At 38.3% G+C, this 122,026-nt stretch overlaps 3 protein-coding genes and 1 long non-coding RNA gene across 7 annotated transcripts; 2 read left to right on the plus strand and 2 right to left on the minus strand.

The window, feature by feature from the left end:
• Nucleotides 1-486: 486 nt before the first annotated feature.
• Nucleotides 487-28,574, minus strand: SECISBP2L (SECIS binding protein 2 like). 2 transcript variants are annotated; one of them, XM_053988800.1, is made up of 18 exons: nt 28,440-28,574; nt 19,092-19,270; nt 18,206-18,530; nt 17,953-18,091; nt 17,336-17,565; nt 17,223-17,247; nt 16,333-16,448; nt 14,409-14,540; nt 13,799-13,882; nt 12,805-12,972; nt 12,522-12,663; nt 10,774-10,943; nt 9,547-9,679; nt 8,396-8,558; nt 7,472-7,692; nt 6,683-6,837; nt 5,988-6,207; nt 487-5,023 (listed from the first exon to the last, which is right to left on the minus strand). In XM_053988800.1, the coding sequence occupies exons 1-18, from the start codon at nt 28,455-28,457 to the stop codon at nt 4,350-4,352; spliced, it is 3,294 nt and encodes a 1,097-aa protein (XP_053844775.1). In that variant the 5' UTR covers nt 28,458-28,574; the 3' UTR covers nt 487-4,349. The 2 variants fall into 2 exon arrangements, with proteins under 2 accessions (XP_053844775.1, XP_053844776.1); XM_053988801.1 differs by having other exon boundaries at nt 17,953-18,088; nt 28,440-28,572.
• Nucleotides 28,575-29,164: 590 nt separating this feature from the next.
• LOC128813574 (uncharacterized) lies at nt 29,165-30,822 on the plus strand. Its single transcript, XR_008439088.1, has 2 exons — nt 29,165-29,248; nt 30,078-30,822. It is a non-coding gene; the product is annotated as an uncharacterized LOC128813574 (long non-coding RNA).
• A 4,831-nt stretch (nt 30,823-35,653) lies between these two features.
• COPS2 (COP9 signalosome subunit 2) lies at nt 35,654-57,786 on the minus strand. 2 transcript variants are annotated; one of them, XM_053988806.1, is made up of 13 exons: nt 57,210-57,786; nt 48,100-48,213; nt 46,973-47,050; nt 46,252-46,377; nt 44,828-44,917; nt 44,634-44,711; nt 43,650-43,824; nt 42,463-42,641; nt 42,264-42,316; nt 40,108-40,205; nt 38,324-38,406; nt 37,185-37,243; nt 35,654-36,409 (listed from the first exon to the last, which is right to left on the minus strand). In XM_053988806.1, the coding sequence occupies exons 1-13, from the start codon at nt 57,261-57,263 to the stop codon at nt 36,265-36,267; spliced, it is 1,332 nt and encodes a 443-aa protein (XP_053844781.1). In that variant the 5' UTR covers nt 57,264-57,786; the 3' UTR covers nt 35,654-36,264. The 2 variants fall into 2 exon arrangements, with proteins under 2 accessions (XP_053844781.1, XP_053844780.1); XM_053988805.1 differs by having other exon boundaries at nt 44,828-44,938.
• Nucleotides 57,787-59,135: 1,349 nt separating this feature from the next.
• On the plus strand, nt 59,136-105,310 carry GALK2 (galactokinase 2). 2 transcript variants are annotated; one of them, XM_053988802.1, is made up of 10 exons: nt 59,136-59,252; nt 61,191-61,279; nt 62,419-62,542; nt 67,478-67,568; nt 70,445-70,591; nt 82,613-82,711; nt 85,444-85,596; nt 90,440-90,650; nt 97,890-98,091; nt 104,837-105,310. In XM_053988802.1, exons 1-10 carry the CDS (start codon nt 59,200-59,202, stop codon nt 105,039-105,041), a joined length of 1,374 nt encoding a protein of 457 aa, XP_053844777.1. In that variant the 5' UTR covers nt 59,136-59,199; the 3' UTR covers nt 105,042-105,310. The 2 variants fall into 2 exon arrangements, with proteins under 2 accessions (XP_053844777.1, XP_053844778.1); XM_053988803.1 differs by lacking the exon at nt 59,136-59,252 and adding an exon at nt 59,920-59,941.
• The last annotated feature ends 16,716 nt before the right edge of the window (nt 105,311-122,026 follow it).

Below are 122,026 nucleotides of genomic sequence, written 5' to 3' on the forward strand. Positions count from 1 at the left end.
GTGACTTCATGCATCACTCCAACAATAAGGGCAGGTCAACTGAAATTCTCATCCAGTAGAGTATGAGAGAAATCTCAGCTTTTGGAGGTACCTGTGCTTATCCTTGCTCATTTCCTCTTACATAAAACATTATTTCCAACTCAATATTGTGGAACTGCTTCAGCCCCAGGGACTGAAAGGGGTGGGTTCTTCTATCTATTATTTTTCTGGTCAGTGACTTAGTGGGTGACAACAGAGGGCTGGGACCCATGTGAAAAGCCCTCTGCTAATCCTGCTTTTTTCAGCCACTCCCCTGCTGTGGTTGAGGGGCTCAGGTCCCTGCACAGGCTGTCACCCCGAGTGCTGCAGGTGCCACCACACAGCTCCTCCACCCTGTGGCCACAGTGTGACACAGACCTGTCCCAGCACCTGCGGTGCCAGGGCAGCCCTTGCCAATCAACTCAGCATCAAAGAGTCATGAACAAACACAGCAGTGTAATAAAGCCATACATTTCTACAATCATTTTTATTAGTTATGGAAGAATCCCCACTAGTATTTACATAGTGCAAAAAAGCTGTTATTACTCCAAAAAGTATGGTAGACAGAACAGTTATCCTTCATACAGCAAAAAAGAAATGGAACAAACCCCTTCATATTGTATTTTATAATGGTTTTTCTACTACTTTAACCTAAATATTACTATAAATTTTAAGACATTAAAGATTAAACAGCTTTTCTTATTAGAATCTATTTAAAAAGTAAGTTATACAAACTATTGATGAATATTTAGAACGTGGGCTGTGCCAACTGGGTTTCTACTTTCAGCATTACCATTCATTGGTGAGAAGTTTTGGGTTAGACATTCTTGTGTTTCCTTGTGTGTGGCAGGGTGAACCCTCCATTCCTGGTTTCTATGGCTTGTTTCTGCTGGGTTTTGTTCTGTTAACAAATTGCCGTGTCTAATTTTTAAATGGCTGACACTGAAATCAACTGAACAGTTTCATTAGTTGGCACAACTTCACACGAAATACTAAATGACAGTTTCAGCAACAGCAGCTTTTCAAACAATAATACTTTTTTACATACATATTTAAAGTAACATTATTAAAATTTAAGCTTGTGTTAAAGAACTGGACAGAACCACATTGTGTAAGCTCCCACCCACCCATAAAGACACCTCTTAGCTTTACCAGAAGAACACCAACAAGTGCATTACTGAACATTTTCTATAATGAATTTTTAAAACACAGGTCAATACTCTCTGTCACTGTTTAGCTCCAATCCTACAACAGCCAGCACACAACTTAAGCAGATAAACAGGCCACCAATTTAAGCCGGTGGCACTAACACTCCAAAGTATGTGTGAGCAGGATCAGGGCCTTGGCCTTAATCAGACATTGCTACTTGGTCCAACTAAGGACAGAAATTCTTCAGAATTTTTCCCTTTTACAGATTTGTAATCCATGTTTTATTATTGACAGAGATACTTAAGAGTATTAATATAAATAGGTTGTATACATAGCCACCTCTATCAGTTTTAAAGATCCCTACCCCTACCACAGATACATTATTTTTGATTTTACCAGATAAAGTAAGTGGTGAAATCATTTCTATAAACAATGCCTTAAGAAAAGTAGATTTGTTTCCCGAATAATAATTATTTTCACAACAAAAATATCTATACACCTATAACTACAGAACCATCTTTTCATGGGGACAGTAACAACCTGTATAAACTGCACACTTTTACACTGAAATAGAAATTCAACTACTTTTTAAAAAAATCATGGTATTGTAGAACATTTGTATGCTTTCTTCTTAAATTCTGCCGATAATAGAACCAAAATTACCACAATGAGATACTCTCCTTAAGTGCTTCAAGTGGCAAGGAACTTCCCTAATTTCCGATGCAAATGGATCACTCCCAAAGCAATTGCAATTTCATTCTTACAGTTATTGCTTATTCCCAGCTTATCAAAAAGGAAGCACTAAACCCAGTTTTCTTTATTCAGTTTCAGTTTGCTCCCCTAAGGGTGATCTGCCACATTTTAAAAAGAAACTAGTTCCTTATTTGCTGGCAAACTGAGAGATAATTATAAGTGCTGTATCACTTTCAAGAACTCTATTAAACTTGTAGCAAAATTGCAGTTAAATAGCGGGCTGAATATTACAAGACTTCTTTGATATAAATGTCAGAAAACTTTAAAATGACAGTCCAAGTTCAGAAAGACATATAAAAAGATGCGCCTCTGATGTTAATACTTCAAGATCAAAAGTCATTTGAATCACTGGCACTGAAAAAGCTAAAGGAGAAACTACATACACCTTTGTTTTTTGATGTTCTGGCAAAGTTTTGCCCTCAGTGTATGCACTGATCTCACCTGTGCCAAGGTGTGCTTACACATCCAAGGGCAAGTTTTGCCTGTCAGCAGTTCAAACACCTGTCATGTCCTAAAGCAAAAACTCTTAAAACATACAGACAGTAGAAATCTGCCATAGAGACAGTAAAAGGTTTAACATTCAAGAGGCATCATTCCTTAGTCCTTGTTTTCCTATGAAACGCCTGTTCTAACACCTAGGAAGATTACACTAAGGAGCTAAGAACGTGACAGAACAGCCAGTTGTCATAGCAGCTCTCTACACTGCTTATCTACATAGATTTGCTATGCCTATAGCTATCAAAGCATTATTTACATAATACACAGTTTCTATTATTCTCATTAGCATCCAAAAACCCAGGGCTAGATGACTTCTAAACCTGGAGTCTTATTTTCCCAGTGCAACTTAAAACACCAGCATCACTACTGCTATAAACATTGGTCCCATGTTCCTAAGTGTGGACTGAACACCCAACTCAGCTAATTTCAGTTTCCTGTGGTTTTCAGCCTACCCAGAGGCTTTTCATGCATTTTGATACAAGTGATCAAGAAAAACGAAGTGAAATGAAAAGAAACATGTTTGCAATGAAAGTGTTATTCGCACGAGTTTCTCTTTGGCTACCCCTGTGGTGAAGCTCCTGCTGCTGGCAGTTTCAGTATATCCCTTGCCAATACCAAAGACAGAAAACAGACTCCTGACATGCAAGGTTTAGACACACACTCCATCCTCAGTCTGAAACAAATTCATCACCAGTTAATGCATTTGACTTCAGTATTCAGAAGAGAACACTGAACAATTCTCTAGCAACAGGTATGTTTCAGGGAGGACATATTTTTGTTTCTTTTACCTCTGCACCACTGAAATACTTCCCCAAACTACAGGGCACTTCCTCATTTCCCAGAATAACTACTTTCTTCTCTATCTAGAGGTCAACTCCTAAAGCTGGTACAACTGCAAGAAGAAATAAAGAGGTCACGTTTTCAGCAGTAGTTCTTAAGATACATCCTGGCCAGGATCACAGCATGCAGGTGAATGCAGAGATAGCCACCACATCATTCACACTTGCTATTAAAGGATTATCTTTGCTTTTTGCAGTGTTATGCAGAATACAAAATGCAAAACAGCATTCCTGAGGTAAGTGACAGAAGAGAGAGGAAGTCATCAGTTTACTAAAAGCCCTGAATAGGGATTATGGTTAATGAGTCACTTAGTGTGGTTTGGCAGACAGCAACTGCAGAGAGAATAGAGAATTTTTGTTTTCTTTCCTGTTTTTTTAATGCAGTATTTCTACCTTGTAAAGAAAACCTGCAAAACATTAATTACATCCCTCTGGTTTAAAGTTTTTCTGGAATCAAAGTTATTATAGCTTATTGTAACCATTTCAACTATCAGCAGCTTTTTAATGATGCATTCACCAAGATCAACTAAGAAGCTGCATCTATCTTAGCATAAGAATCACACACAATTTTCTACTAGTTCATTCTCATTAAGATTGCAAATGGCTTTTTCTAGCTTTTCATGAAAGAGAATCAAAATTTTCCTTTTATTTCTGGATATAATTAGAAGGTCTTGGCCAAATACACTGACAGGCCTAGTATAACACCATACCACCAATATGAATTGTTGGTAATTTGTCAGTGTTAGTGTAGGTTACCTGTTTGAAAATAAGCTTAAGATTCACAACTTGAAAGAATTTTTCTTAAAATTGGTCAGTTAGATGTTTCCTTTTACAAAATATCACATGAATGCTTACTGACAACTTTTCCACACAGTTTCTAATCTGGGAAATCAATACTGATTAAGAGCTAAGATAGTTTTTAAATCAAAAAAGTAACAGACAGCTACAAAAATATTGTTGTGAATTAAATACAAGTATTAAATGTTTAACAGTGCAAAATGTTGAGATGAAGCATATGGAATAATGGCTGCAACCTTTACAACAGTTAGTTTTAATACAGTTTCTAAAAAGTTCCTGAGTTCCTGCTTATTTTTACGGCATATAGATGGAATCTGTGTGTTCTTTATTCAAAGAACTGCAGATGGTGGGTTTATGTTGAGTGTTACTTGCTTGTTTATCATTTGTCCATTCCTCCCCATCAGTGATGGGATCAGCCTGCTCTGAAGTCTCCATTTCTTCTTCTTCACTTTGTTCAGCATTGTCTTCTTCAGCACCACTAAGGGTCTTCCCCAGCTGCAGCGTCTCCATAGTTCTCTGGGTCTCTGAAACCCAAGATTCAATTCTGCTATTAAGCTGAACTTCTACAGAAATTGGTTCATGGGCATAATCCTCATCATCATCATCTTCCTCTTCCTCCTCCTCTTCCAGCATTCCTGGCACAAGAGTACTGGTGGTACTGGTCATGGAGGAATTCAAAAGATCTCTGCAGCTGCCATCCAGGGACCCTGTTTCTGTACTCTGCTGCGAGGCCCATTCCAGATTGTCATCTGGTTTCACCTCATCTTTGTCACCTGTGGTGGATTTTCCGTGATTTGTTGCTGAGGTAGTGCCAGTTGTAGCTAGAGGTGGTTGTTTATTGAGAGTGGTTTTTTCCATTTGGCCATTACCAGCTTTTTCTGGTACTGCAGCCTTGCACACAGATTCTCTCTCATTTTCAGAGGTCTCTAATCCATCAGATGTTTCCACCATATTTCTCCAGTTTGTTTCTACAAATTTTGAAAGAAGTATGAAACATTAATTCCTTCTATATAAAAATATTTCTCCTGAGCATGCAATAACAGCCTAAATAGCAACATGAGCTAATAATATTAATATTATTCTGTGCTTTCTAGAAAAATTCCTACTTTAAAAAGAGGAAGAACGGAAGAGGAGAGACAACAAAGAGCTGTGAATAACTTTGGGTTTTTACAGTACCCTAAAGCAGACATCATAAAGCTGAAAGTGCCACTTAGTTTCTTGTGTAAACACCAAATGTAACACTATGAGTAGTCAAAGAGGTTACTCTCAAGTATAAATTTAAAGAAGAAAATTGCCACCATCCTAAGTCATTAATTTAAGGATTTCTTATAAAATATTTAACTCCTGAAATGAATTTAAGATACCACAAAAAAATTCACTAAAAAGACAGCATTCTCTTTAATTGACTCTCAGACCAAAAAAAAAAAAAAAAAAAAAAGGCTTTTGACTTCTAACAAGTAGTCTCCCTTTTATATTCCTTTTCATCTGGGCTTAAGCAACTGGGTAAGTAAACTCACCTTTGCTCACAGTAGAATCACTCTCTGCCATCTCAAGTTTAAAAATATAAGCTACATTAAAAATGTCCTATGCTCAGAGACCTCATATTTTAGTTCCTGCTGTCATCAGTTCTTCCTCAGTCATATGATCAATTCTGTGCTATCAGTTTTAAAACAGTTCAATAAAACTGGAAAAGCCACCTCCACTGATGTTAGATACCTATAACACTTCTGAGGATTAGAAATTATTATTTTCTATATAGTTCAGAGAAAAAAAATTACTTATGAAATTAACTGAAGACTAACTGATCTTTTCTTACTCCTGGATATTGTAGAATACTGTAAACTAGGAAGAAGGATTGCATCTTTAGCTACATTTCACAACATTTGGAAAACCCCAGCTTCTATTTACAAAGGTAAGCTTTAAGCTACTTACCATATTCTTTCTCATTGACCTCAGATATGGGTTCAGAAATAACACTACAGAATGAGATAGCACTTGCTGCAGAAGGGTTACGAGAATGACCCATGTGATGTGGGGTCTTCTTGACATTCTTCAAGGCTTCTTCTGCCTGTTCCTGTTCCATTGCAGCCACCATGTCCCTGTAGGCTTTCCTGGCCTCTTCAGTTAGAGATACCAGCTTATTAAACAGATCCTATGTACAAAGGTTGTTTTATCAGCAGTGATTCTTACTAATAGTTTTCACTTTACATTACTCCTTTCAGTCCAAGGTAAATCACATATGAGCCTCAAGATTAGCACCAAATACCTCAACTTCAACTAAGAATTAGTTCTTCTCTGTATTAAATAATAAAAACACCACTCCAGGTTTATGCACCTTTGAGGAGATGGACATACTTTAGGATACTATTTTTCTTACATTCTTAAGCCTTCCAGAGAATTTCAGATTGCTGTTTAAGTCTGTTTAAAATCTACAATGAGATGTTGCAACCAGAAGTGTTTTAGCACAGTCTCTCAGTACCATAAAACTGAATTTCAAAGAAAAGACACCATAATATAGATGAGATCAGGACTATTATCAAAGGTGCATTAGGTGTGCTCCAATGCCAAATCAATTCTTTACTACGTAATTGTTTACTCCAGCCACTTATGTGATTGGAATTACTCACCTCAGCACCTGAGTAGTTGAAGATACCCACAACACTAACAGGAACCAGCTTGTTCACGCAGCGGCCAAGAGCCTTGCGGCCAAGAGCAAAGACAAACGGAATTTCTTGTTCCCGTGCCATGGCTATTACATTATATAGAGCCTCATCTAGTCCACCTTGAAGAAAGCAATTTTAAATAGATATCTAGTCACTTGAAGTCATCATATGGCATGATACAACTCTCTAATCCACTTTAATTGCAATTAGCCAGTAAAACTTCAATACACACATCAGCAGCTCCTATGTCCCAGAGGATAACACACAATACATTTGAAGGGTAGTGAATGAGTACAGATGAAGGTGATATTCTGTGTTCTCTATTAGTCCTGCACACAAACCAGAGTTTCACAGGTCTTTTCTTAAGCTATTCTCCTATCTCAGGAAGCCTCTGTTTATACCTCTGGTTGTGGTAAAATGCTTTGGTTGGCTAACTAACAATTCACCTTCCTCTTAAGGAATCTTCCTAAGCTCAGGATTCTCTGCAAAGTGTATTGAACACAGAATTAAATAGCATCCAGAGTAAATTTCAATTCTACAATATCTATTTTTCTTTAAGCTTTTCACCCTCATGAACGAGTTTCTTCCAGAATGGAGCAAAAAGAATAAATGTAGGATAGCAATTACCTAGCTGGAGTCTGGGATGTTACATCATGCATTATAACAAATGCTTCTAACCTTGCTAATTAACACATTTAATCAGCACAAGAAAACTGCAAAGAGCCAAGCACCACTTGTTTTTATCACTTATACCTTTTGACTGAATTTTTTCACAGTTGGGGGATATGATTACACACTTGATCTTGTTTAGTTTCATGTGCTTCGTAACCTCACGTAACCCCATAACGAGTCTTCTCCTTGCTTTAGCTCTCGTGGGATCCTTTTGGTAAATCCGTTCCTGGAAGCTGACGAGCTCTTGCAATAGCAGAGTCACGCACTCATCTATTTCTTTACTTAGAACTTGGTTACAGTACCTGTCAATTCAAAACAACATTGACAAGTGTCAGCATTGCTACTTCACAAACATTAGCATAACCAATGTTTCACCCAGCCTTTTTTGCAAATGAAAATAATTTCACTTCCTCAGAACAGTTATTTAACTTTTACTACAGTCATTAAAAGGATTTAGAAATCAGACTGCAAACTGTAAGTTAAAAACACAGCCATAAAACATTTTTATTTGTAGTAATACCCTTAATTCAAGAAGCCAATCAACAATAATATTAAAAACACAAACAAATACTGCAATAAGTGCCTCAAGCAATTTTCTTCTACTTAATTTAGTACATTACAAAGATACATTAATAAAAAAGCCAAAACACATTAAGTGGAGCTATTACAGTATTTTAAGCATTCTTAAGTATTCCTTCCTTTCCCATCCAAAACATACATAGCCTTCTTTCAAAAAATATTTTTCAGAGAATACTCCCACCTTGCTTATTTGCTGTGGCAATGAAAGAAAGTCTCGAGTGTTTGTTCATATGTACACACATTTGTGTGCAAACACAAGCGATCCATTTAAGGGAAAAAAAAGAAAATACTTGCAGAACCTTCTATTTCTGAAAGGGAAGCTTATGTTCATTAAGCTCTTAAGTCTACTAAATCTACCCACACTTGAAACACAAGGGTGACTGAAGTGCAAAACTTGAATTTATATTAATAGAGCAAAACTCTTACTCTCTGAATCTCTTGCTGTGAATTTTGGTTATTGCAGAAGATGCCATTGGACTGCCTATTCCAGAACTAGCAGGTGAACCCTGTGACACTGGGGTCATGCAGTACGGAGAATTCTGACTTGCTGGAGAAAGTGAAGTATCACTAGGCATACTCAGACCAGTTTCTGAAAGGCAATTTTTAAACATTACAAAATACAAATACATTTTTTCTGTGAAAGAAACAGAACCACACTTCTTGTGTTATCACTCACTTAACTTTGTCCAAATTCCATTTTGAAAACACTAAGCATTATTCTTCCCTCCCCTTCTGGAGGGGGAGGGGAAAGGGGAGAAAACAAGCTGTACACACACCCACCACTCAGCATGGACTGGATAAATAAGCAATATTTGAATATTCATGAAAACATCTCTTGAGCATACTTTGGAAAATTAGTAAAACAGAAGAAAACATGTGTTTAAATGTTATTACTCCTTCCAGTAATTCCTTCCTATTTATATATATATAAAATACTCATCTAACTTATTCCTAGAATGTCTAGGATTTTCCCACTCTACAGACAGGTCAATCAGAAGAAAAAGTTATGAAGCAGTACACGCAGAATCCTGACAGACACCTCCTTCCCCCATTCCCACTGCCCCAAACATGTTGAAGACATTGAAAGTTCTCTGGAATTTCTCAGTTGCTCAGGGCTGCTGCTGCAAATTGACAATCCTGACATTGCTGACTGACACGTTCAACAAACTGGAAAACCCTATTTGCAGTTTGCAACTTCTATATCTGGAAAACTTTCAGTATGTTCATCATTAAAAAGTACTGTGATCAACATAGCATGGTTGACAAGAGTCACATTTTTCTTGCTTATCAAAAATACTATCAACTCTGACATGTGATGGGAACATCCACTTGAGATGATAATTAAAATGCTATATGGAGATCATGTACTGAGAACCCACAGTGTACTGAACCTTCCACAACTGAGGGACAGACTAGGCATTTTAGAAGAGGCTTTCAATTGCTAATATTTCATGAAGTCAAAAAAAGCTAAAAGATAACATCTATAAATTGTGTGGCATAAGAAGAGAAAAAATATGAAAATAAGCAGATTAGTATAGCTGAGGGGGAGTGATGGGCATCTAGAGACAGATACCAACCTTCCTGAGAGGCCAGCTCCTGAGACTGGTCAGCAGTTAAGTTTAAATGAGCCTCTTTCTGTTCATCAGAACCCAGAAGGCTGTGGTCAGCTGACAAACGGCCTTTCTTCTCTTCTCTCTCTTTCAAAATAATCTAGAAACAAAACCAACAGCTGTCAGCATCTGAAAATTAGATATACCTGTAAAGAAAAACATGCATTTCACTGAACATAACACAAAGTTAAGTGAGCTATTTTGAACCTTCCTACTCATGCCAGGATAGAAACCCTGGAAATAATTTGTTTCCTCTTTGATCACAAAGAGTATTTCACTGCAGCATTTTATAGATGGTATACTCAATACTCACACACTTCTACAAAAATACTACTTTCAACATTACAAACATTACAAACAAGTAATTTCACAGCTTCCTTTCTGATACATAACATTCACTTATTAACCATTCCTCATCCCCATGCCTGTAAAAGAATACCTTATGCAGGCATATTAGTCATCTTTATGAAGCACCTCAATAAAGACAACCCTTTCAATAAAAGAAAGTGCAAAGGTAAGTAGCCATGGATATATTGGTTTTACTATCATTTTTAATAGCAACAACATAAAAGCCTTGACAACAAAAGAGTTTAGGAAACTTTTCTGAACAAGTGAATTCCTCTAACTCAGATCACAGGCAAGTCAGAAAAAGGCCTGCATTTTTAGGGCTCACTTTTTTATATTTTACCTTCTGATCTCCATATATATATTCTATTCCTTCTGCACATACCTAATTTATGACTGCATGAATATAGATATATACAAGCAATTCTTTCTAAGCTTACTCAAAAATTGTGGGTTTGCTTCTTTAGCCATCTCTACAAAAAGGAGTAAGAAAAACTAAGCTTAGCATACTAAATTGCACTACAGACTAGGAATCAGCCACATGAAAAAACTATGGAAGCTTTTCCATGTGTCCTAGTGCCTGCAGTTAAAAAAAGAAAACACCCTTGCAATCTGTATTGAGATAGATTTTTATTAACTTCAACAGATTATGCAGATATAAAAGTTACGTTACGTGTCTAGATCCAAAGGATAAGGCATCAGTTTAGCAGAACTGGAGAGAGAAGCTCCTAATTCCCTTGCCCTTTGTTCATGGCAACCAGACCTCAACTGAGAAAGTAACAGGGTTTTTTAAATACTATTTTTCAAGTATGAGTGTGGGTCAAAACACTCCAAGGCTGGCACGTTTACCTTTTTAAGTGCTGTAGGGCGTTTCAGTTTTGCAATCTCTCTCTCTTTTCCTCTTTTCACTTTTGGGGCAGTCGAATCCAAAGGATTAAGGCAACCCATAGAGGGCTGTCCCTTTGTTATGGACTTTCTGCTGGCAGATTCTTTGGTATGAAAAGGAGCAGCACTGCCAACTAAATACAAGATAGATATTAGTTTCATCAAAAGACACGTCAGCTTTATTTCAGCACTGTTTTCAGAATTTCCACTGATGAATTCTCTAAGTAGATTTTCCTTCCTTGGAAAAAAAGCAGTTCATAATGACAGGAAAATTACATCATCAGACATTGTTGCTTCCAGATGGTTTTAAGCTTTCTTCAACTTAGCCTCGTGTTTTAGGAAACTGTGGATTCCAGGAATTATTTTAATAAATAGTATGGGGTCTCTCTCAAATGACTACATGTAGCTTTATTAGTTAGATGATTATAGTACGATAAATTGCAAATATTTATACAAACACTGATTTTCAGTTGTTAAAGACTTGAATAGTTGACAGGACAAAACAGATGAGAGAGTGCAACATGTAGTTAAGTGGATCTTTTGCCAGAAAGAATAAAACAAGTGCTGTCTCCAATGGAAATGCCAACAGTGCTTTGCTGAGCTTTGTTTGATATAACCTTGCCAACTTGAATTAATGTTTGAACACTGCTGAAACTCAAAGCAGGTAAAGGAACCAACACACCAGAAAGAAAATGGTAACTATGTGCATAATGTTGGACTCCAGGCTACATACAAGAGCTTAGGAATCAGGTTGGCAGGTTTATAATAAGTAATTACGAAAATGTCAATTCTGTATTTGGCAGCAAGTACTAAAAAAGCTAATTTAATGTTGTGTTGATACAGACATAGCAAAAAAGCATAATTAAGCCATTCCTATAATGGAACTATAACCTAATCTCTGTATGTCTGATCTTATTTTTAAAAGGATACAGTAGAACTAAATAAAGGTACAGAAAAAGAAATATGGATTCTCAGAAAAGATACTTCCAGAATGAAATAACTAAATAGACTAGGACTCTTCAGAGACCTGACAGACATCTAAGAATCAGAAGAGGAAAGAAGGGAATGACTGCTCAGTCTTTGTAATATGAAGGCTGTGAAAGCTAACAAAATTTTGAGTTAGAGCACAAAAAAACCCAATACTGACCTCCATCCAAAAAAAACCGTGTTTCTCCACACAGGATGTAGTAAGGTTATAATTATTGCCACTGGACATTATGGATGGTAAAAGCATAAGGTAGAAACAATGGACAGTTTAAGAAACAAATTGGAGTAAGCCTTGGGTCAGGAGACCATGAACAGCAGAAATGGGAAGAATATCCTAGTGACATATCCCTCCATATCACAGTCAAAGGTATCCCCTCTTTCAAAGAGAATTTTAGAACATCTTTAGTAGAGATGTTCCTTTCACATATTCATTTCATCACTGAATTACTCTCAGGACACAAACTGAGTTTTGAATAGTAAGTCTTTTTAAAAGACATTTGGCCTCAGTTCTAGATGGATTTTCACCATTGCGTCCTGCAGCTCAGAGGACGACAACACAGGTAGTTTATTGAGAAATACATTAAAAATAATCTTTCCAGATTTTTATCACACTTATATTCAAAAGCTAAAACCTGACAGAAAGAAAAACATTTAAGATGCTCAGATCAATCACATTCAGGTTGGCACAAAATGTATTTAGGTATTGTCAGGCACAGCAGAAATACCTGTATACGAGAGAGGCCTGGTGTTGGTGATCTGACGAGCTTTCATTGCTTGCTGCTGCTTTTCAAGAGCTGCTAACATGTCACCCAAATCTAACTGAACAGGGGTCTTGCTCTTCTTTCCAGCTGCTTTTGATAAAGCCTCCTACAACAGGAACATCACATACAATAAATACAAAGAAATGGTACCTGCAACATTCTTTACAAAGGATTACTGCTATTAGAGAGTAAGAGGAGCAACAGGTCCTCTTGACCAAGTGCTGGGGGTGGGCAGGGTGCTACACACTTGAAGCTTTTTCTGTTCCATGCTTATCTCTGAATACTCTTGAGCTGTTGCAAGTGCTGCAGCCAAGGCCTTCTTCTTCTGACTTTTTGCACGCTTTGGTACAGAGGTTGTAATGGGAATTGGAGTTTGGACTATATTGATTGGAGAATTCTCTGGTAAGTCATCCAACTAGAATTGTAAACAAAATGCAAAAAAAACCCCACAATTAAAAGACATTTCTCTACAGACCACCAAATATGGGGCATTTCAGAAATCAAATCACCCAAGGTTTTGATTACCAGTATGACATCCTAATTAATTACAGCTAAATGACAAAAGTTAATAAGCAAGTTAATAAAACTTCTTTATATTTAATTTTTGTATGGGAAAGCTATTCTATTTAGCTCCAATGATGTCTTCAGAAGGTTTTCCAATCTTATTACCAAAATAATTTCCCCCTCCCCAAGATTTCACATAGCACTTGACTTTCCTGGAAAGCAGCCAAATAGATAAAGCAGTCTACAGGCATAGATCTGCAACAATGTATTTAAGTAGATCACACACTAAAAGAAGTACCTTTCCAACAACTGCTCCCACAGCCTTAAAACAGATGCAGTTTGAAATTAAAGAAACTACACAAACTGTAATTATTTTGAAAAACTAACACCATTACTACATATTTGCAGATTTAACAATTTTAAGAGATGTGTGCATGAAAGCATCATGATGCAGCAGCCCCAACCTGGGGACAGTCTGTGATACTGAGTGTCTGCAACATGTATCTTTCAATCTCATTAAAAAGAAAAATCCTGAAGTTTTGGGGTTTTTTTAAGATGGGTTTCCTGCACCACTTCTTTTAATTGGCATTTCTTTAGCATCCAAGGCCAGTAACAGAAATATCCCAATATCATCACAATTACTGCAATGTAAGTCTTGTAGCAGAGATTCATTAAAAAATTACACAAACTGAATAGTCTCAAAAGACAATGCTTTGCAAAAGAAAATAATTACTTACTACTTTGGGTGAAATCTTCTGCTGGATGCTACTACTTTTGCTGCTGCCATTGTCACTATTTAGCTCTGGAAACTCATCTTCATCCTAAACAATACAGAAATTAAGAATAAAAGGATGGAACCAAAATCACCTGAGAAGCATTGACTGAAACTGCTTAAGGTAAAAAACCAGATTGAATCCCTAAGTCCCACATAAGATAGAAGGGCTCTTGTGACACTAACAGAAAATAATGAAAAATTAAGAAAGCATTTCTGTATCCAAATAGAATTTTTTTAAGAAAAAAAATTTTACACCAAAATAAAAAATCCTGTTACAATTAGAGGGGATAAGCCAGCGAACATACCAGTTTCTATTTGTAAGTGAACAGAAAAAGTTACTTGAAGGCTGCTTGTCTAATTTGTCAACCACAGTGTTCTAAATTGCTGCACTTTCCACAACACCCAAATACAAGTCTCTTTCTGTACATGATGCAAGGATCATCTAGTAAATTAGTGACCTTGATTTACACTTCTTGGAGCCAGATATTTTGTAACTTCCCATTGAGAACATCACTTATTCCACACACAACTGGCACTGCTACTATGTGGGAAGAGTTTTCATACAACAGTACCTCAAAATACAGAGGTTCAGGACTCTGCTCTGCCCTGCTCGCCTGGCTTGTAGCTAAAGGTTTTTCATGTCGTTTCTGCAAAGTCTGCATTCTTTCTGAAGATGTGCTGTGGTCTCTGCATCTGAAACCAGACTGAGAAACACAAATGTGATTGGCATTTTGTAATTTCAATTTTTCAAGCTATGTACGTGCATGCACATTAAGCTTTCTCATCCCTGCTGATTACCAACTAGGTACCATTTTTTAGAGGGTAAATTGTGCTTTGGTGTTGTGAATTTTTTTTGTGGGGGCTTTCTGGTGGATTTTTTGGGTTGCTTTTTCTTTAAAGCCTGTACAAAAATTCTGTAGACAGTACCAGATTATTCCTCCCCCTAAAGATAATTAATCCTTAAGTTTGTAACTTAAAAAGGTTTCTTTTGGCCAAATATGAAGAAACTCAGGAGCTGCTGTGACTAACAGCCATGAACCCTGAGGAACTGTCTGTAACCATGATCACTCCAAAGAACTTCCTCCCACTACATAATTATTCTGCATGCAGTTACTGCCTTTTCAACACATTTTTTATGACAATGCCCATGCACACAATGCTCTAAAGGCCAGAGACAGCAGCATAGTGGTATAAGCATTCTTCTGTTTATTATGTGACAGGTTGGTGGAAACCCATGTGTAAGTGTTTGGCAAAAACCAGGGTATGACTTGAATTTCACATTTACACTTAGCTATTTCTCAAGAAAATTTCCTACAGATCTCATACCAATTTAGTTTCAACAGAAAATAGTTTCTAGAACAATTCTTCCTTGAGGTACAGTGAATTTGGCTGAGGCAACCTAATTTAAAACTTTTTGTGCCAGCTTTGTTTTTAAGTATCTAAAAAAACTGCCAGATTTAGAGTCTAAACTGTGACTGGATGAAAGAAAGAAAGTCTAGTTCTTCCTGCTCTCCCAATGCCATAAACTAACAATAGTGGCTTCTAAAGACTCTGATTTGACAGCAAGTTATAAAAAGATTCAGAACTGCTACACTGCCAGATACAAGCATCCACAAGCTTCTTTCTATAATAAACCCACAGTTACCAAACAGGAAGATTCAAAACAATTTAACAATTCCATCTAAAAACCTAAACAGGCCAAGCTGGCTCACATATGTTTGTACAACAGGCACGTTTATCCAAGGCTCCCACATGGAGCTCAGATTTTTTGTCTGCAATAACAGAGTTCAAGCAAAACCTATGTTTAAACAAGGCAAATGTTTCAGCTTTCTTTGTATTGCTCTGCATCACCTGCCCCAAAAAAATCTCTCAAAATTAGGAAAGCCACCTTCTCCTTTCTCCTCACATAATAACAGAAATCCTGTCCCAACTGAAAGAAGTCTCACAGGATATTCAAGCTTTAGCATAAAAGAATTTTAAGATATTAAGACATAATAAAAATGTTTAAAAATGGTATGCCAACGTAAATTTTAAAAAGAAAGTTTTGGAGACAACGTGAGTGAGAACACAGGATTCTAGTTCACTACCACATCCAAATCTTTCTTTAGAAAGTTTGAGATTTTTTTTCTTCTGAAGTGTGAATGGGTCAAAAACTGAACTAACTTTTCTACACCCACACTATCGTCATTTCACAGGTTACTTTATATATGCAATGTTCTTCCTAGGTAGATACAGATAAAGCACAGGCTATAGGCAGAGAACTGTCAAGGACATTAAATTACATATATATATATATGATATAGAGCTAGCTCACAAAACATACCAGTTAGAAATGTGCAAATGAGCAAATGTGCAACTAGACTTTAAGGTTCACTTTCTATACTGTTTTCATTAAATAGTTTTTGCATGTTAATTTTATAATTCCCTCCAAATTCCTTATTTTCCCATATTATAAGAAGGCCCAAATACTTCAATTGAGAACCACTGGCAGCATACCTGTGGATTATTTCTTTGCTCAGCTTGTCTTCCACCTCTAGAAAAGGTTGGAGTTTTTTCAATCCAAGGCTTTTTTTGAGTTGCTTGGGAATTTACATTAGTCCAACCTATACCAGCTGAAAGAGAATTGCCATCTATGAAAAATGGAATTAGTATCCAGCACATATCATAATGACTCATATGCACCAGAGCCAGGAACACCATCGTGATACAAATAAAGCTCCTGGAGAAAGTCTAATTCTCCTGTGACCACACTTACTTCCGTAGCTATTCTCAGATGTTGGCAGTTACCTTTATGGAACATTCAAGCTGCCAGAAATTGATCACCACAAAGTAGTGAGAAAGTAGTGAGAAATCTCATGTTCACAACCAGACCAATTTCTGTTCAGTCATAAATAGCAGTCCCTGCCACTACCTACTATTACCAGACTAAACAAGCTATTTGTCCATGGTACATGTAAAGCTTCTAAAAAGTATCAGTGCTTCTGAAATAGAGAATGAGAACTCCCTGGCTCTGCTACTTCCCAGGTATGAACTGCATCCCTAAAGGGTAAGGAAGCCTGAGGGCAAACTAAACAGCACAGCTTTGTGCAAATGCTTCCACTGGAGTCTCTAGCTTTTTTTTTTTTAACCCATTAAACCCATTTTTTTTAACCCATTAAAGATAGGCAGCTGTTATTTATTAGTAGTGATAGCTATATACTTGCTCATTCAGCAAGTAACAGGCGTCTTAGTGGAGGTGGCTGGAAATCACAGTAAAGACAGATCCTCTGAAGTATCTGATCAGTTAGAGCAGCATGCTGAAGTAGATGAAGAGGTATGTAAAGCAAAAATACAAATGTGACCCAGCCAAATTATTTAAACAGCTCACCAGTCAAGGCAATGCTTACTTGTATTTATTGATGGTTCTACAACCTGAAAAGGAAAAAAAAAAAAAATTTAGTAATTTTCATTGGTCTGTAGGCTACAAATATAGTTAAGTTGCTCAGTTATGTTTACATACATTCATTGCACATGAATCTGTACTTCTTGAAGCCATAGCTGCAGCCTGGTTATTGCCATGCTTAGGACTGCAATAGCCACTGTCACTGTCAATGTCTGCCTCACTTGCGCCCTGTTCACTGGAGGACTCTGCAGCAGGGTGAGAGGTTCTCCTGCGCCTGCCTTTGGATTTCCAAAGCATCGTGGAGGTGCTCTCAGAAAGTGACTTATTGGCTATATCTGAAGGAAAGTCTTCAAGAAACAAAAATAAAATTACTTGTGCAGGAATTGATAAGAGACATGAAAAAGCTACACATCATCAAAACAAATATAAAAAGCCAGTCTTTGCATTAAACCAGCACTGAATTTAAATTATGTCTAGGTCCAACTGTTATTGATAACAAACTCTTTCAAGAGTTGGCAAAGTCTCTGCTGGAGTACCATGTCACTGCAACATTATAAGGTGACATACTGAGAAGGTATCTGCAACCATCAGCGCCTTTTCTTCATTATCCTTTTGAGCTGCAAAGACTTCTCTTAAAAGCTGCTCTAAATCAGGTCCACCCTCTTTTAGAAAAGATGACAACTGACATGTAGTTCTAGTTATTTCATACACCCAGAACTTAAAAAACAAATTACCTGTTTGCTGTGATGCATCAACCAACAAAACAATCTTTGATCTGTTCTCAGGACCTGATGAACTGGTCTCCTTCTGAGTGGCGACATTTTTCACTGGAGGACGTTTACTTTTTATGTGCATCTGTAGCTGCTGTTGCTGCTTTCAGAGATTGCCCCACACACAAAAAAAGTTGATAAAAATGAGATATGTGCTTCCTGTGTAAAGATATTTTCTTTATACAGTTCTACTTAACTTATTTAAAAGCAGACTTACTTTTTGAATGACTGGTCCCCTGTTACTGCTTCTGCTCCGCTGAGTGGACAATGGAAAGACCTGGCCTGATGGGCTGGGACGCTCAGTGCATTCTGTAGTAACTGTACTTACAGCATTTGCTGTTTGAAAGGGTGCAGGATAGGGTGTAGGGAAAGGATGATAGAAACCCATGACCTGAGCACATGGTGCTGGCATCAGCTGATAGTAAGTATATTCTGTAGAAACAGGTGGCTGTGCAGATATTATAGGATAAGCAAGGTATGGTCCTGCAGGATTTGGGCTGGGTTGTTGCCATCTGATGTCATTGTTATATAATGGAAACTGTCTATAAAAAAAAAACACAAAAGGAAAGAAAACTGCTCAGTAAGTCTTCCACCTCTCAAAGAAAACTCAGGTCTTGATCACCCCTTCAGAAATAACAGCTCTATTATAAGAAGAACTCAACATATTCTTCACTAGTTATGTGAAGAAAACCGGATACAGCTACATGCAATACTGAATCAGCTACACGGCACCATGCCGTGTTTCACCATGGCAGGACCCAAGCTGGACACCCAAAGCTTTGCTTCATTCAGAGATTCAGATTAAAATCCTCCTGACTGCCCTAAACGATCCAAGAGCACAGCAGGTGACTTTGGGAAGGATTTGTACCAGACCTTCATAGCCAGGGAAAAAAAAAAGGCAACACAGAATATGATAGAAGAAAAGCAAAGGGAACAAAATAAGTAAAAGACTGAAGACAGAGAAACTTCCTCCTCATACATGAAGGGTTAAATATGAACAAAAACCTTAATACACAGCCCACAATCATTGACTCCTCTCAAGACTACAAGTTTAAACCCATTTAAAAATAGATCATCTTCCATGAAAATGATATTATTATTACCTGTTGGATTGATTTTCCTGTACAAATGGATAGCAAGTGATCAGGTAGCTAGGGATTGGAGTTGGTTCCATGCCATTAATTCCTCCACTGTCATTAGGAAGCGCCATTGGGATCATTAGTGTTTCTGGACCCTTCTTCTGAGGAATAAATGGTTCTACTTCAGCTGACAGCTTGACATTCTTAAGAGAAAAGAAAGAATGTCTTCATTAATTACAATCATAAATTGCTTGGGAAAATTTAGATTCATAAAGTTGTACGCAAAGTACCATGAACAGCAGGCAAATGGATGACAAGGCTACAGGATTTCTGCAGTAAACCAAGAGAAGTGGAAAACAGTTGGCAAGTGCTTATTGCATCCTTCCAATCAATGCAGGGTGTAATACAGATCACCAACATTTAGCATTTGTGTTAACCTTTACAACTGCAATGCAAACACTAATTAATTTAAAAGGGACTGAAGCCCAGATCTTGCAGAGGATATATGAGTTGGAGCACAGAATGAAACCAAATTAGCACTGTATGTGGAGCACAGTTGTGTAGGCTTTCAGAAGTGAAACCAACATATGGAAGACGTAGTAATGCCTGGCCTGCTCTACAAAACTGACCATGTTTCTAGGCAATTATAAAAAAGACTTTTCTGCACTAAACCATAGTTTAACTGCTAAGAGATGATGCACCACGGAAGAACCCTCCCCCAACATATTCTATCTGCTCAACTTGAACATATTTTAAAGTGTTAAGATTATGATTAAATGTGGTTATGAAGAAGGCTTAGAAATAAGTTTTAAACTGTGCTTTCAAAGAAAAATATCTCCCTCAATCCTGAAGGTATCCTTAGTTTAAGATGGTTTTGCTCACATTTTTGGTTTTGCACAACATAGCTGCATCTTACACCAAACAACGAAAAATGCTGCATTAAATAAGACAACTGCAGAACCAAAGAACCCTTAAATTCTATATTCCACTATAACTTACATTCAGATGAAAATCTTCTTTTTGTACAAATATTTCAGCCTAATTGTATGTGTCTCAGATTACTACCTCATGGAGTATCAAATACTAAGCAGATTTATTCTAAAGTAGACAAGGACTCCAGACGTTTTTCCTTCCATAGGCCTACAAAATAATCTCAAAGGTAACACATAACCAGTATATGCTCTTATAGTAGAAAAATGAAATCCTAAATGTTTACTGAGGACAGTCTTCTATCCTCGTTACTACCTCCAGAATATCCACGTGAGCTGAAACAGTTAAATGGGAGCTCTGGAAGTACCACAGCAAGTAGCCCCACATCTACTACATACTTCTCACTCCATGGCTTTGCTCTGTGTCACATCCACAGTCCATCCTGAGACAGCCTTCCCACCCAATATCTGAATCTCAAGTCCCCAGAACTTCTACTTAAATAAGATCCCATGTTGGTTTAACAGCATGGGAGTGGAAGAGGTGGGAAGGGCAAGTTCAAAAGTTTTTTTGAAAATACAGTTGTCCCAATGAAAAAAGTATGTCTTTCAAACTGACAAGACACACCATTCTTGGCAGGATAGTGTTTTTTTAGGGACCATTATGAAAATGCTTATGGCTATAATATGGATATATATAGATAGATAGATAGATGGATGGAATATAATATATGAAAGGATGTCCCATCCCTAGAACTGTTCAAGACCAGCTTGGTTGGGGCTTTGAGCAATGGTGTCATGGAAGGTGTCCCTGCCCATTGCAGGGGTATGGAACCAAACAATTTTTAAGGTCTGTTCCAATGCAGGGCAGTCTGATGCTGTAAGCACAGACACAGAAGTATCACTCCTGCTGTACAACAAGGTCTGCATTACAGCAGAACAATTACCTTCATATCAATTAAATGCATTTCTTTATCATGAGGGTGAACATTCTTTGCTTCTACAGTAACTCTTCTAATTCCTGAAGTTCCATTCAGAGGAAAAGTTGTGGGGCAGCTGCAGCAGCAGCACCGAACTTGTGCAACACAAATCAAACCCAGCTCTACTCAGAACTTCCTCTCTGGCCTCGGGCACATCCCTCAGCTGCCTTGTGACTCACCTACCCCTCTGCAAAGCTCCAAGGCATTCTCCTCAACACAAGAGAAAAACTTCTCATAATTTTTTTTTAAAAACTGTTTATGTACAGTGAACACATAATAAGTACCAGAAACACCAATACTGAAATCCCTCCCTGAAAGCTAAGAGGGCTTTTTCTATGCTATTTCAAGACTGTGAGGCAAAAATACTTGCTTAAGAATAGATTCACTGATGGTCTGGCCTAGAGAACTAGATCAGAGATTATTCTGAATTGGAAGAGACCCACAAGGGTCACTGAGCCCAGCTCTTTAATGAGTGGTCCATATGGGGATTGAACCCACAAGTTCAGCATCAGCAGCACCCTGCTCTAACCCATTGAGCAGTCAGAACGTTAAAGGAACACACCAAGGGCGCTTCATCCACGGAACACGCAGGAGTAAAACTAGGATGAGTGTTTTATAAATGTGGTATTCCTAAGGAAACACTGAAAACTGTCAAACAACTATTCCTAACCTGCTGGTCACTATCCTACCAACATGCCAAGTGAACTTCAGCCAAGATACTAAAAATAAACTAGTACTGGCTCAGAAAATAGTCAAAGCATTCTATTTGTCATTCACATTGGGACCAGATTTCCCGTTTTACGGATCCCTCCTATGTGGCTGTCTGCTCTTGCCCTTATTTGGGAGATTTACATGAAAATAAAAAAAATATTCTTTATTGACAAGTCTCTTGCAGAATGGTCTCATGACAATGATTTTTGTGATATTGTGCTATATCATCACTCATTATTAGGATTATGAGAGAACAGTCTTTCACATCAGATATTAGAAACAGAGCCGTAACTGATCCAAGCAGGAAGCGAGTGATTCCCATCTGCAAGGCTGCCATAGCAAAATGTTTCTTGTCAATTCTCAAATATAATCCCTACCTTACTTTTACATCCAAGGTGGATTGGATAAAATTTGACTTATTTAAATCTGTCCAACAAAAAGGGTATGTTGGGGTTTTTGTTTGTTTGTTTTAAATTTATTAAAAACTTCCACAGGACTCAACACTCTCATGCGATTTCATGATTTTAGGAAAATAATTCACATTATTCTGCTTGGTTTTATCAGGTTCAAACAATTCAGAGATGCCCAGACTAGAAAGATGACTTTAATTCTTCCTTTCCTGTTGTCCAGTCCCTTATACAGGTTATGATTACTATTGCTATGACAGAGCAATTACCTGATATATTTAATTATCATTTTCTGTACAGCTCAAAACAAGTTTAGCTTACCTGTAATGGTAAAATAAAACACAGTAGATCTCGTAATCATGAACACATATGGGTGCATTTGAAAGTTAAATCCTTTTCTTGCTTACAGAACTTGGGGAGTGTCTGCTATTTAAAGGAATCAAAACTGTATTTCACATACCTCTTACATGCATTATACCTTAAACACTTCTCTTGCGCAGTTTAGTCTGCACCTACAGGTTTGGTTGGTTTATGGCAGTTGGGTTTTTTAATCCTTTCAAGAAACTTGTTTTGGCAAAGGATTTAGGGCAAACCTCTGTTTTCAGATTCTGCATTTATTTCTGTAATGCACACACACATATATATGCCAATTCATCGAAATAGCAATTGAAAACTTAGAAACCTCAGTACAGGTGTTTCAAAATCATTCTGCAAGCATAATACATCCAATTCTCACATAACTTAAACATTTCACTAGACAACATGGCCCCATTTTCGCTTTGGGGTAGAAAACAAAAGGCAGCTCAAGGGTATTACCAACTAAACTAAATTAACTTCAACATATTGCTTCCTTAGAACATTTTACCAGTCTTTCAAAAATATTTCAAGAGTTCTGTGTTACACAGGCTGTGTCTTCAGATGAGGGCAGTAAACTTACCAAACTTAAAGCAGAAAGGGGAAACAAATGTACTAAGTCAGGTCAGACTGCTAACCAAACCAAAACATCAATAGAATTAACTCTCCAGGGTGATTCTCCAGACATCTCAGCACATTTCACAGATGGCCAGTGGTTTCATTGGACAAGTGAGGGAAACAAAAAAGCAACGCTAAGTAATTTGTCCAAAGTTATCTTAGTAGATCTTTTTAGGACCATAGATTTCTCAGCTAGGAGGAAATGTTGGTGAAGACAGACAGCAAAGTACCTCCTCTTTTTGATAAATGGCCTTCTTCCTTCATAGTGTAAGGAGAAAAACTGAAACAAAAAAAAAACCTTATTGATCAATTTAGTATCAAGTAAAGGTGATGCTAATTTCTCACTGCACTGGACAAACAGAAGGTATCTCCTACTGAAACTTGTAATTTCTTCTAACAGGAAAGGCTCCTTTGGTGAGCTACAGAAACAACAATGCCAAAGAAGCAGTTTGGTGGCGGGTTTGGTTTTTTAAATACTGACATGCTTAAGACTCAGTGGATAATGCAACCAATAACAGATGAAGTAAACTCCAGAACACAAGACAAGCTCCTTTTTGTTTCAGAAGCAAACAGGAAAATGAATAAAAGAAAGTGCATGCAAATGTATGTGAACACAATTCCTCAGAGATTTCACCCACACAGTACAAGTGGAGTGCCAAGTGCACACGAACAGCACAGACAGGACTGATCATGCCACTGGTTTGTAACCACAGACAAGAAAGATTTGTCAAACACAAAAAGATATGGGAGAAGGCTGCTACACTTCCCCTAATCCTTACAGAGCACTTGTGATACAAGCTTATGCTTTAACTGCTCTCACAGTATTGAGATTTATTCTAGTCTGCATCCTCTAAAACAAATTAGTGCTTTGCCACTGCCATCAGTAAATGCAAGATCAGGCCTTAATACAAAATAGTATGTGGTTTGATCACGCCATCTAAAAGCAAACACTGAAACTACTGCACCACCAAACTTATTTTTGACTTAAACTTTTTCATGTTTGCTCAACCTTTCACATCACAAAACCAAACAAAGCTTTATTGAAATCAACCTTTGATAACCAAACTCAATTCTAAATATAAATTTAAGTCATGCTGAAACATCAGATTTTCAATCAGCTGCCTATTAATGGATACACACCCCTTCAAAAGAAACCAAGATTTAGACAGAAGCGTCTTTTGTAGATACCCCTAGTTTCAATTTACAAAACGTTTTGCAGTAGCTCATTACATATTTCAGTCCAACAATTACAAGTCTTTCAAGACAGCACATATACTGAAGAGCTCCTTTGTTTCCTATATAAAAGCTACTGTAGTCATCAACAGCTGCAAAGACAGAAGATGACACAAGCAGGAACAGACTGGTAAACTTTGTCCTATAGTTATAGCACTGTACATTTAATCTTAGAAAAGTTTTTGTTCATTGTAGCCTAATATCATTCAGCATTTTCCCTTAAATAGGATCTCTGTCATCCTGCTCTCAGAGGAGAGAGCTTAGATATCAATCTCACCATTTACAGGGTGAGAAAATAGACACAGATGCCACATCTCAGAGGGCTATAATAAAATCAGCTGTTTTACTGTCTCAAAGTCTGGAAACAAGAAGTTTCATCCCAAACTAAAATAAAAACATAGCTCAAACTTTTGAGGATTTTTTTTAAAGAAAAACAAACCTGTTTCTGAATTCTGGATTTCATCATTTAAATGCCATGTTAGTAGTAAGGCAAGTCACAGTTCATCTATTTTAAGATAAACTTTACAAATATGGAAGTCATTGTTTCTATAATTAGTTGCTTCTAAGTGGCAGATACCTCGGGAATGGTAAATATGCAGTCCAACTGGAAACACCAGCAGCAGGCCATTTAACGAAGCACAAAATGTAATCTTCCCTATTTACATTTAACATAGTCATTTCAACACAGCACTTAAAGCAAATACACTGTGAAGTGACTCTTTCCCTTTTCCCTCAGCTCATAGAAAGGGAATTGTGCATAATTCGCTTCCCTTTCACAGGATTAAGTATCATGTTCAGAACATAACAAAGCTAAACATTTTTACCTATATATACAGAACAAGCAAGTGGCACAACATGACAAGCTGGCATGTTTAAACTCAAAGCCAGAATATTCTAAGAAAAAAAAAAAAAAAAAAGGGGGGGAAACTAAAATTTAATACTCATACAAAGCTTGTCCAAAGACAAAAAAAAGCTACCAAAAGGATCCTCTTCACTTACCTACTTTACAGCATTTAACAGTACAAACTTCTAAACTCATGCTATCCAAATGAAGTAGTAATATTTGAGTGCTTTGTAGACAGTGTACTAAAAGGATTAATCCAACCTATTTATGCAAATCAGTTTCCTGATCTCCACAAACTAGTCAACGATAAATAATTTTGTGCTCAAACAGTTAAGATATTAATGGAATCACGTCAATAACATTTAAATTCACCAAAGAACATATTCTAAAGTAAGACAACACAAAACGCAAAAAATCCAAAACTGTTCTGCACTCTCAAGATTCAAAAGAAAGCAATGTACAGGAAACCAGATATTTTCCTCAGCTGAAAAATCTGCCATGGGTAAGAAACATTGAAGGAAACTGGGCAGGATAAAAGAGCACAAAACATTGATCTAGATCCACTTCTATGACAATCATGTTATCAAGCCACTTGTTGAGTGGTCACGAATAGCAGAGGTAAGCAGAACAGGCTGTCTTTAAGCAATACTAAAACAAAACACAGGTCACTGATTTTGCAACTTCACCTGATTTCTCAACTGTACTAAAGGAACCAACTGTCTTAATCACAGAGCAAAAGTGTAAGACTGAGAAAAATCAAAGCACAGCAGTACCTTTGAAAGGGGAAGTTGTTTCTCTTTAGTTTTCTGCCATATTCTGCTTAAACAGAAAGAACATCATCTGCTGAGTTTTCTCTCTTGTAGGAAAATAACTGCTGACACCCATACACTTTTTAATGGGAAAAATTTTATTCCTAGTGTAGACAGAAGTAAACTTACACACCCACTACAAAAATGACAACTATTCCTATCATAAAATAATTGTGTTTAAGCAGCTTTACTCCGTTTTCATCTATGTCAGCTGCCAAAATATCACTGAGCATATTATAACAAGTAATATCAGAAGTTAGGTAACAGAAACCTTTAAGGCAATCCAAAATCAACATCTTTTTTATCAATTAGGTGTCCAAATGATCTTGCAACAAGAAATCTCATACTGATTCACTAAACCAACGCCACAAAACTCTGTTTACCCAACAGAAGCATTTGTGATCTCCCTTTACTCTTGAAATAACCACGCTAACACAGCATAATAGTCCTAGCTGTCCATACTCCAATTTCACAGTAGTTACTCCTATAAGCACATACAGTTACTACACTGTGCCTGAGAGAGCATTCTGCAGGAAAGGAAGGAGAGAACGAGTACTGCTAACACACATTTGTAGGCTTTAATACTCATTTATCAGATGCCATGCAGTACAGGCACAGAAAGGAGCCCAAATAAAGAAAAAATTGCTCCCAAAACTGATGCAACCTTACCAAACACTTACACTGGTAACAAATGATTGCATTCAATTCTTACAGCACAAAAGCTTCAAATCCAAAGCATCTAGGAGTCTCCTAATCAAGATGCTACTGTATAATGAGTAGACAAAAGCAACAGGATTGTTGAATCATTTTAGAAACTCATCAGGTATTAATTATTTGTCTGCCTAGAAGACTTACTAGGGGATAAGGAACCAACAGGACCTGATACGCAGCAAACATAATAAACAAGATGATTCCTGCTTCAGAGCTTAACTACACCTTCAAGTTAAAATACTGCACTTAGTTAAGACAATCACCCAGAGTCAACACTTTATACTGTAAATAACATAACAGCTCTCTGTTTTCATTAAGTATTTGACAGATGAAAAGAAAGTGGTTTGATAAGGACACGTGTGTGAACCTCCAGTACTGAAGAGCTCAAGCAACGAGGAATAAATATTTCACAAGTGTACTGCAGTACTAATTGCAAATGCAACAAAGGGGGGGGGAAAAAAACCCCACCATACCAAAATCCAAGATTTTAAAGCAAAAAGTACCACAGATTGGACTAATGTAAATTTTACAGAATAAGATCAGGTTTTCTCCATGAAAGCAAATAAAAAGCATAAAAAAAAATTAAAATCATTATCACACCAGAAAGCCCAGGAAGAAAGCCATAGTGGGAGTCACACAGTAATAAGACACACTGTTCACAAACTTCCTTAGATATATGTACAGAATGAAAAGCAGTAACAGAGTACATTATTAGTCATTATCTACTTTGCTACAGGAACCTGTGTTATTTTATTCCTTAACCCTACTATTAGAATCCGTGGAGACACCAAAGCTGAAAAGTAGGAAACAAAGAGCTGCAAATCACCGATTTTCAACACATTCTGCTGAAACAGAAGCTTAGAAGTAGTATCAGGCTCTAACAGATGACATCATTCATGTCAGATGCATCTTTTAGAACTACCTCCTGATGATGAAATGTTTTATTGCACATATGTAACAAATCATATAAATTCTTAAGTCCTTGCTTCTGTTTCTTCATACCTACACAAATAATAGCTCATAAGAATAATGCAAACTGATTACCTCACAAAGCCAAGTTTAATATGGAAGAAAAAAATATAGCAACCTGTAGAATTGGTGAGCTACACCCACTCAGCTATGAGGAGACCATCAGCTGTGTCCTATCACTTAAAACTTCAACCCAACCGTGACATTTACAGGATTTCAACAAGAGTGACACCTCGATTGTGTTGCTAAGTCCTCAAAGAAACCTGTTTCTTTCTCAAGAAACCAAGTCTCTACTAAAGACCAGGCAGGCTTAAACTAAATGTCACTAACTGCAATACTTCCCTAAGCTCGAAACAAAGCCTGAAGGAACAGGGGAGCAAAGAATAGACCCGAGTTTTGAATTCCCTTGGAATTCCCAGGGGAGCCGCTCCCGGGTTCCCGGCTCCCCCGGACAGCCGGGCCGGGCGCGGCCTGACGCCTCCCGCCCGGGGAGGGGACGGCGGCGGCGGACACACACCGAGCTCCCGCTTCCAGCCCGGAGAACGCCCTTGCTGCACCTCCCGAGGGCCGCTCTCCGCCGGGGCGGGGCGGCGGCTCCTCACGGCCGGTCCCGGTGCCCCTCACGGCCGGTCCCGGCTCCCCCCGCCCCGCAGGCCGCGAGCCGCGCCCCGCCCAGCGCTGCGCTGCCCGCCGCTCGGCCGCTGCCGACGGCCCTGCCGGGGCTGACACGGCCGGGCCGGGCCCGCTCCGCTCCGCTCCCCGGCCTCACCGCCGCCCCTCCCGCCGCGGCTGCTCGAGCTCCCTTCGTACCTTGTCCGCTTTGTCCATGGCTCCAGCTGCGCCAAGCGGCGGCTCTAATGAGGGCGGCGGAGGGCCCGTGCCGCCTCCCCCATGGCGCTGCTTCCCCCGCCGCGCTCCGCACACGCCCGGAGCGGCGCCGGCCCCGCTCGCGGTTATCACGGGAACCGGGACCGGCTACGCCACGGCCGGGGCGGGACGGGCGGCGGGGAGGGACCAGCTGAGACGGAAGCCGGGCGGGCTCAGGCTGGGAACGCCTTCGCTCCCCGCCACGGCGGGCGTTCCCCTGCCGCGTTCCGTCCGCCCGAAAACAAGCGAGGCCGTGACACAAACGTTGCGGAAACCCGCGGGAATAAGCGCGGGGAGCGTTGTTCCCCCCGCCCGGGTCGTTTCGCCTGCGGCGAGCCAGAGCGGCAGGTGCGCTGCGGGCCCGTCTGCTCGCGGGCGGCGCCGGGGGAGGCTCAGGCCGACGGTGTCCTTGAAATTATCTGGAACACCGAGGGAAAAAAAAAAAAAAAAACTAAAACCCCTGTGATTTATTTAGAGGCAGAACTCTAAAAATGTCGCACCAGCGTCTGGAGTGCAGGGCTGGGCTGTGGGGCGGGTCCCGTGTGTGCAGGGACTGGGGCGGCAGCAAAGCGGGGAGATCCTGAGACGCGAGGTTGGGCACAGCTTGTGTGACGTTCCTTTATTTTGCTGCCCTGCTGTAAAGTGGTGAATTAGGAGTAACGCCAGCGAAACCCGTGAGATCACGTTCACCTCGAGCCAGGAGAATGGGAAATGCATGTAGGAGCCGGTGCTGCACAACAACACATGATCCCGTACGTGTGTTCTGCAGGGGATGTCCCCGCATTTCATTACGCTAATAGGTCTGCTGCCTTGGGTTTAATGGAAATAAGGCATGATTTATTTACAACTTGGTTGATTCATGGCAAGGGGGGAAAAAAAGCAGAACTAGACTAAGTACCTTTGTGAAAGAAAAATACAAAGGATATCCCAGATCAGACTCTTGAGCGCTTCCAGGTGAAATACATTATAAAAGTATTACATATTAATGCATGACTCAGGTTCCTGCTTGATAGAGGTTATTTTGAGGAATAAATGGCTTGCTTTTTAAAGAAACAAGTAAGAAAGCCTGAAAGTATCCAAATTTGACAGCAGTAGAAGCTATCAAGAATGTCTTGACAGACCAATCTTGCTATAGCTTCCTAGATTGAACCTTCGTTTTATAATTAATCTTTCCAGATTTATGATACCACATAACAAATTTTCCTATGTTATAAAAGTTTTATTTATTGGATAAACCAACATAATCTATTTGTACTTTCTTTGGAGTTGCTCTTCACCATTAAAACTTCATATGTAACACATGGGATTATGAAGAGGGCTATTGCATTGCACAGCAAGATCTCACCTTGTGAACAGACGAGACAAACAGAATTGTGCAGACTGTCACTGCCTTCTGTGCTATTCCATCCACATCAGCAGGATCACCGTCTAAGTGTAACTTTTGCCTAGATGTCTGCAACATTACATATGTTCTGTGATTTAAGTTTTCATGAGATTAAAGTACACAAAATCATAGGTCCCATTGAGCATATGGGAAAGGGAATGGGCCAGGTTGTAATCCCAATTAAACTGAACTTTCAGGTTTCTACTAACTTCAGTGAGGACAGTGTTTTACTACCAGTGAAGAGAACAGGAGAGCTGCTGCAGTGTCCTAACTGATACAGAAACCTCATCTGAACGGGAAAAGCTGCAGCAGTTGTATGCTTTATATGCACTTCTGTAACCCAGAACTTCTCTTGACAAGATTAAATGGTCAGCAGAACTCACATACGTGTTTATAATGCTGGGAAGCCATTTCAAGGTGGTAAGACAGACTAATTTGAGGTTATGAGGTTATGTTCCCAGGGGCTTTTACACAATGAGATTTGTTATTTCAACACAAGAAGTCACGAAAGTAAAACTGGGTCTTAAGCTGGTTGTACACAGAGCTTTCAGCTGATGCAATGGAACAGCATTTCATCAGTAATTGGTGAACTTAAATATGAGATGGAAATCTACAGATAAATAATTATGAAACATAAGCTACCTAAACTTCATCTCACTTAACAAATCTCTACTGAGAAAAATGTATTTCATTCCCAGTAGTTGAATGTGTTTTGCTTATTTGTGTGAAATTTGGTAGATTTACTTCAAACTTAATCACTTTTCATCTCCAAGTAATGTGGGAGAACTTGCCTGACTGGACAGAAAACAGTGAAAAAATCCCACTGAAACAACTGGAACAATCGTCTTCTTGTATTAGCACACCAGTGTTTCAGTGTGGAATGCAGCTTGATTTGTTCAAATTGATGCTGACCATGGAATATATATTATGACATTTGTTTAAGATAGTTACTGTGTTTTTAAAAAATAATGACTCATTATGGCAAGGCTGTCCGTTATGAAATTCTTCTTTTGTTCCCAAGATACATACCAACAGAAAGGTCACACTTGAAAGGGCTGTTATGCACACTCAAATAACAGGAATGTCTAAGATCTAAACTGGGCAGTGATTAAATAGACATCAGATCTACATGAATCTATACAATATACATAATACAGAAAGTCATGTTGGGTGACCTGAGTGGCCACTCACGTGAAAAAAACTCAAGTCTCCCATAAAATTTAACTGTGTTATCACCAAAAAGAAAAACAAACCAAAGCACTCAGAACCAGTTATGTTAGATCCTCTATCCACAGCTATCACAAATACGCCAGGGTATCTGGTTACAACATCATCTTGATCGAGTGTTGTGTAAGAGAATTCAGTGATGTCACAGTTCTTAAGGAAGCCATCAAAAAATTCTACAAACCCTGTTGAATTTTAAAACACTTGGTGGCTGCACATGGTTGAATTTTAACATCCTTCGTAGCTGATTTTTCATACTCAATCATAAGGGTCCAGTTCTCAAACCTGGCAGTTTGTAAACAATTATTGCTACTTCTTTGCTGCAAGACAGAGTAAGTGAATAGTTCCAAGCAAAAATGATGGTTGAACCCAGCAGGTGCCGACTGCAATTTTGCTAGTAAGTTTTTGACTTTATTGCTGCATCTACTGGGTAGTGGAGATATCCTTCCTGAACACAATGGAGGAAACAAATCAAATTAAGAAGAAAATCTAGGTCAACACAAAAATAAAAAATGGGAGACTAAACCAAAATATCTCAGCAATATGGAAAGGCACTTGGGAATGACTGTATTCAGAATTCAAATCATAGAATTACAAGCAAACCTAACAGCACATCTGTGGCTACTCACACCTTACTTATATGGGCTCTGTTTACATCTAGTGGGTACAAAGTCCTGTGGAACACAAGGATGTGATTACACCTGTCTCACTGAAGTCAAGGCAGCTTATATGGAAAGCTTGAACATTTGTATAGGCTTAATGGCACTGGCATGGAAGCATGAAATAAGGGTTGCTCAGTAACATCCTCCACCTGATGTCCAGGCAGGCTCAGACCGAGCTCCATGGCAGCAGCACCACCTGAGCAGGGACTGCAGCAGCACTAGTGGGGCTGGAGGCTGCCGTGGTGAGCAAGTGGAAAAGGCAGCAGGAAAAAAAGCAGACTCCAAAATGACAGTTTTACTGGCCTGGGAGTAAAATCTTCAGCATAATTACTGAAAAAGACAAGTACACAAAGCGAAGTGTATCTTGGCAAATAAAAGCGTATCTGGCGAGGGGACGTGTGGTGTCCTGCACAGGCAGCCACAGCAGGGAACAGAACTGGAACCAAAGTGGGAAGGTGAGCTGGGAACTACTCCAGGAACCTGAGAATCACGATTCCAATAGCGATTACTGCCTGGCAGCAGGCGAGTGAGCCCAGCACTCCCACCGAGAGCAGCTGCAGAGAGAGGCAGCAGAGCCAGCCAGGACAGAGCTGCCATGCAACTCTTCCTAACACGGCCAGGAAAGGATTAGCCCTTACTCTTGCTCACTCGTATTACATCTAAAATTTAGCACTACATATGCAATTATTCTATCACAGATAGTTTGCAATCTACCTTACCACACAGAGGTATTTAAGATGGTGATAATCCTTTCTTAATATCTTAATTAACATTTAGTTGACTAGCTTGTAATGTAGTTTACCTAGTTCACTAACCTGGTCCTAAAATACATTTTTAGCACTTTGAAGATAATAAAGTAACAGCTACACTTTTATATTTAAATTCCATATTACCATTTATATAAAGAAATTTAGTTCTGTACTTAGGCTGTATTTTTCAGAAAGCAAGCAAGGGGTACTGTCCCAAGTGATGTCATTTTACTCTACTCCATACATACACAGTTCCTACTCAATTCACTACTTCTCAAAGAAAAAAATATGAAAATACAATCTTCAATTACAGACATAATGTTTTACAGCTGACAACTCCTGAGTAATTATGAAATCAGTTTATTTACAGACTAAAATTCAAATAACTTCATTATATTATTCTGCTTGGTGCATTTCAGCTGCCTTGCCATTTTTCTGGGGTTTGTTGTTGTTCAATGTATTTTCAGGCCTATTTAAAAGGAAAATAAATTGGTTTCAGATCCAATCCGTTAGAATAGGACTTTGAGACGCACAAAGAATACATTCCTTTAAAGTATGTTTGACTAAAAATAATAGTAAAAATCTAAAATGCAGACATAGCACCCACATCCTCCCAGATTTGCCTGTTGTTCAGATTTAATGCATAAGCTGCCAGCAACTCAAAAGAAGGGTTTATATATACACAGCTTAATCACTAAAAGAACATTAAAAGAACATTAAAATGTTCTTTTGCAAACAGTGTTATGTTAACTAGCTAGAATGCCAGTTTATCTTGTACCAGCAGCAACAAGGGGTATATAAAATCACCCGAGAAGTTGTGACAAGTGTGGGTCTGACAATTAACAACAATTGCAGAAATTTAATGATTGGACTTGAGACTGAGAACGCAGCGAGGCTGCTTACGATGTCTCAAACAACCTGCGGTGCAATGGTGTTTCTTGGGAAAAAAAAATCATTCACCCTCTTCCTTCAAGTGCTTGCTCACTTTTCCTGAGGAGACAGAAATGACATCAGAACCAGATCTACCAGGGACTATAGGTGGGCTATAGCAACTGTTGGTGATTTCTGCTGCAGTTGGATGATAACAGAGCTCCTCAGTATTTCCCCAGAGAAAATCTTCATCTTCCAGGTTAAGAATTGTGAGAACTCAGAAAAGGGGTAGAATCCCTTAGGGATTATATAAGTCTTCCTTATGTGTCTAGAGCATAGATGCTAAGGCACTGTACACATGAGTAAGACCTGAACTATGCCAAAACACACAACCATTTCTTAGAGGTAGACTGACCCTTTTTCTGTCTAAAAAACATTGCTAGCTCTTACTGTTCAGACTGACAGTCCTTCACTACTTGGACTAGTCCTAAAACAATTAATCCTTCAGAACAAAAAGATAAAACAATGGAAGTAGATGGCCATGACAAGATTTACTGCAGTATTCCCATTTCCTTCTTGAAAAAAATCAAAAAATACCAAAATGCCTCCCCAGCAGACATAGCTGGGATGGAAAAGGTTACATCAGGTACAACAGACAAAGTCAAGAAGACTTTTATTTTCAGTGATTTTAAGTTTATGGACAGTTCTCTTTTCCCCCCTCCTTTAGAATAGAGGAGTTGTTCCTTCCCATAGCAAGGGTGGCAGGAAACAGCATAGAAAGGAAACCTACTCAAATGAATAGCTGTCACTGTCTCCTGTCCCCATGGGAAGGAGAACCTTGAAATAGCTGTGACAATCCCTTGTTCCCATGGGAGGAAGGACCCTGCAAGATTTGCTATCCAAGATGAAGTCTCTGGATCTGTAGGTAAGGGTCCCAATGTGCACTGTTGTTAAGTTCAACTTCACATCACCAGGTATTACTGGAATTTTCAAAGTAAAAACTACATTACACATCACAGCATTTTAAGGAAACAAAATACAAGGTGCTTTAGTCAAATGTTATATACAGATTTTACAAAAGAAAAAAAACTTTGCTTAAAAATTTAAATTTTACTATTATTAAGTGGATAAATTAAAAACACCTATTGGTAAAAAAATACATGAGTGAAGAAGAAATTCTCGCCCAAGATTCAACATCATGCTACTCATGGTATGCATTAAGTTTTATGGTGTAAACACTAGGAAAAAAAATCACTTGCTTTGACAACTGCCGAGCAAAATAATTTTCTAAGGGACATAACTATTCCTCAGATTGAAGTTAATTTTATCCTATTTAATTATACCCTGTTACCAATTTAAATCCTGCCCTAGAACATTGAGTATACCACACTGCCTTGCATGTATGTGATGAACATTAGTAATTTATTAGACTTTATTTTTGAGGTGGTGTTAATTACTCTACGTATACATTTTTCCTTCTACTGTTACAATGTCTGTGTGTGGCACTGCTTGTGTACCATCTCACATTACATTCTGCTTTAAATTGGAATACTTGCATTTATGGAAAATCTGACCCTTATTACTACATTTCTGAGACCTGCAAGAGAATTTTTCTGTCAGCTCCAATCTGCTACACGAATAAAATTTGAAGTGGTCAACACTGTATTTATTTTAAAATGATCTGATGATTCCAAAGTCTTAGGACACAAAAGGTATGTGGCTATACTGTGATAGGGAACAGCAGCTCTGAAGGGACTGCAATACATTCAAACATTTGGGACAGAACAGATTCCACTACCAGCGAGGTCACTGCACTTGGTCAGCACTCCATACACACAGTGTCATTTTGTATACTCTGAATCTGCTCAAAAATTAGGCAAAGAGAGAGAACAATCACTGTCTGCATCTCTATCCCCACAGAGCTGCGTGGAAAATCTCTATTCTTGAAGTAGCAAAATAAAGACCAAGCATATCCCTGAGAAATGCCAAATACTCACCAACATAACTACACAGGATTGATAATAGTTTGGCATCTTGAAGCTTAAAGTTAGTTAGCAAGACTGCTAAATGTCAGCTCTTTAGTATTTATGTTTCACTATTTCAAGGGGAAAAAAAATCAAAATCAACAGCACACATACCAAGGGGTTCAGACTTAGAATCTCCATATTGTCCTTCACAAATGTGATGAGATCAAGTAATACCTATTTTCTTTTAAAAATAACACAAGTAAAATTCAAGTATAATGAAAGCACATCAAGAAACAAACTGTACAATTTCTGAACTGCACTGTTTATTTTGCTGCTTGAAACCTAAGTGACAGTATGCCACTATAATTATGGGGTTTCTTCTAAACCTTTACTACACTGCAGGTACAGAAATATATGGACACATTTTTGGAGAATTGACATTTTGCAAAATGCAGCAAACATTTCAATTTATACATGAGAAAAGGAAGTGTTCAAAAGGGTATGCATTTCAAGTTATTGCAGGTTATTTCTGTGAGAGAATTTCTGCAGGTAAAACATGTTTAAATTTAACCAACAGTAATGTGTCAGTGTACTTAAAATCATGACAAAAATCTTCTCTCTGGTCATTAATTGCCCCTTGACAAATTACTAGGATGTTGTATGTTTAGGGCAAGATGTCAATACAGCATAAATCCCGTGGCATTTTGGTTTTCTTCTGGAGATTAAAGCTGTTTTTTTCTTGGGATAAATGCAGCAGCAAAACACAAACCAGCTGATCAAAAAAGCACTTCTGCCATAACTCCAATAATTTCAGGGCACACCAACCGACAGTAGTTTTGCCATTCCCAGTTCTTTTAAGGTTTACATCACTGCACTGTTGCCTTAAGTACGTTTGTAGAAGCTTGGTTTCTGTTAGGCCAGCTTGCTGACTACAGCCTGGTTGAGAGAATTTAGTTGGTTGGTCCATTTATCTAACGCAGTATAACGTGCACCACCTCTCTTCTGATGGTCCAGTTCTAGGAGCTGGTTGACTTGATCAATTCGGCCATGTATAGTGCTAGGAGTAAATAAATAAAAACTATAAATTGCTAATGGACATGGAAATAGGAGCTAACAATAAATCAGAGGTAAAATAAGGTAAATCAAGAGTGGCACAAAGTCCATTTCAGAATTCAGCATTTTTATAATTACTGTCCTGGGCAGTACTGCCTATTAAGCTGTCATCACGACTGGAAATCAAATGAACTAATTCATTGGGCAATGCATGTTTTATCTGCTTGGCTATGACCCCACACAAAGTCTGAAGCAATATGACATAAACAGTTCTTGAAAATCAAAGAATAATGAAAAATGGAGATTTATGTGAAGAGAAGTCAAACAATACAAGCCCATGTATGGATTATATTTTTGTAGCAGTTATAACAAGTTACTCTCCAGAAAAATAGGTTTTACAAATTGTAGTTAAATTTTTCTAGTTAAGAGAGCAGACTACCAATCTGTCATCTTGAGAATGCACTCAAAAATATAAATAGGTGTAAGCAGCAATTACTAAGAATAACAACTTTCATATAGTTCATAGGAATATATTATGTAATTAAGATTTAAAGTAAGAAGATGCTAGTCAATCTCCCTGTATAATTTTCTCGGGTCCTATCCTTCAAACATACTTTACTGCTCAGAAACCAAGCAAATCCAAAGTCAGCACCATTACCTTTCACTTCTGGAATCAACCAGTATTATCACAATACCCCAAAATACTGTTTTCTTGCTTCTTCTATAGTTCGATTATTTTAAAGTAATTAAAGACCTATAATCAAGAATCAGGTACATACTTATCCAATATGCACTGCACAAGCAAGCTTTCCACATCAGCTACATCTATGTTTAACTCCTGAAACAAAAAGAAAACTCGTTATGCTGCTACTATGTTCTGCAACATTAAAACCCTCCAATCTTTATTTTCATATACATAATTTGGTTTAACCTCTGTTTCTTACTGTTCATAAGTGTCAATTCAGTAATGATCTATTAAGCAAAAGACCTCCACCCAAAGGACACATGGCCAAGAATCAAGAGACCAGTAACCTCTCAGAAAAAGCTGAAGAGGCAAAAGCAAAATTTTAGAAGCTCCAGAAATTAGTTCCTTTAGTGACTTACTGAAAAAACAAACAGATAAAAAATATCCCAAACCAAATAACAACAAAATAAACCACAACCACAAAACCCCAGGAAATAAATTAAGACAATAATTATCAGAAAGGAATGGATATGCACTCAAAACCATTTAGAGACATAATTGCATCTCCTGGCTCAAGCAAGTTCCACAAGTGTTAAGTCTAGCTTAAAAAAAAGGCATACGGAGTTCTAATGAAAATTTAAGCGTAAAAACAAGATCCCTAATATTTCATGATGTATTTTGTAATGCTGTGAATTTTTGCTGGCAAAATTACAGACTCAAAGGAGATGGAAATAGTCATATATTACCACTGGGTTTTGATTTCATTCTTTGCAGATTAGGCAGTGAAATCAGGGATTCTATGGTAATACTTGGTTTGTTCTACTGCCCAGTTCTGTAACTTGTACAACACAAACACATGAAGATAGCTTATGAACAAAAGGGGTTAAAAATTTAATTTTTACATCCATAAAATTTATGTTCATAATTACATTTTTATTATACAAATATAAAATATTTTTATACTTTTCCTAAGAAATGTGATTTTTCTACACCAAGTAGAATATGGTAGTTGAGTATTTTAGAAGTGTATCATAGTACATATTATAATAAGCAGTTGGATGACACTTGAAATTTACATTTTTGCACTGCAGAGCTGCCAGCAGTGCATCATTAGTACTTTATGGTTTAGAGTGTATTTTAGATGTTCTATTTCTGGAAGCACTGTATTTATTTAAAAGCTTTTATTCACAGTTAATCATTTACTTAAGCAAATGCAAGGCTACTGACACATACCTTAGAAATAAAAGGAATATGTATTCTTGTGTAAGGCTTAATTAATTTTATAAGCACTTGTGTTCTGATGTTTCGCAAAAGCTCTGTAAGAGAAGAAAACAAACACTGTAAAAACAACAGCATTGAAATAAAGCTGCAATACCACTCCATACAGAAAGATACTACCTTCAAAGATCATGGTGTTTAGTGTAATTCAATGGGTGGGGAAGCCCAGCAAAATAACAAGGACCCTCCTTTTCCAGGGACCCAAGCAATATGTAACTCTGCAGAGCAACATGTTCTCTGGTAAAAATTTTATTTATTCAAGTTAACTGGATAAATCATAGAAATCATTGCCTTGTATGTCTGCCTTCTAATTTATGGCTAGAATGCTTGCCATGTACAAAAGTGAAAAGGGGTATTCTTAAAGCTATGCAATTTAAAATGTCTGTGCATTTAACTTCATGGGGAATATTCACATTTAAAGTTAAAAGTCAGGGCCTAATGGTGTAATTACAATGAGGAACTGAAGCTGTATAAAATGGTCTGCGTGGAGAGGCTCATTTTGCTTAGATAAAATAGTGCAGTCATTGTTTTATGGATTTTTATATTATTAAAGACAGTTGGGATAAAATGAAAGCATAAATTATAATCATAAATGAACAGAGGAAAAAAAGCCTGGGTCAATTTTTACCTGTCTAAAGAAGGACTGTTTATATAATAATATACCACTGAACACCAGGTTATGTGTCTCAATAAACTATGGAGATTAAAACGAGGCAAGGTATGTAAACATCATCACTACAGAGTGAACATGGTGAGACATCAGTAGCATATAAGGAGTGACACTCAATTCCCTTCAATGCCTTGATTCAGCTTCCTCCTCTTGCTCTTCAGCTCTGTCACACCTTCCTCCATGAGCTCTAATCCAACTCTAATCTTACTGAGTCTCCCTCCAAGACTTTGCAGCTCACCAGCAGTCCACATGGAACAGCAGCAGTGGGTTATATTTAGTTTCCCCTGCTGTTTGCCCTGTTCTCTTTTACAAACAAGTATAAGAAAACCAGGTCTCTGGATTTAACTCTTTTCTTTCATGTAACTACCCAGCTAAATGATCATGCACTGCCACAGTCAGACCCACTCTTGAAAACAATAGTTAGCTGAAGAACTGAGCACTGTATTCAAGTGAAGAGACTCTTCAATTCTCAGACACAAGAAAAATGGATGAGGTAACTTTATTTTGTCACATTAATGGAGCAGAAAGGCATGTGTTAATGTGCTCCCATTCTATTAAGTAGAGGTACTATAACTCCAACTATTGTTTACAAGATATAAATGAAAAGTATGGATCTTTTCACATATTATATCACTACATATTTATTAGTGCAACCTTCATTACACTGTCTATGTATTTTGTCTGTAATCTCAAGCAGTAAATTAACTTTATAAACTAGCAAACATCAAACTGGATGAGACTGATACAAACCATCTTTACAGGTGAGGGTTGCTTTCATTTCACTATTCCAAAAACAACATTCAAAATATTCAAGTGTCTAAAGACCACCATAGATATCTTACAATATCCACTCTTCTAGAACTTTCTCCATCAATTTTGTGTATCTTTGCAGTCATGCCACATGCCTGGATGCAAGTTAGCCCTGACCAACTTCTAAATAACTTGTAAAGGAAAAATCCACAACTAATTACAACAACTCTTAAAGAAAAATAAACCGGGGGGCGGGGGGGGAGGAAAGGAGCTTAGTAAGTAGTGAAAACAAAAATGATTATAATAGCCTTTAAAATACCTTCAATGTGCTCCCTTATGAAGGGATCGTCCATGATGTTGCTGTGATTTGTTTTCAGAATCTTCTCAAATTCAGTGATGTCATTATTCTGATAGGCACTTCAGAAAAAAACCAAGGGATTGAATTATTAATTTTAAAAGTAAAACAGACTCATAAGATTATGTTCCAAAATTTCTAAAAAAAAAAAAATGTATTAAGCACTGGTGGAAAATATTTATATTCAGAACCTTTATAAGCAGATACTCGATTTGAAGATGAAATGAAACAGAAATGACCTTTCTCCTGTTTCAATTTTAGCAGCATTTACTGAAGTTTAGTATGAACATTTAGTTGTTCCACAAGTGCACTCTAGTTTCAAAACTTTTGTACTTTAAGAAGCTATTCTTAAATACCCTGTTTTGAAAAGTATCATTACATGAACTTTGGCTTCATGAAGTCATATTTTATGGAACAAATAAGAGCTAAAAAGAGTCTACAAGGCTGTTGCTGTCTCTACAATGTCCAGTGTAAGCTGAATGCTAAAAATACTGAAAGATGAAAGAAATACAGACTTCCAGGATTATTAATCAGTAATTTTGGTATAATGTTACTTCTTAGATTTTTATTTATATCTTATTTGTGTATATATCCTTTCATAAGTCAAGCCTGTCATCTGAGAAAGCACTGCAAAAAGAAGGCGTCATCAGAGCATCATTTACAGGTCAAGAGCTGCAACCTCTGAAGAAAGGCCTATTTCTTGAACAACATTCTTTCCAAACAAAACTTTCAACTTCTGTTTAATACCAACATCAAACATTTTAATAACATCTATTTGTCCTTCATATTCTGTACATTTTAAGATTGTTTTGAAACTGGTCAAAAAAAATTCCTCTGTTATTAAAATGGCCAAGAAAAAGACCTGTTAAGTTTAAGGCAGAACTTGAGCAGCTTATAAATAGCTATGTGAGTGGCATGGACTGTATCACATGAAACCAGTAAATTTTACTTAATAACAAAAGGAATTTCAGTTCAGTATATTTTATTGTTTATTTCAGAAGTCTCTTTTTATCATATGTAAAGCACGCAAGTTCCCACTCTAGAGTATAGGAAGGATTAAAAACATAATTGTAATCTTTAAAATTCATTGTATCTTCACATATTTCTTATCAATACTGCTTTAACTGCATTATTAATTTTAAAGAAGGAGTTATAATCAAATGTCAAGATAAAAGATATAAATTAGAAATATGAGTAAAATCAGATTGGGTAAGGCCATCTGGAGTTCCTTCTGCTTCAAATTCACATGAAACTATGACAGTGAATTAGAAGAAAACACATCAAAAGTGGAATGAGTTACTAGAAATAGTCCCTTAATAAACTGCCAAATAATTTATTCAATCACCATGTCAATAATGGATGAACATCCTCACTTTCAGGAACAATTTGTATGTATACAATGGTAAAGCACAACAGCAGTATCACAGCAGTTTGTTCCAACATAGCATCAACTGTTTCAAGAAGTGAGTAGACATTACTTCTTTTGTAGGGAAAAGATGGGAAAGGAGCAGAGGCAGGCCAGAGAGGATACAGTAGGTGAGCTTCAAAACCCAGTGCACAAAACCTGCCTCAGTTCATTGACCTAATGACCTTCATACACTAGAAATTCTCACAGCTGCCTGTCAGGTAGAGCTAATGAGATGCCTAAGAGATAATGAGGCTTTATTTTGATTTTCACTTGCATGAAGGATACAGGAGATCATTGAGAGTTAAGTTTCATATTCCTAATTTAGGAAATCACGACATATCCATGCAGCTAATTATTCTACTGGCTTTGGTATGATATGTCACTCAACTCAGTTTCTCTTATTTTATCAGCCAGAGCCTAAAAAGACCAGTAGCAGTACAAGATGGGACAACTTTATTTAAGAGGAGAAATGAGGTTTTTATCATGCCATAAAGTGACAAAAGTACACAGCTTTGATACCCCTACATAGTGTGGCATCTGTACTATGGTCTCTCATAGTAAGTTTCTAAAGAAAAACAATCCTCAAATATTTGCCCAATATTTATGAATAACTGAGTTAACTGTGCAGAGAAAAGCCATTTCTAAAATTGTACCCTTTCAGGTTTTCTTTTTATCATTTTTGTTCTCTTCTCCAGAAAAATGAAAATCTTACCTTACTAAATTCGTCATTGCTAGAATCTCTGGATCATTTTTGTATGGTTTAGCCTACACAGAAGAGAAAGCATAATATGCAAATTCAGATTTTTTGTTCCCATTTCCATCCTTTGGGTAATTTCTCTATATATTCAGAAAAGGGTGAGGGGATGGGGGGGGGGGGTGGGTGTGTGTGTGAAGGAAAAAGAAAAAAATACCTCCTGAGAATCAAATGGATTTATTCCAGACTTCATGAGCATGTTTGCTAAGACCAAATATTTTAAGCAAGTGGTTCTTCTGGGGCTCCCTGATTCATCGTAATTCTTGAATGCTTCAAAAAAATCAGTATGTGCCTTTTCAAACTCTCCTTCTCTTAAGTGCATTTTGCCTCCACATTCTGAAAAGAAAACAAAGATGAAAAGGAACACTGTGTGCTTGTTGCTGACTACAATAATTGTACTCAAGTTCCATGCTATTTCTAAATAGATTACTGAAACATTTTCAGAAGTGATTTGGTTCTCTGAAATCACTAGGAAAAAAAAAGCATTAGGGCCTTAACATACAGCACTGCCATTTAAATAAACCCATTCCAAAGAAGAAAAAACAAAACCCAACCTACACCATAGAACTTAAAGAACAGTAATCCTCATAGCCAATAATTATGTCACCATTATGTTAAAATACTGCAAAAACTGAGATAAATTCTATCTCCATTTCAGTGGCAACAGACTTTGTATATTCATGGAACTTTCCCTATCTGTTGAGCAAACCCACACAGAAAAAATGAGAAATAATTTCTATATCCTTTTTTTTCTGAAGTACCGACTGCTGCCTGTCTGTGCAGGATCTACACCAGGGAAAGGAGGAAGGCATAACAGTGTTCTGAAGAAAGTTGGGTATTTTTCAAGACACATGGCTTGTTTCCACTACAATTCATTATTGCAAATAATAAATAGTATTTTCAAACACATCTTAAAGCCCTTTGGTTCCTGCTGAGTTTTGGTGAGCTGAGACACAAATTTATAAAAGGGGATTGCAGGAACAGCAGCTCCTTCTGCCAGCAGTCCTGTCAAGCCTTTGTTTTTATGCCCTGCAGATGCCTTTGCATTCATCTTTTGCTGCCTGCCATAGTGTCAAACAGCAAGTTTCTCTTATCTTCTCTTCTTTTTCTACTGCTTCTCTCCTAACAGTTATTTAGCCAACTGTCTTGCCCTTCTGACCAGTGCCTCTGGTACCTGGGCACCAGAACTCCAGAGCTGAAGTCCTGCAAGAAGAAAATGATGACACTGAATCTACAGAAGCCTCTGTCTTTATAGATGGAACTGGAAAAAAACACCCGTTATCAGATTTTCATGGAACAAATCTCCGCAACAGAAGACAAATAAAAAATTCAAGATGAACTTGCCTCTGATAACTCCCATGATCAGTGGATGAGGAATGGCTGACTTGATGTGCAATGACTGTTCATATAGTGCTTTAAGTTTTTTGTTATTTTTCTGTGCTGTATACATTTGAATTTCCAAAGCATAGATTTCCAATAGTTGAGTACCTTTTTTTAGATCATCTTCCCCATCATCAGTCTAGGACAGATTAAGTAATAAATACTGTGAAATTTTAAGAGAACAGTAATTTCAGTTTTATACTAGTAAAACACTGATAACCAAATACTCTCAGTAATTTCCTGTCAAAAATAAGAATATTCCTAAAACTCTGAAATTCTGATGTAACTACTAACAGAAAACATAGTACTCAAAACTTACCACAGGCTACATTTTGAAGCCCTTTATTTAAAACATCAGTATTTTCCATTAAATGTTTTTCTCAAAACTTTAACCTTAATTCTTTTCCACACTATTAGTATATAAATACAATGACTGACACAAGTGCATATATATATATATAGGTGGCACATATGACTCTTCTGCTGCCTCTAACAGAACCATTTCCCAGATATTTGTAACCTGTTTCCATACTGGAGGAGGAAAAGCGTCAGAAACAAGCACAGCAGACTGCATGGCTGATTTATTTTTTCCCCTTCCAGATGGGAAAGTAACACCTGCACTTTCAGTTTTGAATAAAGCTCACTATATTTTAAAATGAATGTCCATGCATTATAGATTATTGATATGTGCTTTTCATCCTTGCACCGGAAGAGCAACCCAATCAGCAGTTGTGAATAATTTTTTAAAGATCATCTTTAAGGAAGGAATAAAGCACTTAGCATTTTTTTGTTCATGTTATCAAGCAGCTAACAAATAAAATCATGCACAGTATTTCTTCTCTTTGCACTAAAGCTCAGCAAAATGCCTCAAAGGCCAACAACAGATATATTAAAAAAAAAGCATCAATGTTGTTTACAAAGCCACAGTGATTTGGAATATAAAGGTACCTGGCATGACTGATGCAGCTGACGCAAAATCTTTTGTAATTTTCCATATTCTTCTCGTTCTAAATATAATTTGCCAAGCTGTAATGAAAAGAAAGTTAAAGTACTGAGGTCTATTAAAATTTCACAATTATTATTTATAAGAATTAGCTGAAGGTGTCAAAGAAAAGCAAAAAATAGGAAATTATATATTTTACCTTTGTGTTTGTTTTAAACCACAATCTATCATTCTTAGCATCTTTCAGAGCTTCAAGTGTTGTTTCATAGAATTCCTGAAGCAAATCCATCTGACATAAAAAATCAGAATTCTATAATTGTAAACAGCAAATTTGTACCTGTTAATAAAGTCAATCTGAACAAACTAAAAGTGCATGCTTGAACTTCAAAAATAAGAAAGGTATCTGCATCTTACTTAATGTTTGCATGTAAACTGCAAACAGCTTCTAAAATAACCAAACTAACTACATTACCTTTTCTTATATGAAACAGATATAATTAAAAAGTATTCACATTTTAAGATTTGTACCCATCTGCAAAAAATGAAAGCCACCTTATAAAACCCATCTTATACAACAAAGGAACAGAACTCTGATGTTTCGTAACAAACACAGGCAATATTGTTCCCACTTAAAAGAATAAAAATAATTTACATATCAAAAAGAAAATATGCTTTACAAAAAAGAAGAATGTGGTGAAAGGAAAAGATGCCTTCTTCTTTCTGGAGTAGCAATGCTGAGTGGAAGAAAGCTCTTGAGTGCATCAAACTGTTTCTTTGCATAAAACCAAAAAAACCCAATCTGAAATGGAAATTAAAGTGCTGAGTGTTACCTTTTACAAGGGCTCTACAAAGAATGCATTAGTATTGTTCATGGCCACTGTTCCTTTGGGGGTAACAAATCTGTGTCTATTTATCAAGTTAAGATTTCCAGACTGTCCCTCCAGGTCTGGCTCAACTATAAACCAGAGACACTGAGACACTGACCTCTGCCAAGAAGGGACAGTCTAAGACAATCCTTTAGACCTTAAGAGTAACCCAGCATGCAACTTCCACTTCTAAGAGTGGCAGGATTGTGATAATAACCAAGGACTCGGCACTAAAGACCAATAATCCTCCATATGAAGGTGCTACTTTCAGGTAGTCAGTTAGGGGAGCCTCTTGCTCTTTGTAAAGCTTCTACAACAACACAAAACAAAAGGAGCTGGGCTGTGTATCTAAGGACATGTACCTCACTAGCACAGTGCACTGGACAGGCAGTATTTCACACCAACACTTCACTGCAAAGATTCCCCTCTCCCCCCAAAATACAAAAACCCACATTATTTAATTAAAAATTGTATCTGAGAGGGCACTTATATTGCGTAGCTATGCTAAAAAAAAAAGGTTTTATTTATTAACATAAAAATTCCAGGTAAATGTTGCCAAAAAATGACAAGTTTATGAAGATTTATCTGTGTTAATAGAATTCGCTACATGTGGGAAATATATTTTTACATACAACAGAAAATGAATACTCAGAATTCCTCTATTAAGATCAAAAAAGCCCAAACCAAACATAAAAAATGTCCACAGTTTAAAATGCAGAACTGAAAACTATGAAGATGAAAAAATTGATTATCCAACCTGCTTGGAAGTGGAGATATAATCAAGAATAGAATTGATGGATTTTTCAGAGTAATTCCTTGTAACTGCACTCCGTATGTAGGTCAATAGCTGTTTATACCTATTCATCATTTCAGGAAAGTTAGTCTAAAATAAAAACAAAATCACATTATAATTTTTGTTTTAATTGCTGAAACTGACATATCTTGCAAATTTACATACAGAAAAAAAAAGCATAAAGAAAGACAATGCAGTAATAGTTGCTATTAAAACTTTCATATCACCACTTTATTCATAACCTGCAGAATCAGAAATACCTTCAGGACTGCATAGAATACATATTTAAAATATTCATCTCAATGAAAAAAACAGAGCTGGCCATACAACTCTTTGGAGTGGTTGTATACATAGCATATTGATTTTTCACTGTTTTGTCCTGGTGCAGTACACAGAGAAACATGACCACTTTCAGGGGTGTGACACCTCAGCACAGCAAGGACTGAGCCTCACACTTCCGTGGAGTACCAGCTGACTACAGCAGTTATTTTGCATCCATTTTACCTCTGACTTGCAAACACTACATCATTTCCCTACCATATCTGTAAGCAGCCATTAAAGGCTGCAAAAGGCAAGTTCTGGTGGAAGTAGTTGTCATAGCCATAAATTAGAATACTAACTTAAGATCTCTGGATTAAATACATATTTATGCTATTTACTCCCAAGTGATAGCTGTAATTCCTACCAATTTAAAGTTTATTTTAATCATCTGTTTCAGAGCTTTGAATCCCCATTCTCCCTTTTCACCTTCGAGTTCCAAAACCTGAAAAAGAAGAATTTTTAAAACAATAGTTATAAAAACTTTATTCAAACTTGAATTGTTTAAAATACACATATCCCATACATGCCCTTTCCCCCCACTTTGCTCCTTACAAAGTAATGTTTGACTCTGCCTTGTTCTTCAGTTTTATTCTTTCCTAGAAATACTGAAAAAGTGAGACTGTATCTCCTCACTTTTCACAACTTAGCTGACATAGGGAGGGTGAACATGATCGTTGTTGTTGTTGTTGTCGTCTAACAGCAAACACTTTAATGTCAAACACTAAATTTTAACACCACTCCATAAGCACATAAGCAAAAATAGTTGTAACACCTCCTGAAAAACTGAGTCAACTAAATTTTGACCAAATTAAGTTAAAAAGCTCTTCTGAATTACTATGGTCCCTTCACAAAGGAGAAACAATTCTAGGTTTTAATGCAACATAGTTAAAGAAATGTTCTGTAAGTAAAAACTTTAGAAAGATTTTTTTTTAAGTCATGTACGTAATTTTGTTATACACTGTAAATGAGCAAAGAGATGCAAAAATCTATTTTTTGTTTAAAAAGTTGCATCTAACATACTGCTATCTCGTAGCAGTGTGCAAACATTAAAAATTTAAAAATTAAATGAAGAAAAGAAACTGTGTTAGTTAGTATTTATACATTTAAATCTTTGGACTCAGATAGCAAAGCAAATAGAATGTTACATAAGACACTGGGGAAAACACCATTTCATTTAAAAACCCAAATGGATCTGTTTCTATTGTTGATGCATGAAAACACATTCAGAACTGTTTAATTAACTTAGTAAATCCTGAAGAGAAGAAGTCAGATCAGTGATAAGACTATACCATGTCCTATTTATTATCCATAAGAATTATCCTGAAAGGCAGTCAGCCAGGAGTTTAAGATACTCAATAATAAACTTAGCACATTAGTAATTTAAAAGATAAATCCTACTTTTAAAATTTCAGAAAATAACTCAAATGGTACCAAATATTTTAAAATGTGAATTAATATAAAAAGAAGAGATAAAATATAAAGACAGACAACCTTCTGAAAACTGCTTAATGCTGCTTTAGGGTCATCTTCCTTCAAAGCTTTGGAATTGTAGTATTGATTTTCCAGATCCACATTTGGTTCAGAGTTGCTGTCCTCAGAATATTCCTACATTTTAAGAAAAAAAACATAATCAGAGAAAAAAAAAAGTTCAGAACATGTAATAATCTGCTGAAAAATAGTAAATAGTAAGACATATTACTCCAAATGGCATGGAATGCTTGTGTATTAACAGGCAGTGTTTGGTTTTAGAGCACATAACAGGTATGGACCCATATAATGATTTTCCCTCTCTCCCACTACTAGGCCAGACTCACTCCACCAACATTTGCCTGTCAGCAGGTTTCTTTCTGGATTAATGAACTCATAGCTCCACCAACTTCACCTTTATGACAAGTACAGATTGTATTACTGAAATTCTGTCAATGCTGGAGTTTAAGCACAGAGGTCCAAGAGCAGATGTCATTTCTGGGAGGGGAGAGAACACGCTGCCCACTGGTGCTCCTGAAGGCACTCTATGATTCAGCCTTTGCTAGTCACAGAAAAGGTTCTGGCTGAGCTGTCACACAAGTAATGATTCAGCTATGGAGAGTATCAAATGCTTCCATGAATCCCTCTATAATCTGCCTTCCTATGCCATAACGATTCATCCTTGTCTAAGGAAATTAAAAGAAAGGATAATGACAATAACACCAGCTGCTTCTGCCCTGAGAAGCAGGCGATGATTGACAAAATGCTAAAAATGCTGTCAAAGATGTTAAGGTGCAGCATAGGCACAATAATTTAATCAAATAATTATCCATTATATACACTAGTGCCAAAGAAAACAAAGTATTTACTTCTAACAATTGCCACTTAATTTTTTAAGAAGTACTCTGAGACTTCTTCTGATGAAAAATCCCTGCATATTTTATCTTCTTTTGCTAAAGGACAATGCTGCACGTCCAAATTACAAAACACCAATAAAGCTCAAATAATAATTTCATTTGATGTTTACATGATTCAAAACAACTTCACACCTCTGCATTTTCCATCTAACTTCTCTGAACAGGATTTTGGCTATCAGGAGATGAACTGTTTTAACAGAATCTGTTTAAATCTCTAAGTTACTGCTGTCAGAGTAACCTTCCCTTGCACCAACATAAGCAATGCAGTCAGGTCCCCTCCTTTAGGGTGGATTTTACTCTTGCTGTACTTTGTCAGGCACATTCATTCTTTTGTTCATTTGTATAGTCCTACTATTAATGGACTCCTCCAAAACCATAGGAAGGAATGAAAAAAGATGAGACAAAAGAAAAGTTTTAAATTAACTCTCTCCTCTCTGCACTGCAAGCAATCTCTCAAAGTTTTAAGTTTGCTGAAGTTCTAAAGCAAAAATTAATTATGGGAGCCCACAGTCAAACCAAGTTTTAATAAACATCGTACTTGAGACATTTGTCCTTCTGCCTTTTAATGTTTCTATTTGTAACATGTAGGCAAGTTGCCCAGGTATGTATTTATTTTCACCCAACAAAGTACTATCATTAGTGAGAATGAATGGACTGAAAAGTCTTGTGAATTCCACAAACCTGTTTTCTGAATTCCCACAGAACTATAAAAATGTGATACTGAAAACAGCAAAGAAAACAGGAAGCAAGTGTCTTATTTAATTGGGCAGGCTCTCATTTTGGTTGGCTTGTTTTTGTAAACTCCTTATCCTACTGATCCAACTCCAATGGAGCAGCTACGGGTACATCCACCCGATGTCAACAGCTGTATCAGGCACCTTACATACACAGGCTGCCAAAACTTAAACAACAAAGCATTTAAGATATGCATAATCAGCTGATGTCTTGTTTATGCTTAACTTGGACAACGGGGAATATTTTTGGCAGAAGTGTCTATTTGCAAAGATAAAAGGAAAGCAAACTAAATTAATTCCTTTTAGGAGACAACGTGCTCCGTTAGCCTCAAGCCAGAAACATCTGAACTTTCATCTTAGCTCTGGCAATGATTCTGGATGTGGATTCATGCAGGAAGCCTTTTTTCAGATAATTTTTCTCAATGCTACTTAAATATCCCATAAAGATAATTTCATAATATTAATACATAATAAAGAAGTGTTAAGTCTATTGATATTATTTTTCCCCAATGGAAATGCTTCAAAATGCATCAAAGGTACTGGTTTATGTTTTCACAGCTATAGTTTTTCTTGACTTCATGCCTATATGCCTCACATCAGACTTAGGATGATGATATGGACTCAAAGCTGTAATAGAGATAAGGCTTTCCTACTTCCAGAAAATGTAAAGTGGTTTATTTTAAAAAAGACATATTTAGACTTAATGGCTGTGAAAACTTTGGAACCTCAAACTAAGTATGAGCTGATGCCATTAATCTTTAGACAATGTTAAAAAAAAATTAAAAAAATCAGCCATGTAGACACTAAATCTTATTTCAAGCACTGATGCTAATTATGCCAGTGCTGATATTCAGAAGGACAAGCACTCTGTCTTCTTTTGATGCAGAGATGGCTTAGTGCAGTAGGATACAAATGTGAGAACATTAAGCTTCTGTCAAAAGCAAAAAAGGAGGAAAGTATAAAGCTGTGTCCTCAAAGTTCCAATTAAGAAAAAGATTAATTTCCTTCTCAGTTCTGAGAACAGAAAAGTTCTTTCAACAATAAATTCAGATAGCAAGAGCCTAGCCTTTCCTCACCCTCATTTTCAACACCCCTGGTTCCTGCCTGAACAACTTCCCCAGCTCAAACCTTGCAGGTAGGAAGTTTGCTGCAAATTAGGTAGAAATATATGGTTTACAAATAGGATTTCTACATAACTCTAAAAATTTCCACTACAGCATCCAGACCTAACAATTTGCATAGTGACAAACATCCTTAATTAGAACTTTGAGATATAAAAGCAGCTGGATGATAGAATTCCTCTCTAGCTGATGTAAAAAAAGTAAAAGGCCTAGGAATTTTTAAAACTGAAGTCCTGTTGATATTTTTCAAGTGGACATCAACATTATAGGTACAAATGAAAAAAAGAGAGTAGTCTGAGTACACAGAACTGCTCTTTGAAACCCCTTGAATTCTTCCTTCCTCTGAGGATCATCAAAACAAACAAGTGGGGTTTTCATCATCACTCAATAAATTAGAAAGCCCTGGTAAGAGTTTGAAAAAATGCATTTAAATAAGTTAGGATATTATTTAAGGATTGCTATGAAAATCTGAATGTTCTAAATGTAATCAGTTATATTAAATCTTAAGCCATCCCACTGCTTTTTGGAGGAAGAGAAATTACTACACTAGCTCAATTGTAACAGAGATAAAACCTCTGATGGACTTTACTCTGTCTGGAACATTGTTCTTTCAAATAGTTTTAATAAAAGTTAAATTAGCATCAAGAAACCAATTTAATTAAGAAGTCTTTATTATGTCACATATTAAGTTTCCATAGAATTTTATCTAGTAAACAGCTTTAAAACACTGAGCCTCAGCTTCTAAAATGAGCACACACAGCAGTCAATTCACCCGAGTCAGCTTTAGTCATCCTTTTTAGCGCACGGATCCATTTGCAGTTTGTCCAGCAGCGAAGGCACACTAACAGCATCCAGCACTCCCAGCTCCTCCCCAGCCACGGCTGCCCCTAGCCCGCCCTTCCCCATCCCTGCAGCAGGCCAGCGCTTGGGCTCTTTGGCTCCTTGCTGGTTTGTGAGAACTGTGGCAGGAGCCTTGTCGATGTGGCCTCCAGAGATTACAGGTCCTGAAGCACGGCCCCTGTGCTCAGGGCCAGAATAAGGGCCAGGGACATGGAGACTGTAATAGTGTATCAGTGACATTTAAATGTAGATGTGTGGCATTCTACCTATTAGTGGTACACTGACCTGTAAAGTTCTACATGAACAAAAACCAAGACACAAGTATTTTGTGAAAACTACTGTTGTCACCAATTTTTGGTGTCCTCTCTTGCCTGAAGCACTTCCCTGACTTCTACATCAAAATTAGAGTAATAACCCAAACTTGCACTCCTCTGTTTATCATTCACCACCACTACAGGAACTGAATTCCTACTTTGCAAACCTTTTTTAAAAAAAGGAGTATGGGGGAAATAGCTAAATACAGGCAACTTTCCAGAAAAAAAGACAATACAAAGAGTTTTATTTCTATGTAAAAAATTATCTTTCAAGGACATTGTTGAAATACTTATTACTGTCAATTGCTGGTGATTTTACCAAATTTCATCCATTTGGCTGACGCAAACAATTAAATTTTTTATGCAGTGCAATTGTTTCTGAGAAGTCTGATACAAATTTGATTTTACTTCAGCTAACTTTGTTTCATAACATGGCATTAGCAGATCTACTAAGCATAACTTTCTTTGCATTTGCTCTTCCTCACCTGCAGGCACCAGGAAAAGCAGCAACTATCAGGTTCTATGTGCATTTGCCAGTTGGTATCCAGGGACATGAATATAAAGAAAGCAATCAGACTGGAATGCAAAAGAGCAAAGAGGAAAAAAACAGAGGCAAACCCTGAGAGTAAAAACAAGAGTGCGATTTGTGTAAGAAGCCTGCAACCGCTCATCCATGCACTGGGAGCCCTGGTTTCTTTTCCACATTCCAGGTCTCTCTGCTGCTGCTACTCCCTAGCTCTGTAAGTCATCCAGTGCCTGCTGGCTCACACCAGGGCTGACACCAGGAATAGAAGTCTGTGAAACCAACGATTTGCAATGGCGTCAGAAGAGTTCCATGAAAGACAGTGCTCTGCCTTTGTTTTATTCTTTTTTCAGTTGGAAGATGCACAGAAATGAGACAGGAGACTGCAGAAAGAAAAACCTGGTATTACGACATGTAAAGAGTACCGCAAAAAAGTGCCTTTTCTTTCTACCTCTGTTGTGCAGCTCTCCTGTAGTTATGTGCATCCTTTTCTGAAAGTCCAGTTTTCAGCATAACTTGGATCTAATTTACATCTGTTTGACACCCAACTGCATATCGGATCCTAGAGAGCACCATTCTAAACACAGCCCTAAGTAACTGTCAAAAGAAGCCAACAAAAACCAGAACTTACTGACACTTGTCAATGTTTAGATAGAAAACATTTACTGACTGACTATTCTCAGGCTTTTTGCCTCAATACTTCCTTCTGAGACATTATGGTAATGAGCAAAATAAGCCTCAAATATATTAATTCAGTGTTTGAAGACAAGTCTGAAAAGAATGCATAAAAAAATCACAGTACCTGCTGAATCCATATAAAATATGAAACAATAATTTAGAGAACAGTACATCCTATGCCCTCTGTGAAGTGCACTTTTTTTTAAATCACATACTACTGCAATTAAACTTCACTATGAAAAAGAAGAGGGCCAAGTGGATATGCTTGATTTGGTACTTCCCTAGATCTGAATACTTGTTTTTGCAGCATTACCACGTTCTTGTTTGCAACATATATATGTACTTCATAAAATGATAATAGTGAAATATGAGCAATTGGGAAGAGGAGACAACATCCAGATGAAATTTCAACTGTATCTATTAAAATCCAGCAATAAAAGACAGAATAATGTCTCTGTTTACTGATGAGATTGGTTATTAAGTTTGGTAACATACAGAAATTCCTTCTGCAATGGACTATATTTCACTCGTCTGGAAAGAAAGAGAGAGCCAACTCATGTAGTTTGAAATAAGTAGTAAGGCTGCCTATGTCCTAATATCACATCCTGAAACGGGAAATCCTCAGTAATGTGAAGGGATGCTCCCCGTATTTGAGTTGAGCCAATCCTCATGAACCTGCAGCCATCTCAGCAAGGTGCAAACTGATGGCTGCTCACTGGAATTGTTACACATCTTCCACAAGTCACTGGAACAATACAACTCCAGAAGGTAAAAAGACCAGTTGCTTGGCAAATATATTTGTCCAACCTTTGCGCAGATTAATTTTAAAGTTGAATTTCAGAACACAGTAAGATGACTCATTAAGAACACCACAGATTCCTTATTTATTTAAAACAAAACAAATAATCCAGTAGATATACTACAACAACTGTCAATGTGTTGTCATTTTGCCTGGAAGAATCAATTTCTGGAGAAGACTGAGTTTAGCCTCCAAGTCAATTCTAAATATAGTCTTTTGTCCCAGACCGAAAACAAAAATGGAATTTACAAAGGTCCTTCCCTCTTTGTCCTTCTCCACCCTCAAGCTGGATCTAGTAAAAATAACTTGTACTGAAATCATGTAAGGCACCTAGCAGCACCAAACTAGAAATTAAAATTGAGTGGCTTTCATAATGACCAGTAAACATTATTCTGTTCATTGAAGCATAAAGTGGAATAATTCATGTAATAATCAAAGCTGTCACTGCATATTACTAGCAAATTGTGAATCTAGGTTCATCCACCCACAAATATAAATGGAATTTCTTCCTGATAGCAAGACTCCAGTGAATAAACTCCATTTCTGTAGGAGTAGCTGAGGTCGTTTACATGTAAAGCTTTGACTTTTTACCCACTGAAAAACTAAACAGAAACAATCCACTACAACCTGGATAGCCTTCAATTGTTTAACAGTGTAGTAATTACTCTAATTATATAAAATTCCATGATGAAGCTGGGAAAGATCTGGGACTTTGGAATATCTGTTCACATTTCAGTTCAAGTGTGAAACATTTGCACACTTAAGGAAATTTAACTGACTGGCTCTACATAATCAGCAGGTCAAGTGCACGTTAAAGAGGAACAGCCATAATCACTTCTAATAAAAGCTGACAAAATTAATTTTTGGGGAGTCTTCACTGCTATTGTTATGATGGCAGCTACCCTGGGAGACCTGAACCTAGTTTCACCATATTTTGACAAAATAGCTGCTTCTTTCATTGACTGTTTCTGTAATCACTGCCTTTCCTCCGGTTCTTCAAAAAGTATTCACAGCACTCACATGTGCTCTTTTACTTTCAATTCTGCACTGATATGAGTATTATGTCTTGCACTCATTCTTTTGTTGCAAAGCCTCTTGCAGCAGCCATGATGCTCAACTTGAGAACCACACATCCCCTCAGAGTCTTCTCTTAATTTAACTAGCTATCATCAGGAAAGGAAGAAATCAGGCCCTATCTTCAGGGCTCTAAATTTTTTTTTCTGAAACAGTTCTGTGTAACACGACAATTACAGTCTCAAGCATTTTTAAAAACAAGTCAATCATGGTTTGTTAGTCCCAGAATACTGAAACTAATCTAGCTGGAATATTTTTACTCTTCAATTATTGAGGTTTTTCCCCCATCAATTATAAACTGAAATTAAATTTTAAAAATCTGAAGCTTGGGTATTAGTTGATGCTTTACATGGGCATTACATACTGAAAAGAAAAAAACTAACGTTTTTCAACGCTCCTAATTATTACAAGCAGTATTTTAAAAATTTTTAAAGGTCTGAGCTAAGGGTAATTAATGAGAATGAAAATGTTCCAGTAAAAGTAACTACAGTCAGAGGCGGAAATCTGCCACAAGCAAGGTGTTTCAGGAAGGTTTTTCCAATGAGAAATGAAGTACTTCAGAAGAAAGAAACACAGGAAAAAGCACTAGACCAATTATTCTCAGAGAAAACTGACATAAAGCAGTGTAAGTTTGAACTGCACTTTTATTCGCATCTGTATATATATATATATATATATGGTTTCTCTACATGCCCAGTTCTCATGTTATGGAAGGACACTCAACATGAATTCTGTTGTCTTTAATATTCCTCTGATTTTATTGCATGGAAAAAAACACCACAGTATTTCAAATCAGGACACAAATTTCAGTGTAAATAAAAATTAATGGAAATTAATTTTGGAACAAAATGTTTTTAATGGTCTCCATGTATTTCCTTCAGTAACCCTGTCTCTACAGTATGCGAATTCATTCATAGACTGAAAGGGGAACACAAACAGTTTTTGGAATAGTGACACGAGCAGCTCATAGGGTTTTGATGGCAATGCCTGTCAAACAAGCACTCTTACACGAAAGCAGATGCTTTTATTCTGTATCTAATGTCATCTAACCATTCTTAGCAGTTCCTAACAAAAACTGCCCAGAAACTATTCCAAATAAAATCAGGTAAACATTTTAAGTGAATTCATAAGTAGCAACGACTACCAAATAATGTTTTAGAAAGGAAGTCTTCCAAAAGCAAGTGTCTGGAGTTTTTCAGTGAAACTGCAACACTGTTAGTACAGGTTTAGCTGAAATTAATTAAATAGACTCTCAAGCTTCTACCACACATAGCTCTTTTTTAAAAGTCTCTAATTCTAAAAACCCAATCAAAGTTCAATCAAGAACAACAAAAAAAAAAAATACTAAAACAAGCAAACCTCAAGCTCTAATATAACGTAAGGACAATATAATTATAATTAATCAGACAAGCAGCAATTTTTTAACTTTAAAAGCTTAGGACAAAACTTGATGTTAACATTTAACTAAATGCAACATGAAAAACCCCAAACCTTACAATTAAAAACAAAAAGAGAGTGGCAGAAAGGGTACAAAGACAAAAAGTTAGAAATAAGTGCACCCTTCGGCGCGTTGGATCAGAAGCCGGCCGTAAGGCCATTTCTCCTCGCTCGCCTTTCTCTTCCCCCTACTTTTTTCTCAGTTTGTTGCTCACACAAGCACATGAACGGTATCTGCCCCCAAGGGCCTTTCGCAGTCGCGGGTGGGGAGAAGGGCGGGCAACTTTATCACTTCACTTCGTGCCCGACACTTGGGCCGGGGCAGGAGGAGAGAGGGAAGGAGGCAGTGCGCCGAGTCCTCCCCTCAGCGTGAGCCCCGCAGGGGACACAGGGGCCAGCCTGGGGCCGGGGCACCGGCCCGGGCCTATCCACCTGCCCGCCCGGAGCTGGCCTGCTCCTCCGCGGAGAGGCGGCCGAGCGGTTGCTCCGACAGCGGCACCCGCCCCTCGCAGCCCCTGCCCGCATCCTCCTCCCCGGGAGGGAAACTCATCCTGGATGTCCGCGCTCCCTGCCGGGGCAGCACCCGGCGGGGCGGCCGCTGCGGCGGGTGCGCCGCACCAGCAGCGGCCCGGAGCGGCGCCGCGCCGGCGGCACCCCCGGCTGTACCGCTGAGCCCCCGCGCCGCCCCGCGCCCTACCAGATCGTAGTCCTCCTCATCATCGCACATGAAATCATCCTCCATGTCAGACATCTTGGCCGGAGGACGGGCGGGGGGCGGCGGCGGGGACGGCCCCTTCTCCCACAACCCCGCGCGGCGCTGCCCAATGTGGCTCCGCTCCGCCCGGAACCCGCTGCCGCCCGCGCCTCTCCCGCCTCCGGCCCGGGGCGCTCGGAGCCCAATCCGCGCCGCCCCGTCGCCGGCTCCCTCCCTCTGGTAGCGACCGGCCCTTGGCAACGGCGGCCAGGCGGGGCCTGGGCACTGCGCCCCGGAAGCTCCGGGGCCGGCGCTGCCGCTGCCTGGCGTGGCCGTGCTGGCGCCGGGGCCGCCTGCCGTGTGTCCGGCGTGGGCGCTGCCAGCCCGGATCCCCCACGGAGGCTGCGAGTCTGGTGACTGGTGCGTCTCTGGAAAGGTCGAGGGAAGTGATCCTGCCCCTCTACTCAGCCCTGATGAAGCCGCATTTGGAGTACTGTGTGCAGTTATGACTTTTATAGTAGAACAGAGATGCGGAACTCCTAGAGCAGGTCCAGCGGAGAGCTAATAAGTTGGCCAAGAGTCTGGAGAGATATCTCATGAGGAAGGGCTAAAGGAGCCGGGCCTGTTCAGCCTCAAGAAGAGGCAGCTGGGAGGGGCTCCTGTGTAAAGCGTGGGTATCAAGAGGATGGAAGTGGGCTCCTCTTTGTGAACAAGGAAGAATGGGCGGTAACTGATGCACAGAAAGGCCAACCTGAACATGAGGAAGAATTTTACTGTGCAAGTGACCATGTACTGGAACAGATTGCCCAGACAGGTTGTGGAGAGTCCCTGACTGGAGATATTCCAGAACAGTCTGAACACAGTCCTGGTCCATGTGCTCTGGGATGACCCTGCCTGAGCAGGCAGGTTGGACTGGATGACACACGGTCCTTTCCAACCTGACCCGTTCTGTGAAAGCTGGGCCTGTTGCTGTGACCGGCATCACTGCTCAGCTCCATTTTGCTTTACTCAGAGCTGCTGAACCGTTTACCTGGGCTGTGTTCACCAGAAGCAAATAATACCAGAGCAGCAGTTTTAAAGCCCTGAACTCTTTAAATCCACAGGCCTTGCAAAGCAATGGCTTTATAAAGATTTTTACATGCTAATTTCTGTTGCTGCCCTCAACAGACCAGCTCTGCTTCCCCATCTCCACAAGGCCTGGCATTCTCACAGACACACAGATGTATCTGCAATATTTACTTGGTCATTTTATACTGCTATGGTTTCTGACAGTGGGTTTTTGGTTTGTGGTTTTTTTTTTTCCCCTACGGCTACTGACTGACAAGTCTTTTAAAAGCTGTGTTTGTAGTCTGCAACTGTCCTAATGGGGAAATAAACGTTCTACCTCAGAAAACTCAGAATGAAATTTGTTACTGTGCTTCCTTCAGTCTGAGCACGTAAAGCTCCCTGAATGGGATGAGGAACAGTAAGATAGATACCAAAATGGACAATGATATACACCAAAACACTGAGTGAGCCTGTGAATACTTTTGAAATGCTCAGCTCCTTGCAAGTATCTGTAGCCATTAATCCAAGGGTAACAGAAGCCACGAGGCTGCCTGTTGGAAGGGACCTGGAGGAACCACACACCACAAAAAGCACGGGGACGGAGACACGCATTCCCTCCACGCCATGAGAGATGTGACTGTCCATTTATTATTTTCATTGCACGTGCATTTTGCAGGAGCATCGGCAGGAATACCGGAAAACCCCAAACATTTATTTCGCACGTCGCAGCAGCTTCCCTGTCCCCCCTGAGGTGCGGCGAGCGCGGGCCCGAGGGCAGAGCGGCTCCACGGCCGAGCGGGCCGCGGGTGCCCAGGGCCGAGCACCGCCGGCGGGGCGGGACGGGGCCGGGCCGCCGGCGCTGCCGCCCGGAAGGACGCGGCGTTCGCCTGCCCCGTGACCGCGGGCCCGCCGGAGCCGCCTCTCGCGGGCCCGCGGTGGAGCCGCCATGGCGGGGGACAGCCCCAGCGCCCTCCCGGTGCAGCTGGTGGAGCAGCCCAGGTGGGTGGGTCGCTCCCCGACCCCGCCGCCGCTTATCCCGGGGCTGGTGGGCGGTGTGCGGGCGGCCGGGGGAGGCGGGAGGACCGGTGGGTAAGACCGTCCTCATGCTCCGGGCTGAGGTGCAAGGAGGTGTGGACTCGTAGCGTCGTGGTTTTTCCCTGACACGACCAAAGACTGCTCGGGAAGCTCCCGCTGCCCGGGGCGCGCCGGGTTCCGGCCCCTTCTCCCACCCACAGCAGCCCGGCCCGCCCTGACGCCCCTCAAAGGGTGGCGCTGGGGCAGCAGGAGGAATCGTTCATTCATTCATTCATTCATGCATTCATCCATTCATTTTTTCATTCATCATTTCGCCTGCATCAGTTTTGCCCCAGAGTTCTTGGGGAATACTGATTATTCTCTCGTCCTTTTTTGCTGTAAAAGGCCCTAGAGCAGCGCTAGCCTGGCCCGTCCCGGGAATGCCTGCTCCTTGCCATGGAGTTGCGCTCGGTGTGTGCAATGAACACGCACACGAACGACCCTTTCTGCTTGCGTTAGCGCCGCGGAACGGGCACGTCTCAAAACGCCGGGTACTTGCATACGATTGCACCGTAAATCCCACGGAAACGACAAGTCCAGCATTTCCAGACTTGGAAGTGTGAAGTTGTGAGGAGTGCCTTTGCTTTAAGGCTTCTGACAATTTTCTTCTTGATGTAGGTGCTTGAAATGCAGTGTGTGTGTTGCAACATCAAGGCCAAAGCCTGTAAATAGCCTTTCATCACGCCTGCTTGTAAAACCCACATTAAAAAAAGAGATCAATCAGCACTTAGATAAACATGCCCTCATGACTGCTTTGTTTGTTGTCTCTTGGTGCCAACACTACTACAAAAATATCTGTGAAACAAAGCAGCATTCTAAATACTGACACAAAAAGGAATAAAGTTAACACCTAGAATTCTGCCAACAGATTCCCCTGTGGACTATAATATTATTAATGTGATCTAGAAAAGGGATTGAACAATGAAATAGCAGAAATTGCTTTTGCTAATTGGATGAGTGATATACCAGTCAATAGTAGGGGAGATTATAAGTAGGAGAAATCATAGACCTAATATAGCTTTGTCACTGGGCACAAAGACAGAAAGGTACTGAAAGATCTGTTAAAAGTATCACAACAAAACATATTTTGTAGCTTTCCATTTATAAAAACAGTATGAAACATTTTAATACATGTAGCTGAACAGTAACACAGCCTTTACAAAAATGTAGAAACTAAGTAATTGTGGAATTTTCTAACATCTGTTTCTGGTTGCAGTCTTACTTCTACTTTGCATTAACAAGGCTTCCAGTTCTAGATTTAGATCAAATGTAGAAACCTTATTAGGGTTCCTGTTACTGGATTTTTGTCAGTAGACTAAAATTTTGCTTTAAGGTAGTTTCAAAATGAATTACAATCAAGTTTCCTATGTTTCACTAAAATACATATCTTCATCTGTTCTCAGCCCTTGTTTTCCTACTGTTCTGCATGATACACTAAAGTATGCCAACTTTGCAAACATCAGGCAGAAGGTTGGTACCTTTACTTTTGCAGGAAATAAAGCAATATGACAAACTTTATTTGCTTTGAACTGTCAGTAGCACATCAGGCACCTCTAAATGGAAAACCTAAAGTACTTTTGCTGGAATTCTGTGGAGTAAATACTGTCATAAGTCATGGGGATAATCTGACATTTGGAATTTTAGTTGGGGTAGTTCCAAATATGAAAACTGATAAAAATCAAAATCTGAGTCTTCAATATTATGTGAAGAGCAGAAATAACTGGCTTAATGTCACTCCTGATGTAGTAGAGAAAAACTCCACATACTTCAGGAAGCTGAATTGAATTTGCTTCAAGAAGCATTGAAGTTTCCTATCTTTTATGCAAATACAGCCCTTCTAAATGTTTCTAACCTGCCTTTCAGATTGCAGAAACTGAAGGAGATGTTTATATCAAAGTTTGGATCAGCTCCCAAGTTTTATGCTCGTGCACCAGGACGAGTCAACTTAATAGGTAAAAGAGAAAAATTAACCTTATGTTGTTTTACTTCATCTGTCACCCTGGAAGTCTAGTAGTTTAAAACACAGAATGAAAATGCTGGTCTTCATTTTATTTTTTAGAGAAGTTTCTTGTGAAAAATAGAAAATCATATATAATTTAGTAGATTTTACTGTATCTTACTGTAAACAACTCTACATGGATATCAGTTTTGGAGAAAAACAGTTATAGACAATTTGAAAGGCTTTGAAAATTGGAGTAACTTGCCAGCTTTTTTTTTTTTTTTAATTAATTAAAGTTACCAAATATAACCAGCGCCACAGCAATATACATGATAAAGCATGAAATGATTCTACCATCATCTCTTCTTTACTCTTCCATAGAGATGTGTCCACAGAACTTAAAACAGTGGGTGTGATTCACTGGCAGACTGGAGAGTCACAATTATTTTGTGTTTAGGTCTTACTTTTATTTCTGTAGCAGCCTTATTTTTTAGATTTCTCTGTCCTTGTTAGGATTGTGTTCTCTCTGGAGCTGAGCTTCTTGCATATGTTCATAAAATAATCCTACACATTTGAAGACATAGTAAAAGGATCCTGAGAAACAGAGATGTAAAAGTCAATTAGTTCATTATGCAGTCAATGTTAATTTTTATCTCAGTGTTGTGTGAACATCTCATATAGACTAAATAGACAGCATATGGTAATTGGGAATTATTCCAAAGGGAGAGGTGTTTACTACATACATTTTCTTTTTGATTGTTACTTTATGTGTTGTATGCAACTGTATTAATGATTATTTAAATACAGTAGTTATCTTCTTGGAAAAAGGTCCAGAAATTGTATGTACATGACAGTTCTCATGCTTGGACAGTAATCTACATGGTGAGGTTTTTTTTTTGAATTTTTGTAAGCCAGCATTAAAATATGAACATTTATAAACAGGTGCAATAGATAAAAATCACTGAAGAAAGAAAAACTTTTTGTGAAGTAATAAGAAACGGAGGAAATGTACCCCAAACTTTAGGTAATAAGAGTTGAAACTACAATAAGAAATTGTCTCATTCAGTAAACAACACTGAAGCCCTGTAGAAATTGTGTTACTGCTATTCTAGAAAGAATTATTGCAAAGTATTTTCTGTGTTTCTTTGCTAGGAGAACACATAGACTACTGTGGTTATGCTGTGCTCCCAATGGCTATAGAACAAGATATCCTGATTGCAGTAGAACCTGTACAAACTCAAGTTGTGCAGCTGGCAAATACCAATTCTTCGTACTTGTATGTAATTACTTTGTTTTTTCATTATTTTTTATGAACCTCTTCATGCATTGCAATACAGTTTACCTTTTCAGAGATCTGACAGACTTCCATTGCAATACAGAGTCTGATTGTGTAAAACAATTCATATCAGCAGATGGAATCCCACAGACTGACTCCATCCCGTGTGTATTAGTTCAGAGCAATAGCTTTGCAGCTGCTGTCCCCCACCTGTTTGTTCATATTACTCTGTAAGGCCTCTGATTTTTCAATCCTTCTAAAAGTGCAATTCTGTCCTCCCTTCTTTTATCTCATCTTTCTCGATATAATCCCCATAAGTGGCAGCAGCTCCATTTCCCCTGGAGAAGGGAGTGAAATATTTTGTAATTGATTACTGCAAAAGTAAGGTAACACTCCCCTGCTCTGGAGAACCTGGGCCTGTGTTTTCACAACACATCTTTAGCAACAATCCTGGCTCAAAAAATCTGTATTCCCTTGCTTCCACTTCCTCCACAGCTGTTGTTCACAGAATTATAGGGCAATTTAGGTTGGAAGGGACCTTTGAAGATCCCTTGTAAATAATCTTGTTGGCCTTCTGCTGAACTCCCTGCCAATGTCTTTCATATATTGGAAAACCCCCAAACTGGATGCAGTATTCCAGCTGAACATAGGGAAATAATCCTGCCACTCTTTTCAACTTCAGGCACGTTTTTTTGCCTCTTTGTAACAGACTCATATTTGTGTAGTTGCATGGTAGTTCAGATCAGGTCACTCACCCACATGAGCTTTTGTGGATGTTTTGCAAAAATCAGAATCAGCAAAAGCTTAGTTTAAGCCATTTTTATTGAGCCATTGGTTTAATTGGTAAATTAGTTCCTGAAAGCACAGTGTGTGGCAGCAAAGGGACAGGAACATACTGTCAAAAGTGGGAAATACTTGAGCACATATTCCTGCTTAAAGCTCAATTTGTTATAAACAGATTTTGAACTGCTGCCTGTGACTAAGACAGTTGAAAGGAATTTGTACTTCCATGCTAAGTATAAATACTCAGAGATTTTTCACTTTGTGGGGTACATTTTCACATTATAGCTGGGCTGAATCAAGAGTTTGCCACTGCCAAAAAGCAATGGCTTGGCTTCTTTGACCCCTGTCTCCCTGTAACTGCTTCTAAGATAACTCAGCCTTTTAGCAGGTGTAGAATACTTGTTTGATCTTAAGGCAAAGTGCACTATTCCCCCATTTTTTGCCTGGATAATTTTCTGTCATTTTAGTGAATTGCCATGCACTCAGCACTAAAGCTGACTTGGGGTAAACAGTGGGAACAAGCAGTGGTGAACAGGGAAGGGAAATGGAAGGTGTGTGTGGGACCTTTCCCTTTCTTCAACAGCAACCTCCCACCAGGGCTTAAGCTGTGTTGCAAAACCATTCTGCAAGAAACAATAGCTGCAGAATTACAATAGTTTTGATTAGGAAAAGTTGGTATAATGAACATGAAATAAAGCAGTAATAAAAAGGTAAACATTTTCACTCAGTCTTCAAGCTGTGCTGCATTATATTGCAATTGAAATGGCCTTCTCAAGACAGTTCCACAAAATGTAGAATTACAACCTTTGAATTTAAATTGCACACACTATCACTATATTTTTACATCTGCCCTGGTTTCAGTTTGAAATCATATGCTTTAAACCATAAACCAAGAAAAGCTCTCAGAACACAGCATTAAGCATCTTGGTTTTGTTGAGACACTGTTGCTTAAAAACAAAGCTAAAACATGTCCATAATTTCATAACAAAGAAATATTTTTCAACACTTTGAATGTTACACCACATAAGAAAACTGATGACAGTATGTCTTTTTTTCCCAGCCTGTTACACTGGTAGATTTATGCCTGTGGTGAATGTGTATCTATAGGCCTTTGGTGAACAAGGACTAACCAGAATCCTCTGTAGAATTACTATTTCCTATTTCATTCTTATTTTGTGAACTGGTAAACTGTGGAACAGTTCTGTAGCACTCTTCCACCCTGATAGTTAATGTTAACTTTTAGTAGAAATAGAACAGAGAACAGGTTGCTAGAAAAACCACATATTTGTTTTTTATCATAAATTATCTCAACTGATCTGATGCCTTTTATGTTATTGGGACTGAAAAGGTATTCAAAACTTACATTCTTTTCAAGTTCTTGACACCTCCCCTTCACAGAATATCTTTGTAATTGAGAAGTATGTGTAGAGAGAATATCTGACTTCTCAGAGTGCCTTCAGAAGTACCAGAGGATGGTAATTACCAATCAGTTTCCATCTCACGAAAAAACCTGAAAGGTTGGTTTGTTTGTTTTTAAATCAGGGTATTTGTACAGAAGACTCAAACAGATAAACTAACAGATTGACAAGACAATAAGGTTCTGGGTGAAAGAGCCAAATTGATCTCCCAAAAATAAGGATTATTTACTATTCAAGCAGTAAAAACCACCTCAGTCACACTACTTAAAAATCCCATCTCTTCTAATTATACAGAAAAATTGAAGTTTTTATGTCTGGTTATGGAGAACTGGCATTTTTTTCCCCAAGCATTCTTTCAAACCGAAAGGCTGGAACAGACAATACCAGAGTATTTTTATTTTTTATTTTTATTATTTTTATTTCATGGGTATGGATATATTGGGTATGTTTTCCCCAATATTTTATTTTATTTTGTTATAAAGTTCTTATATTAAACTGCCTAATTTTCAGTAGGAGGTTCAAAAGCAAGCCTGATGATTTACTGATTTAAGATAAAGCTTGGATATTTAGGAACTGTTTTTTATAAAAAAACTGAATGTGATAACAAAAAATAGACTTAAGGATCCTGGGAATTTTGACAGTCCCACATTCTGTGTTTGTGTGAATTATATCCATATAAAACCTGCCAAAATCAAAGCCAGTATTTTTCTTCCATTTTCTATGTGAGAAGATTGCAAAAAATAACAAAATGCATTTTAAGAAGTCATTATTTTAATATATCTTGAGAACCAGCAAATATATAATCATAATATCTGTCTTCTTGTTCATTGAAATTTTACTCTGTCTGAGAGGGTAAAATGAATTATGAAGATAAAATATTTTAGAATTCTTTGAGGCAGACTTAAGCTTCCTTTTCTCTTAATCACTTTCACACATTGCTTTCCACTAACCTTGTTTTTTACAACAATAATTTGGGATTATTGGAGGAAGCAAGCATAAACAAACATAGAATTTTATAATCTTCATTGTTTATGACAAGTATTTTCTATTTTACAAATACCTCATGGAGGATTTATTTTATTCAAAAACCATAAGCAAGTTGATGTTTCATTCTCTTGGAGATCATTAGAAATAAAAATTGGAAGAATTGACAGCCATTCTTAAACTTTGCTAGTACTCTAATTTCAATACTCCTTTTCATATCTTTTTGTTCCCCAGCAAAATTCTTACTCTAGCTTTGTGCAATTCTTTGCTGCTGCACTGCTGGTAAAATCCTGTTTGTGGCACTAAGATAGCAGCTTACACATTGAACTGTACACAGCCTGATAGGTTTGCTCTGTAATTAAGGTTGAACTGAACATATAACTGGCAAAATGGGAATTCTGAGCTGATACTGCAAGTGCCAGATCTGTTGTGCCGTGGAGCTGGGAATAGGCTGTAGGCTGGGAGTGCAAGTGGAGTTCCTCACTACAGTGGGACAAGCAATAGACCAGATGAACTGTGGTGCCACTGCAACACTGCTTGTTGCTTTGGGGCTTGCATGACACAAAAATTGCAGCCTTTAAGTGCACCAGAATAAAGTGAGCTTTTCAAACATTGCTTGAATACAATTATATCATACTGAAGATGCTTTATATTTGTATGACTTTTTCTCCATAGGTAACCAGAATAATTAACTGATAAAAATATCTTTTCACTGGTATCCATGACAAGTATTAATTAGTGATGTCCTTTTGGACAAAAATAAACCCAGGAAATCAATAATCTATGTAGTTTACTAGGACCAGTGTAAGAAGGAAAAGTTCCATCCTTTTAGGAGTTATTTGAAGTGTTATCTGAAGTGTTATTTCTTGGAACTGGTTTTATTCCTGTTAAATATTTCCAGGAATTCAGCTGCCTCTGTTCATATTTTTTAGCAGACCTTGTCTTGTAGAGCACATCTTAGTCTGGAACTTTTGAATATTTTTAATTTGATTTCTTGCTGTTCTCAGTGCCTCTGCTGTTCCTGAGTTGGGCACCTGCTGTCACGACATCAAGCAGATGAAGTTCCTGGGTGTTCAAGGGTACAGACTGCCAAACAACTTGCACCTCCCTGAGGCCTCTGCGTGTCACCCATGCCCATTTTGACAGCACCTAGCTGTCCTTTAGGAACATTCAAGATCAATATTTTTATTACTTTGAAAGAAAGGTGGAGTAGGAATTATCTTGGAGGAAACAGATAAAATATTTAAACTAAATATTTTTGTCTTGTAACATACATAATATAATTCTGCAGCATTAGGCTTGTTTTAGTGAGGTGCCATTCAGAGCAAAGGTAATGAAGATGAAATCCTGAGCAAGAATTACCAGAGAGCCTGAAGTTTATCTGTCTCTAGTCAAGGTCTGACAGATATGATTTGAATTTCCACTTCTAAGAAATCATGATAGCATACACATACATGATAGAAGGCATCCTGCCTTAATTAAGGATGTCAAAGGCAGCTTAATTTCTGGATTTATTTAATAGAGTCTTTATATTTACTTAAAAATTCTTATGCTTTCATCTAAAATAACCATATAGAAATAATTAATAAAGAAGATATGTAAAATGATCAAACAAGAAACCAAGCCAGAAAACATTGCACTGAAAACCATCAAACCAGTTTTGTCCATCAGCAGGTGGCAGTAACAATCCATGTTTTTTCAAACTAAATTTAATACAAGTTAAAGCCTTAAGGTTTTTCTGTTTTTGCAGGGATTTCAGTACTAGTGTTAATAACATTCAGATTAACAAAACCAAACCTCAGTGGCATAACTACTTCCTGTGTGGATTGAAGGGTATTCAGGTAAGCCAATTCTATTTAATTTATGAAATTAATATAGAAGTAAAATACAGCAAGAATACCTATTTACCCTCAAAACGTTTCCCTGCATTCTATAGCTTTTTTTAAACATAAAGTTAAATATTTTTATGTTAAAACTTGAAGAGGAGATATGAGTGGGTTTTCTTTAAAATAGTGGCAGAGCACTATTTTCATCTCTATAAAACAAATTACAATAGCAGATAATTGCTTCGGAAAGTCATGATCAGACATTATCTGGATGACATTTCTGTATTTTGAAGTCAAAAGGAATGGTTTCCAATGGAATTATTTAATTAAAATCTGCTTTGAAAAAGGTTTGGACATGAAGATAGTATCTTAACCCTTTTCTTTCTATGGAAGCATTTCAAAAACATGGACTTCCATTAAAGCTGAAAACCTGTAATTTGTGCACAACAGCTGAGTGAAGCTGACTCATGCAGTAGGCAAAAAGAAAATGCAAAAGCCAAGTAAACAGCATACAGAAGAAATAATCCATTAAGAACCATTACTCAGCCCACTTTTCAGGGTTTGGAATTTGAATGGGATTTTCAGAATGTCCTGAGTTAAAGGTGCAGCTGTGCAGGAGGGGGCACACTTAGGTTAAGGCAGGAGCACAACCTCGCAGACGTTTTCCTGGCTGCCACTCGAGGTTTGTCTCCCTGGGCACTGCCCTCTGCAGACTGCCCTGAAGACCCAGCTCTTGTGAAAGCAACTGCTGGTGGTCAGTGCTGCCCTGGGAGGTGGCCTTAACTCACCATCGAGGCTCCTGGAAATCTCACCTGCTGTTTGCAGGTGAGACACAGAATCCAGAGAATTCATGGCCCCTTGAGGGGGGAAAAAAGGTGTCTTCTCTGCTTGATGTCCATCTAATGACATTTCTGGAAGGGCAGATGGGATAAACAGTGATGGCAGGTCAGGAACAGGTTGCCACAGCAAGCCCAAAGCCCAAATAATGGGTAAATGTGCTTTTTAAAGCACATGAAGTTTGCCTCAGTATAGGCCATCTAGGTCCCCCACAGGATGATCCAATAGATAAGGACTGCAGACTGCTGAAAAGCCTACCTCAGACCTGCCACTGGAGTCTTCAAAATACAATATTCAGAACAATCAGTGCCACAAATCACTTTATTACAATTCACAGGTCCTAAACCACCCCCTGCTCCTATGCATAGACACAAATAAATTACTTATGTGTGCAGTAACATGAGTATTTTCAATTTTCTATTGCTCAGTAACACAGGCATTTAAATTGCACTGACTGTAGAGATATAGATTAGGTTTCTTTACAATATATCCTTTCTTATATTAAGGCTTGCATGACCAATTGACTTTATTTATTTTGCAGTCTGCTACTGAGATCTGTTTCCTAAGGACAAGCTTTCATACTTGAAGGTTAATTTGCAAAGCAGGTTTGCAGAGTCTAGTACTGGCAGAAAATAAGCATAAATGTTGCAGACTTAAGAAATACAAGTACTCAGAGGGTCCAGTGGGATAATCTGTTTATATTAAGCTGAACATGCTATCCTTTTGGGACAGAACTGTTGCAGAACTTGGCAAAGTCCATTTTCATTTTTGAAACTGAAGTACGTTTTCTATTTAAACATCGCGTGATAAGTCTGCAAGCCTGATTCACATTCAAGACAATCCAGAAACTGTGGATCAGTTTCTGGTTACTCAAGCATTTTCTGTTTATGAACAAGCCTGTCTAGTGTTCTTCATGAAGGGGCATGGGCAGCAATAGTATTCTAGATATGAATTTCCTTTATTTGTAAAACAGGAAATTCAAAATATAATTTGAAGTGATGGTAGAAGACTTTAAAGGAGGCTTGTTGTGTTTGCTGATCTCTACCCTTGGTATTTATGGTTGAAGTTGTTTCAGGAGAAGTAGTAGAAATCTTTTCAAGGTGGACATTTCTTCATGAAAATACTGTTATTTTTCTGATTATTGGCACTGTAACAGTTTGTTGACATATAAATTGCATCAGAAGTTAGCTATTCATATACCCCCATATACTGATGATTTTTTAATAAGTACTGCATGTTTGTTTCAAAGTAATAGCAGAGAGAAATTTATATAAAAGTGATTATAAATAAAAAGACAAAGCAACTAAAGAATATTTAAAAGAGTATGTACATGAGGATTTGTGACTTCTGGATTAAATGTATTATCTGTTGTGTCTATCATGTATGTTAGAATATTTTAAACTTCATTCAAAAAACAGCATGCCAGAGACCATCCCCACTGGTAGGTGTGTCTTTGTGACCCTAAAGCACAGAGTTCCTTAAGTACCATTGTGGTTTTCCCAGTGTCAGTGCTGTGGGTGCTTCAGGACACAAGTATCTGCTTTGAAAACAGCTGCATGGCTACTGGTTCCCCCTCAGCGTCATGTGGCTCCCTAACACCACGTGCCAGCGTTGGAAGTGAAGCATAAAGTGGACCTTGAGCTCTTTGTGGTGCCTAAAATGAAGAGCTGTCGAGAAAAGGACAAAAGTAGGGTATAAAAGGAGTGGTAACTTCGCACTGTCACCACAGCAGCTCAAAGCAGAGCCAGTTGCTGCAAAACCCACCCACGAAGCTTGGTAAATTCTTAGGCGTGCAGCCCATCCTGAGTTCTGCTTGGGGTAGTTATATGTTTGTGTACAGCAATTGCAGACGTACCTTTGGCTGAAGCCCCACCATTGGCTTTGTTCTTAAGGAATAGACTGAAAATTTTGCTTTTGCTTTATTTTGGAGATACCAGAAGCAGGTCCTTGCTTCCAGCAACTCAGCAGAAGGATTCTCTTTCTAAGTATCAGATAATTGCAAGCCTGAGCCTGTCTGTACTTGAAACTGAGATTGTTTATTTTTTCATTGTTAGGAACATTTTGGTCTCAATAACCCAACTGGAATGAATTGTCTGCTAGATGGAACCATCCCTCCAAGTTCTGGTCTCTCTAGCTCCAGTGCTTTGGTGTGCTGTGCAGGACTCGTGACACTCAGAGCTAATGGAAAAACCCTCTCTAAGGTAATTTACTGTAAAACACGAGAGTGTCAGCAGTAAAATTCTACTTAAAATTGAATATTGTTAATGCCTGTAAACATTAAAAACACGATACAATTGTTTTTGCAAAGAGTTGTTGGATATAAACTTAAGATATTGCACAATTGAGCAAACATCTTTGGCCAAATTTTGGCAGGATTTGAATTTGGCAAGAAAACAGGCTTACATTAAAGCTGAAAAAAGGAGCATTATTGTAAGCCTGTATTTTGGCCAACCATCAGGTCCATGCCTGGACCAGATGTGCTATCTGCAGGCCAGAGCTGAGGATATATGTGCTGAAGCATGTGGACCACACCCCCGAGGCCTTTACTCTCTCCCTGAATGACTTTTCATGGCTTTAACAACAGAGCATCTGTTGGAGGCCTGTGGAACGATTTCTTGATAAATTATGTAATCAGCACAAAGTAGAGGTAAAATTCTTCCATCTGACTCTCCTTATTCTCTTCACAGTTTTTTTGGAACACATATTTACAATCCAAAATGTATTCCTCACTTTTAAACAAACATTAGTCTAAAAACAAACCCCAAGTATGTGACCTGTTAGCAGTACAACTGTTAGCACTGCTTGGCTTGTGTAATACAGATTTCTGGAGGAGTCATTGTCCTTGAAGGTGCCATATGGGAATGAAGTTCTCTCCATTAAAAATGTCTGGTTAAGTGAAACTAGGATCTTAAATTAGAACATTGTCAGGAAGAGAAAAGAACAAATCTAAATGTGACTGTTACACATATTTGTGCCTATTGTCTAAGACAGACATTCCCAAATTGTGGTACAAAGCCAACTGAAAGTGGCACATGATGATGGCAGCTGTTAACTCTGCTTGTAACAAGCACTTCTCTGAGCCATGAGGTGAACAGATCCACACAGAAGTTTTTGCTGATCTGTTGAGATTTACTTCTCTATGAGGCTGCAGTTGTAGGAATGTTCTCAGCAGTGAGTGCAAATCCCACATTGCCCAGCTCCCAGGGCTGGCTTCAGGAGCGTCAGGCAGGGCTCTGGCAGAAAGGAGCAGGGTTGGGGAGGCAGGGAAGCTTTTTATGTAGGAGGATATGGCTACAGTTACTGTCACCCTGACTGGTGTTGGTGTGTGATCAAAGATCAGTAAGGGATTGGACACCGTAAGAGAGGCTGTGGTTTGGGAGGTGAGATGTGTAGAGCAGTGGTAGATAAAAACATAGAACTGAGGATCCTTCTTGGATGAATGAGACTGCAATTAAAGGGTTGGAGGTGACTGAATGTGTACCTGGCCTGACAAGAAGCTTCGGGTTTTGCATAGATGGTCCTACCACAGGTCAGCACTGTCTCTGATGGTGGTCACCTCAAGAGTGAAGCTTGGGAACAACTGATCAAAATCACTGGAGTGCACATGTTCAGAATTTGGGTATCTGCACAAGCATACAACTAACAGAGGTCAGAAAGCCCAAATTTTACTAGGTAGTAAAAATCAGTATCTGGAAAACCAGAAGCCAGGTTTTCATTATTCCAATTCTGCACAGTGTTCTTCAGAGAACAAATGATACAGTGTGTATCTTGAGCTGAACGTACACGTGGCTCGGGAGTACCAGCTGGCATTATGCCAGACTTGTGGTAAAGAAAGGTGCAAGACTCCTTCTGTCATTTTCACAGAAAATTATGGAAGAACAGTAGGAAGACAGAGACTCCACTGAATGTCTTTTCTTCTCCTCATGTGTCCTGTTCAATCCTCTTTTTGCTAGTTGAAAAATGTGCTGAAAGTTAAGCTTGTGTCTGAAATACAGTTGGACAAACACAAGAGACACAATTGCACATTTTTGTCAGGAAACCCTGCTGTCTGCAGCCAAATATTTTGCACTTGTGATGAAAAATGAGCAATTAATGTACAGATGAGACTTCTCAATAGCCACCATAGGAGCAGTTAAGAACATATCCAAGGTTTTGTAGGCTTGCATAGACCAAGACACCTGGATTTCATGGTTAGGAGAGAGGGTGACAGCTCTGAAGACTGATTGCTTTTGTCCAGGCTTTAAGTTTCCCCGAATCTTACAGGACAGTAAAAACTCATTCAGTGTTTTTTGCTAATTTATGATTTAGCATTAGAGACTTCTTATATGTAGCTAAATTCAGAGTCTCTGTTGCACTGGATTTATGCTTAGCCTTGCAGAACTGCCTTGTAAAAGGCAGGGCTAGTCTGAGTATAAATTAGAGCAATTAGGCATGTGAGTCCTCCGAAGTATAAAACGTGCTCTGGCCACTTCTTGCCAGCTCCTAATGCATCCTGTGCTGGTGTCAAATGGGATCTGTGCAGGATCCAGTCCTGCTGGCTCTGTGTCAGCAGGGAGCTCCCCCATGGCAGGGAAATTCTTAGCTGAGCACAAGTAGGGGCTTTCCAGATCCTTTCTGCTAGAAAGCTAACAGGACCATGCATTTTTCAGGCTCTGGATATTTATGTGTTTGTTTATTTTAAATAAGAAATATCACTTTACCCCTCCCATCCATCTTTTTTTTTTTTTTTTCCAAATGCTTTATAGCTGTGAAAGTTGTAAACTGTAGTATTTATAAGTAACAATATTTGGTTATGATGGTAATTTTATGAGAAAAGATTGACTTTTTGCCCCTCACTAGTCTGATGGACTTTTCAAAATCTTAGCATGATGGTTTCTAGCAGGAAGACAGAAAACTTTTGGCTTTGGAATCAAATTTGGCTGAAGTGTAGGGCTTCTGTAGCCAAAGTTATGAAAAAATGACCTTTTACTGAATGGAACATTTATCTGTTTTGTTTCTGTGAAACTATTTTTATGAGAATATTTTAGTTATATGCTCTTTTTCCTGATAAATGTAAGTTTAAAATAGTTGCTGTAGAGTAAAAGTCATTGAAATTTAGAGCTTTTATGAGATAACACTTCCAGTGTGAGATTTGGGCCTATGAGATTAACAGCCAAAACCCCACAAAATTAAAAAACATTGTAAAAGCATGGCTAGAATTTCATGGTGGCTAACTTTAAAAATAGCACTTTTTTGACACTGAAAACAAATTCAGAAAAAAAAAATAACATGCTGTCACTAATTGTGTGTAGCAGTCTGCAACAGGGCATTGTTTCAGTGTGCATACAATATTTTTTTAAAGAAACAATCATACACATACACAATAGTTAGGGAAAATACCAGTTCAAGACAATTCAGCCAGATGTGCAGTGCTAACCAGTTGCAGCAGTGCAATAGCATTCAAATAACAAGATGGAAAATGTAGAATGCAATCTTTAAAAAGAATCCATTTTTCTCCTCCAAACAGGATACCAGTCTAAGGCTGTGTTGGCATCACTCAAACAGCAGCAATGCTCAGTAGTAGTAGTTCTTGATTTTAAAGTGATTTTTATTTCACTGTTACAAAATCGACCTTTTGTATAACTTTTCATCAGGAGAGGATACTTTTTGTAAAGGAAACACAACAATGCTCTAAACTGTCCCAGCTTTGTGTTTTGTGGTAGAAATTACTGAGTACAGAAAATCACTTAGGACTGAGTAACTAGGTTTACTTCAAAGATGTGATGATAATGTTGTTGTCCAAATGTTAGATTTTGTGAAAGTAAGGTCTGTTCAGCCACCTTAACATTTTTTCTGTTACATCAAGGCTGGGTATCTGTGCACATACTTATTGGGAAGAAGAGATCAAAATTGAATAGAGTTCATCTAAATGTGAAATGTTGAGCATAGGAAGGAGAATCATATTTGGCTTTAGACAGAGAAAAAGCTAAGTCAGACAATAAATAAAGGACTTAAACCTAACCTGTAATGGCACAGTGTCCATTGGTTTTACTTTTCCCAAACTGTGGCTCAGATGAGTTTGAGTGTGTGTGTTAAACATTTTTAAACAGTATTTCAACAGTTACTATACCTGCTACTGTCACTGGTTTCAGTGGGAGAATAGATAGGCCATCTGGAATCCTTTCTACTTGGTTTCTGAAGCCTCTGTATAATAAGGAAAATGATTGAGTTGAGCCCTTTACCACTCCTAATCCATAGCTGTCTGGCAAGAAAACCTGTGAATATCCATACTAGTAGTGTGACTGAAATTAGTAACTTGTGCTGATAATACTCCTTAGGATTGGATTATAATTTATTTTATTCTAAAAATATTTATTTTTATAATTTATTTTATTGATCTATCAAAAATCTTTGACCTGCTCAGGTTAATTATATGAGTAAACCAATATGCGAAAAACCAATATGTGTATGTATATGTGTAATCCAAATCGTTTACACAAAAAAATGACATATAGATACTGTATTTTAAAGTACTGTTTATACAGAGAAATGCTAAAGTTCCTTTCTCCCTGTGGCATTGAAAAACAGAGTTCTTGTTAAGCTTGACTGTGTGTTTGTAATCAAGGGGAAACAGGGTACTTTAGAGCAGTGGTAATCAGAGGCCATAATCTCTCATCAACCTAATTGATAACCTTCTATTTGAGCATGTTAGGGGGCAGACAAAGTCAGGCTAAGATTGCTGTGCTTATGAGGACATCCAGATACTATCTGACAAATATATTCCCATTCTGGAAAAAAGTAAGCATAATTACCTTGCAAAACATATATGAAGTTCAGCTAATTGGGATTTTATGTGCAAACTGGAAGCAGATGGTAACTTTCAGCAACCTCTCCTAGTCGAGATGAGATTTTAAAAAGAAAGAGATTCCTGGTGGTAAAAATAACCTCACAAATTTGAATATCATTTTATACCTTACTAAATGAAACATAGTACCTTGTATTTCAGAAGTTATTTTTATACCAATATACATATATATAAAATGTGCACAGATTGGAAAAAAATGACGGTCTAACTAAAGTCGAAATATATGATGGAGAATGTTTCCTTCTTACTGTAAAACACTCATCTTTATCTGTAAATGTTTCTTCTGCATTTTCAGTCTTGTGTATTGTGAAGTAAACTCTGTAGAATTTAATAGAAAATCTACACTACATTTGCCATTAAATTACCAACATTATTTATGTGAAGGGAAGCAGCAGAGCAAATCTGACATTTCAGATTAACTTGCTGAAATGTTAAGGAATGTTCATTGGGGGACCATTACTCTATTTCCATAGAGGAAGTAAATATATGCACAGCACTTTTGACTGAATTGATAGTTAAATACTCCAGTTACTTAAATTTGCATGATGAAGAGAATTCTGGAGCACTGAAAATGATAGTGCTAAAAATAACTTACATTAACAAATTCATTTTCTTCATAGAGCTTCCGTTCACGAACAATAAAATTTAAAACAAGAAGAAAACTAGGGTTTTTTATTTTAAAGATTAGCTACCATTACTACGGCACTGTGGGATATAGAAAATCTAGCACACTTAACTTGGGCCAAAATGAACTACATTAAACCACTGAGGCAGATGTAATTTAATACTATCATTTTATGGAGAAGATTGCTTTATTTTGGCTGCTGTCATTTTGGATTTGTGTATATCAAGTTTCTGTGTAATGTAGGGTGAGCTGTTCCAAAAAAATACTAAGCAACACTAATTCTGTTTTACTAACAAATATTTGCCTGTCTCCTACTCACTAATTATCTTACTCTTTTAAGGGGTTTACTCTTACACAAGTTTACTTCTTTGAAGGGCTGTGGGAGATTGAAAGGGATTGATCACTGATTTGGAACATATTAACAGTGACAGTTATATAGGGACAAATTCTGTCACAGTTTACACACTGTCCAGACCCATTATTGCATGAGTCAAAATCAGAGCAGTTGGCCCTTGGCCTCTTAGTGAGCAAGAGGACTACTAAAGGTGAAACTCCCTTATCTGTCCTCACTCAGATAGTTCTTTAGGTTTCTATTTTTAGGATTTTTTTTATAATTAAGTGATCATCTGTTCACTGTCATTATTCCTAGGATATCTAAATACCTTTCTACATTTAGGTCTTCATGCTCATTATCACTAACATCAAACTGATAGAAAGTAAAATAAATGATGGGGCAACAGAGAATTGAGTGAGCTGTATGGGGTAGGTTATAATTTATCAGTTCTTTGACTTGAAAGACCAAAAAGACTCAGCTGTAAATCTAAACCTGAATTTGAGGTGTCTCATACTGAAATATAAGTAGAGAAAAGCACATATTAGTGAAAAGTATCATTTTACTGAAAACTCACTTTTTCCATTAAAAATCCAAAACAAGGTAACATGATGCAGAACTGCTGATGAGTTCTTATTACAAGAAATCTCTCCATCTAGAGTAACTACACATAAGGTAAATAATAATAAAAAATCACAACCTTTCTTTGTCAGACTAAATTATATCTCCACTGATATGATTTCCCAGATTAGACTTTCTGCATGCTGGATAGGAAATCTTGTGACTCAAAGATAAAACGGATTTAAGTGGTAGTAATTTCTTTCTTTGTAACCCAAGACTGTCTTGCTCCTTATCAGGGAGAACCTTAAATTGTTTCAAACAAAAAGCAGGGGTAGTTAGTAGAGTGTTAGATCAAAAGGTAGCCTAGGTCTGCACAGGGGGGCAGTTGCCTGGTAGACAAATGAGTGTTACCTTCTGCAGTAGGATACATTCTGGACAGACTTTAGAATTAAGCTTTGCAAATGAACAGCCTAAAAAATACATTTTGAAAGCTGTTCATTTTATATATTTCCTAGTGCTCCAACGAACATTGTCTAAAACCTGAGAACAGCTTCTTTAAGTAATTAATTTACATAAATTTCTTAATGCTTAATTGTTTGCTAGTGAATTGTATGTACTGAGATTCTTCTCCTAGTGATGGGGCTTTATATTGTTTTAATTATGGATAATCTAATTTATTATGTTGTATCATTTTGTTGAATAAACACCAAAAAATCCGATGTTAATATATCATGAAACTCATTGATTCTAAACATCTCCTATGGAAGCACAGCCAACCTGGCATGTGTACTTGCCAACAGCTATAAAAGCAGTGTTTGCATGGATGATATTTGGTCTGGCATTCGTGGATGATATTTGGTCTGGTGTTCCAAAGCTGCAATATTTAGTGTTTCTTGACAGATCACCAGGGAGACTTCAAGGTTTTACTCACCTGCCAGCTACTGCTGCTGCCATGTTACTCTCATCCCTCCCCTGTGTTCAGAGGCTGAACAAAGCCAGTGTGTGAAGCAGCTGAGGGTACTGCTAGAATAACTGCAGGTATTTTCACTTTCCATCCCAGCTACCCCACTCACCGACCTCCCTACAGTCAGCAGAAGGGAACAGTTTGCTTCAGCTATGTCACTGCCAGGTTTAACAAAGGGACTTTGCACAGGAGGGCAGATGTGGTCACATAATCCTCCTGATGACTCTGGTACTCCAACCTCAGGGAAAGAGGCAGAATAGTAGTGCTGAACTGCTTGAGGTTGCATTAAAATGTGCTTATGTTAACACTAATTAACACACATTTTATGTAACTCATTTGTCACAGTAAAATTGCAAATGATATAGAGACATTTTCCCTAGGGTGTCTAAGAAAAGCTGTAAGTCTGTCTTTCTCCTTTCTTACCAACCAAGACAGTTAAACTGAAAAAGATTTAGGAAAAAGCCACATGGAACAATTAAAGATACAGAATGATCATCAAAAAAGCATGTTAGGACTCTGGAAAAAATCACTTAAAGGAAGAAGGGTCAGAGATCCATCAAATGATTAATGTAATTGATGGAGTGGGTGGGAATCATTGTTGCCCCCTCAAGTGTTTAGAGCCAGCAGGTATGAAATAAAGCTAATCAGGTACACATTAATAATTAACAATAGGAGACAGTTCTTCACCTGACAAGGTGTAGAGGTCCTTGTTCCTGGATGATCTACATATTAAAGTCATGCATGAGTTAAAAGGGAGTCTGGACAAATTCACATATAAGAATATATATATATTCATATAAGTTGGTACCTAAAAGTGCAGAACTGACATTCAGGCTAAGGAGCTCCCGATCAAAATATAAAGTCCTGGGGAAATAAGAACTCTACTTGGCCTTCGGTCCATACTAAAAGCCCACTTTCAGTTACAAGATACAGGACTAGAAGTGGTATTGGTTTGATCCACAGAGGCTGCTTTTATCTACATATAGTCTATATTTTTATCCTGATTAAAAGTTTTTGAGGTTTTTGAATTCTCAATTTAGCTTTGTGACTGATTCACATTGTGACTGATTCACAAATCTTGTAAGTATCTGTCTGTCTCTAAGTTGAAGATAACAGCAGCCTTATATGAATGCTTTTAAAGCAAACTATGTAAAATTCTATGAAAATTTAAATTGTGATTTACTAGTATTTTTGAGATACTGTTTTAGGGATGGAAAAGCATGCTAATGAACCTTGAGTGCATAGAACAAGCTATGTTTTGTGTCTGGCTCAAAGTGGTCTATCATATGAATCAGAATGTGTGGGATGCAAGTAGAGTCTATGTGCATATGGGGTTTATTCATTCTCTATATTTCTCATGGTGCCTCATGAGGAACAAATACCTGCCTTCACCGAGTTCAGTGACAAAGCCTGTTCTAGGACTTCTGCAGAACTCAATAGGCTAACACTGTTTATTTTATGCACGTAACAATTGTATCTGGAACTCTACCAAGGAGTGTCAGGCCCCATCTAACCTACCAGCCTGACAGGTGATGCTGTGGTGCAGCCTGGGTGCAGTTCCCCTAAAGGTGACCGTGAAAATGCTCCGAGTTACTTCTCTGCAGGAACTGCAGGGCATCCAGAAGTTCCGTGCCCAGGTATTGTTCAGGCAGACATGTGAGATGTTGCCAAGTTGTGCAATGAAATCTGGGATCTGAGAAGCTCTGTATTTTTACAGGTTAGATATGCACTGAAAAGATACAAATAGCAGATGATCCAAACAGCCCGTGCCCTAAAGAGCTTCTGGGTGTTGCAAGTTGAATGGAAACAAGGCATTGCTCTGAAATAGGCAAAAGCTATTTCCTTTTATTACATGGTTCTCACAGACTTTTTTCCTTAGAGATATTTTCCATGGAAGCCTAAACTCTAAGAACTTGTGTAGTAAAATGGGGATTTTTTCACTTTCTAGTAATGAAGTCACACATATTTATAGCATTATCATGCAAGAATCCCAAGTAGCAATTACTAATTAGAATGAGGGGGAAGATACTCCTCATTTTACTGAGCAAATGGAGCCGTGATGAATTAGAGAGACTTTCCCTGACTCACAAGAAACTTAATGTGGAGCTAGAAATTGAGCCCAGACCTCCTGAAATTCAGTTCACTGTTTCAGTCATATGACCGTCCTTTTCCAAGTATCAAATATGTACACAAGGCTCTCCAGTTTAATCTTCACATTAGTTTCCAATGAAACTTTGCCCTTTCACTCATTTTAGCAAAAAGGCAAACATTTGCCCATTTGTCTCAATAGTAAGTAGAAACTGCTCTCCACACAGATGACAATTTCCTCTCCATTCACATGCTTCTCATCCTAGTATTAAAGCCAGCCTGTGTCAGCAAGGGCCCGTTTAAATTAGAAACCAAATAATATTTCAGGGATGCCTTGGGCTGTCTTGTGGAGAGGGTTCTTTGCAACCCTTGCCAGTTACTACTTGGTGGTCCTGCCAATCCTTGCTAAGTTTCAAAACAGAAGTTGCTCAAGCTGGAGCAGCGCTGCTTGCCCGGCATACGCAGCTGGACAGCTGGAGAGCCGGGACCGAGCGAGGCCCGGCGCTCAACCAGGCACAGTTCACCAGACCTTGTAAAGGGACAGGGGAGTGGCACTGGCCTAATTGTTAACATTCCTCCTCTGCAAGACTTCTCCTGATACTCGTTTAATAAGCCTAGGCTCATAAAGTCTAAACAATTTAGGCAGTCAAGTGGTAGCTGATGTGTATGTGGAGATAGAGATGCAGCCAGACTAAGAGTGAAATGCCTAATTTCTGACTTTGCCAAGCTTTATCTGGCAGTTGCAGATGAAGTAATAGCTGAGGCAGCTGTGCCCAAGAGCAGAAGTTATGTTGGGAGTACCTCAGGAGCTGTACTTCAGGCCAGGTTTGCACAGACACACTCCTACTTACTTGAGAGTGCATGACCTGTCTGCCAGCGTGGTCTTCTCACACAGTGAGTAATACTCATAAGCTCCAGTCTGGAAGCTCCTGCTGGTGGCAACAAAAATTAGGGATGTGGTATTGCTGTGTTCTCAGAGAGACAAAAGGCAGGTTCAGCAGAACTGGCTGAAACATGCAGGTATTTCCAGGTCACAGCAACATTTTTTTTTAAAAAGGCACACCTTCATATGCAGAAAGGAGTGAGCATCTAGAGACTGCTGTGTGTGGAGGTTGGTTATTTTCTGTGGAGCTGTTGCTGAGTATTTAACCATTAAATGGGAAAAAACATAATTGCCTTGATTAACATTTAATTCAGAATTATTTTCAGCTCATAGTGGAGCAGGGAGATGTGGTAAATAGATGTTAAACTTTCATTGATGGGATGAAGGGATCTGAGGTTCAGACTGGGAATGGGACTTGAGTGAACATGGGACAGGAAGGAAAAATGAATTTTCATGAACCTGGGAAATGGGTTTTGTTAAAAAGAAAGAGCACCACAATGCATGAAGTTTCTATAGTTTCTCAAGATAAATAAAAGAAACATTGTTTCAGCTCATCTTTAAAACACATAAAGGCAGTGCCAAAAAGTAGAGTATTTTTACTGATTGTACTTTCAATGTTCCTTCGTTAATGGTCTTTTTCTTCTGAGAGGTCGTTTACTATGTTTGATTCAAAGAGATCCACTCTGCATAGTTTTAGAGTAACTTTGTTAATGTTATTTTGATAACTTCTACTTATCAGCCTAAGGCTTATTGGCCATAACTGCATTGGGAGCTGAGTAAATTGGTTGTTAGTGCATTTGCAAACAGTTCAGCCTGATTACATTCATCTAAGCACCAATTTTACAGCTGTGTCAGTGGGGCCATTAGAGGACTTGAGCAAGCAAGCAGGCAGGCACCCTGCACATACCTCTCTCAGCATCGTGATTTACTGCCTCTATCTGCTGCCTTTTACAGCTGTGTGCTGGCTAGTGTCCCTGTCTTGCTGCTTAGCTTTTTTCAGTCCTGTAATGCTGCATCCTTACTGTGGAATCTGAATCTGACTTTGCCACTGGAAAACGGCCTGTGGCTTTTCTAAAGTTCTTTTCCCATCTTCCTTGTGATTACCTTGTGCTTAGAAAAACAAACTGGTAGAGGTCATAATAGATGGACATAAATGCTTTCCTTTTAACCCACTTCTTTTTGACTACTCTATTCTTTGACCATTTTCCAAGGTTTCTCTTGTGTTTTGTTTTGACTTAGCCTGATAGCTGAAAGCTTTACTGTTAATTATTATTTTTGACAGTTACAACATTGATATTCCACCTTCCCATAGTATCCTCTGACCTGCAGGTATTAGAATGCACAAAGATATGCCTAAAATGTCACAAAGGAATGCAGATCACATATAGTTATGAATTAGTTCAGATAAGCATAGTACAGTATCTCAAGGAGACACAACAAGCATCACTGACTTAAATATCTGCAGTGAGAAACAGTTTTGGAGTAATCTCTGATTATGGAGTCAGTACACTAAAACAATATGGAGTACTAACTTGCAATTTTTTGCTAAGCTGAGATTCACATGTAGATGGATTAATCTAATTAAATCAACAAAACATTGGCTATTGGGATGGAAGGATTTGAAGTGCACAAGGAAGGTGGGAGGAAGACAGCTACAAGAGTTAAGTGTCTAAACAGATACTCTGAAAAGCATTTGGTGGGTCCTCTGGAGGCTGAGTAGTTGGTTCTTTTTTGCTTCAGAACAAAAGGGAAAAGGGGCTATATGGCATCCTAGTTGATAGCAGCTTATGTTATTTGACTTGTAAGAGATAATAGTTTCAGAACTCTGACATTGTTTCCTTTGTTTTCTCACTAATTAATATGTAAACAGAATAAAAGTATCATTCTTAACTGTGGCTGAAGGTTCACATGTTAATATTTTTCCAGGTGGAACTCGCAGAAATTTGCACAAAGAGCGAACGTTATATTGGCACAGAAGGTGGAGGAATGGACCAGTCAATCTCTTTTCTGGCAGAAGAAGGAACTGTATGTGTAACTTTGTAATCTAAACTAACAATGTAATATTAATTTATGTAAGCAAAAAAATACCTTCATTAGTATCTAGAAGAAAGACTAGACTAGAAACTAGAATACCCTAATAAGCAGTAAAAGTACCATTGGTATACAAATGAATCAGGAATTAAACTTACAAACTTGGGTAGAATCGAGTATGACAAGTTTGAATGAATATGATGAGGAAAATCAGAAATGGCAAGGAGGGAGGAAAAGATGTGGGAAAAGATGTACTCTAGAAGAGCACCAGGTTCCACTATTTGGCTAATTCATGCTGAACTTAGAATGTTTCCCATATAATGAAATCTGAATGGTAGGCATGCCTTGTATTCAGTGCAAATGGGATAATTATTACAAAAATGCTTTCTTGAAACTTCTTATAACCAAACAGTTCTAGGAAGTTTTGCCAGGTTCAGTTACAAAGACAATGGAGACTTTTTTTTTTCACCAGTTTTGCTAATTCCAGACAATTCTGTGGCTGGATTTTGATGTAGAAGGCATTTAGCAGTCTTAAACGTGGTGACAGAAGGTGAACTAGCTGTGATAAACAGGACCTGCCAAGTTATGCATGAGTGCTTGCAGTGGAATTTACAGTGAGGTTCATCTGCTGTCCCAGAAGGTGCACAGGACTGCAACTGTTCAAACCTCAGACCTGTCAAAATACTTTTATTGGAATTAATGTAGTGTTTCATAACAACCTTTACTTTCCTTATGATTGTGGGATTGTATCTCTACAGCTTTTGTTCTTTAATGACATGTCTTGGATGGGCTTACACAGAAAAAAAAACCTATTTCCTAGAATTACACCAAACATTTAATGCCATCATGAGACACACATATTTTCAATTTCACATCACCTGCACCTGCTCTACACCTTTCCTTCATGTTTTTACTATTAGTAGTAAAAACACATTGACATGAATAATGAAAGAAGGAAGTAGCATATTTTCCTGCCATACACAGAGATGATTTTGTAAGTGGAAGCTTTTCTGATATATAGCAGTGGCAACCAAAAACACAAAGAAAACGTTAGAACGGATGAGAAAAGAATTGTGAACAAACCAGAAAATATCCTTGCTTCAGTGTACTTGCAGCTGAATGCAGCTTTAGCCTCCCATCTTACAAAACCAAGAAAAGTACAGTAAAGGACACTGAGGTTTATCAAAGTTATTTTTTAGAATATGTGCATTGACTGAACAATTAAAAACTTTTCAGCTTGGAAAAGAAGAAGCTTTGGGGGTGATACTTTGAAGTTTGTAAATTCCCTAAACAAGTAAAGAGAAGGTAAATGGAGGACTCAATGTTTTTCATAACTGAAGAATTAATAGAAACACAATGACATTAGCAAGCAGCTTGTTAAAAACAAACAAGGAAGTTTCAGTTTTTTTCCAAAACATTCATTGTTAAATTGAGAAATACCGTACATTGTGGAAGGCAAAAGTTTTGAAAGGATTCAAAAAAGACTTTTGTGGATACACTAAGAGAGTGTTAAACTATATGTAGCTATTTAATAGTCAGATATTTCTTCCAGTGTAAGTCAGATATTTCTTCCAGTGTAAGTAATCTTTGCTTATGGGAATCTGGAAAAACATACCCCTAGAAAAGATTGCTTTGTATATGTTCTATTTTTATATTCCCCCTAAATAGCCACTTATGGCTACTGTCAGAATCAGGACACTAGACCAGCTTAGTGATATATTCTGGTCTAGTGCAGCAGATCTTAAAGGGTATATTTAAATGTAAGCAAGTCTATCTGTCTTGATAGTAATTCTGTGATGGGGTCCAGAATCTCAATGGCAGGGAGTAACACATATGTTGTACATAATGTACAAGCAGATTTGTCATTGTTTATTTAGCACTCTAGCTGCTCAAGGGACTCTCTGGGGGTGAACAATGCCAAAACCAGTAAGATGTCCCTGCTTACACAGTTACAGTCTATTCTAAGAAGCCAAAACAGGGCACATGATTTACAACTTACCCCAGTGAAAAACCAGATGTGAATTTAATCTCTTGATTACATTACATCCTGAATTATTTAATTAATGGATGCCTAACTTATTCCATGAAAAGGTCACAAATGTTGGGAACATCTTACGCAGCTTGTGTAAGCATGTGTGAGGCAAGGCAGTCTCTTATGTCAGAAAGGAGGAAACAGTAACTACATTCTTACACATAGTTTTATTTCATTTCTTGGTTTGATTGCCTGTATGTACCATGATCACTGCCTCAAATCAGTCCTAAAATGTTGGTACCATACTGTACCTCGGGTACTAATCTCGCTGTAGTGCAAAATGAGAAGACTGAGGGAGAGATGGACATTGATGAAGGGGCAGGGAATGCAAAGCCCCTTGTTTCTAGTGGCATGCACATTAGCTTTGGCCAGGCCTGGTACTTCTCTGCAGATCAAAGTGAAACTGTTGTCTTAAACAGGCAAGAAAAATAGTTTGGGTGGGGTTCTGTAAAAAACCCAAAAGACTTAATGGAAACATTTTAAAATCCAGCTACAGGGAAGGGTTTGAAATGTATGTGTAACTTGACCAATGAGGTTAAACCTCTCTTCTTGCTGTTTCATGTCAGTTTTCTTTCCTTAACTGTGCCTGGATTTTCAAGAGAAAAAACATGCAAATTTGCATTTGATTTATAGAACTAAGTGCACCGTTAGCTAGTAGTAAATTAAAACTAACCATTCATTTTTCTTTCAATAGGCCAAGTTGATAGAGTTCAGTCCACTGAGGGCAACTGATGTTAGACTTCCAAGTGGAGCAACGTTTGTTATTGCTAACAGTTGTGTTGAAATGAATAAAGCAGCAACTTCTCATTACAATATTAGGGTAATGGAGTGTCGGCTGGCTACAAAGGTAACACATGGCTTATGTCAAACTCTAATGAAACCTTCATCTAAATATGTGCTTTTTTTCCACTTCTGAGCAGTTGTGTCTTTAACACCTGGCTAGGTGCTACTCTTAGTATAATTTTTCTTTCCAGAACCAGACATTCCCATATGCAGGAACAGAACTCCTGCTGAGCTTAATGGAAGTGCAAGGACTGTGTCCTTATATAGAAGATTATGTGATTTAGTTCTATTAAATTTATTTTTTTATTATATTTCAGTGGAGGAAGTAAGTCTATTTTTCAGGAAAAATATTCCCAGTTAATAGTTCCCAGTTTCTACTTAAAGCTGAATAATGACAAATAATGGAAAGCAACCAGTATGGTGACATGTTTATATGTATATATGGCAATAGAGGTGTATTTTCTAGGATTTAGAGAGCATCCAAGCTAGTAGTTGAAGCCCTGGAAGTAATATTAGAAATACTGAATAGCAGCATGTATCTCAGTGTAAAGTTTAAAAACAGGCTTGAATGAAACCCCAACATTTAGGGTGTACTTCCAGTTTACAGCTTGAAATTATCTCTAAGATGTATGGAAATTGAACAGGGGAAATCTAAGTTCTGCTTTAATACTGGATTTTGTACGTTCAGGAGTGTGTAGATGTAGGGTTTGAGTTCTTTTTGGGAAGACAGTACATTTTTCTTTGATAAGAGTAAATTAGGAGTAAGCATAAAGATTCACTGCAGTTGTACCCAACATAGGGTGCTGTGGGAAAGAACAGAATGTGAGTCACAAAGTGTAGAAGAAAGCTTTGAAAACTGCAATGTGGAACTCCTTGCCACAGAACAAATATTAGACAAATATCTGATCAATATTCAAAAGTACTTTGAACATCTGTTAGCATCATGATTCCATTAAAAAATAATTTTTTACAAGTTTTAATTAGTGCTAAAAAATAGTTGAGGATCTGATCAGACACTGACAAAATGTATTATAAAATAATGTGCTGAGATATTTTTTGAGGAAGGAAGCTAGACTTCAGACGACTTTTTAAACGGGCTTTAAACTCAAGTACAAAAGGAATAGTTGCATTTCAGTTGTATCTAAGACATGGTAAAAAAATAGCACCAATGACCTGTTCTCACTGAAGTTAATAAGAAGATTTTTAAGCCATTAAGCCATTATTTGTTGGCTATAACTGATACATCTCTAATTTGGGATTGCTAATTGACAAAATATATGTTTTTAAGAGGAGCTTCTTTTGTAAATTCTTTTTTTTTTTTGCATAAGGAATAGAGAGCCTTCACAGATAATCCATTCTAAAAGGCACTGTACAATGAGTGCATTAAGCTGTGAGGGCTTTTGAAGTTAAAGTTCCATATTCCAGACTTTGTGAATTGAATCACAGTTTTCTAAATTGCTTTAAAGTATTAGTCCTGTACAGTATACTGAAAAGGTAGTAAGGAAACATCTTTTCTTTTGCATTCCTGTTAGCTATGATGCAATCTCTAAAAATGTACTTTTAGCAGATGCTCGATTGTAAAGAGACTAACAACATACACCTGTCTGTTTTTAAACATATGCTACCCAGATGGAAAGCTGCACACACTATAAAAATACATTGAGCCAGGAAAAGACTGTCTTTAGGAAGAGGTCACAGTGGGGTGAAGGAGGGCAGGTATGTAAGTAGAAACAGGGAAGTCTTTTAAGCACTATTAAGCTAATGGAACTATGAACTAACATGCTGGGGCTTGCAATAATGCTTTATAAGAAATTCTCATTGTAAGTGCCTTAGGATAGGCTTTTTTCCCCCTTTTCTGCTTTAGGTAATTCTAAAATTTCATACTACTTTATTGTGTAGGTAAAGATGCCAACACAACATATCCCTACTAGCATTAGTGTAGAACATTTTGCTATCGGTCTGTCCTACAGCGAATTCTTGATCATCCTGATAAATTATCTTTCTTAGATTCTGTTTCTTTCCCTTTCCTCTAGAGAATCATTCTTTTGCCTTTCTCTTTGCCTTTCTCTATTCTTTAGCAGCCTCTGAGTGCTCTCCTGCGCTCTGTCACAGTGAGTTTCCAGTTTAAAGCCGTTTCTGTTCTCAGAGCACTCGCGGTTCCGCAGGGAGCTGACCTGTCCCTCCCACTCCGAGCTCCCCCCGGCTGGCAAGAGCGGGGCTGGGGACACCGCGCTCCCCCTGCCTCACCCTCAGTGTGGTGTGGGGCCAGCAGTGTCTGCAGCTGCAGAGCCACCATCAGCTCCTGGGCACAGTGCTCAGATGCCATTATAGAAATGTTATGTGTAAGGAAGTGATGCTGCTATAAAAGTATTCCTGGACTTACTCCTAGTCTGACTTTCTTGTATTTGCTCCATCATTTACCAAGTATGTTTTCCTCTCGGTTACTTACAGTTCTCCAGTATGCCTATGTTGAACAATAAAGAACAACAAAGCCCAAAGATTCTATATCCTGGCAGTTAAGAGCTGCTTAATGTCCATATCTTTAATCAATTTAGTCAGAGATCATCAAGAAAATATCCAGCTGTGGGAGAAGTATTGGGATTAGTTTTTGTACGTTAAAGAGATGGAATTTTTTTTCCCATCTCTGTACCATGTCCGTTACAATTCGAGCTGCTGCAACTAGACTGTTCTCAAAAAACATTTCTGTTTGCCATAATATTTTTCCCAGTGCTGTTAGAATGAAAACTTTGCTATAAGCAGGATAGACCTTTCCAGCAAAGCCGTGCCCACTGGCCCAATGGGGTCAGTTTCCATTTGGAACATTTGACCTGTAAAACCCCAGTGTATTTGGCTTGCCTGAAATACAGCATCTCCCTTGAAGAAAGGGGAACAGATGTGACGATGCATGTGGCATATTTCTGCAGGGGATTATTTATTAAAAAAGGAAGTAGAAAAAATTTTGTTGCCTTATAGAATATTATTGTTTGTAAATTCTACTTAACTTCTTATAATAAAGTCCAGGGGATGCTGAATATTGGGATTAAAGCAAGAGGAAAATAATTTCCATTCATTTAGCACCTTGAAGAAGATCTATATGCACCAACATACAACATATTTAAGTGAAATGAAACAGTAATTTTTATTGTAACTTACCAGTAAGTAAGCTAAAATAGAAATTACATAAAGGCTATAGAGTTCTAGGTACTCAGAGCCTTTAAAAAGGAGGCCTGAAGTGACTTAACCAGTCTTTTACAGAAAAAATTGTCTCACACTGATTTCTGCATTAGGCACTAAACAGTTCTGTTTCTTTCTCTACCACTGAACATATAAAATTGTGTTTTAAATAGAAACAAAGTTATATGATTAGGATTTTGTTTGTTTGTCTCTGCTGAGCCTCACATAAATCTCAGCAAGTCACTAGATGGCACCAAAAGTAGTTAATTTTTAGATACTGCAATAAAGCAAAACTGGAAGAGCCCCTGCAAAAAAAGCGCTGTTGGGGGATAGTAAGAATCTACACCAGATAGCTGGGCAGCAGATCTGCTTAAAGTTCATGCTGTAACTTTGCACAAAACAAAGCAAATACTTTTCAGATATGTATATGACTTTTTTAACCAGAAAATTAAATGGCTTAGCTGAATCAAGACAAATGATTTCAAACCAATCTCAGTCCAAACCAGTGCTTATTGACAAGAATAAAACACACTGGGTGAAATCTTGGCCTTGTTCATAAAAGGTTTGAATGCTGATTTATACAGAAAGAGGATTTCGTTCCCTGATCTTTCTGTACTGTTTTAAACTCTTTCCAGACATACAGCTTGATCTAGAAGTTTTAAACTCAATTGAAATGGTGCAGCACTGGACATACACCATGTGCCTATGAACACAGTAAAATGACATTGCTGTGTACCGGCTAATCTTTGTTTTACTTTGTAATCTGTTGAAATTACAGGTGCTATGTCAATGACCACTGACTATTCTTCTATAATTCATAACATCAAAATATTTCACCTTATGAGGAAAGCTGTTTTACCATTTTCATTAGACACATGGGAGCATCAACAAAAATTTCAACCTTCCAGAGAAAAGCCTGTTGGAAATTCTGTCTTTCAGGACTCTGGTGTGTTGTAGTAACGACTGTCAACTGCCAAAACATCACAAAGATACACAAAGCATGGTATCATTGCCAGGAGTGAGGAAAGCAGATCCATCTATAACTAATGAATACCACAGCAATCATGTAGAAATGGAACAGATTCAGACCAACATTGCACCATTCCCGTAAAGGCTCAAAAGTTCCTTTAAATTGGATGTTAAAGAAGGTACTTAAATTTTATTTAAAACTCCAGAGACTGACACAGGTAATGGTTATTCTCCCCATAAATCTTATGACCACTTTCATATTTTTAAGGCTATTATGAGAAAAGGGTGTAATGACAACTTCAAATGTTCATCAGTAAATTCCAGGAGCGTATTGGTAATGTCAAACTGAAATGTTAGAGCAAATACTAATAGTATGGAAATAAACTTTTTAAGGACTTTTACTGCTACAACATCATAGCACTTGTATAAACAGTTGTCCAGATCGGATTGTAAAAGGTTAGTAAGTACTTGAAGTAACAAAGTCCATGGAAGAGGATAAATCACTGATCTGATGTCACACAAATAATGCCAGCAGGGCTTTTACGGACAGTATGTGATTTGAGGGAAGAATACCTGTCATTCACAGACCATTAATAATAAATATAAGTATTGACTGCTCTCTACTGATAGAAAGTAGGTTCTGATGGTTCTCAATTAAGAAGTGAAAAGAGAAAATGGGCCTTAAAGATACTTACAGACAACTGATAGTTTTAAACAGGAAAGCACAATATTTTCTGTTTCTTTTTTTTTTTTTTTTTTTTCAGCTTCTCTCAAAGTCAAAAGGCTTGGAGTGGAGAAAAATGTTGAGACTCCATGATGTGCAAACCAAGCTAGGAGTTAGCCTAGAGGAAATGCTGACCATTGTCGAGGAGGTATTACATCCTGAGCCTTACAGCGCAGAGGAAATTTGTAAATGCCTGGGAATTAGCCTGGAGGAGCTCCACTCACAGATCCTTAGTCAAAACATGCAAGATGGTGAGCATATATGAAATGGTGGGGTTTACTGTACAATGTTTGTATTATATAAAAATATTATGCATTAATAAGTAGTGCAAGTGGAAGTCTTGCCAGAATACTTGGCTGGAATCTTGGTTGGGAAGTGAAAGAATTGATATCATCATCAATTGATATTTTCATTCTAACTTTTAACTTAAAATAGAGCAAACTTTGATTTTGATTGAACTGTTTCTAAAATGATGAAAATAGCAGATCACTTAACTGGTGTTTAAGACCAGCACAGAAGGGCTTGTGCTTCTGTTCTTAACTGATAAATACATGATCACTTCCTAAAACAAGCACTGGGCAGCAAGTCTCAGTCTTTCCTGAGAAAGTTTATGTCACTATTATTATTTCTTTTTCTTTTAGGAAGATGTTGGTGGAGATGAAATATGTACTATATAAAGTGTTTCCCATGTATTATTGTTTAGGCTTATACCACACAGTCATGAGCATTGTCACACATGAAATGTATCCTGGATTCATACAGTAGGGTTGCTAATAACACCAAATAATAGAGAATTTATGAAATAATTGTTTTGCTTTCATAACAGGTTTCCAATAGAGATCAGAATCTTTCTGTAAGAAATACACAGAATCCTTCTTCCTTGTTTCCATTCGGTAGCATTAATACCTGTATTCTTTTGGAGCCAAATTACATCCTTATCAGTCCTTCCCAAGACTGCTTTCAGGAATGTGTACATTGGATGTACATAGATCTGTAACATACCTATCTATACTGACACTTACTAAAATAATCTGTTCATCTGGAGTGATTGTAAATTTAATATATTAACCAGGTCCTGAATCTTCAACCTGTTTTGCACCCCAGTGGTACCAGACAGTATGAGACTATCTTATTGTCTAATTAAACTGCCAGAAGATACCAGGATGGAATAAGATATCTTAAACCAGCTCTTTGTCTCCATAGAAATTTTTGATAACTTTGTACTGTCTGTTCATGAGGAATATATGAACCATGTACCTGCACTCTGCAGCATTTTCCTGGGAAACTGCAAGGTTGTAAATCTTACACAGTCCCTGCACTCTCCCCTTCATGAAGCAATGCAAGACTATTAACTTACAGATGTTTATACTCATACCTGGTTTATAAAACAAAATTCTGCAGTTCTGCAAAATTGAGTTGCTTATACAGGTTATCTTGATTTTTTTTTCAAAAAACAAAGTCTAGATGAAAAATTTAGACATAGAAGCCACAGAAGAAACTCAAAAGAAATTTTATACTGTAGCTCTGAATACCATTTGCAGATGTTTGCTGAACAGAATCTCTTAAAACTTGCATGACCGTGATTTCATTTGATAAGACAAATTAAAAAGGATTATGCTGAAAGCCTTTTTGCATGCACAATAGAAAAATTAAGTAACAAATTTCTGTAAAACATGTAGAAGAAATAAGACAGACCTAGAAAGAATCTAAATCTGCTGGGTTTGTTACACACTATACAGATTACGCATTATGTTGGCTTTGGAACACCAGAGGCTGTTTGAAGAAAACATTTTTCTTACTTCCCCTCTACTTTCCCACTCTATTTTAATGACAATGCCTGGCTTCTTCATGTGAGAGAGAAAGCATACTGTCAAATAACCTCTTCAGAGGATTTCAGAGTGTTGTTGAATTTCTTTGTTCAACATGAGGAACAAACCATAACATTCAGGGGATCTTTTCATGCCCAGGGATCGTTACAAATACTGTTTTATATTGGCAGTCTCATGTTTAAGGATCTAAAAGTGCTCTGTACATACTAATTTAGCCTTAAGTCCAGCTTCCCCTCCTCTACTCCTTCAGTGACAGTACTGTATACTTGCATAAAGTTTTATCAGTGTGTAAGGATGAGCAGATAAAAACTCTGCATCTCAAAGGAACATTCTATGGACTGGCTTTGGTCAAGTCCCAGCCCAGGTCTGGAAGCCCACAGCAACTCTGCATCCCTTTTAGAGCAAGTATTCAAGGATTTCTGCAGTTCCCCACTGTACAGCCCATTTGTTCCCCACGTTTGGAGAAGTACAGATGGTGTATAAAGCCTCTCTAAATTTCTTGCAGTTGTTCCTTGGTCAATTCAAAATTCTGAGTTTAAAGCTCCCTTGCAAATGTTTACACATGGATTGCACTTGTGGCTTCTGAACATCTCTAGAAAAATAATATTTATTACTTTCTAAGGTGCACTGTGCCATAATTTTGGCTTGGATTCGACTGCTTCACAGAACACATAGTGTGTGGTGATTGTGGGACATTAAGTATTTATAAGCTTCACCACAAAAAGGATATTCTCCTGTAAAACATTGTATTCCTTTAACCATGAAATGTTTTTTCTTCTTAAATGAGGAATTTTTTAAACCCATTCTTCCTTTTCATATAAAAAATTAATCTAATTCTGACATTTAGATCAGAGTATGAAAACGCCATGGGAGGAGTCCATCCATTTGCTGTGTGGATTTGACTGTTTAACTCCTATTTGTCCCCTGGAAAGAGAATTCTAAATCTGTGCTGCAAATTCCACTGGGGTGCTTGAACAGCCATTCATGGCCGTTGATGGTGATCTGAGTGCAGGAACAGTTTCCACACTCCCTGCACTGATGGGTGTAGGTGAGGAGGTCTTGAGTGTTCTGTCAGGCAGCTCTGGGGTACAAAAAGCTTTCTCTGTGCATCAGTAGATGCCCTGCATGATCAGAAGTTATACCTCCAAACCGACAGACTTCAGAGCTCTTTCCAGTTTAAGCGTCCAGGTGCCTAGTTCAGCCTTGCCCTGATCCATGTCATGGAGAAATTTTGGGACATACCACAGAAACAGAGATGTGGCTGCTCCAGGCAGATCCCACACCTGGAGGATGGGGGCTTTTGGGGTGTGCCACAGGTTATGCACAGACACTGAATCGTCCAGGTTAGTTGCAAAAGCCTTGTAAAGCCATCATTCCTCTGGAGGAAAAATCACTTTAAACCAGTAGTTACCATAATCTCAAAACAGGTGTCTGCTAAATGTGTCACCGAATCCAGTGATGACTCGTCCCCGGGTTTATTTTCAGAAAGCTGGATTGCAAACAGTTACTTGAGCAGTCCCAGTAGAGTAACTGTTCCCCACTTCAAGTAGGGGGTTCACAATCTGGCTCAAATTAAAGCCATCTGGCAGTATTTTCTCATATACATTATGAGCCAGAAACCTTCACCCTCATCATGTTCAATCAGCAGGATGCCTAACAGAGAAGGGTACTATTCCACGTGAGTAATGGTGCTAGAAACTGTCCCCTACACAACTGCGTGTCCGTGAGTTTTTCCGGTTGTAAATTTCTGACAGTCCTATCAGCCATGTGTAGCTCATTAATCTCCAGTGAAATGTATCTTTAGAAGCTGCCAAAGCAACTAGAAAAAAATATATAGCCTGGAGAGGTTGGTCTTTAGCTAAAGGTCAGATAGAATTGTACAGGAAGCCTCTAAAGAAAGGAATCTGCTGAAGCTGAAGTTGTAACAAATAACAGGAGTTGCTGAGAAGCCACAACATTTACTTATACAGAAAAAAATTCCTTTAAATGGACTGGACAGGTTTGCACTATTTTTGTAAAGCTAAAATTAAAAATATGACCATACAGTTGAAAATCCACAGTAAACATTTTTGTTATATTTAGTTAACCCACAATTATTTGGGTCTAATAGCCCAGATTTTTGTCTGTTAAGGGATTTTATACAAGCTTTCATTAACATTAGTCTGCTGGGTCACAGCAGCTTGGAAGGTTCTTGCTGCAGTGCAATCTATTAGTGCCCTGGAAAATGGCACTATTCTTTCAAGGGCATTTGGTGGTTTGTAAGTGAACTGAATTTACCTGTTCATGGGTGACCTGACAGAAATCCTCTGCAGGAGCAAAGCTCAGAGAACTCGGAAGTAAGTTGAAGTGGGAGAAACCAGGCCTTTACTGTAGTTGAGTGGATTAGGAAAGTATATTTACATTTTTGGTCTAATTAATTACCTAATTCTATACATTATAGTAGACTTAAGGATCCACATGCTTTTAAGAATCTGGCATTAGTTCCCTAACACTGCTTTTTATGCTCTCCTTTAGGCACCACAGAGGGTAAGACCATATAACCCAGTTCTGTTCAATCCTGCAAGGGTTTCTTTGAGGGCTTCAGTTTTTCCTCTTTCAGAGCACTCCAGCCTTGGCTCAGATATAAACTAATCAGGTGTGGGCCCTCTGGTTTTGTTTCTTTTAACCATGACAGAGTATGGCTTAGGAAATCTGTGGAGCGAATATACAAGTTGTGATGTAGCAAACAGATTCTAATATAGATGTGACTTTTAGAAATATCATATGTAGTCTATCTTCAGTTAGGCAGAGAGGGTTTGTTTGGACTGCCCATCCAAACAGAAGAGATAGAAGAAGGTTTCTGTATTATCAGAGGCATTTAGTGTTGAAAGCTGAAAATACGTGAATCATTTCATTATTTTAGAATAAGGCTTAGAGAGTACCGAGCTGTTTGCTGTCCTGAAGATAATTATGCCTGAAAAGAAAACTGCCTGAGAAGAAAAGCAAGCTATAACAAAAAATTTTAAACACAAACATAATTTTTTTGATATAAAATGCTGCCTATAACAGACTAATAGCTCATGCCAGGATCCCAGCCTTTAACCAGTACTCATTTGGTAAACGGCTGCAAAGGAGTCTGCAAATAACACACAGCCACTCTCTGCTGCCTGGAGGAGCGTGTTCCCAGCCAGAGGAAGCTGTGTCAAGGTAGCAAATTCCCCCCTCCACCAAGAGGCTCTCTCAGAGCCAGCACTGCCCAGGACACAGCTCAGGTCCCTGGCTGGCAGCCAGAGCCCAGCACCCATTGTGGTTGCCAATTCCTAACATGACAAGCACAACACAACCCCAGAGATTTTAAGGTAATCTGGCCAGTAGAGCATTGCTCTACCAAAGGGTGGTCTCCGAATCAATCACAGCCTTTGGCAAGTCTGTGGCCTGACAATTGAAACCAGACATGTTTTCAGTTCATTCTTTGGGTTACTACTGTTCGATGGTGATTTACAAGAGAGTGTGAGCTATGGCAATCTCTCACGCAACTTTAGATATTCCCTAAACGAATGCACATTTAGAAATCTCCTTGCTCTAAAACAATGCCTCATAAGAAAAGAATATTTAAAGAGAAACCATCCTTAAAAATAGGCCAAGCTGCCTTTCTTCAGCGTTCAAAAATAGAGGCACTATTTTGCAAAACACAGTGCAACTAACTCCAGCAGCAACAAAATCAGAAACTAAAATATCTCTTCTTGTGTGATACTCTCAAGTCCATGGTTCTGGAGGCACTCAATTTTCTCATTTCTGTCCTAGTTTGAAATGCTTTCAGAAAGCCTGTTCACAAGATAAACAGCACAGAGTTTCTCACTAGCACGCTGTATTGAATTACAAAATAAATAAGAGCAGAAGCAATATCAGCAGTAGCAGAACATTGCTATGTTAAATGTTTCTGTCTCATTTTAGACTACTTGTGTCTCAGCACTATTTTCAGCTTTTACAGTTGTGAAATACTCTGGAGAAAAGAAAAGGCATTATAGAGGTGCTGATGAAGTTTTAGTCTCTAAGCGTTGCTGCCTGGAGTGTACAACATGAGACACTTCATCCTAGACCTAATTTTATTTCCAGTCTCTCAAGGAAGATTTCTACATGTATTTGCAAATGTAGATTACTGAAAGTGTTAGAAGTGGTTCCATCACTTGAAAGTCTTCTACAGAACAGCCAAGTAGGAACTCTGTGGGACTGGGTCAGACAGCAAGTTCTATTTTAAATACAGGGCTGGTCTTGCTTCTCCTTTTACCTCTATTTGAGTGTTTTATCAGCCATTATAGAAAGCAAGAGAGACCAGGAGTTGAATTCAGAGAGAGAGTTCACTCTGAAGGAGAATTTACATGTAGAAAGAAGATGAAGGATGTTTTGACGTGCTCTAGCAAGGCTTTGCTGTGCTAAAATAAGGAAACAGTGCAGTAGGTGCTCCATATAGAAGTTAAAGTCCATTCATATTTACCACCCAAACAGCTCACACAAACCAATTTAGTCATAAATTAAATTATGTCATGCATGCTTCTGGTGAACAATACTTCCTAAATAGTAGCCATGGTATTAAAGCAAACAGAACTATATTGGGAGAGGAAAACAATGAACTACAGCACCAGCTTGGGAACAGCAGATCAATTCTGAGATATTAGTTGCAAACCAAACCTCCTGTAAATATGGGTGGCGTGTGGTGTCTTTAACCACAGCCATCTCCTTCCTTTTATGCCCCATTATTCAGGCTTGATGGAGGTCTCTATGCTGACAGCCACACAGGTTTGGACACCCCCTGACCCTTCTCAGCAGAAGTGCTTTTTTATGGCACAATAGAAAAAAAAAAAAATAGGCAAAATCCTTGCACTAGGCTTTGATATTAGTAGGTCAGTACTAATCAGTATGTGTCTGGGCTTGGCATCTCTTCCCATCCACACAGGCAGCACTAACACTTTGGCAAGTGTACCAAAATAAAGTGTACCTGTACCAAAAATAAACCCTGAAAACCAAAGTGAAAGCACCTCTTCTCTTCACTGTACCTTTAATCCAGTATTAACTACAGTCACAGTGAGCCTGCATTGTTGAGAAAAAAAAAAAAAAAAGACAAAATTGGGTGGTGTTTTTTGTGGTTTGGTGGTTGTTTTCTTTCAAGCAAAGGTCCATCTGCACAGTTCCATAATTGCTGCAGATTTGGCCTGGAGCAGCCACACACAAGGCCCTGGGCCAGCAGGTGCTGGCTGACAGCTGCCTGCAGGGCACTGGGGACCCTCCAGGTGTTCTGCTGCTATTCTGCCTCTGTTCTGCTGCTATTTGAAAAGCTGAAAGCTTTAGATTAATGCCCTAATGCTGTCAGTGCCAACCCTTAAGCTTCTGCCTTGCCTCTGCAAAGTAAGAGGAGAGACTGAGCCTGTCCAGTGGCACAGGAAATAACCAGAGCATGTGCATGAAGCTGTCAAAATGAAAAAAGATGTGTACATTGCATTTTGATAACCTCTAAACATTATTTTTTATTAGGGCTTTTAAAGAAGATGTAGGTGAACTTTTGCAGAAGACTCTCAGCCTAGAGAGTTCTCATATAAAGGATAAATTGCTAAAAACCCACAATTCTGTTATGTTTTTGTATGTTGCTTTTGTAGTAAATAATAATGCAGTTTTCTTTTTGTGTAGTTTCCACCTTTAAGTTATACCAGCGTGCAAAACACGTGTACAGTGAGGCTGCCAGAGTGCTGGAATTTCAGAAGATTTGCAGCGAAGCACCTGCCAACGCACTCCAGCTGCTGGGAGAATTAATGAAGCAGAGCCATATCAGCTGCAGGGAGATGTATGAGTGCAGCTGTCCTGACCTGGACCGCCTGGTCGACATCTGCCTGTAAGTTCTGACCACAAGGAAGAGTAATCGTCTATGGAGAATACGGTTTGAATTGAGGAGAAAACATGACATCCTTGGCTATTGCAATCTTAAAATGAAAGTATTCTTGTCTCTTCTTACAAAATTAATCTCCTGCAGGGACATTACACGGTCAATTGTTTCCCTGCTGACATCTGTGTAATGCTTTCAGATGAAAGCTACGGTTTATGGCTTTATTACAGATTTTGCTTTTGGACTGACTCATGGTCACAAGTGTTATGTTAGACTGCTGGCTACTCTTTTTTAAGTTGCAGAAGAAGTCATAAGTGGTTTTCTTAAAACATCATCTTACTTGTTCTGTCTGAACTGTTACTTTTTCTCTATTTTTTAGAATTATAGTGCCATAGAATGATTTGGGTTGGAAGGGACCTTAAAGATCATCATGTTCCAACTCCCCTGCCATGGGCAGAGACATCTTGCACCAGACCAGGCTGCTCAGAGCCCCATCCAAACTGGCCTTGAACACTATCAGGGATGGGGCATCCACAGTTTCTCTGGGCAGCCTATTCCAGTGCCTCACAACTCTCATATGAAATAATTTCTTTCCAATATCTAACCTAAATCTACCTTTTTCATGTTTCTTAACAATTTCAGTACTGCTGCCACAGGAGTTCCAGGGCATAAACAAGCTGTTCTACAATCTTAGCTTGTCTTGCAATTATAATGAAATGTAGTAAAATGCCATTTGCATTTTTTTCAATTAAAAAATAAGTTATCTGGAGTATCAGATAGTTTGGAGAGCATTTCACTGTTTAAGAAATAAGTGTGCTGTTACAGGGGTTGGCACTGTGCTTCTCTCTGTGTTGTCTGAGCTTTCCACATATCATTAAGTCCCCATCTCTGCCTCAGCATTAATCTTTCAGCTGTGATCCCTTCCTAACTCAGTTTGGTCATGAGGAAACAATCTCAATTCCAAAGCACATTCCCAGAGTGCCATTTTGTCCCTTCTCTTCTCCCACACACAGGTTGTTGTGGTATCAGGCTGTTGTTTCCATGGCTCAGCTACAGGGGACAATGAGATCTGGTACAATGGTGTTTTAATCCACAAAGTAAAAACAAGCCCTTAGTACTCACACCCTACATAGCATTTCATCCCTCCCACAGGGTCAGCATCAAACAATGTACACATTTCAGTCCTTCTTAATTTCTCTTTTTCTGGTATTTTTAATCACAGGACAGACACCTGATGCTAACTGTGATCTAAATTCAGTGCCTATAGAGGGAATTTAGTGGTTGGTGATCATTTTAACAGTGGCTGTGGGAAATAAACAGTTGCCCAGCTGGGCTGTCCCACCTCTACTCCAACCCTCCCTCTGCTCCAGCCACCCTGTCCCACCTGCTCCCCACAGTCCCATAATGGCTCCCTGGTGATGCCACCCTCATGACTTGTGCCCTTAATTGTTCCTTTCTCTCCTTGGAGAAGGGTGTGCTTAGTTTGGGAAACTGCCCTAAGCCAGAGCATTACTGCCCTGCCAGAAGGGAAACGGGGGGTGACACAAGTGTTTGCAGGCCTGAGTCAAGAAATGTTGTTTCACTGTCTTTTAGAAGCAAATATCCCATCCTCCCTCTACGTATTTTCAGTCTTGAAGAAAATAAACCATTTCAATTTGAAGTTAAAAAAAATAAATAATTAATACCTTACCACCTTTACCAGTTTTTTTTTTTTTTTTTTTATTAACTGAGAAAGTAGTCTGGCTTAGAATGAAAATATGAATTTTACAAGCATGCAATTTACCATACGCATTTTCTTCTGCACTCATGGATTTTTTAAGTTGCAGTACCCATTTATCAGGTTTGTAAATCAATAGAGTACAAAACATGATTATTTAGGTGTGTCTGATTTCTTTTGCAGACAAGATGGAATAGCCTCTGAGGCAGAAAGCTACAAACCTAAAAACTGAACGGAAGACTTCTGGACACTGACAGATTATTTTGCATGTGGGATACATGTGCTGTTTTGTGCTAAAACACAAAGCAGACTGATAGCAACTGAGCAGAACAAGTTTTGATTCTTCTCTTGGGACCCAGTCCAGGGTGTAACTCCCAATCAGTTTATTGTATCACACAGTGACCACATCATACAATAAGCTGTGACAGTCACTCAGCAGGGCAGTTCCACCAGCGTTATCCCAGCTGCTCAAAGGGAACTGCTGATCTGTGTGTGAGAAGGGAGAACCATCTCCAGGGTCAGCTGAAAACAGAAATTGAGCTCTACTGAATTATCAAGGATCCTGGGCAATGAAGTCTTGATCCTTTGCAAAGCATTGGCACTGCCTGTTCTGAGGCACCACTGGCAGGGCAGGAGCCTTAAATTAACATCTGCATTGCTTTAGGTACAGTAACTGCCCAGAGCTGCTGCCTCAGTCAGTAGCATCCAATGAATGCACTTGGCAGACCTGAGGAAACCATTCTGTTCTCAGAAAAGCTGGGAGGAAACTGTCCTGCCCTGTGCAGAGGAAAACAAGCAGGTACAACCTGGCCAGATGTGCTCTGCAGCCTGGGGTTACCTGTGTCACATTCCAGTAGAGCTGCAAGGATGGCAGTGACAGCCTCTGGCAGCAGGAAGCTCAGCATGGGAATGGAAATTGTGTTCCCCATTTGTGCTGAGCTCTGTGCTTCCATGGCAACACAGCTCCAGCCAGCTCAGGCAGGGGGACACTGGCTGGCAGGCAGGAGCACAGCCACAGCACCAAAAGGAAAGCAGCAGTTAGGATTTTTCTAAATTAAATTAAAATTCATCGGAGCATTTCAGTTCCCGGGAGCAAGATATTAATAGTAAAGGAAAAAAGTGATGTGTGTGCCCACGTTACATCAGATTTCTGATTTACCAGCAGAAGAGCCCACAGTATATGATGGGCAGAGCTAAATACCACAATGGAGTGTCATTCACATGGAATGATTTCAGATTTATATATTATTTCATCTGGGGGCTTTTATTGTATTCTTTGCACAGAAGAAAGTAAATTGTTTGTTCATTATTCTTTGCAGTCTTGTCCCATCAAGAATATTTCCTAAGAAATGCATCTTTCTTCTCTAAAAGTTTAGTATTAAATCTTTTTCTGATTCAGTAATTAGATTTCTAAAAGTGTATAGCTCTTCTGGGTGAATGCAGCTTAAGCCAGCATCTAATTTTTGGAAAAAAAGTCTTAACTTTTCTTAAGTTGTACATTAAAAAACCTAAAGAACATAAAATCACTAGTCACTCTGGGAAGACTTGGCTGATGTGATTATAGAAATGGTCAGGAACTACATAAATTACATTCTTTACTCACGATGATGTACAGCTGCCCTGTAACGTTCAAAAGCTTTTCCAAAAATACATTCCACAGAATTGCCCGAGTCTACTGCTGCTCTCTCCTTACAAGGTTTAAACTGTGAAGAATAATCTGCATATCCAGATATTTTCTCTTTTGCCTAGATCTTTATGTTTTACTGTATAAGCTCTCCCAAGAAAGAAAGGGATCCATACTTGCTGTGGTTTGTAGTGCTGAAAACTGTAACCACGAGTTGGTCAGTTGTTTTTTTCATTTTGCAAAGATTGAAGACTTGTACTTTCTCTAACCCTCCTCATACTCTTGGTAGCTGGTTTACCTGTTAGTCTTCTAAAGCAGGTAACACAGCAGATTTACTAAACAATTAAGGAAAAAAAATTGGATTTGAGCTCCTGAATAAGTTAGGTACTCTTGAAAATCTCTCAGTCCTTAGTGTTGCACATAACTTACTTTCATTTTCTTATTCTCCATCTTTTGGTGCTATAAATCCTGATAAATTTTGTGTTCCCAGCCATGCCTCTTACATGACAGGCAGATGAATCCTCTCAGACCACTTTTAAAAGATACAGATTGTACATTACATCCAGGTACATTATGATAGCAAACACAATTCTGCATTTTATCAAGACTCTTACCATTTCCACTGATGATTTTCTTAAAGCTGCAGAGCCTGCAATCATGGCATAATTTGAAATTTCAACAAAGCCAGAAACACTTAAAGATGCTATTCAAATGCAAATTAAATTACAAAGCAGAATAAGTGCAATCCTCCCCATGTATATATTTAAATCTTACCATGTTAACTCCATGGTTCCTGAAAAGCTATTTCATAATTTTAAGTATTTCAAATTAACAATATTGCTGTAGGGTTTTTTTACCTCTTAAAAGCACAGTTATTTTAAAAACGTACTACTACCATGTCTTGCCTACTGTTCCCATATACCAAACTATGGGGTTTCCATTTTTACTCCCTCCTTTTATTCTTTTATTCTTCTATTCTTCTTTCCTTTGCTACATGTTTTTAATCATTAACATATTTTTACTCATATTTGTACTCATTAACAACCCCATAAGCTAATTCTCTTTGTGTCCAGTGAAGACTGGAACAAGATACATAAACATTTCCAGAAGCAAAGGCCAGAACCTGGGACTGGGAGCTGAGTGCCCCCAGCACTGGGCTCCAGACACTTTATCCTCCTCCCTGCCTTCCCTGTCCCCATGTTGCAGCACAGCCCAGCAGCCCATGAGGCCTTTCCCACACATGAAATCCACACCTCCCCATCCACAAGATCCTCAGACTCCTCTCCAAAAAGATCCCAATGCAAAGAGGAGTGTCTTGCCAGGAATGCCACTTTACTAGAGGGGTCCAGCTTAGTACTGAACTGATTAAAACTTCAATGAGGCAGTTTCAGACCTGTTCCAAAGACAACTTCCTTGTGTTTGATCTAGGTACATCCCAGGCACCACATCTCCTGCAGACACAGAATTAGGTGCTCCCTCCTGGATCCATGCAGTACCAGGTACCCAGTTTTCAGTTTTCAGCACTGCCCATCAGGTTCCTCAGCAGCCCCAGGTGGCTGCTAGCACCATATTTGACACTGTTAAGCCACAGTATTTTGAAACACAGTGACTTCAGCTCTGCAACTAGCATATTTTCTGTCTACTTTATGCTTTATTTCAACTAAGTATTTGAAAATGACTCAGTAAAAATGAGGCATGAGCATGACCACAGAGAATTATGAAATCAATAAAAGATTCAGAACAATTCTGAAGGGATTTCAGTTGCCTACCAAAATAAAAGCCAGACACCATCTGAAATATGAAGTTCTGTCTGAGGTAACAGACAAAATGAGTACAGACAGTTCATTTAACGGATTCTGAAAAGTGGATTGGGCCTTATAAAGTCAATGGGAATATCCTTATTTATTGTAACTGATACTGGATTGGATCCTGCTCATTTTAGGAGGTTGCTCCATGGACTAAAAACTACCAAAATTGCATCAGAGAATGAGTGTCTTACAGGAATAACAATAAGTAAAATAAAACACCAACAGGAAATGCAGAATGAACATAAAATCGAGTCAATATGAAGGGTGGCACCACACAGACACACTGAAGAAAGTGTTTCTGTTCAAGAAGAGATGTGTGTTTAGAATCAAACACATATGCAAGTACTTGCTTGAAATATGACCTAAACCTCTGCTAACCCAGCACTACACCAGATTCATTTAACATAAAATGCACACATGAAAAATTACAACAGCCCACTCCAAATGAGCTGTCATTTTCCAATGCTATTCACATGATCTTGTCTCTCCCTCTAACATATTCTAGGGCTGGTGAATCTCTCTGTGCATAGCTATTGGAAAAACATCAAAAGTATTTGTTTGTAAATCAGATTAGATCTCCCACAGGAATAAGATTTCAGATGAGTTTTCTAAATCTGACTGATTCTGTTCTCACTAGATTAGAAAAGCCCCAAAATAACTTACTACATGGTCTTTTTCCAAGTAAAGATCAGGAACTCAGGTAACCAAACTATTGAAAACAATTCTAAATTCTAATGAGATGGCATCTGAGTCGTGCAGTGTAACAGCATGGGATTTGCTCTAGGACATTTCTAGCAGGCCAGTATCTTGAGACTGGGAATGGTTTATATTTTGCATGTCATTTATTTGTCATTGTTCTTTCTGTTCACACTCCTCATTAAGAGCATTTTTTTTTTTAGGTCTACATTTATAATTTACCTCTACTGCTGTCAGTCTTAAGTTCATGAGGTTCCTCTAAAGAGAGATACCCAATTATGTCCATTCAGCATAAACAGAAGTTTATGTAGTTTATTTATACAGAGTGCAGTGACTCTATGACTTCTTGAGAGTCTCTGAACTCTCCTTTTCTTGACTGGCACACTCAGCAGTCCTGCAGAAGCCTGTGAATCTTCAGCATGGTTTAGATCTGTCCTGGAAGAATAGAGCTATTTGTCTTTGCCACATTAGAAAATGGCTTGCATGCCTACATCCTGTGCAATTAGTTTATGAACCCTCTTTTGTTATTTTTGTCATGTATTTCTGTTTTCACTTCTGATGTCTTATGAATGTTGCTAACACAATTCCTTTCTTCTCCTGCTTTCTTCATCTCAGCTGTGCTGTGATCCTAAAAACAGCTGATGCTGAAGCTTTAGAAGACAGGGGGACTTTTGGAACTGACAGAAATTACTATATTGCAGTTTAAGGCATCAGCACTTTTCTTTGGTCCAAAAGGGTAACTGCAAATTGCTGTAGTGTTACATACAAGCAAGTGAACATCAGAAAAGCCTGATGACATGGGAATGAATACTCAAAACACATCTGAGTTTTCTAGTAAAATTTTATATATTGCAAGGTACCTCTTTTTGGTTTATTTTACATGATTTTTTCCCTGTTATTTTCTTTTAGGCAATTTGGGGCCATTGGGTCACGTCTGACTGGAGCTGGATGGGGTGGCTGCACTGTGTCAATGGTGCCTACTGACAAGCTGAACACTTTCCTAAAAAATGTAAAAAAAGCTTATTACCAAACAGATGGCCAAAGGTTAGCAGTGGAGAATAGTCTGTTTGCTACCAAACCTGGAAGAGGAGCTTTGGTTTTTGTTGAGGCCTAAAGAACGTAAAAATTTTAAAGAAACTATGTAGAGCATGTAGAACTGGCAGTACTTCCCATGCCACAGTACATGAATGCTTTTTCTGGTTTGTATTGTAACGAGCAGTTGCTATTATCAAAATGTATTTCTGAAGAAGCAATTAAAAGAAAACTCTTTGATTATAAGTCTTTTTTCCCCATATTAAATATATCTTTCAGTATAAAGATTGATTTACTAAAACCAATTGACAGGGAAAACGGAAATTGAAATAAAGATGATGATTTCTTACAGTGTCTCTCTCTCTTTTTTTCCCTTTACTGTATTAAAAGAGAGATGAGGTGTGCAATGAGCTGCCTCAGTGGAGGGAGGGTACCTTGCAGTGTTTGCAGGGCTGTTCAGTGCTTTTTCTCTGCAGGTCCTGGACATTGTTTTGTTTGGAGTGTTCTGTAAAAAAGGAAGATTAAACTGAAGAATTCAAAAAATTGGAAGGACCTTGCTAAACATTTGAAGTTTTCTACTCTCCATAAGTAGGATAATTACTGTTGTAATTCATAATAATATTGGAGGAGCACTGCAGGCCAAGCATTAGGAATGCATTGTGTTAAGTAGGACAACTTTTCTCCTAGAGATATTTCTTAGGTATCTTTGTGCAGGTATGAAAGTTTCAACAAAAATGAATGCTATTCATGAGCTGTATGATACGATAACTTAAGTGAATGGAGCAAATAATGAAGCAAAGTTGCATTTTGAGTTACCCAAACACTGTACTCTCATGCTTGAGTCCCAGCTGTGCATCTACATCATAGAACATTTTCATTTTATGCAAAACTATTATAAAGGACTAAATATGATCCACTCACCATATTAAAAAAAACCAGTTAAAATGTATAAGGAATAATTATTGAGAGAATTTACTCAGTTGTACTAAGCAAAAGTAAATTCTAGGTAGGACCAAGGGAAAATGTCATTGACATTACTGACAAATTGTGACCTTGCTACCAGGGTCTGCTCCTGCCATCTCCTGTAACTGCTGTGGCAGTACAGACCCACAGTTCATAACCTTCCTCCTCAGCAGGAGAAGTAGTTGTGATTGCAGAAAGGGGACTGTACATCAGGATCCCCCAAAGATGTCCTAACCCTGCTCCCAAGGGGAAAGTCAGGCTCCTGTGGCCTCTCTCTTGCACAAACTTCTGCTTCTCTGCTCTCTCCAAAGAAAACCAAAGAGAAGATTTGGTTGTGTCACAGCCCTTGCAGCCATAAAAGACACAGCAAGAGTTGGCCCTGGGCACGTTTTTGTGATTCTAAGCACAAGTTAACGTCCAGAAGTCTGTATCAAATTAGAGATCTCTCGGATTTTCTGTACATTATCCATGCTAATTCAGGCCAAACCCAAATTCTCAGAAGCTCCTAATTCTGTGAGAAAACTCTGCCAAATCTGAGCACAGCAGATGAATGACAGCCAATGCAAACTACCAGATCTTTTCAGGAACCTCCAAGGGGAATGTCATAGCAGTAATATCAGTAGAGAAGATCTCTTATTTCTGACAACCAGGAAAAGTGGAACAGAGTGCTTGGGTCAAGCAAATCAAACACTCGAGAGGAAAAGGATGGACTCTGGGCACAAGGGGGGAAATGAAAAGAGGATTCTTAGGGAAGACAGTTACAAGGATGCATGTGAGAAGGGAAAGCAAAGGAGAGGGAACACAGTTTGGAACGATTGGCACAATTATAGAATGGGCTAATCTTAAACATTCCCTATTGCCATCTTTGAAATTTAGTATCTTGTAACCCATTTGTAATGTAGTAGATATACTGTGCATTCAAATAAACCTGTAATTATAGGACCCCAAAAAGTAAAAAAAATCAGGTATCTTCAACAATGTTTAAGATAACCACAGATATTTTGAAGAAAATATTACTATTGCTTTGTTACCAACTGCCTAATGAAATACAATCCTGAGCTTACTCCAGTGAGTTCCTATTTATTATCCTGTCATAAAAATGGAGTAGAATACGTAAATACCAGTCCTTTCATTAAGATATTTGCATAGAACTTTAGTTCAGCTGGATTCATGGAAACAGTAATCAGCATATGAGCAGAATAAAAATATATTATGGGGATTTTTTTCTTCTTTTTTTAAGTTGAGCATGACACACGAAGTCATAGAATCTTCCCCACAACACACAGGCTGCAGTAAATTTCAAATTTTTTCTGACAATGAATATTATAAACTATATTCTCATAAACAAAGAAAAGGAAACCAGATATAAAAGGAAAAAAACAAAAGTTCTAAACTTCTGATGAATCTCTTTCCTAATAAAATTTAGACCTAACTTTCATGGAAAAACCTACAGAATTCAAACTATTTACATAAAAAGGGCACTCAGGCATTTTTATTTACTGACTATATATAGGAAGTAAATGTTTCTTTTTAAACAAACAAAAAAAATTATTTGGGTTTTTTTTTGCTTGCTTTTTAAACCTTTAACGACAGTTTCTACATAATGGTAAAACTCCCCAATGATCAGAGCATGAGAATGACAAGGAGCAAAGATATTAGAAGTATCTCTAACAGTAAAGGAAGAAAATTTTGATGAAAATGTCTAAGTCTAGAGCAGAAGCTCATGAGCATATTGCCTAAGCAAGACTTTCCAAGACTGTATTTTTAGTAGCTTTTCCTGACTGCCTTTAAAAAATCTCTTCTATAGCTAGAGTAATGCTGATTGGTAAATCAGATCATAGAATTTAGGTTGGAAAAGACCTCTAAGACCATCAAGTCCAACCGTTAAGCCAGCACTGACAAGTGCACCACAAACCCTGTCCCCAAGTGCCACATCAACACATCTTTAAATCCCTCCAAGGATGGGGACTCCACCACTGCCCTGGGCAGCCTGTTCCAGTGCTTGACAATCCTTGCCATGAAGAACTTTTTCTGAATATCCAGTCTAAACCTCTTCTAGTGAAAGTGCTGATCAATGATGGAAAGTGGCTCAGTGAGCACTTCCACCAGGTCTCTCGGTTCCCTTGGGTGGATCCATCCAGCCCCAGAGACTTGTGAGTGTTGAAATCAAGTGGCAGTGAAGTCACTGACAATCTCCCCTTGGATTACAGGTGCTTCATTCTGATCCCTGTCCCTCTCCTCCAGCTCAGGGGGTTTGGTACCCAGAGAACAACTGCTCTTACTATTAATTCCTTCTCTGCCTTAGCCTTTAAGTGCCTCAGGCGTTTCCTCATCCTTTGTCACTATGTTAGCCCCTGCACCCAATAAAGGTTAGCACAAGCTACGATTATCCATGGAGTGTAATTTTATCTTAAGGCCTGACTGTAATTCATTCAATCAGGAGTTTAATCTTAGTGTGCAGTAAATGGGCTCTAAACATTTCCAAAAAGGATCTGGAATGGAGACACTGTTAGACATCTGGGTGCAGCATCATTGCCTGGTGCCATATTAATACCCTGTATTATGGTAATCCCACTGACATGTATGTCTTCATCACTGCATTTGCTGTCTGTGTCTCTTACACAGGAACATGCTCATCCTCTGAAATAGCACGAGAGCAATTTTACCATTCACTCAACGGGAGGGGACCACGACCGTGTATTTGACGTTTGCTGTCTTGGACACAGCACACACACAGACATATGGCAACCTAATATATAATAATTACTTACATAACATTTTCGGGAATATTGGTTTCTATTAATACGATCTGAATGCCAACTTTTATTTTAGCAACTGCTGAGTACTTAGTCAGTATAATCCTTCTGAAATTCCTCTCTGAGTCCATGTGTCTCTTTAATAACATCTTGATATGTTGGAGCAACTGCTGCACTACAGCTTTAGTCAAGTGAAAGATTTGCATTTTCAGATAACTGCGAAGCTTATTTGTGTGCAAAATCCCAACTAGATCTAGTTAAAGATACACAACATTCACAAGAGTATCCTGTTCTAAAAAAGATACCTTGCAAATTATAGCTGTTCTGGGCAGGACAGAAGTAGTGCTCCCTGATTCTTGTCATTATAAGGTTCATCAACAAAAAATGACTCCTATAAAAGAACTTATACTAAAAAGTACCAGTAGCATGAAAACTGGACTGGTAAGACAATGTCATGAAACCTGTGCTGTGAATCATGCAGCACATTAAATTGAGATTGAAGGCTAGGTACTGATAAGAGACTAGTTCACAATGTAGAAAGGACTACAGTGGGGAATGTAAAACTAACTGCAAATTGCTCACTGATACAGCCCTGTTTGACAGATTTTCCCAGTGCACAGAGAAGTGGCAGAGGAAGCCTGCCAAGCAGTGCTGCCGACACATCTGTCCTCCCTCAGCTCTGCAGTTCAGCCAGCTCTTTCATCAAATGCTCTTCTGAGATTCAATATCTCATAAAATAGAGACAAGAGATTAATTCTGGTACTGATCTTATCTCTTGTACTCTGCCCTGTGCTTTTGGACTTGTGTCACAAGTAATTGAGATTCTCTGAGAGACAACAGACCACAGCCTCCCCTGGCAGCCCCGGGTTCACAGAAGCAGCTGTCACTGTGCTGAGGGCAGGCAGTGCCCAGCCAGCTCCTCCCGTGCCCTGGACTGCAGTGCTGCCCTGCCCCGGCCAGCAGGGCAGAGCTGGAGCTGCTACATTGGCAACCACTGCTTCTTGGGCACGTGTTTTTCCTCTGGTCACATACGATGGCTTGACCAGTTAAACCTGTGGGTGAACGTTTTCTGGAGCTCCTGAAGCCTCTGCAGGTTTGGTCACTGATTTCAGCATAACAATGGATTTACCAGCCCATACTCCCTGCTAACAGCTCAAGCAATACAATAACAAATAGAGAGAATTTGCACATAGAGCTAACGTGCCCAAATCTCACAAGTAATTTAAGGCACTCACACCAAATTCATCATAGGTGTCAGACCTTGCAATGGAAAAACTGTAGACAAGTAAAAAATGTTTAAGCTTCAGATGAGAAGACATTAAGGACCTTTCAGAATTAATTGATCATTAAAATGCTTGAGATTGATTTCCAATAGCAGTGCTTCCTGTAGAAGCAACAAACTGAGGAGGATTCATACAAAAGCACTGGGTATACTTATTGGATTTTAAGTCTAATGCATTTTAAGAACTGCTATAATCTCCGAAACCTTTTTTTTGTTGGCCAAAATTACACATTAATATTAAAAGGAAAAAAAAATATCTTTCCACTAAAGCACAACTTTCTGCACTTGGCACACGAGAATCAAATAAATCAATAGAGATTAGATGTACTTCAGACTTAAACACAACTAGTGCCCAAGCAGCTGTCTTCTTTCCAGCCAAGCTGTGTGTGATTTGGGGTGGGAATAAAAATATATTTTATCAGCCAATGATCAAGCCAGATGTGTGGGGTTCTTTTTTTAAAATACAAATTAATTTTTCAAGGGATACTGAAGCAGGTTTGTATGAAGCTTTTATAGCAATTCCTCAGGAATATTATTAAATACCTTATTTTTTGCCAAATTCCATGTGGTGGAAGTTTTTGTTCATGTTGTTCTACATTTTCTGGTTTCTTATCTGTCCCTTGTGTGACAAATACATGTATTTATTTCAGTTGGCTGAGCTGTTTTGACATTGAGTAGGATTTTAAAATTGTGTTCTACTGATCAATTATCAACAGAATTAAATTGTTCTGATAAAATGCCGAAACACTTTCTACTGACTTTCTCCCTGGGAATATTCTTTCCCGTCTCCTTCCTTTTCAGGCTTTGATCTAGAAGAGAATTCAGACAAGACCCTGTATTTGAAGGGAAAAAAAAAAATTAAAAATTAGAGCAACTCTTTTAAACATCTATAACAGCTCCAAGATTACTAAGTTTTTTATGAAGGGCTGAACCGAATTTTATTTAGGAACATAAAGCTCTAACTTTCATAGCTGAATTAAAAAGTCTAACCGAAACCAGAAGCTAAAATCAGAACCAAAAACATCTAGCAAGGATTTACAGAATTTCTGTCAGATTAAGTTAAAGCTCCACAGCTGAATCATAAACTTAGTCAGAGCCAAATATTACCTGTGAATGAAAAAATTTGGGGACAAAGGGTTAAAGGTCAAGGAAAAAATACCTATTGGGCTTTTTTAAAGTTGGTTATGGTCAGGCCTTGGCCCTACAAATATATCCAGTCAAATTCCTCTGCAATGTTTCCACAGCCAATCTGACTGTTCCAGCAGCAAAATAGATGAGGAGCTTTGAATAGCCTTGATTTTAAAAATTATTTTGTTTTTTTCATTTATTTTCAGAAGACCATTTGAGAGAGAGAGTGAAGGCCTGGGCAGCTTTTGTTTCTGAAGATCTATAACCCGATGATGGCCAGTGGGGAGAGAGGGGTCACTGGCTGCAAATGATTTTCAATACTTCCTCTAGAGGGAATAGGATGGTTTCTGGGAGCTGATTCAGGAGCTGGACCTACAGGCCTCTTGCTATTGTTACTGAAAACCTTCAAAATTTATTGTCCTGCCTAAAAGTCATAAAATGTTTAACTTTCTTGATGATAGGATTGCAGTGGTATGCCTTCCTAAAGCTGATTTTTCATAAAACAAATTAAATGGTTAAATAAATAATTTTTTTTTGGACAGAACAACGCTGTCAGGATTTGTGGGATTTCTTAGTCCCACCCTTAGCTATCAGCCCCTTGCACACTGGGTGCCCTTTCTCCCTGTGCTCATCCAGCAAGAACAAGGGGCTTGGCTGCTCTGCAGGGAGGGCACAGCCACGACAGGAAAGGCACACCAGGCTCTAGAGCTGAGACAGGGGCACAGAGGGGCCTGCAGGGCTCCCCCCATCACAAGGAAAACGGCAGTGACTTCACAAGCTCCTTCTGGCCAGCCTAAAGGTTTTGGTTAGCAGAGTTTGAATCTCAACTATCTGCTTTAGCTCCACTAATGAGATTTATTTTATTTCTATGTAGGTGGTCTTTTATTTCTTAAATGCAATTAGCATACAGTTGTTGCCTGATGGTTTTATTTATTTTTGAAAGTGCCGACTACTGGACTTGCTTTCAGAGTTCTCGCGTTTCCAGAATTGACTGTTGTGCTCCACAGGCCTATTTTCAGGAAATATTTTGTAAGAGGGATGATATTTTGAACTCTACTTTTAAGGCTGCAAAGTCTTCTGCTTTTTTCATTCCTTTGTCTGTTCATTAGGGGCCATTTTTAATTCCTAGATGTGTTTTTTGGAGTCAAGTTAATTTCCTTTGAAACATACCGTGAAAACAAAACATTAAAAATACTTTCAGACTTTCGGCAAAGTTATATGTTTATTTTATGAGAGTCTATGCTATATAAGGTTTCAGGTGAGGCACTGAAATTTACATATTTGTCCCTTTATAGGTTTTTTCTAAACATTTCCTGACGTGTTCATTAGCTGCCTTTTGCTCATTACATACATGCATAAAAAACTACCTGACCTGCTCAGCTTCAGCTGTACGATGACTAGAAGGTTTTAGGCTCTTATGCAAACTATGAAAAATTTCAACATTCCCATTTTTTGAGGATTACATAGATGAGTGCTATGTAGTGTTTCCAACTCCTGAGTTGTATTCCAGTCTTGATTTTTGTGATTCATGAATTTATAATTAATACTCTCAAGAAAGAAAATGGAACATTTTTGAAAATCAACATCATGCATACTGCAAACTACAATAAACATGTCAGCAAAAGTGGATATACTAACAGTTTATGGTGGCCAATTTGCTACTTTATTCTTTTTTATAAATGGACAAATTATGACTGCCCATTGTGGTCACATTAAAGGGAGAATGGTGTGGAAATTTCTGTTCTCAATAAACCCATAAAAAAGTGGACAGAACTTATTTTTAGACAGAATTGTGCTCATAATGTGAATAGTCACCTAAAATCTGCTGAGAAAAACATAATCAGTTTCACAAGACATCTAAAATTTTCTTTTTATCCCATTAGTCAGCCTAATAACAAGTTTTACAATTTGTCCTTGTGAAGTTCATAAAAACAATGACAAATATAAAAATGCCACACTGAAAGCTGAGAAAAAAAAAAGTTTTCCACTCTTCTATATGATGTTGCGAAATTTGTTGAAGTCAGTGAAGTTAAACTACCATAACACAAACTGACCTCTGGATTCACTGAATAAGGGCTGGCCTGTTGTAACAGAAGCTGCTGAGGTTTTACAAGCGAGCTGAGGCGTCCCTATGCTGAATATGCTGAAAAGCAGTGGCAAACTGGTTTTCCTTCAATGTGTTGAGTGCAAATTCTTTAATATACAGAAAACTGAAATGTTAAGAATCCCTTGAGGAAAGGTTTCAGAGAAACTCATGTAAGTCTTCATTAAATCCTCCAAAAACATTGTAATCAAAGAAGTTCTATGTGTGTCAGGGAAAGATTTTAATTAATTATCAAATCCTTGCTTGTGAAACCTCTTTGTTTTAAGATAAAAAGAACAAAGAGCTCTGAATATCTGTACCACACAACAGATATGTCCTTTCTTCATTCAGAAGGATACATGCCAGATAGAAATATGTCCAAATTCAGAAAATACTCTAAGCTTCCTCAAGATTTATAGGTGTTTGGATCCAAAGAGTATAATTCAGGGCCGTAATAGAACCAAGTCCATATATAAAGCTAGAATCCAGATATGAGGGGAGTTTCATTACATTCTGGGAGGTTTGATTTATGTTTCTCATTCAGCCTTATTCCCCAAAATCTAACAGAAATAAAGTAACCAAGCTGAAGTGCAGTCTCACTTCAGACATTTAAAATCATATGTTAGGTTAAAGGATAACAAGATGAGGAACCAATCAAACCTTTTTTCTGTATTTTTAAGTTTCTGTCTTTTAGGCAAACCACTTGCTGAGATTGTCTGCATTACTGTGGTCTGTCTCAGTCTAGAAAAGAGAAAACTGTCCCAGCTATTGTGGATCATAGCAGAAAAAGGAAACAAAATAAATGGGTAAGACTTGAGTAATGCATTCTTCTCCTCCCTGCCCCAGCTGGTTTAAACCACCTTGGCAAAAACTTCTGAAGAAAGGTTTCTAAACACAATACAGGTTGGTTGAGGAGTCCAAAAGGATATCATTGTTTATAAACTAGAGAACAATGACTCTTCAAGTATTCAAGTGTTGTGGGCATGAAGAAAGTAGGAGATGAAGGACTTTGGCCTCTGAATTCTGAGGAGCACAGAGATGCATTCAACTCTGAGCTGATACAAGAGGGCTGTAAAAATGGGAGAAATATCAATAAAGGCTATTATCAAACTGAGAAGACTAGCTGAAGGGACTAAGAAATTCTACATTCATATTACAAAGTATTTATATTGAGATTTTTTTTAACTGAGATTTTTTGATTTTTGTTTCACCACAATGAAGTACTGTACTACTTAATGGTGGTACCAGTATAAGAAGGGATCAGAATTTCTGGCAAAGATTGATAGCAATGATCTAATATGCTACAGGAGACCATTCTCCATTTCAAGGAGAAAAACTGCAGATGACAATAGGTATGGAACATAAAATCCTGCAAGCCTGAGTTCTTTTAAAAATTGATGCTGACTTTTGTGTACAGCTATTTAAGAAGAATCAAGGTGTGTGATAAGGTTTTATCAAGAATTAAACTAGTGTATCACATTTTAAGCTGCAGTTTACTACAATCATTCCCTTACCTTAATCTAATTGATTTTTATCTCTGGCAAAAGCATTTGCCTTTTGTGAACATTGAAAGAATTAAAATATGCTAGAAAGGAAAACTGGAAAAAAAACCCATGTAAAACATGTTAAAAAAAAAAAACCAGCACAAATACCAGTTATAAAAGGAAAAGTTCAATATAAATGCAGCACTGTTCAAAGCCTTTTATGGTTTAAACTACACAACAAACTGTAAGATGACGCTTACCTCTGGCTTTTCTGCCTAGTTTTTTAAATATATCACACCTAATATTCCTGCAACTGCCAGATCAGTAAAGAAACACTTTGTTGCTGAGTTTTTCTTCAGTTACATGCATTGTTGTTTCCCCCCCATAATCCTCTGCATTCTGTCAAGCATTTTATAGCTTGACAGAATATAACTCTGTAATTTATAGTTTATAAATATTGACAGAATCACGGCTTTTGTTAGCACGTTACCCATGGTATAATCCTTTTAATATTGGAAGTATGTAAAGCAAACCTCTGTTATGGCTTTGGATTCCTTTGGCACACTATTTATATGTTCACAACATTCACTTATTTATTCATCTGCCATATATTTCCTATCTTTAGGTAGATTTTTGCAAATTGAATCCTCTTCTAACAAAAATATAAAAATCATGCATAGCATTTTCTTGGTACTTCAGGATGCACATCAGCCTTCCAGTGAACTGTTAATAAACTAAATTTCTCCTTAGTGCATTTTCCACACTTTTTTCCTTTCCAGACAAAATGCTATGCAAAGAGATTTCTCTATAGATAATGAATTGGTTAATGAAAAATGGTGCTTAAAAGGTTACTTGATCCACTAAACCACTGGCAATAAAATACAGATACTTAGATCTGTCTCAGATGTTTTTTAAAGACTGTGTGTGGACAGACTGATACTAATAATCCTGAATTTCTATGGTGGTAAAGAGTAGTATTTATCCAGTCTCACAAGGTTGATGTCTTTCTGTCTATCTGTCCCCACTCCACCTGCCGATGAAGGGAAAAATAACTGTAAAGAAGAAATGTGTGCAAAGCCTTTCAGTATCCAAAGGGGCTACAGGAGAGCTGGAGATGAACCTTTTAGAAAGACACAAAGTGACAGGACAAGGGACAATGGCTAAAAACTGAGAGAGGGCAGGTTTAGAGGACAGGAATAAATTCTTTCCTGCGAGGTTGGTGAGGCACTGGAACAGGCTGCCCAGAGAGGTTGTGGATGCCCCATCCCAGAAGTGCTCAAGGCCAGGCTGGATGGGGCTTTGAGCAGGTAGGAAGTGTCCCTGCCCATGGCAGGGGGTTGGAACTGGATGACCTTTCAGGTTGCTTCCAATCCAAACCATTCTGTGACTCTGTGATTTTTCCTGTGCTCCACAAACAAACGTGGCACTTTGTGCAGCGCAAGCCTTATGCTTTAAAGCTTCCCCTGGGATTCTTTTTATAGTAACAAAGGAATAAAATTATTACTGGAACTATGGTATGCAAGCACAATATGCTGATAATTTTATGTAGATTTTCAGTACCCTCATGTCCATTCAGAAAAGCTGTTAAAAAAAAAGCAGAGTTGTTCACTTCTTGAAGGTCTTGAAACAAACAAGCAGGAGTTGTAACTTGCAGTTTTATAGTAAGTTGTCAGACATCCACGAAGACAAAGCCAGATCTTAAATGGGCAAACACATCTTAGCCACAGGTTATAAAACAGATACAGATGTACAAAACTATCAAGACAGGAAAACAAAAGTTTGGAAGAACAGTGAGAAAAGCTTTACATTTTTGCATAACAGGAAATCCACTGAACAAAAAAGAATTACAAATAACCACTAACATGTCTCATTTGCCTTAAAGAAATACAAAAGCTCCTAAAATGAGAACTAACATCATTGAAAAAGAACCACAAAATGAAGAATTTTATTTCAAAAAATGTCTTTGAACACAGCAGCTCAGTGCACAGAAAAGATGATGGAGTTGAAGACAAAGAACTGCTAAAATAGAACTGAAATGAAAGCCAAGATGAAATAACCTCCTCAAGTTCTGATGCTGGCAGACAAATACCATTCAATAAAAGTTTTCCAGCAATGACAATTATCCCATAGGGCTTCAAAACGATTTATATACTCACAAGAAGAATACGTGTGAGAACAATGTTCCAGATTGCTGAAAATTAGCAAGGGGGGAAGGAGGTACCAAGCACTTCCAAATCAGTTAATTTGAATTCTTAAAAAGATCTTAGAAAAGGCCTGATTTTCCAGATCTAGCCCAGGACTTTTTGAAACCCATAAGCATAGAAACTCTTTAGCTCCAAAATGTGGGTTTAGGAAAGAAAAGGGATAAAGTAATGTCCTTATTTAAACTGAATTATAATCAAACCTTACAATTTGGGGTTTGGAGACACACTATCTGGAATCTGTGTGCTCCACGAAAATCTCCCACTGCATGCAGAAGTGGCATGCACAAAATGCACAATCCCATGGAAAGGTGCAGCAGCAGGCAGGCAGACAAGGGCCTGAAAGGCTGATGAACAGGAGTAACAAGTGTGGAAGTCATAGGTGCAGGGTTCAGCTCAGGAGGAAACACCCTTGTACCAGAAACAATGAGGAGCCCCTTTGACAGAGTACTGAGGACAGAAGTTTTACTGCCTCTTAAAACCAGGAGTGGTCTCAAATCCTTGCAGTGCTCTCCTGCTGTGCAGCAGTGTGTTCCCTGGAAAGAAGAAAGTGGACAGAATGGAACAGGATCAGTAACCAACAACATGAGGCTGAAGAAAAGCTACTGTCATCAAAGAGTGCCAGATGATCTGACTGGAACAAAACGAGAAAAGTATGACAAAGAAGATGAACACTTTCTCCTCCTCCCTTGATCCTGAAAGAATCCCAGTGTACCAGGCTAAGAGAGACAGACAGAGGCAGAATCCAGCCCAGTTTGCCATTCTAGTGAGAAGAGCAGTGGAAAAGTCATATCTCAGAGCATGGCTGAGCCCTGCAGCCTGCCAAGTCAGTAACAAGGTCTTTGTTGACAAGATCTGGGTACAGTTTGGATCCCTGAATATCTGTCAGAGAGAGGATGGAGTGCAAGATCATCACTGGTATCCCTTTTTTCCTTTCCTATAACCACCAAGCTCAGTGGTGCTGCCATCAAAGCACCCTCAGAGGCCACACTTAAATGCACCCCAACATTTTCCAGATTGCTGGCTCTTTACCTGATAACATGATTCCAATTATGATTATTATTATTATTCCAACTGGATTTAAAGAAGGACCTACATGTTTGAAAGCTGACATTTTTCAAATTACATCATTTGATTTAATTAAAATACTGACTCTTCTCCTAAATTTCTCATTTGTGTTATATATGAGCACTAGATACTCAAATCCTTGAGAAATTTAAACTTAAAAAGATGGCCAGCATGTCAATGGGACTTATTTTATAACTCCTATGACCTCACCCAACAATCCTTATGTGCAATGCAAAACTAATAGCTCTGAGGTTTATTCCTCTTCTTCTTACTTCCCCCACAGTAGACAAGTCCAGAAACCAATATAACAGACATGTTTAAAAGGGTTAATAAGACTTAATTAAGGAAGACTTAATTAAGACTAATCAGGACAAGACAAATCCCAATTTTGATAAGCTTCTCATCAACAACAGTACCATTCACTTACAGTACAGTGATGGACAGTTTAACTAAAGGCACAATATACTCTGAAGAACCTTTTTATTACTGACAGTAATACTTGGATTAAAATTAGCACAGCATGATTTTTAAATCCCAAACTGAGTCTGCAGAGAAGGCAGTTTAAAAAGGGTGAATTTTTTTTTATACTCACAAACTGAGCAAACTTGATCTGGAAGTCATTAACAGATAATAAACATAACCTTCCCCCACTCACTCCCAAGATGCCATCTCTACAGTCACTTTTCAGCATACAGTTGTATTTTTACAACTTGTCATCCTACAGAGAAAAGCTTCACAGGCTTTAATTTTATCCAATTTCTCCCTTACTGGTAAGGAATTACTGCCTTCTTTTCAACAGGACTCAGTTCCTAACATGGAAAAAGTAGTGGAATGAAAGAAGAAAAATTTGGTTTGCTTAGTGAAAAGGTTATAAAGTCCTCTTTAGGATGACAAAAGCCATTCTGAAAAGAAAGTAAAAAATTAAAGCAGGTCAGCTTTAAAGTGAGCTGCAATAGCTGCCTCACGCAGCCCATTATGGAACAGACTCAAGAGAACCAAAGGCAGCCACTACTTCTCACAAGATCTTTTCTTACAAAAAAATAAGTCTGTAAAAGCAGCTTTGGAAATTTTAAACTACTCTTTCACAGGAAGTATCTGCACCCTTTTGGCATCCCAAAGAGCTTCTTTTGTATGACAGCCTTGTAAATGAAATTGTAATCTGGTCTTCTGCATCACAACTGGCCATAGTCTACTGTCAGACTAGGCTCGGAGATGCACCTTTTTTAACTCCTTACTTTCCCAACAGAAAAAGAATTAATTTGAAAACAGTAATATTGATGGGCTAATTAAATTACTTACATAAAGAGAATTTAAAAAGCATTAAGGGTTCTATAGATGGGAGCCTGTTTTACTACATTAAGATCCACAATCTTTTATTTTGTCATCAAAAAAATCTGAAGAGCTTATCCTCACTATGTAAGGGTAACTTACTGTCTCACTGTGTAAGGGACACAAAATTCAACATGACGCAAACATCATTGTAGGCACACAGTTTGTGGTGATTGGAGTGGGGCTGTGTTGTGGCACAGTTTGTGGGGATTGGCAGTGGGGCTGTGTTGTGGCACAGTTTGTGGGGATTGGAGTGGGGCTGTGTTGTGGCACAGTTTGTGGGGATTGGCAGTGGGGCTGTGTTGTGGCACAGTTTGTGGGGATTGGAGTGAGGCTGTGTTGTGGCACAGTTTGTGGGGATTGGAGTGGGGCTGTGTTGTGGCACAGTTTGTGGGGATTGGCAGTGGGGCTGTGTTGTGGCACAGTTTGTGGGGATTGGCAGTGGGGCTGTGGCTGAGCCTCATCCCCAGTGGGCACAGCTGTGAGAAGCAGGTGAGCAGCATTGACAGCAATGAGCCATGGAGTGCCTAGGGGCACTGACCAACCACAAAGGGAACAGAGGGCACACAGGTGCAATGCAAGAACCATGGGGGTATGAAAGGTTGGGCTAAAGAACAAGTAGGGTAGACACTTAAAGCCTTCTGATGTGGTACGGTGTTACTGTGTATGGGTTGAAGCCTTCTGAAATTGTACGGTGACACTCTGTGTATTGTGGCCATCTCAACTGCGACATATACTGCACCACATTTTATCACCTGTTAATTTTATTTGAAATTATTTACATTGTAGCTCCTATGAGTCTTGGGGAAACATTGATTTGTTAAAAGAAGTAAGAACTAGCGACCCAAGGAATATCAAAGGGAAAGATGTTCAGTACTGAAAGGAAGAAGTGCAAGATAAGTAAACCACAAAGCATCAAACAGGGGCTGAATATTCAAAATTTGATGTTCAAGAAGAGATCAGTGATAGAATGATATTTAGCAACATAACCAACACATCATTCCAACACAGTTCTAATGAAAAAGAACAATTTGGTCAAACGGATACCACTCATTTCCTCTGAATCTTCTCAAACCATTAAGAAAAAAAAAAAAAGAGAGAGAAAGATGGCTTTCTAAACAAGCCTACAGAGCCAGATTACGCAGGCTCTGAGTAAGAGTAGAACTAGGTAATTTAAAAATTATCTAGAATTTGCTATCAGTTCCTTCTTATTAAAATGTAGAATCTATAGATTAGTAAGTCTGCTTATCAGCAGATGAGAAGACATTAAAAATCAAAATTAACAAATTGAGAGTTTGTATGACTAAGTGTCACCAGACAGCTTAATGCTGCATCTGCTTTACTCTACTTGAAAATCTGACTTCTCTCAGCAGAACAACAAAAAAAAAAAAAAAAAAAAAAAAAAAAAAAAAAAAAAAAAATCTGGATAGTTTCCTGTTACAACAGAGGAATACAAGAATAGCTGTACTCGGTCAAACCAAAGGTACACAGAGCGCAAGATCCAATTTCCAGCTCTGATCAACATCGGAAGCCTAAGGAAGACTAAGAACATGGCAAGCACACAGTGATATTTCCACAGAAATCTCTCATGGCCACAAGCATTTTGTGGCTCAGGAACCAGAGGTAGTGACTCTGTTTGACAGCTCTGTACAAGTTTCTTCAAACTACTTCAGTAATCCTTGGAACTTTTTAAAATTTAATATTTACAATGTCCTTTGGTGCTTAATAATATTGCATAAAGAGACATTTTTATTTTAGTTTAATCGGATATTCTGGTAGTCTTGCTTGTTTGAAAATTCAGGAATAATCAGAGGACTTCTTATATAAAATCTTGCTATAGACAGCTGAAGAATTTTGTATATTAAGATGTCTTGCAAACAAAAGCTTGCTGTTCTCTCATTTCATGTTCCTTTTCCTGATTCTGCTCATTTAACACTTCCAAACTAATAGAGAAGAATTTCCATTTTCTGCAGTCAATATTTCTGAGTTCTTATAGTATAAACAAAACCTTTAATAGAACTTTTATCAAATATTTTGATGTTAGATTATACTTTTCTGAGAGATGATTTTATGTCTTTTAGCCAGACAAAAATCACCCATTCTAGACAGGTCAATGTGTTACCTGGCATTCAGGTACATTCAATCCACAAGTAACCCAATACCATTAGAATGTTCTGTGCAAGCCTGCGACTGCAGTTTAATATCTTCCTGCTGCTACCACTGCTGCCCAGACTTCTGCCTCTACAGACCCAATATTGCTGCTATCAACAGAAGGATTTATTCTCCCCTCAATTACTTTGTTTCTTAGAAGCCAAATTTTACTGTACAACACATAGTAAGTTAAAAAAACACCTGGAGTTCAGTGATCACCTTGATCCTTAAAAAGAGAAATTTTGCCTCCCAGCAAGTATGGGAAATCTTTCAGACCAGGCTGCTTTAGGTCTGCTTCATCTCAGCGGCACAGCTACTACACTGCCCTCAGTTCCAGAGTGGTTTCAGGAACAGGGTTCTTTAAGTCTGAAGTCTTCAGAGAGAATTGCAAATTATCTGCTGCATATGAGCAAAACATACTTCATCTTTAATGATCAAATGTCTAAGCAGACACATATGAGTGGCTGTTGGTATTTTCATCCCACCAGAAATATCAGCAATCAGCACTAGAGGTGCATCTCAGGTTTGTAGCTGACACTCAGTACTTTGAATTGGCTGCTTTCAGTGAGCAAGCGATTGGGAGCTCTTGTGCTTTCAACATTGTTACTTATGTATCATCCTT

Source organism: Vidua macroura, chromosome 12, assembly GCF_024509145.1.
Source record: "Vidua macroura isolate BioBank_ID:100142 chromosome 12, ASM2450914v1, whole genome shotgun sequence".
In the NCBI taxonomy this organism is placed as follows: domain Eukaryota; kingdom Metazoa; phylum Chordata; class Aves; order Passeriformes; family Viduidae; genus Vidua; species Vidua macroura.

What these genes read in the sequence shown, in the direction of transcription:
- COPS2 (XM_053988805.1), bottom strand. Translation starts at nt 57,263, where the DNA reads ATGTCTGACATGGAGGATGATTTCATGTGCGATGATGAGGAGGACTAC. An exon ending in ATATCTCCACTTCCAAGCAG is followed by an intron (nt 44,939 to 46,251) that starts GTTGGATAATCA and finishes TTACAATTATAG; the next exon opens with AATTCTGATTTTTTATGTCA. An exon ending in ATATTCCTTTTATTTCTAAG is followed by an intron (nt 37,244 to 38,323) that starts GTATGTGTCAGT and finishes TTTTTGTTTCAG; the next exon opens with GAGTTAAACATAGATGTAGC.
- GALK2 (XM_053988802.1), top strand. Translation starts at nt 59,200, where the DNA reads ATGGCGGGGGACAGCCCCAGCGCCCTCCCGGTGCAGCTGGTGGAGCAG. An exon ending in ATGGAAAAACCCTCTCTAAG is followed by an intron (nt 70,592 to 82,612) that starts GTAATTTACTGT and finishes ATATTTTTCCAG; the next exon opens with GTGGAACTCGCAGAAATTTG. An exon ending in TTCTGGCAGAAGAAGGAACT is followed by an intron (nt 82,712 to 85,443) that starts GTATGTGTAACT and finishes TTCTTTCAATAG; the next exon opens with GCCAAGTTGATAGAGTTCAG.
- SECISBP2L (XM_053988800.1), bottom strand. An exon ending in CAGGAAAATCAATCCAACAG is followed by an intron (nt 18,531 to 19,091) that starts GTAATAATAATA and finishes TTTTTTTTATAG; the next exon opens with ACAGTTTCCATTATATAACA. An exon ending in AGAAGATTTCACCCAAAGTA is followed by an intron (nt 12,973 to 13,798) that starts GTAAGTAATTAT and finishes TTACAATTCTAG; the next exon opens with TTGGATGACTTACCAGAGAA.